This window comes from Cinclus cinclus, chromosome 6, assembly GCF_963662255.1.
Source record: "Cinclus cinclus chromosome 6, bCinCin1.1, whole genome shotgun sequence".
In the NCBI taxonomy this organism is placed as follows: Eukaryota; Metazoa; Chordata; class Aves; order Passeriformes; family Cinclidae; genus Cinclus; species Cinclus cinclus.
Genome location: NC_085051.1, coordinates 47452285 through 47588391, shown reverse-complemented (window position 1 = coordinate 47588391; position 136107 = coordinate 47452285). Strand labels below are relative to the sequence as shown.

General features: G+C 39.1%; 1 protein-coding gene across 3 annotated transcripts; it reads right to left on the bottom strand.

Moving 5' to 3' along the window:
• Positions 1-30464: 30464 nt before the first annotated feature.
• UNC79 (unc-79 homolog, NALCN channel complex subunit) lies at positions 30465-135662 on the bottom strand. 3 transcript variants are annotated; one of them, XM_062494525.1, is made up of 52 exons: positions 135641-135662; positions 130381-130501; positions 124517-124821; positions 120972-121142; positions 118021-118113; positions 116683-116738; positions 115941-116070; positions 114298-114362; positions 112391-112479; positions 111165-111205; positions 109957-109985; positions 108665-108894; positions 108171-108342; positions 105575-105805; positions 103632-103822; positions 102680-102803; positions 101272-101412; positions 99697-99918; positions 98877-99104; positions 97359-97500; positions 96880-96959; positions 96647-96795; positions 95458-95615; positions 94947-95128; positions 93502-93703; positions 91743-91922; positions 90616-90681; positions 86531-86817; positions 82892-83074; positions 81993-82155; positions 79000-79149; positions 76533-77756; positions 74710-74817; positions 70264-70380; positions 68166-68249; positions 66420-66522; positions 64517-64657; positions 60476-60514; positions 59420-59532; positions 59250-59335; positions 58249-58422; positions 56642-56710; positions 55933-56043; positions 50424-50528; positions 46595-46672; positions 44042-44131; positions 40459-40634; positions 38656-38842; positions 37143-37340; positions 34885-34962; positions 31331-31372; positions 30465-30665 (listed from the first exon to the last, which is right to left on the bottom strand). In XM_062494525.1, exons 1-52 carry the CDS (start codon positions 135660-135662, stop codon positions 30465-30467), a joined length of 8127 nt encoding a protein of 2708 aa, XP_062350509.1. The 3 variants fall into 3 exon arrangements, with proteins under 3 accessions (XP_062350509.1, XP_062350510.1, XP_062350511.1); XM_062494526.1 differs by lacking the exon at positions 90616-90681; XM_062494527.1 differs by lacking the exons at positions 79000-79149; positions 90616-90681; positions 124517-124821; positions 130381-130501; positions 135641-135662 and having other exon boundaries at positions 120972-121059.
• Between the last annotated feature and the right edge of the window lie 445 nt (positions 135663-136107).

The window sequence follows — 136107 nt, the reverse complement described above, 5'->3', positions numbered from 1 at the left end:
GTTTAAACATTACTACTTCATGATCAGCCTCCTTTTTTTGCACCACACTTTTATTTTATCTTTAAAAATGTTCCCTTTTGAAATTCCATGTTTTTCTGTGTTTGCTTCACACTGATTCCACAGGGAAGCTCCTACAGGAAAGATACTGTTTACATGTTGGTGTGAGTATTTGGGCAGGATTGTGTTGAAAGTACTAGCAGCCCTTTGAAATTCCCTTCATTCACTGGTTAGTGTTGTCCCCTGAAAGTGTTGAGTCTCCTGAACTGAGGACATTGCAAGTCTGACTTGCAGGACCACTTTTGAGGGTCTGGTAGCTGGTTGTGCCAACATCACCTCGGTCTCTACCTCTCCTGAGCTGAGACTGACAGTGGTGCCAAGTTCAGCATACAGTTCAGCATACTTTCTATGACATGGATTGCAGACTATTTAAAGCAAAGCTGAATCTACCCAAATTCATTTCATGTAGGATCTCAGGTCAGACTCAGTAAGTAGCCCTTAGGATAGAGGTGATGAGGCTAGTTGACATGCTAGTCTTTCCCTACCTCCTGAAAACTTTCCTTTGTGTCACACCTCCACATGTATGTCTCCATTTACCTCTGTGCTGAAAGCAGTGATGCAGTCAAAGACAAAGTTACACCCTGGCTTCTTGTCTGGACATAAAGCTTTGGTACCACTGGGGCTCCATGTCTGTGGGTAACTCCCAGGCACCTATAGCAGTCTCACTCTGGGATCTGGCTGCCCCCCATCTGTGTTGTCCCTCAGTACTGCAACACACCAATATTTTCAGTTTTATATAAGGATGTGCCTGAACTGCAGAAATCAGACCTTGATTTTGAGTGCATTCCAGCCTGTGGGTAATCTATTCCTGGGATGCAGAGTTTGACATGGTGGTAGAAGAAGACAATGTTCTGCAGATCTTCCCAAAAAAAGCTCTGGAATGTTCAAATTGGCAGCCTCAGCTCAGGCCCATCTGTAGTTTTCTATTACCTTTCAAACAATAGGGTGCATGTAAATATAAGTACTTTTTCAATTACAAAATGAAATGCTGCTATATATTGCTCTTGAGAAATTTATGTAATTATTCATTTAGCTTTTTAGTCTGTCACCACTATGTAGAAGCTTAACTGCATAAAATTATTTTTTAAAGCTAGACTTTCCTGGGAAGTGAATGCAATTACAAAAGTGAAAGGCGGCAAGTAACCCTTTGCCCCAAGAGCGTGATCATTCCCAGCCACATTCATGTTGTGTGCTTGCTCAAGACACAGTGATATGTTTTTAAATCCCAAGTGGGATTAAAATGACAGAATTTATGATTTGAGTCTAGTATCCCAAATGTTGATTGCCTAAAGCACTTAGCCCCTAAATACTATAATAAAAATATTGCAAGTATATTTCTAGAATATTTTTAAGCTATAACATTTATTTTGGTGTAGTTACCTATGTTTGCCTTTCTTTTTTACTCCAGTTATTTCAGCCTAAATGTGGAAATGTGGCATAGTTTGAGATGGTTGCATGTTTATCTGAGAGTATAAAGTATGAATGCAGACAAGTTTAGCATAACATGGGCTCAGGATTAGCACTTTCTCCTAAAGGTTGTAATTTTATTTGTTTCCTTATATAGCTTTAAAGGCACGTTCTGTAAGATCAAAATCATAAACTGGATGTGTAGGTCATTATGCTCATCAAAATATGTCTGTTTTTTTGCAAAAAAGAGTAAAAAGAGATGGTCACCAAACATTGATATCCAGTGATAGCAGTGATAAAAATGTCTTCACTAGAGAAGACCCTGGTGCATGACACAACCCACAAGCAAACCCTGCCCAGGCCCCATGAGGACTCTTCAGAAGAATATAAACTTTAAAAACTTCATGGAGAGCAGAGAGGCAGGCATTGCAAGACACAGCACATGCCACCTAGGATTTATTTCCAACTCTGCCACTGACCTGCTGTTTACTAGCAAGTAAATTTGCCTCTCTGTGCCTCAGTTTACCCATCTGTATAATGAAGATAAAAGTAGGTACCAGCTCTGTGGCAGTATTTTGAGAGAAATACATGTAGCTTATTTGCTAGGTGGATATACACTATCATTATATGCAACATGCTGATAAATGTATCGGGCACATAATTGCCATAATAGCTCTTGAGCAAACATTCCTCATAAGCTTTTATAATGTGTTGGCCACAGAAAAGCAGCAGCAGGCAAGCTGAGAGCTGCTCTTTTACTTGCCCAGACCCTTTGCCCTCAGCCCTCACATCACAGCATGGCAGGGAGAGGTAGGAAATCTTGCATGGGGAAGTTTTGCCTTTAGATTCCTGCCCAAGTACAGTTGACTATGTTGTACCAAAGTGATCTTGGGAAGGTGCTTGGAAAAGTACACTGGAATCAGACACAACTCTTCAGAAAAGAGAGGCTAGACAGGGGATGTCACTGAGGAGTGATTTCTGGGGCTTTCTGTTGGGGTTTAAGGTTGTGTTTAATACTCTACAAACTACTTGCAAAGCTTATATAAGAGAGGCTTCTGTGCTTCCTTATTGTACTATAATACAAAGGGAAAGGAATTTGCCAGATACATAAGCACTTCACTAAGCAGTGATCCTCAATCAGGGGAACTGGCAACCCAAAATGCAGCTTTACAAGCATTTTTAATTCCTTTTTAGTCACTAAAATATCAGAGGTAGAAAGAACCTGCCTAACTTAATTCACAAAATAGTCAGATCCCCAGATTAGCAGAAGTGAAGGCGGCCAGTTTCTACACAGAAGGTACTTGCTGTGCTCTGACCACCCCCAGACAAACTCGGCAAACTTCTGCCCTCAGTCTCCAAATCTCTTCTCAAGGATCACCACTAGCAGGGAATGCACCTTAAGGGCCTGAGCTGCAAAGTGTTTGGTTTCCTGGATCCTCACAAGACAGGAAGGTGGAGCTGAAGCCCCAGCCCTGCTCCCCTTCCTGTCCTGTACCTGACACAGCTGTGTGCCCAGGGAAGCATTTCTGCCTTGGATAGATGCTGCAAAAACAGACATGGAAAGAAAGGGGAAAGTTCTACGAAGTAAAAAATATAGATTTATTGATATATATCTATACAGAGACCTAATTGTCCAGTCTTGCATGCCATATGGTCACAGCACGTAGAGAAAGTGTGGGCACCCTGCTCCAACCAGGTCATGACCATAGATGCTGCCAAGCAATGGAGAATCAGGCCTGTGGTAGATGTGTATTTACAATACTCCCTGCACCTGTACAAACAAAAATATATTATTTTAAACTGCAAAATAGTGTGTTTAAATCAATGCATGAATGTAAATATTCTAAGATCTGCCTTCTTGACTGTGTACCACATGTACAGATGAAAACGAATATTGTTTTAGGAAATCTGTATCGGTGGTTAAATGACTAAAGAGAAAAAAAATATCAGAATTAATGTTGTCATGTTTCTCGAACAAGCCATTAATGTATATTTAGTATTTAAGGATATTGCTCAATAAATATGTTCTGTACCAAAAACTGTGTTGCATATACAGATTGTGCAGTACCCTATTTTAAAAAGGCACCATAATTAATTTTTATTTTAAATAAAAATGTACTTGTAAAAACTTTGCTGTGTACTGTTGGTAATGTAGCTAAGAGCATTGAATGGGGAATGGCTTCAGTGTCTCTTCAGGCACTTGTCTTATGCAAATTTACCAGACTTGCTTGAACACTTTCTGTTGCGGTTTTGGAGAAGCTCGTGGCTGCTGCTTGTGCTTGTGTCAGGACAGGTCCTGGCTCTGTCCCACCTAACCCTGCAGCTCTTGCCCCAGATATGTGCACTGCTGGTGGTGCATAAACAAAGGGATTACACTCATGCATTCCTTCAGCCCTCCAAAGCTCATGAAACCCTTTCTCTGATGCTGAGGGGCTGAAAGTTTCATAGTCTAGTTTTAGAGTGATTTATCTTTCACATAATACTACATATCTTTATTTATTTTGGTGAAAGAGATAATGTTCACCATTTATATTCTAACTCCCTGGATGGGTTTCACCCTCCTTTTCCACTCCAGAACAAAAAGGAGTTATGACCAGTCCTTCGGCAGATCGACACTGCCACACTATAGCTAAACCTGGGTCCTTTGGCTGGGATTCTCCCCTCCCCAGTCCTGTGCCTTTTCCAGAGGTGAAGAGCACAGAGGTGAAGAGCACAGACTGTGAGGCTGAAGCCAAGGGGCTGCCACAGCCTGCACTCCTCCTCCACAGCAGGGCTCCTCCTTCCCAGCCGGAGGAGGCTGAAGTAATTCCCCAGTGATTGCCAGTTGACACCTGCCGTGGGAATTAAATTAATTTAAATAGGGAAGCATTTTGTCTTTCATTCCCAAGACATTATTCCCTAATAGTTTTTGCTGGTACCTTAGGCATTATTTTAAATCCCAGATTGGAAAAAAATCTTAAAAAGGACAGAGCAACAATAATCATCTAGCATGGTGGGAACATGAGGGATCTGAAGCACAAGTCTTACAAGGGAGCAGCCAAAGAAGCTGGGAATGTTTAGTTTGGAGAAAGGCTCAGGGAAAACTTTCTACAACTACCTGAAAGGAGGTTCTAGCAAAATGGAGGTCAGTTTCTACTGATAACAAGTGATAGGACAGAAGGAGATGGTCTCAAGTTGCACTAGGGGAGTTTTAGATTAGGTATTGGGAAAAACTTCTACTTTTAAAGGTAGAAGGTAAGGGTTGTCAAGCATTGGAGGAGGCTGCCCAGGGAAGTGGTAGAGTCAGTAACCCTGGACCTATTTAAAAGACACGTAGATGTGGCACTTTGGGACATTCTTTAGTGGTGAATGTGATGGTGCTGGGTAAGTGGTGGGACTTGATTATCCTAGAGGTCTTTTCCAACCTAAACAATTCTATGATTCTATGATGCAAAGTGGTTTGGGGTCAGTTTAATGAATTACAGCAATTACCATTAAGCCATAGACTAAACCATCAGGTTTAAATATTAGACAAGTTTTGCAGAAGAAAACTTCCATATTAAAATTTCTGTATGAACATAAAGAAAATGCCTCTGGAAGTCATTGGCCCCTGCTTTGGGCATCAAAATTGTTGGATCAATATCCTTACCTCCAGTCTGCAGAGGAAGAAAGATGTCACTTTGGAGAGCAGGGCACACTCAAAGGTCCCTCAAGTCCTACTAACACTATCAGCTCCAAATTCACTGCTGTTTGGCTGAGCTCTTGTCTTGCTTTAGTTATGATGAGGTGGTCACAACTAGCAATGGGAGGATGGGGTGCAAATCTGATTAGACCAGAGCAGAGTAAAAGAGCTCCAAACCTGACATCAGGGTTATGGATTTAGTATAGCTGAAAACCTTGCTAAATAATACGAGGTGAAGCAACTTTGCTGTGCTGAAGAGCCTGATGTTACCTGATGTGCTCTTCTTTCACCATCCCATCACTGGGAAACAGAATTATCATAGACAGAGATAAATTAGATTACTGGTTTCATATCATTTGGATAGGGAGCAAGAAATTGTAATGAGAGAGATGTGTATTCTGTGATTTTGGTAATATAAAATCATGAAGTGCTTTTCACTGGTTTCATGTGTTGCCAAGGTCTACATCTTTTTAAAAGATGCCCAGTGCAATTAGTTCCAAATCAGAGCTTTCTCCATTCTTGAAAAATGCTTTTACTGGGGCATGCTTGATTCATGCAGGTATAACCTTGGCACACAAAGTAATCAAAGGTTAAAAAAACAAACAAAACAAAAAGCCAACTGATTTTATAGTATGTATTAGTCTTCAATTACTGAAGTGTTAACAGTTTTAATATTAATATATGTTTCTTTCTTATCAAAAATATCCCTTCAGAGCTGATCTTCCATTAATAAAGATTTTATCTAAACCATTTCCTTAAGGTTCTTTCTTAATTGCAATGTCTTCAACCATATTTATAGCACAGAAACAGTTGTCTAATTATGAGTTTACAGAGAAGTTGGCCTTAAAAGTGGCCTGAAACTAAGTTTTTTAGTATTCAGGAAAAAAATACTGATAATATTAATATCAAGACAGCTGGCATGTTCAGAACTTGTTTTGCTTTTGGCTTTAGTTAAAACAAAAGCACTCACTGCAACATTTAAACTCTTGTCCTGCTGCTTCTGTCTTGCACCATGACACAGTTTGATACAGGCATGAGGATTGTCAATTCTCCTGATAAGACTGAGTGTCCTGCCAGCCCAGCCCCTGTGGTGTGAGCATCCAGGCAGGGCTGTGAGCCCTGGCACGGGCTCCTTACCTGATCAGCAAACAAAGAGCTTGTGGGATGTCCTGAGAGCCACAGGGGGAGGCACCAATGCCTTGGCAAAGTATGCAGTCCCTCAAGGGGTATTTTCTGGGGAGAGGAGGGGAGGAACAGTGCAAGTGCTGGACACAGTGTTCAGCACCAGCACCAACTCCGAGCCCTTGTTTCAGGCAGTCACTGGACAAGTTAAGGTTCAATAGCAAAATTATAGAGGCTGGATGTAGGTAGTTAAACTCCCTGTATCACATATTATTAAATTCTATAAAAAATACTACATCCATGAAAGAGGCATTATTGCACTGAGTAGAGTCCTGCTCAGCCTCCAGGGATGCTGGGGAGGCTTCAGGACAGGGCAGACGTGATGCACGGAAACCAACTCTGCCTCCCCTAACTTAGAAAAGAAAATCCTATGGGTTTAAATTTCTCCCTTGTTGTATTATGGCAAGGCTTTAGGAAGCTGATTTTATCATACATGCTGGCTAAATATATGAAATATTTTTCATGACAGTTGGTTTCCTTAATCTGTGAGTTCTCATAAAAAAACAGTTAAATGCTATTTATATATATCTGCCTGAAAGTATTTTATATGGTATATCACTGTGGCTGAAAGAGAAAGGAAGTTTCTTTGTAAATAGCAGCTGGCTGTTTTCCTTTCCTATGCATTGATATAAATTTCATGAATTCATTTTTGTGCAGCACAAAAAGAACTCAGAGCCGGAATGTGAATAAATTTCCCTTTGCGTTCGGCATCACTTCCCCCTGCACACACAAATAGAAATGCTTTCAGTATTAAGTTTCATTTAACACAGGCCTAGTCGGAAGCAGAAAAGAAAATATAAAGAAAAGCAGCAGCATGGCAGACACATCCCACTGAATGAGCCTGTGAGCCAGAGACAGCCTCCCCTATTTTGATTTGTAATTTGAGGATAATTCAATTAGACGTTTCAGGCAATTTAAACATTCATGCATTGTCCAGCACCAAAGCATGAACCGTTCAGCAGCAAACGAGACCTGACAGCCTTAGCAGGCCAAGTGAAAATCCCAGTGTTTAAAAGGAAAAGCTCTCATCTAATTGATATGCCTACTGGAAAATTAAGAAAATAAAGGAAGGGGAGAGGAGGCGGCTGTGCAGGAGGTATCACGAGGGTGAGAGAAGTACAAAGGGCAGAGTGAGGGGCATAGCCTGGCTGTGGGCTTCACACCTTATTTGCAGCCATTTGCTTAAAACAGAATATTTCAAAGCCTGTGTGTTCCTTTTAACAAGGGATTAAAACATAAATGCACCTGATCACCCATCTGCTCACCTCTTCAGAGGTAGCTGAAAGGTAGGCAGGCATTCAGGGGCAAAATGGGAGCATTTTCATAAGCAGCTGCTTATGAAAGCCAGGTGCCTCTGCCCACTCTCAGCCTCACTGAGCTGGCTGAAATCATCACCCTGTGCCAAGGTCTTGGCACGGAACACACAGAGCAGAAGAAAGTCCTGTATGGAGCCATGGCCCGTTCAGAAGTGGCAAGGAGAAGCTGGAGAGCAGGAAGCCCCTCACTGGGCCTATTTCATGCACAACAAGGCATTGCACAGCCCCTTGCCCAGCATCAGAACCCTGCTCACCCTGCCTGCCCTGGCCACCAGCAGCCAAATCCCCACAGGATAACCATGAGGTTATCATGGCTCTGTGCATGGCTCTGTGCCCACAAATGGAGATATTGTCTGCTTGGGTGATAGCTTAGTGATGTTAAACACTGGCTACAATAATAATAATAACACAAGAATTTCAGGTGGAATTTCAAACAAGGATGTCTCAGAGCCTTGCTTACTTTAAATGCATTGTCTCTTGTGACCTCTGGATGCAGGGAGAGAAATGCTATTTGTCCTGTCCCCAGGATGTTGCCCTGGCAGCAGCAGGTCACCCTCACCTATCAACCATCTGGCTGGCAGAAAAGACAGCTTTGACAGACACAGATCTGTACTGCTCAAAGTCTTTCCTCTGGTAACTTTTAGAGGCAGGTGATGAAAGAATCAGGAATCATCAAGTTAAAGTCTTCTGTGCCTCTAGTGTTCTTGCAATGGCTCCTCAGAAAGTCTTTGGAGCAGAAAACTCACCTGCAAAACTTCCCAGGAATGTATCACAACTAGCCCATCTTCATTTTAAGTATTATGCGAAACCAAGTTTGGATGGTAAAAGCCCAAAAAGTACATACAGTACATATGGATGCTAGATACACTGATAATTTTCCTTCAGTCATTCTATTTGAAGACTCTGCGTTTAGTGTGCTTGTAACCTATGAAGGTGTGAACAGTTTGTGCTGAAATTTTCCATGCTAACACTCTGCTTTAAGCTGACCTCTGCATTTGTCCAGGAGTTGCAGAACAGTCCTGTTGCTTCCAAGAGTGATACTGGGGGAAGAAGATATTAAAACAAAACCTAGCAGTAACTTCTGACTGTTTTATTGAGAATGCCTAATTCCTCAGGTATTTGGAGTTGGGATTAAATTTGACAAGATCAGTTCTTTCAACACCAGTTACAAGCTTCTGGAAACTCACGGTTTGCCTTCTTCAGTGGCCATTTATCCTGGATAAATAAGTCCACTGAAAAGCCTCTCTGAGGTGAGGTTGCTCCATCTCTACCATTCAAACTAAAATTAAGATACTGAATTTCAATCAATTTTTGTTCAAGAACCATTCCATATTATGTGAATAAAGTCAGGGTAGAGCTAAATAAAAGCAATTCCGCTCTTTTTTTCTTTTTTTTTTTTTTTTAAACTATGCTTTTGGAAGATCAAAACCATTGTAAATTTAGTTCAAAAATTAGTTTAAAAAAATGAGTTTTGTTCAGCAAGGAAGTTTGCTGCTCTCATCTTTGGATATCTTGGTAGAAATAGACCTTAGCAGAATAGAAAAATCACCTAGTAGAAATAAAACAGAGTTGCTTTCCACTCAAGGTATTATTTCACCTTGAAAGAGGTGATGTTGGTCATACATGCAGGTAGAGACCCTCAGCATGAGAAATCGCTCAGATGAATGACCACGTGAATCTGCTCTGCTCTCCTCTTTCCTGATGCCTTGGGTGTTGCACAGACAAAAGTACAGTTCTGCAGCTCCCTGCCTCCTCCATGGAAGCACACACACACACTGCCCATCTAGAAATGAGCAGCAACTATCAAGCAATTTTCCCATTCAGCATAAACTGTTCAGGACATCTTCTGAAGAAAGCTTTTCTCCCTGCCCCACTCACTGAGGCAAAATTGTGATAATTTGATTCTTCTTCAGAAAATTATGGAGTGAGGGTAGGAAGGGAGTGGGAAATATCTCTGGGTTTATAATTTTTCCCAATTTTTTTTATGTACTGAAGGATCGTACCTGAAGTTACTGTGGGTGTATGGGAATGTAGGAATGGATCCAAACTGAGAAATTACTGATTTGACAGCTATGTTTTTTGGCTAGGTTTTTTCTTTTGTTTCTCATGCCTCCTCACCTGAAATATTAATTGAGGTGTCCTAACTCAGTTTGCAGCAGCATTTAAGAGACTCATTTCAGGTTGTGGTCTTTCAGAGCCAAAGCTATATTCAAGGAGATTTTACAGGAAGAAAAAAAAATGGAAACTTCAGCAAGCAGTTCCTTAGCTCAAGCATCAGACTGTGTGGTGTCCACAAGATAACATGCTACCTTTAACAGCCCTACTAAAGCACCAGAAGTTTATTTTTGTAATTGTAATGTTGTGTTGGAATTGTGTTGATGAGATACCAGATGGAGCCAAGCAATTTTAGAATTAAAATTTATCATTTCTGAGGGGGAAAAAAAAGTCTTTTCTAAAATGCTATTTAGTGTACAAATAGGAAACTAATCTATCATAAATTTGACAAGTGCTCTAAATTCAACACTCCCTTAGAGAGTCTAAAGAGTTTTGACTTACCAAGATGAGTCTTGTAAAGAATTCCCATTTGGTATTTCCACTGTGCTGGCTGATGTCTAAACATGGTGACAGATTCTCTGTTCTTGAATCACCACGTGATTGAAATTGGTTCCACTTCTGCTGTCAGTACCTTGAGGAATATCAATAATAGTGCACTGTCATTTGTTGCAGGGGAGAAGAGGTTTATTTTCAACACCTGTGACTTATGAAACCTAAGCACCTGAGGCAGGATTCTTCTCATCTAATTTTAACCAAACTAAAAAATGTAGTGTTTAATATATCTAAGCTCTACAGAACCTTGTTTTCAATGGAGAAAGATAGCAGCTCCAGATGGCAACCCATCTTACCCTGAAATAGCTACCTGTGCCTGGGGGGGCTGAACAACCCCATTCTCTTTGGTCACACAAGGACAAGGCTCACAGAGTCTGAATTTACTGATGCTGAGAGGGCAGATGCTGCTGCACTCAGGCAGTTTGGCAGGGCGGGTGGTATCCTGTCCAATGATGTCAGATATCCATCTTAGTGGAAAATAATGTAAAATTAGGTGATTTTAATCAATATTCAAAGGGCCCATCCAAAATTGGGCATATTCATACAAACTTGTAAAGAAAATGCAACTTTATTCTGGAAAACACAATTGACTAATTAATACAAAACAAATTGTGTTTATACAAATTTAGGAAGTATACAATTTAGGAAATTTGATGAAAACACCCTGTGTGTGTGTGTGTGTGTGTGTGTGTGTGTATGTACACAGAAGCAATTTAGTTCAGCCTGCTTAGATGAATGTTGTTCTGGAAATAATAATTCTTGGGCAGACAATTCCTTGGAGGTCACTTGCACAATCAGGTGAGGCACTCACTGCAGGGGACAGCCAAAGAGCCCACGGTGCTTCCTCCTCACTGCCAGCAAGACACACAGCACAAGCTTTCCCAGCAGCTGTGGGCTCATGAGGCTCAGCCACTCTCTGGAGACAGAAACCCAAACCAGGGCCTCAGGGGGTCTGGAGAGCACATGGGAGAGGAGCCCAAGGTCCCAGCCCAGCTTACTGGCAAGGCCAGGACTTCATTATTGAAGTGAACACAGAAATGCAGGTTGAAAATATATTACAGAATGAAGCCTCTCTCTCTACAATCCTTTTCCTTTTTTAGGTTAGTGCAGCAGCTGTAGGACACCCCCTTCAAATCTGTTTTTCCTCCTGTTTTGAGCAGCTCCTCCTACGAGGGGAAAGAACTCGGAGCGAGGAAGCGAGCGCCATTTGAGCTGGCCCCAGGGCGTGGGGCTGAACGTCTGCCCAACTTGGCTGGTCACACGCTGTCAACAGGAATGACCAGAGCTGCCCAAAAAGCCAACTCAACCCTTGTGATGGCTGCAGTCTGTCAGCGTCACCTGAATTCAGCACTGCACAGACGTGCCCTTTCTCCAAGGGAACTGAGCAGCTGAAAACAACATGACACTCCGTCAGCGTAGGAAAGCTTGAAAACAATCAGCACTCAGTTTGGTTTTGTGTTTTCAGGGATTTTCTGCCTTGATTTGCATTTAATCAGCTGAAATAAAAAAAAAAGTAGAAATAAAACAAAAAAATAAAAATAAAAGAAAATCTAAAATATGCTAGCTACCGATCCAGCTTTTCCCAAACATTTCAAACTCTCATTCACATTTACACCAGGAAAATGTGCCTTTATTCCAGGAATGTTCTTGTTGATGCTATTTGTAGTATGAACAGAATTATTTTTTTTTTAAAATAGCTGTTTCACAGTTGTTTTTCCAACCTGTTAACTGGTCTCCTGCTTACACAAATAACTTGTCTACACAGGGTGAGATCTGGTTCAGGATGCTTTGTCAGATTATGTATCAGTCTTCAGAGTGTGTCTGGAAAACAATCATTATGTAAACTTTTCAACTGCAATTGAATTAAGACAGTGGACTGTAAATAATGTGTGTGAATGAAATAGATCACCAGCTGAGGCTGCAAATCCGTGATATCAGAGAGGGGAATTTAACTATCTAAGGTGTTGCAGAAAGTGCAGTGCCCAGCAGAGGATCATGGCTGCTAATGATTGAGGATCTGCTGAAACTGCCAGACCTGAACAACTGAGGAGGGGAATCAGAGCTGTGTGGTTCATGGGTTTTGCAGGGTGGTGCACTAAAAGTGCTTTTTTGAGTGCCTGGTTTCCCATGGTGTAATACCTAGGCTGCTGGTGGGTTCATATTCAGGCTTTCCAGACTAAAGAGAGCGAGTGCTGTTTCACAGAGAGTTGTGGGGCTTGGAGTAGGGAACATAATGTTTGTTGAAACCAAAGTATAAAATACTTGTCTAAAATATCCTTTTGCATAAAGGAACATATTTTACAACTACACTGGGTGCACAAGTGGTGAGATTATTATTTGCAGGATAGAGGGTAAAGCTCTTCAATAACAGAGACAGAATTGACCCCCTTATCATATGATAGTGATAACTAAACTAATATACATTAGACATGACATTTGGATGCTGAAGAATAACCTATATTCCACATTTGTTGTGATGATTTACAGCAATGAACTTGACCCAAAAAAAATGCTACATAAGTCCTCAGTGTTATTAATAATAATTCAGAGAATTCTCAGATGGATTACTTTAACTTCCTTTCTGCAACAGCTCCGGTCTCCTTTATATTCTGCAATTTCATTTTATTACCTTCTAATTAAATGTGATTTTCTCAGTGGATACCTTTTTTTTAATTTTATTTGAATATTTGACTCAACTGAGCTGAGCAATGAGCATCCCATCTCACTCCACCTTACCACTCTGCCTCAGCCTCACAACCCCTTGTGCTCCATAGAGCCATCTTTAGAGAAAGTCACAGCTCTGGAAAAGCACTGTAGGGAGGAGTTGTCCTGTTTTGATGAAGCCCATGATGCACTTGATGTCTTCCTCTCTGGATTGATGCTGAGTGTTAAGCACAAGGCAGCCTATGCATTCTTGGTACGACTTTCAGGGAATCAGTTTTACTGACAGAATAAAGGAAACAGGCTACTGGGTCTTTGAAATCTGAAACTAACCTGGTAAAGGAAAGTGTTCATTTTTTTTCCTGGTTCTTCATCTCTGTCATTCAAAATAACTTAACAAAAACATTTTTTAGCTAGGAGGCACAGTTTCAGACTAAATTTATAATCTGTCTCTGCTGCAATAAGTGTAAGAGCACTCCAATGGACAGCACCTGCCTCCACAAACCAGCAGTGCCTCAGGAGACATTGCCAGCTGCATGGAAACTGAGTGTATGGAACTAGGGATAATGATAGGAGCTTTTCCCCCTTGACAGCTGGCAGGCTGTGGGTACCTGGGTGAGGCTGTAGAGATGAGGCTCTTCTGTCCTTGCCTGGTGGCACAAGAGCCTGTGGACGATGTCAGGCTCCGATGGACTGCAGGTACCCAGATACATCTCTGCAGACACAGCATGCAGCTCATGCAATCATTTTGTTTCTTCTCTGCTCATTACCTACATGGATCTCATATCATAGAGGACTTCATTTTGTTTGTTTGTTTGTTTGTTTGTTTGTTTTAAGCACAAATGTTTTCTGGATTTATCTTCCACTTTTAAGACTTTGGACAAAGGGAGAGACCCAGCACTAGATATCCTGTGAAAGCTGTGGAACACCAAAGCCTTAGTTTCTCCCTAGACCATGTGGGTGACAAACCATCCCTTGCTGACTTTGCATTAGCCCTCAGGGGTCACAGAGTATGAATGTTCTCTCTTTCAGCCAGCATTGCTGAATTGAGTCTCGAAGCTGGGGTTAATTGAGACAACTATTTTGGAGACATCAATGCAGGGCCCACAAAGAGCATTTGCTGGAGTCAGAAGAACTTTTTTTCCAGTTCCCCAAGGCACTAATTATTTCCATATGCAGCAACTGCCTCCCTGAAGGCCAATGTGACTGCTCAGACAGAGTCCCTTAGCTCCCCATGGAACATGTACCTTATGTTTAAAGGCAGTGACTGTTGTAGGAAAGAATAAACTTCTCAAAAAGTAATTTGTGTGATTCCATTTCCAGTCACTAAGTTCAAATGATTGAGGCAACAGAACTGAAACCACACTTCAAAAATTTGTTCTCTTTTCATTTCTCTTTTCTCTTTTGTTCAATATTTTGATTTTTTTATTGGTTGATTCTGTTATCATGAGTGGCTTTTTTTTTTCCACTTTACATGTTTTATAGATAGATATATACTCTATATATATGTACTACCATGGTTTATACAAATTCTTTTCTTCACAAAAAAGTCCCAAGATAATGAAAGAAAGTCTTATGGGTAACTTACCAATTTCAGATTGTCAACGAAGAACAGAAATAGTGCACAGTCTTACCCCACTAACACTTCATGCTTCTATCTCTCCCTCCCATAGAATTTTGCTACTTCATTCAAAATAGAGCAACTGCCATAAATCTAATCCATTCATAGAAATGAGCTGAGATCTTCACCCTGTAAAAGGTCACCTCCCACTGGAGCAAAGGATCTTCAGCTTTATTGAAGGCAAAGATACTTTTTTCTCCTTTCACCAAACTGTCAGGAAAGAAAACAGAAAAAGTGGTCCTGTTCAGAGCCAGGATCTGCCCCATTCCCTCTCCCTGCCTATGTGGCTGTAGTTGCTCCTGCACAGCCCTGTGCCCTCTTCCTGCAGCCCAAGGATGGTTCCAGCATCCCTGGGCTTTTCATTACCTTATCTCCACTATTTAGGCAAACACAGAACACTTCTCCAGACAGGTTCCAGGGCGCCAGTTTATCTGCATTATTACAGTAATGCTCCTTTATCCACAGTACCCAGCCTTTCCAGCCTAAAAAATCAATCACTGCCTGATTAATGTTCTGTAAATAGGGGATGTCCACACTGCAGTACTAGATGTACTGCCCTCCTGATCCTTCTGATCTGCTCTGCTGTGTTTCACTTCTTGATTCTTGTTTTGCTCTTCTGACATCACCTGACTTCTTTCTTTATTCAGTCACTGTCTGTGGTGGAAATTACTGCTTCTTCTTGTTGCCTTTTTCCTATTGGAAGAAATACATTTATATTTCAATGGATGTCATGGTTCAAAGGCTGCGTATCTTTTCCTAACTTTCCTAAAGGTAAAGAGAACATATATGCTGGCATTTTCTTGTAACCACTCTAAACATCTGCATTCCTTCTTGATTTGCTTGTTCAAACCAGTAAGGACAGGAAAGTTTCTATTTTTCTTTCTAGCCAGGGGAGAAAGTTATAAAACAAAAAAGAATGTGCCTTAGAGAAGCATTTCAATCAGAAAATTATCTACCCCAAAGATGTGAAAACCAATTTTTCTATATTTATCAGTTTCATAGCAAAGAAAAGTCAAAATGTGAATATGTCCAGCAAAATTGGAAAAGCCTCTTAAGCTTCCACTTCCAAATGGCCATAAAACTAAAACTGTGTCTTATGGTCTAATGTCAGCAGGGCTTGGTTTTTTTGTTGTATATGAAAATATTCTACAGAAGTTCTGAGGTATTGAGACAACACAGAATCATAAAAATTAGATTAAAATTAACACTGCTTTTTAATGTGGAATTAAAAAGAACCAAACAACAGCAAGACAAACAAGCAAAAAACCACAAGGAAAAATGAGGCAGAACCACTTCTTCTCTAGAGAGAGCCAAATCCATTAAGCTAATTAGTTGAGCAGCTGATGTTCTGACTTGACATTGTTTCTTCATTTAGTTTCTTTAATTCTCCATGCAAGAAGATTTCTCATTCTTTTTTATCCAAACAAACCCAAATATCTGGATATCCTTCTGCAAACAGTTTGCTGATAAATTTTTCTTCTAAACAGTCACAATCTGAAATTTGAACAGTGCGACCCATGTGACCTATTACATAAATTTTATTTTCTCTTCTCTTGTGAACCAATGACCCACACTTTGTAAACAACTTACTTTATTCCTCCCTTAACAATTATTTTCAATCCAAAAGAACTTTCCTTTTGAAATTTTTATTTTTTTTAAAGCAGGGAGATATTTACTGTTGTGTAAATCCCCGTCCTGTAATGTTCTTCTCATAAGACATGGACACAACAAACAAAGCCAGACCCCCAGCAGACATCCAACAGACAACCCAAAGGAGGTGGTAGCCAGTCAGTCGTGTTTGCAGAAAGCCTCCTCTAGAAACAGCAAACATAAAGAATGCTGCAGGTATATTCAAGCTTGCTCATTTTCATCAGCTTTCACAACTTCCCAGAAAGTACTCCATGGGCTCCCAAGGGCCCTGAGTGTTGAAAAGCATTAAGTCAGAGAATGAAGACATGTCTGTGCTCTGAGTGCACCAGTGTACAGAGGTACCTCAGCAGGCATTAAGTGAATCATCACTGAAAGCAACACGCCCATTTTCACGCCAGAGTGCAAACAGGTACACATTTGTAGGAGGACCTTATATGCCCCGTCTCCATTCCCTTCCAATAACTCATTCATGCATTTACATTTTGTATAAATATTCATATATTTGAAGAGCACGTCCATCACCCCTCTTCTCCATCCCATGCAGCCACGAACAAAGCCAATAGACACCGACTTTACGTGACACTAAGGAAACAAGTAGCTGTCCTTCAGGATGGCTGTTCCACACCACACTCACAGTGCAGCAAGCAGGCAAGAGAGGCCAGCTCACGGTGAGCACCAGAGTCACACACTCTCATCCCAGAAATATGGGGGGGAAGCTGAGGAGCAGGCAGACCAGCAGGCTGCAGTGGGTACCATTGTGTCCAGCCCTGAGACCATCACCACGCCAGACCTCAAAAGGCTTTGCTGTCTATTCAGTACATTTCAGCTCCTTTCCTCCCCCACACAAGTTTCAGAGATTAAAAGCTTGGAAGTTCTTCTAGTCATGGCAGGAAAAGTGGGTGCATTACCTAGGGTCCCTTTAGGGTCTCTGTCAGGATCAGGAGAGCAAGGTGCTTGCATCAGCCCAGAGCTTCCCCTAGGTGAAGTGTACAGGATCTCCACCGCTGTTTCTGGGATGGTTAATTAAAGTGCTCCAACACAGGCTCACACACCTGCAAGAGCAGGTTTCTCAGCAGGAGATCTGGTGCAGAGCAGGGAGCAGGCCTTCAGAGGTCAGAGAGCTTGTTTTCTATTGTTCTTCCTATTCCATCATGCTCTATAGAAGATGAATGACCAAGTTTGACTTTAAGCAATTTAATTTTCTGAGTGTGTTTTTTCATTGATCAAGAAGTCACCTGTTCTGGACTTTAACTGATTGCCTCTGAATTGTTACTCTAAAGACATGCCTGCAAGCAAGGTACCCTGTGACATCATTGCTAACCTAATTGCTTCCTGCCACTGAAGCTTAATAGGTGTTACCACTCTACCATGCAAGGTCTGAAGTTGTTCTGCTGAGGAAAATTGAGTAGGAATTGGATCTCAGGAGAAAATATTTTCTGCAGGCTTATATAAAATTCTGAAGAATTTTATATAAACCTTAACCTTTAACTAAAACACATCATCAAAAGTAAGGAAATTAAAATGTCTACTTTTCCAAGCAGCAATATTTTTTCTTCTAAAAACCCAATTTTCTTACATATCTGGAGAAAAAAATGCAGACTAGATTGCCTTTATGGGCTGGATTCTGCCATTCCTCCTGCTTTGAACCCATTCCGTTGCCCAACCCAAAGCTGTTATCTCTGCTGATGACTGCTGAACAATAGCACTGGATTTTCACAGAATCACAGAATTACTAGGTTGGAAGAGACCTTTGAGATAATCAAGTCCTACCCATTCCCTAACACCTCAACTAAACCATGTCACCGAGTGTCATGTCCAATCTTTTTAAAACACATCCATGGATGGTGACTCCCCCACCTCCCGAGGCAGATCATTCCAGTGCTTTTCAGTCTGGTATTTGCAAAGTTCCATCTCTTTGATCTTTTGGGGTGGTTGGTAAATGCATTTCAAACCTTTGAAGGAGTGAAGTCGTTTGGATTTTTAGCAGAATTTTCCCAATCTGCAGATCCTGCCCCACAAGAGGGACTGCGCACTCTGCCCCTCAGGAGGAAGATGGGCTGCAGCTCCCTTGTGCAGAAGCAGCAGCTTAATGTTCCCCTCCTTCATCACAGGCAGGTGCCCTACATAGACCAAGGAGCTATTTCAGGTGTACAAATTACCCCAAAGGGATCAGTCATGTACCATGCCATGAATGACCACTGGTAGCTCACAATCCAGAACTTCAGTAATACAAAACACTGAAGGCATTAGATGTTCAGAAAACTAAAAACCATCTCTCTAGAGAAAATGCAAACTATTCCCACAGCCAGCCATGCTTCTCCTTCTCCCTTTTTATTACTAAGACCTTTCCTTCCCAATTTTCTTCTTTGCTTAAATTTAAGAACATCTCTTTTCTTCATAACAGGAAGAAATATTTCATCCCAGAAATGTTTATGGGTCACTGACAGTGATGCACAATTTGTATTTTGCTCATTAAGGACTTCCCGGCCAAACTTCAGCTCTTTCCTGACTGTTGCTTCAATTAATCTTCTGTTTGACATTTGGCTGCCTATTAAGGCTAACAACATTTTGTTATGAAAAAATATCAAATTGCCCTTCTTATGTATAATCAGTCTTTTTGGCATGAAGTTCAGTCAGATTCAATCTGGACTATAAGTTCAATTCTAAATTTCAAAATGTGATGCAATCTGTAAAGGGTCAATAAATTAAATTCCTTCTGTCCCATGTGATATGTGAGCTAATCTACCTTTTTATTTAATTTGATATGCCCTCAAAGTCAGGTATCACATCCAGAAAAAGTTTATCTGTTTGTTGAGTGGGTAATGTCCTCTCTGGAAGTACTAGAATCTACTAAAAACTGCCAGACAAATGTTTAGTTTATCTTTGTTTTGCTTACTGGTCCTTATGGAATTCCCTCAACTGACCCATTGAGACCCCATAGCTACCTCAGATCTCCACCTCTTGGGCCTTTCGAATTCTTTTGAACCATCTTTTGTGCACACAACTTTACACAGAGACAAGGGGGTGGGCAAGTTCCTTTGACAGTTCTCAGAGGGCTTTACAAATAAAAACCTCATTTTCATAAAATTGCTCTGAGGGAGGTCAGTCTTACCTCCCTGGCAGTATGACAAAGGAATTGAGACACAGATGGTTTGTCTAAGACTGGCACCAGTCTGGGACCAAGAAGATGGAAATCAGACCTCTCTTCTCCATGTCCTATCCCAGGGCATTCCCATGAAGGTCATTTTGCTGCTGACAGTTACTAGAGTCAATGTAATCATTGTATCTCAATGAATACCACAGATGAAACAATTTTTTTTCCTTATTTGTATATTACAGAGTAGATCTATACAAGTCCTTTATTTAGTTTGCCTCACAAAAGCATTAAATGATTGTTTCAGTACTTCAGTGACAACTTAAAGATGAATATGCTGGAATTTAATGTAATATCAAAGTGTGCAAATTTTAAAATATGACTCTCTGTGACGGCAAAGGAGATCAAATAATTTGAGGACAAACAAATCTAATTAGGTAAATATTATTTATTTTATTATAAATGTTTTGTTCCTGAGCATTAATTTAGAAGGGATTTTAGCGTGGCTAATCCAATAAAGAGCAGTGACTTGGAATAAAAACAGCAACTATTATTCCAAGTCCTCTGCTTTCTCTTGTAGCAAGAAGCATGTCCCATCATTAACTTCTAAGCTCTCAAACACATCCTTTGCATCTCACCCACTGCTGACATTTCCCAAATGAACCACCTCCATGGACAGCAATGTTTCAGCAGTCACTCCCCTGTCACAGCAGATCCCACAGCTGTCTTATCCAGGGTACCTAATCAACCTGCTGGGGTGAGCTGAATTATGTAAGAGTGATTGAAATGAATTATTCTCTCCATTTAATTGCAGTGTGAAAAATAGAGACTTTGCATAGATAAATACCAAGATATCACAAGCAAGTATGGGGCAAAAACCCCCTGAAATACCTGGGTTGCTTTGTCACTACTGTATGATTTACTGGAATATTCTGTAAACCAGCTGAATGGTGATTCCAAGTTTGTTTCAGATTGTCACCCTGGCTATAGCTTTGTATATGAATGAGTCATAACTATCACAACTTATTCGATTTCTTAGGAAAGACTCAAGGCTCTAGCCCCAGCCACCTGCATTTCGTAGGAAGAAGTCTTACAGGAGCCTTTGAGGATTTAGCCAAGAGTTTGTGTATCTTTGTGATGGCAGCTGATGCTGAAAAAAGAGCCTCCAGCAACAATCATCACAGATTCCCAACCCTGGACATGGCACCCTGGATCTAGAATAGAGTAGAATAAAATAGAATAAAATCCAATACAATAAAACACATTTCTGTTGGAAGGGACCTACAATGGTCATCTAGTCCAAGTGCCTGAGCATTTCTGGGCTGATCACAAGTTAGAGCCTCAGGTCAGTCATGTCAAAAGGAAAAGTACTGTAGAAGTCAAAGAAAAGTTCTGGCACCACCACATCAGTCAGGGAAGGAAACTGTCCAGTCTGTTTGAACAAACAGATCTCTCAGAAAGAGAAACTCCATCAAAAGTACACATAGTCTAAAATAATTTTTGCCCTTTCACCCTGGGCTCATTCTTGGAGAATACTCCTCTTATGATTTCTAGCCCACCACAGACCAAATGGTGAAACTCTGTTCCTGAGAGGGTGCCCTGAACTATGAAACAGTGGAGGACCATACTCCAATCACCCTATTTGCTCCAAGCACTGCCTTACATTGCAAGAAACCATAATGAAGTCATTAGGTCTAATGGAGGAGAAAATAGCTATTTAAAGTAGATCTAACACCAGAACTGGACTGAAGTGGAATTTTCCATTTTATACATATGAAAGATTAGCTGCTACTGCACCTCACTGCTGCAGAATTAGCCATGGATCCAATTATGACTCTTCTCTGTCCAGCTCTGCAAAGCTCCTTTCTAAATTCTCAGTCAGCAATAAAGCAGTCAATGTTTACCAAAAACGCTTATAGTGCTTTCCTCTCCCTTGTGCTCCTTGTCAGTTTGCCTTTAGATTGCAAGAAAATATATTGTTTTTCCACCCTTGAAACATTTCCCAGATGCCTAGGGAAGCCCTTCACACACCAGGTGCTGCCTTTAATGAGTAAGGCTTTTAACTTTTATAACTATGGTGTCACTACCAGAAGTGCTATTTGCTGCATGCTGTGATTTAAGGAGGGAAAAAAAACCCCAACAAAACTCCCCAAAAAAACCTCAATAAAAACCAAGAAACAAAAGCCTCTAACACAACTGTCCACTCAGCTCACAGCCTCTCCCTATCCTGGGCTATCACAGAGCAGGAGCCCTCTGAAGGTTACTTCTCTGCCAATTTCAAATATTGACCTTGATGTCCTGTCCCTTGCAATATTCCTTAAAATCCATCATCTGCAAACGAAGTTTAAGTCAGGAAACCTAATTAGTAACAGAGACAATAAATAACAAGCTTAAGGGGAGGGAGGAGAGAACCTCTTGCAGGTGGCCAGCTCTTAGCTGAATAATTCTCTGTGCAATGGTCATGCTTCAAAAATTTAATTCTCCGTAATTTCATTTAGGATGGGGAAAACAAAACAAAATGAGCAAAGTGATATAGGATTTCATTTATATTCTGACAAGTACATTCATCTAAAGTTTAACCATAACAGCTGCAGTTATACTATCTTTCTTCCAAAGCATTTATTGGTGTGAAGCAAGTGGCAATACCAATTAAAAAATAAAGAAATAAAAAGAACCTACTTGGCATTATTATTTGCTATTTTTATACCACAAAAAGAAGTCTCCCTACTGTCAGGCTGATTATATTAATATGAGATTCCTATGGTCCTTCAGACTTGATTGCTTTTGATTCTTGCATAGTAGAAGTGGTGATGAAGGAGCTGAAATCATAATTCCTATTTAGAAGGCAAAGAGGAGGCCACTTCAGTTCTGTGGTGAGTAGCACATTTTGTTGCTTTAATTAAAAAGTTGTTCTGAGAAGCTTCTGCAGTATTCAGAGCAGAAAAACATGGTGTTTTCAAAGACACTTTGAGGATCACTCCTGCAGTTTTTCTGAGCTAGGTTGGTACTGCTTAAACATACTAAGGAAGAGAAGCAATCATTGAATTTGAAATATGTTTTCTATCTCAAAAATCATAAATCAATCCTGTCAGTGATGAAAATATATTTTCCTTTATGCAGTTCTTAAATTGCTATCAATCTCTATTAAGGCTCTTAGAGAGAGATCTTCAGCAGCAGAACACCCTCTAAAACAAACAAAGTGAAGATTTAAGTATCAAGAACTGAAGGTGTTTAGCCCAGAACTGCAATGACTTTCAAGTGCCTGTTCCCTTTCAGATGAATGCCCAGAAAACTCTACAGGGTAAGGCTTGTACTCCCTGAGAACGTGCCAAAAGTGAGCAACATTCTATAGCCATGAGCCACCCTTCTCTTCTGGAGACAGCAATGGCTGTCAGGTTCATCAGTGCATTACACAACCCTCCAAGCTAGCCAGACTCCCTTGAGACTTGATTTTCCCTTTCAAAAATCAATACACTTCACTGGTACTTTTAGCTTTTCATATGACAGCAGCACTGAAAATTAACATTTTACTGAGATTACTAAGGGTGGACTTAGGAGGGCATATAAGATTTGGATGCACTTCAGAAGCATATGACAGCTCAAGTAAGATGTTGTTGTCTTAGAGAAACTAAGATAAATTATATTTAGGTATTTTATTCGATGATGCCAGGATCCTTCACATTGTCTGCGACTCAGATCAGCTGTTTCTTTCACGCTGGAATAATGACAAAAGTCTCTTAGATTTAGCTCTAACCTCAACTCTAACTACACAGACGTATTTGAGGTGCCTGCTGTGTTTCCCTCTGTTCAAGGTACCAGCCAAAATATCTCTCCCACGGCAAAGAGTAAAACTATTTGCAGGGGATGTAAAGGTCCCAACATCAAAAGTTCATTTCCTAATCTCTGGAACTACCCTTTACTAGAGCTGCATTTTAAATATCCCAAGATGCTATCACTTACCTGAAAACTAACTTCTAGTAAAAATTTAAGCTCCATGTTTCTCTGCTAGAAAAGTTGGTCAGGGAAGCCTCAGACTGGCACAGGTCCACCTACACATCCCAAAGCATCTTAGTGTGTGACCTTTCCTACTCACACCTGGAACAGGGCAGGGACAGCTCCTCTTTAAGTCTTCGGGTCCCTACAGGCCATGCTCTGTGCAATCACAAAGAGGTAAGGGAGACCAAAATCTCACTAAACCCCTTCTTGTTTTGAATTGTGACATAATGATACTCATTATGTCATATTGAGACTGCTCCATCAACCAAGGCCATAAGGGGACCTGGTTATTTGTCCTGCTCTCCTTTCCACATTGAGTAGCACTGTACCACTCACCTTGAAGCCCAGGACAGATGTCACAGCACCCAGGAAATCACTCTCAATCTGGGACCAAACAGAGCCTTGAAATCCTGCTGTGGTTTCCAAGCCATGTGATTCTGCATTGCTTTGTGACACTTGAGGCAGCATTAAATTCCCTGCATCTAATCCTCTCATTGGAGTGAAGCATCTTCAGCAGCCCTAATGTTTGATCTCAGCCCCACAGCTGGGGAAAACTAGCAGCTGGTTTGTGATTCAAAAGGAACACAACAATAACCCATTGAGGCTACTCTTCCTGTCTGTGGATGGGTGAATCAGATGAATAATTGGACAAAACAGATCAGTTAATCCAAATTCAGTTAATAGAAGTAATTGGCAAATTAGGTCACATTAGGTGAATCAGCTACAATTCATTTTGACAGAAATGTTAAGAAATACTAAAGTAGTTATAATGAAACAGATAAATATTACTGCAGAAAAGGTTCCAAAGAAGGCAGTCTCTACATGGAAATTTTTATCTCTAGATGCTAGGGATGCACAGGTTGAATTCATCTATTCATATAATAAGTAGGAAGCACACCCTCTTCCCGGCTTGTAGAGTCTTCATTACCCTGACAACCCTTAATGGATCTTAAATAATCATTACAGATGTGCTGAGAAAGTTCTGACTGGCATCCAGGTAGAGATGTTGGGACTGGTAGAGGGTCTGGTGCAAGGAAAAGGAAAGAAACTATTTTAAATTTAAAGGCTGGCCTAGAAAAATTAGTTGGTAAAATAATTTGGTTCCCTAACATTCTTCCTAGGAAAGCTTGGAAACATGTCTGGGCTACTGCTATTCAGTGACACGCACTTAGAGCAGATAAATCAGTGTCTTCAGGGTGGTGATCACAGGGAAGAAAATGCCCGATTTTATTATTGAAAGGCTTGGAAAATGTTTTGGTGAGGTGCAGTTAATAGGATCTTCTGAGCAAAAGTCGAGCTGCAGCTTCCAGAGCACTAGGATGATTTAGGAAAATGCTGATCTCTGACCTGTGTGTGGTCAGAGTAAACCAAGAGGTAAGAACAGGGGAGCAAATGTGCCCCGCACATGCATGACTCAGAGGAAAACCTCCATAGCTGGTTTAACTGCACCATGACAGCAATGCCTGGTGTTGAATAAATGTACCTGGAGGAAGAAGATCAAATCATGGCTTCATCAGTTTAGCAGTTGAATGTGACACCTCCCTGGAATCCACAAGCACCCGAAACACATAGTGCTGTGACCTCTTCATTCACCATATCCTTGCTCCTTCTGAGCTATACCTGGGGGGTTGATCGCTAACAGGAACAAATTGTGCACCTCTGTAGACTTTGGTACAACTACACTTTGTACTTGCCTTGGATATCACAAATCAACACTGTGTACACAGGATTTCATTAGCAGTGCAAATTAGGTAATAATTTTAATACATTATTTATTTTAGTGATGGTCCTTTATATTCTGCTTTACTTACACTTTCCTGCATGGCAAGGATTCATAGATGTAGCAAACCTTTTGTAATGTACTTCATTGCAATCAATTTGACTTCATCCAAAAGTAGTGGAGCTGCCAGAAAAGCTAACCTGTCCAAAAAAATCTATTACCTATAAAACTTTTATTCTGTATGTCAAACTTCACAGGGTATTGTGCTATTGTGCCTTTCTGAAAGGATTTAAAGTTGCACAACAGCCATAACAGTTATGTTGCCAAGCTGCTGAATTATACCTTGAGAAAACTGACCTAGCATTACATGGTGTCTATCAAACTTAGAGCCTCCCAGCTCGCAGTCACGGCTTGTCAGGTTTGATGGGGAGCTGGTTAAACACAGTGTCAGAGCAGGTTACCTGGGGCAGTGCACTGAAGGCTGCTCTCCAGTTGGGTGGAAGCCCTCTGGCATCTGTCAAATCCAGCAAAATACTGCAAGATAATTCATAATGTAAACTTCCAGTGACTGAGTCATGGGTTCCACTTGTTAATGCTCTGTAAGTATGGATGAGAAACGAGCTGCTCTTCCCAAGCTCTGTCAGCTCTGCACAATCTCCTGCTCCTTGTACACATTACAATTCACAAACCACACACAGTGACAGCTGGAACCCCCCAGCTCACAGCTGCAGGACTAAGGCACAGCGGGTCACCAGGCAGGCCAGGACTCTGTCATGTGGCCTTCTGTCCTTTGATCTGAGGCATTTCCAGTGGTGGCCACTGACTCCCCATCAGCAAACCCTGGGAAGGCCAGTGTCAAGGGTGGATTCAGGTTCTCTTCCTGATCACTTTGCAGCTGGGGAGCATCAGGATATCTTCCCCTTCGACTGCTCTTCTCATTGCTGTCCCTTAATGCTCAGACCCCAGCTGAAATGGTGCTCAGCAGGGAGAGGCAGAAGTGCATAGAATAATTCAGAGTTAGAAACCAAGTGACAAATGGAGAGCCGTTCTTTTAAAATTTGCATCAAGCCCAACAAACTGTAGTGCCATTGCCTCTGCCTGACTTCAGGCAGACTGCTCAGCTGAAGACCCACATCATTGACTAAGCAGCTCTTGGGCAATCAAGATTCAGATGCTGTCGGAAAAAAATAGACTTCAGTTTTGTCCAAGAGTCACATTAAGAGACAACAAGAAAAACTGTGGTTAGAACTCTCCCAGAGCCGCGTGCAGCTGGGTGAACACCACAGGATTCTTGGCTGCAGAACTCTTTTCCAGGACACGCCAGCGAAGACAAACAGCCCAGGGCTCTGGTAACCTTCATCCAGCTTGAAAGGAGGCTTTGCAGGCCAGAGTTCAGAGACATCTTCCGTCTCAGAACGTTCATCAGTCCTAGAGCACATCGTCTGCTGTCACAGCATGGAAAACAAAGCCAGAAAACCAATTGTGTTTTAGGGCCTTTGAACTGCCACGGCCCTGATGACACGCTGCAGAAACATTACGTATAAGATAAGGCATGTATGTAGGTAGCAACTGATGTGCTGTAAAAGCCTTTGTTTGTGTGACCCTGCATATAGCTCAGGTCCTGGTTCCTCCAGAGGCAGAGGAAAGCCCCTCGAGATGCCCAGGCAGATGTTAACCTCACGCTCAGGACATGGGTTACATAACCCAGCAGTAGTGGGGCTTTAACCATCGCTTCATCCTAAGTGCCCCTTGTTGTTGGGAATTTCACAGTTCAGCACACACCAAATTAATTCTTTTACTAGGTCAGGCTTGGTAACAAGCGTTGATTTAAGCAGCTTATTGCAACAGAAGACTAAACACTGTTCCTAAATGGCAGCTCCCTATGATCCTACAGAGGATGGATTCTGCTCCTGCTGACACACGCCCAGAGACACAGCCATGCTGGGAGCATGGCAGAGCAGAAAGATTTGCTGCTGTTTGGTAGCATTTTCAGGGAACACCAAATGTTATTTACTTCCTAATCTTCCTACAGAATATAAAGAATTGCTGCTCTGGGCTATTTCAGAGAGATAATGTGAGTGACTCATTTGAGTTGTATATTGACCTCAGGCACTGTAAAGATATATTTTACAGTGCTTTAAAAAACTACTAATGCAGATTTCTGTATTTCTGAAGATCCCTAGAGTGCACTTCAAAGATTTTCCTGAAGTCTTAAACCACATATATCTGGTCAAGCCCCATGTTATTTGTTGTTATTAGTCAAACACCCCTAATCATTGGTCATACCATCTTCCAGGCTATATCCCCTATGCTAAAGCAGCTTTTTAATAACTTGCAGTCCTAATTTGCCTAGGCATAACAGCTCCATAAGAACCATATTAATTATAATCAGTGACAGATACATACTAAATCCTATGTTGAAACATGGGAGCAGTTTCTGTGACCAACTCTTATCTCTAAACCCAGAGCTGAAAACAAATCTCAATTCCCACAGTGTTAAACTGTTTCAAAACCTGGATTCAGCAGGTCTGTCTTTGGTTTGTGTTTAATTTTAATAACTTCCCACCACTGTATTTGCATTCTTTTTGAGTTTTGCCAGTCTGAACATAGATGCTTTGAAGCAGATTTCGCTAGGCAGGGAAGGAGTTTCACCACGTTGCTTCCATGCATTATCCACTGAAATAACTGATCATAGATTCTCCTTTCCAGAAGTGAGTTTTAACAACAAGCTTTGTCAGACTCTGCTCTCCTCCCACAAATCATTGTTCTTTCAAATCAAATCAAATCAAACTCTTCATCCTTTAGGTTTCCACAATTCCCACTGCACCCATCTCAGCTCACCCACGTCACACCCAATGGCCTCAAATTCCCTCCCTCTCTTTGTCTTTCAGATTCACCAGCTCACAGCATATCAAAATACAAAAATCTCTCCCCTACACATCCCACTTTCAGGGAGCCAACAGCACTTCTTTTCAGTAGGGTGACCCCAGCCCCTACACCTGGGTCCCCTATTAACGTGGTTACTTAGCAAAGGTATCACCTGTGTTGCAGGCACAAGACTGAAGAAGACAGTTGAGGGATGGAAGGAGTGAGTCCCACTAGAAACACCTTTGTGCCCGAAGGCAGAGTTCCAACTGCTACCACTTAGTGTGGTACTGCACCCCCATGAGGCAGTGACAGAGCTTGGGGTGAAAGGAAGGGATCACAAAAATCAACAAAACATGGCTCAACCACCAGCATTCTGCAGATGAGCAAGGAAGTGTCTACACGGAATCATTATGGAGAAAACCCCAAAACTCCTTTAGGAAATCTTGCTGGGCACCCCTCTGAAGTACCTGTACATAAATGCACACAGTATGGCGAATAAACATGAGACAAGAGAGCTAAGAGTGCCAAGAGGTAAGATCCTGGATGAAAGAAGGATGCAAGAAAGACTTAATATTTGATAAAAACCTACTCCAAGTTCAAGAGCACGCCATGGTAGTGCATCCCCCTCCCAGCTCCTCCTCAGGCTACACTATGATCTCAGAAAGGCTCATTGGCCATCACCCTCTGAGCAGATGCTGCTGGTGGAGCCTGGGCTGCTTCCCCCACTCCTTTCGCCATCACCAAGCTCACTTTCACCATCACCTGTTGAGAAGATGCAAAGGCACCCAATGTGAGCACTTCACTGAGCTCAAGGGGAATTTTTCACAGGTACCTCGTACATATTCCTTAGGTCTGTGTGCATGGAAGTGTGAATGTACTGTAGTAAGTGTACTGTGAATGTTCTCTATTGGATTACTGAGTATGTTAGGTGTGTAAGACAGGTTTGTAAGTGAGTTGGTGCACTTATAGAATACTTCATAAATTGTTGAAATTAGGCTATCCATTAAGTGCTGTTAAAACCCTTCGGCCCAAAAGCTATTGGTCACATCTGGAGCTCACTTTGGCAAGGGGGTCCACTCTGAATATTGACTCAGTGGGAGGGTCTCCCTCGTCCCCCTTTTATTCCTACTGGTTTTTCATCCCCCTGTTCATGTCGATCATTTTAGGTTGGTTTCAGTTTTAGATTAGCCAAATCAATTTCTCTTCACTGAAAACACACAGAGGGGCAATATTTTAACTTGCTAGCTTAAAACATGCCTGTTTTTGCTTTGTTTCACTGTTTGGTTTTATTTTTGCTGTTTTTGTAAAGCATGATGGTATTTTAATGGCATATCTGCAAACATTTCCATTTTTATTTTAGTAAATGCAGTGAGGGAAGACTGACCATTCACAAAACCTAAAACTCGGGTAGATTGTGAGAGTGGCAATAAAGACTAGGAATTTAATACCATTCCAATATACAAGTTAATGTTGGCTATTTTTCTAATCAGTGCATTACAGAATAAACACAAAAAATAGAACTGGGATTGCACAGACTTAAGTATTTATTACAAGAGGTGATGGATCATTATGCTTTCAAGATTTTATGTAAAGTCCACTGAGTTAATTGATTCTCCCTAGATTCCAATAGGCTTTGGCTGAGTCTCCTAATGATATTAAAATCCATCTGTTATTAAACGTCATGTTTAATACAACAGTATGCAAATGCTGGGATTTGTAAATAACATTATGCAAAAGTTCAAGTCCAATCATGCTCCTCTTGAAGTTTGCAACATAAATTCTGTAGACATCAATAAGAATAGATTTGGGATATCTTTTTAATTGCACTGTATACAAGTATCAACAGAAGAATACAATACAGTAGTCACAAAAATAAAGAGGCCTCTATGAAACCTACAAAGAAGAGCAGCAGAGAATCAATGAAGTAAAAGCAGTATTTCAAAAAATAATAAATCAGACCTGGCAGTTTTGGAAAATGTACTGATAAAACCCACAAATTAATTGGCACAGTTTAACAACCTAATTTCTAAGTGCACTTCATAACGACTCTCCTTACAAGCTGCTGTTTTCCCAGAAGGTGATGACAAAAAGCCTCATTAGAACATCACTGTTTATAGTGACAGATTTTATTGCATTGCCAGCTGTGAATCTAGGAAAAAGAAAAAAAACCAAAAAGACATCCCCACTAAAAACTTATATAAAGGTTCCTAAAAACCCTATTTTCTTTTGGAATTGTCAAAAAATAGCAACATAGCACTTCCATGTTTGTGAATACCCACAGTTCTATTTTTAAAAAAAATAGAAGTTAAAGAAAAGTGATTTTTGTTATTTTTGTTTTAGCTTCAAAAATAATGTAAAGGAACATTTAAGAATAAGTTATTTCAATGATCAGAGAGATATGTACAATATGATAGAACCTGTTTATCCTGAGTAACTGTAATTATAAACTGGCAGGAGCAGGCTCTTAGCTTCACCCATTATAAGCTTTTTCACAATCTGTCCTAGGCTAAAAAGTGTAGATACAGTATATACTCTGTATATGGATTTATACAAAAGGTCTTTTACAGCTCTAATCCTGTTATTGCTAGGCTAAAAAATGAATATTTTGGAACAAATTACATGAATCATAAAGGATAAAACTGAGATGCAGCTTCTGATGACTGAATTTCTACTTGAGCCATTTTAAACTGGGTACATTGCAGCCACTTGCGGAGCACAGATGAGCTATTGTTCATTTGTCCTGACCCCTGTAACATCCTCAGGCTGTGATGGTTGACATTGCTCTGAATGGCTTGGAGGCGGAGCTGAAGTCCAGCAGATAAATGCTGTTGAAATTATGCAAAACATTTAGTTTCTTACCTTTCATACATACATTAATATAGCGATGTGAAGGTTATTGGTTGTTGGCCACAAGTTCCTAACACTGCCCCATGTCAAATTTCTTTCTTCCACATCCTGCCTGTGGTGTTGCCATGGAAGGCAAATGTGTTTACAGACACAACTCCATACTGAGACCAAAACTTCTCTTCACCAGAAATCTCTTGACTCGCACATCACACATCCACCTTGCTCTCCCTTACAAAGAGGGCCAGATGGCACAGTTTTACCCAAGCAAATAGGCCCACAATATCTTCTTCAGAACCCAAATCTATCTCCTGAGTCAAGAGTTCCAATCCTGATTTGTCAGGGAACTCTCAAGCCTAAGGCATTAAGAAAGCCACAGGGAAGAACCAATCTCAGTAAACAGAGAGGAAGGGCTCCAACGCAGAACCTGGCTAGAGGAAAGTGCTCCAGAAGGGAAAAGGAGAGTAGTACTGACTAGAGGGCAAGTATCTCAGCTCTATCTATGCTCACTCTTCAGCGATTCATCTCAACTGCATATGCTACAATTATCTATTTTCAGAGAATCTGGAGATCACATCTTATTTCTTGAATTTACAGAAATGTATAATACTAAGAATAACAGAATAAGGTACTAGAAACAACTTACCTTTAGGTTTGACTGTATCATTGGCAGCCACATTGGTATGAGCTGCAAGAAGAGGTGCATTTTGTTATTATACAAGTGACTGTAAACATGCTACAGTTACTGTAAGACAGAGAAAGATACATCTAATGCATTTAGCCATTTGAGCTGGCGTGGTCTGAACCGAAAATCTGAAAATGTGGTCATTTTAAGTCCTCAGAGAAGGTAACTCTCAGATATAAAGAAGCCAGTTTCCCTGGTCTATAGCTTGATAAACCAGTAGCAATTACTGATTTCCTGTTTAAGGCAATGATGAAGATACAGAATTAAACTTGTTCCAGGATGTCACTTCTTACTTTCCATGTAAGGGTGTTTCTGTATGTGCAGGTGAAAAATACTGGAGTAAACAGAGTAAACATTTTGTATGGTGAAGTATACATCAAGAAACAAACAAAAAAAAAATCCCATGAGAAGTAGTTCTTAATAACAGATCATATATTTAAATGGCAACCAACATTTTTTAAGCCACTAGTCACATCAGTGCTTCACTGCAGAATGTAAGATATTCTGTAGGCCAGGGAGAACAGGTAAAAACTATCCAGAATGACAAGGTGAGAAGGTCTGCAAATTTGTCAGCTGTGATTGGACTGGAGTGATACATATTTCAGATTCCTGCTCTTCAGGGAACTTTTACTTCTGAAGAAGTGTAACATGACAACCTTATGAAAGCCAGAGAGGCATTTCTAGCAAAAGTATTCATGTTTTTCAATATTAATTTAACCACCAAGGTTACTGTTCTAAAATGTTCCATTAAAATTTGCAATTTGCCAATTATGCTACTGGGAGCTGCAAGTTAAACCTAATCACTATTGACAACATTAGATAAAGTACTGTTTCCCTTGTGCAAGGAATGATAATTGTTTCAATTTCAGTACTCTTATGCTGGAGAATCATATGCAGCTCTGTCAGGACTCATTACTTAGTCTACCACATGAAGAACCATATTCAAACCTCAGCATTGACAGACAAATGAATGCCAAAACAGCTGGAATGCAGCCAGATGCAGCAGACACGAGCTCTGTACATCTTTCCATGGGCTCTCACACTAATGAAGTGCTTAATAAGATGCACTGACCACAATCCCAATGTGTGTTTTTGGTGAGAACAGGTCTGAGAGGCCATGCTCCACACCCCACTGCCATCAACAAAACATCACTGACAATTCTGTGTGGCACTGATGGAATTCCTATGGAGTTAGCCAGTGGTGGCAGGACTAGTGTCAGAAGTACACCAAGCAAGAAGGGAAGCCAGGTAGGAAACTTAGGGTACCCCTCTGCATCTGAACCAATTCACTGGACAACTTTTACAGTCAGCTGAGAGAATCAAGCACTTCACATGCAGCTCATCTTGTCCCAAAGCAAGTATCTAAAATAGATCAAGATGAATCACATCCAAAAATACTGACGGTAAAGGGCAGTCATGGAAATTAGCTTTTATCAATATGTCTTCTGGACAAGTCTAAGGTCAGATACAGATCTTTGTCCTCCAGCACCAGTTCTGTCTTGCAGGGTCTGGACATATTTAGCGAAATGAAACATGCTGCTGCAGGCCCAAGCAAGCGAGCCCTCTAGTGCTACAGCTGCCAGAGAAGTCACACAAGAAGACATTTTTATGGAAGCACTTGAGTTTTAACTAATCCTCACCCAGCCTTTTTTTCACGAAAGAAGAATACAAAACTCTAGTTAGAAAGAACAGCTGGAAGAACAGAGCGCTGTCAGACAATAGGAAATTTTTTGAGTTTATATTTTAACAGAATTATCTTGATTCCAGTTTAATTTTTAAAGAGAAACCAGGCTATAGAACAGGCTGGTCACGGTGCTGTTCTGGCTCCCCAAATATGCTGCCTGTCCAGCTCTCTAAAAAGCTACACAGCACCTGCTGGAGCTGCCCAAAACCCTTGGGTCTCTGCCAAAGGCCTTGAGCGTTCCTGTCTTTACTGTAGGCTCCCTAGTTCCTCAGAGATGCATTTGATGGTCAAAAATGTGCCCAGCAAGGTGCTGGTCTCCAACACCAATGCCTACCCTGGTATGGTCACTATCCTGGTTCCTTTGACATAGAAAAGCAGGAGAAAAGTTGAGTACTTTCATTTCATTGCACAGTCACTGAAGAAAAGCCCGTCTCAAATTTGATTTTTAAATTAGAGATGCCACTCACTAGTTCCTGTGTGAATAAGCTTTGCACCGTGTGTCTTTGAAGGACTTCAAACAAACAGTAAGTCCCTAAATCATGGCACTTTTTTCAGTTTTACAAGAAATATTTTTACAATCAGTTAGTTCAGGAAAAAAATAGTAATCTGGAACTATGAATCCTAAAGTACTGTTATGCATGTATATTTTTCATGCAGGATTTCACTTTAGGGCTGAGTAAAGGGGATTTGGTCACCCAAATTTTTCTCTTCCATCTCCCATCCACTAAACATGAAAACTTAGCACCTTAACTCAGAGTTTCAGTTTTATGAGCTCGATTTTATAACAGCAACAATGTCCTTTTAACCTGACTTAGAATTGTATTGATTTATACTCTCAAACATAACCCTCTGAAAGCATTCATTTGATTTGTGATAGGGATTTGGCCCTAAAGGCCTCTCTTTTCACAGCTTTAAAGCCACTCTTCATCTTTGTCAAATTCTGAACATCCTGGACTGGCTAAAAGAGAAGCCCATATGTCTTTAAGACACAGCTATAATCACTTTAACATCCCTTAGTGACAGAATTTCTGTAGTGAATCAAGCCATTACAAATCTGTATTTTCACGATGAGTGTGAATGCTTTAATGTCAGTTGACATAAAGACCTTCAATTTTAGCTACTTTATTTTCAATTCTTGCTTGATCATAAAAGACTGGAGTAAAGCAAGTCAGAAATTTCCTTTATGGCAACAGAAGAACTATATTAACCTTAACTACTTCTGTGGAAACTCTGTTGAACTGGGAAAACAAAAAAGGACAGTAAAATTGATTTATGCTTGTGAACTACCTTAACCCTTGTACAAACACTGTGATAAGCCATGGAAGACTGACTATGGATTTCCAAAGAAACAATTCATACACATAAAATAACAAGAAAACCACTGTGGCAAAAAAGTTTGTGTTACCCATCTAGAAGAATGTGAGGCTCAGAACACAGAGGACATTGCAAAGGACCTATGATGATTAAAAGATTCAGAATAGCTGAAAATTCAAACAAAAGGTAGAGGTTCTTGAAGTCAGTGACATTAGTTGTGTCTGTTAGAGAAATAAGATCATTACTGACATAAGTGGCAATGGAAAGAGGAAGCACATTAGATGTTCATTTAAAAAAAAAAAAAGAGAATTGAATTTGAGACTGTGGCCTGATCTTCTTACCACGGATTTTATTTTTCAGTGTGGTCTGCTAGGGTATATTGTGGCATTAACATTCAACTTCAGTTTCTTCCACTTTCTTTTTTTGAGTGGGAGGGGAAGCCGAGGGACAATACATTTAAAAATCACAATAATCAGGCAATATAATTTAATAAATATTCATGGTATGGTATGCCTACCTTTACAAAGATAGTAGAGTTGCATTCTTGTAAAGCCTCCATTAAACTGATCACATGCAGGCACACCATTTCCACCATCTTGGAAAAGAAAAATCAAACAGAAAACCAAATTAATATCCAGCATAACAATGCATCAAGATAAGCCACCAGTCTCTACGAAAGATCATCCTGTATTTGTAAAGCAGTTACACTGAACCAGAAGGTGTGCATTCATTAACCACTGACATACAAGATTAAACATTACATGAGCACATATGGGATGTTTTTCTTTAGTTTAGCCCCAGTGTGGTAACATATATCTGTTAAGTATTTCAAGGCTTGATGTATTTTAATTCTTACCACACATCAAAACAAGTTGTCTTTGGCTTTGTTCTTTTCCGACATCATAATTTTTTTTTATGTCCTCGCTATGTAATTCTCATCAATCTGTGTCAGAAATTGGTATTTATATTTATTGAATCTTTGAAAATTAACATGCTCACAAAACCTGTCTTTTTATCCCCCATCAAAAGACAATTCATTGTTTTGAACTGACAGCTAGTCCATAATTTTTCCATTTTGTATCATAATTTATGACAGATGCAAATATCAGTTATTTGGTAGTAGACAGCTTTTTATGTTTTATATTGTGTAAATTCACAGGTACAAGACAAACACCCTGAGCCAGCAATGACTAATCACAGTGCCTGTCTAAACTACATGTAAATTCTCCTTGATAATAATAAACTTAGCTTTTATGTTGTGCTTTTCATCTTCAAAGTGCTTCACAAACACTAACCAACCCCAACAACAACACATCTGTGAGACAGGCAAGTATTATTATATACATTTCACAGAGCAAGAGCTGAGGCGGAGAGCTTAAAAACTGTATCTCTAAAGCTACATAATGATACACTTTCAGAAAAAGTATATATTGGAACTTCCCAGTCATATTCTTGTCCTAGGTCTTGACAAGAGGCTTTTGTGTCTGACTAAACAATTGGCTGGTTGGAAAGGCTATGCACACATCCTGTTCCTCCAAATGGAGCTTCCTGAACCCCTCTTCCAGCAATGGCTTGTGAACCACAGCAACCCCACTAATGGCAGAGGCTAAAATATCATCTAGGGAGAGCTTTAGGTGTCCCTTGCCTGATATGGACAAGACACAGGAGATAGTAACTGGCTGAGACATTCAACTGCAGCCCATGCAATTACAATTAAAAAGGCAAGGTCCATACCTGCCTGGGATGGAGGATGTTTCACATGGGGAAAGGGGAATTATATAAAACAATTTCCATATACACAGCAGGTCTACATTTAAAAAAAAAACAAGAAAAAAGAAAACCTTGGTAGCAGCAAACCTTAAAAACCCAAACCTTAAGACCTAACTTAAGAGGAATGGGCCATGTATAAAAATGTTTCCCACTCAAAGCTAACATCAGGCTCTCCAGAGCCACAACTACTAGTGAACATCCCAGTTAAAAAGCTTTCACCTGTCATGACTATCTGGGATGTGGGAAACACAGCAGGCCTTGCCCATCAGAAACAAGTTCTTAACCCTAAAGCCTGCAGAAACAGAGAATCATCAGTCAAGGGTAAGCAAAGAAGCAGCTATGAGGGGGCTGCTGGAAGCCCTCTGGGTTCTTATTGTAAAACACTGCTCCAACAGAAGACAGTATTTGGGATAAACAAACATTTAAAGGTTATTTCCAAGCAAATAGTAGGGATGATTTCTGGACACAGTGGACATTTCCCTTTTAAATCTTATCTCTAGAGATGCCTCCCACCAGTCATTCATTAGTCAAAAATGCTTCAAGAGATACTTATGTAGCTTATTTTTGATGAGTAACCCATGAATTATGGGTGGCCAATTGTCAGCATTTGTGTATTTCTTCACCACCACATGGTAAAAAGTAGTAAAATGGATATTCACAGAATTATCCTAGAACAGTTAATTTCTTCTGTAAGGCAGAATCAGATAAAACAACAGCCCACAGTTAAGAGCAGGAATATATACGAAATGAGACGTGCTGCACAGAGCTCTTAATCCAACAAGCAGCGACTCGAGCTCCTGATGCTGTTTCAGGCAGATTCTGGCCAGATCCTGTTTCAGGCCCACTGTGAGGTTAAATCACTACTAATTAGCTATCCCTTTAATTTCTCAAAAGGATCAAAGTCACTTTATGATGTTATTCATAGCCTGTTGTATTCCACTAAAACAGAGCCAAGCCTCCCCTGAGTTTAATCTGTACTAAATCTGTCTGTAGCACCTGACTTACCACTTTGTTATGTGCCATTAGCTGCAGGATGCTCGGTGTCACTCGGCTCCAGAACTCCAGTGCTGTGAGGATGGCTGTAAAGCTAAATTCGTTCTGATTCTGGACTGTCGGAGCTACTGCTGTTTGCTCACAATACACTGTCCAGAGCTGAGCAAATATAAATGCATGGAACAGGGAACACATGTGCAGAACAGATGTCTGTACAGAAACAGAAAATAAAAGAAAATGTTTGTTTAAACAAGTGTATTTGGATACAGTGCAGAGGTTTTCATCCCCTGTCATGTGTCCTTCTCACTGCGCAGTTTTGCCCCTTACTTTACCATGTTTCCCTCCCAGTAGGAACTAGTAAGCCAAGAACACTTGATAACATCTTTTCCATGTTTCAAAAATGGGTTTATACTTTCAGACAAAAAACTGCATTTGCAAACATGCTCCCATGCCATCTAAGTGCCAGGTACTAAGGTCAATCACTTTAAAAGAAAGTTCGTTCTGCAAAACAGGTATTCAGGGCTATTTCTGAAACTTTCTGAATGGAAATCTCCACCGCAGGAGGCTCTGGCACATATGATTCCACCTCAGAACCTGAAAGGACAGTATTTTATCAGATTTTACATTTGTTCTGTTAATCTGTCATCCATTTCTGCTTTGCTGGGACTGTTCATAGTCACAAGGAAACAGTCAAGGAAAGAGAATTCATTTTGCGTACTCAGGCACGGCTCCTTGCTAATCCTTGTTATACATCACAGCGTCTGAGCCTCCAGGACTGCTGGACTTTAACTACTTCGTTACAAGAAAGATGCTTCTTGTCAGAGATGCTTTCTCAGTTTGCAAGTGCAAGAGGGATTCATGCTCTGTGGCAGTATGACTGCACCAAACATTGCAATGGTTGCTTGGTAACTGGAAAGAGGTATTTGAAAGACCAAAGAAATGAATGGAAGGCACCAGTGTCTTGGCTGGGTGGAGGGAAAGAAAGGGGGATTTTACATGTAAGATAAATATGTGATCACTCTGCTCTTGTCACTAATAATAACCTGGTTGGTGTCAAAGACTGCTGCTATATTTGTATCAAACTACTGTCACGAATGTCTTTATAATTTGTAATAACTCTTGTTGTCCTGAACACCTGAAGAAAAAAGTTGTGCTTGAATCATCACTGTTTGTGATTATTTTGATCGTAAAATTATTTACATGCCATCCAATGCAAACATGCAACAAGAATAAATAACTACCAGAGAGATTTGCTACAGAGGCAGTCATTGCTGAAACTTCAACTTGGAATTCAGTTTTTCTTTCCTCACTCCTGTGTTCAAACATTTTGAAACAGCCAAATCTCAAACTTCAGCGTACTAATTTAATCAGTTTTCTAGAATGTAAGAAAAACTGTGAAGAGATTTCTTTCCCTGGGTCCTGGGTTTTATTAAGGTTTTACCCCTCCTTTTATCTTACTAAAAATAAATGTTTGCAATAAGGCAAATACTTAACATATCTCTACTTAAAACACATAATGCCTTACCTTTGATTGCTCTGGAAACCCAATCAGAATAACAATAAGGTGGTCAGCAATTTGTGAACCTGCATCCAGTGGAATAGGCATGCAAGATGATGGAGAATTTGGACAGACAACATTGTGTGTCAGAGACCCCAGAAGTAGCCAGGACAGCAAACGAATGTGTGAGACACATTCTATGAACTCTTTGGGCCTGTCAAGAAAGAGCAGATTTTACAATGATACTAAGTTTTTGGGCTTTCCCCAAAATGTGGAATCTCCTTATGCACATTTGGCAAATGCAGTCTCAGTGCACTGGAGACACAGATCATTGGTACAGCTTGTGGGAAGATTCCAACCACACAGGGCTTGGTGGCCTTGACATACCATAAAGAAGTCCAATAGAACATATTTGGTGGGTCTAAGAAACAATTTCTATAAAAGGTCAAAGCATTCACAGATTCATTGCTTCTATATACAATGATTTATTTTTTTTTATACAGATATCATCAGATGGGAAGGATTGCCCAGTGGAAATGCTCCTCTCAGCTCCCCTGGACTCCACACAGTTGCCATACCTCCACTGTGTTCCAGTTCTCCACTGGTAAAGTGGAGGTAATTTGTGTTCTTGAGCCTCTCCTCGCACATTTGGATTGTGTTTTTGAGGGCAGGGACTGTGCTTTTTTGTGACACTTAGGTATTTCTCCACCATCTAGTGCAGTGTCTAATTGCAAAGCAGTGTTTTTATATAATCTAAAAAGGAAGAGCCCTTTACTGGTGACATCCTGTCCATCCCTTTGCCACTTACAAGCCCTGACTAAATACTCATTTGAATTCATAGGCACAGGAAAAAATAATTGCTTTTCCATCAATAAATCACTATTTACTAGGCCACTCTCCCTGCTGGTTTTAGTTTCTAATTTGATGTCATTGTCAAAGACTCACATTACCCAAGAGGCATTCCATTAATTTTTGTTTTTCAATAAAATCTGATACAATGCTCTTCCTCAAATCCCTCTAGGATTTTAAATTAATTCATTACTTTCAATCCAGAACATGTGTTCCTTTTTTTTACATGTAATACACTAAAGTGCAGGGAGATAAGCACTCCATTATTTCCAAAAGCAGATATGCTCCACATAAATGCACATGCAGATGCACCTAAAGGACTGGAGCCTAAACAGCTTAGTCCCCAGAATCCTGGACAGGTAGCCTGGGACAAAGCTGGCACAGGAATAAAAGGTTTGTTGAGACATAATTCAATTGCCTGCACTCAAAACAACTTGCCACTGTACACAAGGGACAGTACTCCTCTTTGTTTAGACAATAAAACACTGTACATCAGGATTTCTAAGTGAAAAGGGACAGAAAATATGTCTTGAGCAGGATTTCTCTCATTTAACTTTAGCCAGGTGAAGTAAGTAGTTTATCATAGATTAGTAGGCCTACACTTAAGAGTTCTCACTCATTTGTACTCCATAATTTCAAAGGCCATTTCCTGTTGTATTGTCTATAATTCAGAGAATATTTTCTGTAATTCTAGGACTGATCAAGTGCCTGTGTGCTTTTCACTGTCTGCACCTAGACCAAGAATCAAGTTAATTTTCAGTGTTACTCCAGTCAAGCCCCTGGAGTTACCTCCACTATCCCTTTAGCATGTACTTTAAATATTACATTGACAAACTCCTCAGTTAAGGATCAGGGAGCTGCTGAGCAGCTGTTTCAATGTCCCACTGCGGGTCTTGTCTATGAACTCTGACAATAAAAACACAATTTTGTGAAGATTCCTAACTTATTTTAGTATTCCTTTTTGTGGAAAAGCCTTCTCACCCTTGTTGCATTGCCGAAGGAGGATGGTAAAGCCAAGGCAAATACCGAATCACAGCTTTGTTGTCCCTGTGGTTTCCCCGGGTGATTTCCATAGCAGCAATCTGAGCCAAACCAACTTTCAGATGTCCACCAAATGTGTCTTCATGCAGTGGCTGAGAACAAGTCTTCATGTGACTCTGCAAGGCAAAGATCTGATTTCCCACCCAAAAAGAGTATTTTGCTTGAACTAAGTTCTTCCAAAAAACAGCATATTCTATTCCACTTCCCTTCAATTCCTTCTCAGGATCTCTAACTGTGTCTACAAAACAAAGCTCAGGAATAGATTTTTAAAAATTCTCCAATCCCCCTATTAGTAACACCTGTATGATGCAGATCTTTCCACAGAGGGCCACAGTTCCAAGAGGCCGAACAAAATATAGATTGGGCAAAATGTATAGGCAGATTTTGTATCAGCAAACTCAACAGCTGATAAATACAAATTAATGCTTGCACGTCCAGAGAGCTTAGGTAAAAATGAAAGAATCTAACCTTTAACAAGGCTGCATCTGGGCAGGAAATGTCTTCCATGTGCAATATTCCATTTACATGTTCAGAAAGAAGCTCTCACTTATTCACCAGCAATATGACTACACTGCACTAGTCAGCTATGTTGCACTATTCAGTTACAAATGCCTTTAAGCTCTGGCAATATAAAGGGCCAAAACTCTTACCAAGAAACACTCAAATATTTATGCCTGTAAAGATAATTTATCCTGCTTTGCCAGCTTTAAGGGATGTTTCATTGCTGCTTCTTGAGATAACTCTGTATTTCTATTAAGCTAAGTTTGCATTACCTTCTGGCACTAGACTATACCAGAACACAGGCTGACTGCAGTTCCTTGCTTAAAAGGAGAGCCATATGCTTCACACCAGAAAATCAGGTCATCAGTTATTCAATTATGAATCAGGGTAAAAATCAGTGGACCAGTAATATTTTTGTCACAGACAAGTATCTGACCCCAGAAACTTACACTCTCAAATTGCACTTACTTAAAGTCTCTTTCAAGAGAAAAAATCCCTATGTACCGGCATGAATGTTTAATGACTTTTGTTATACAGACAGAAAAAAAAGGATAGACAGTTATGCAGTCAAATACATTATAAATCTTTTAAAAAGGTGGAATTTCCTAAATAAAATCCTGCGAAGCTTTTCCAGCTGAAGATGTTATCTCAAAGGGGAAAAGAAACCATAATAAACTGAACAGAAACAGTATACTGAAATGCAATTATCTTGAGAATTAACATTTATACCTTCTTTATAGTGCAGTAATTCCTGATATATAAGATGGAAAATAATTAGCCTTTTTCAAAGAAATTATTCTTGGATAGACAAAAGATGACACTGAATATAAATAAAAAATTTTAACTATGTCTATTCTCTGAATTCCTACAGAGAGTAGAAGTTTTCAAATTTGGAAAACTAGCATTTGAAAACCACCTTTTGCTGTTGGGAGTGTTACTGGTCATATAAACCATATGGCATTCTTGGCTGGCTATAACCCCAAATGCTGCTGATAATACACAGTTGTGGTAAGAAATTGTACAACCAGATGATCCTGGGATTCATTTTCTAGGGAGTAACACCTCTGTTAATAAAACCCAAGCAATGTAAATAAATATATTAAATGAGCTTGCAAGAATTTGAATCTCGATGTTGTGAGTTTGTTTGAAGTTCTGTCTACTTGTAAACTTAGAAATGCTTACAAATATTTTCTCAAACATGTTGCAGCCACAAAGTAAGTTTTATCTGTTTAAATAAAAAATACCTTTTAAGGCAGACAGAAAAGCTTATTCTTTAATACATAAAATTCTGGCCATATTTGACTTTCCTATTATGCAAATTTTGTACTTAGATTCTCAGATTACATGGGTAAATCAAAACAACATGACATTTCTGACTTTGCGTTAAATGGCCAGATGACTGATTTGACAAGCTTCTTGTCCAATTTCAAAACATGGAAGTGAAAAAATGGGTAAAAGTTTTAGTTCATGTTCTACCTATATACACATATAAAATTTTAAAAAATAAATAGTCCCATTGTGGATTGGAAATAATCATCAGTCTTCAGCACAGTAAGAACAATTCTAAAAATCAGACTACGACTCAAGGGAGATGGGCAGAAGGAGAAAGTCCAAATGACAGAAAGTTTTCTACTGAAACATTTTACACAGGAGAGAGGATACCTGCAAGTATTTATAAACAAATTTTCCCCATTCCTGGTTTCAGGTAAGCTCACTTTTTTTCCTGTGGAACTAGCCAACCAGATGTATCTCTTGCCTCATTTATGATTCATTTGCCTAGATATTCTGAAAGCAGTTCTGAACTTTAACAGAAATGGGTGAATAACTTAAGAGGACAGAGTAGGAAGCAATCCAATTCAACTTCAAATAACTAATTACTTTGTGCTTTGAAGTAAATTTCTACTCCAGCATAACAGGCTGCTTCCATTAGACTATTTTTTTAATTCAAAGGAACTCATGGTCAACAGGGTAAGAGTTTAAGAAAAGGAATATTTTGCCCAGTAAAATACAGTTACAGTGAGTTTCAAGACACAAGTTTCAGTTTAGCTGGGATTCTTTTTCCTTTGTGGTAAGTATTATTAACATGCAATAAGGTGTCCCTCTGGGGCACAAGGTGGGGTGGAGGGGCCAGGGTGACAGTGAACAAGTGAGTGTGTAAGAAACTAGTAGGGTAAACGTTCTCATCTCATTGCTTCATGAACAAACATCAGAGCAGCAATGTTACTTAGAATACTTATTTTTCAAAACATCTTAGATAATTTCCATTCTGTAGGAAATTTAATAGGAACACGAAATTCTTCCATGAAACAGGAATTCTAGGTTTTGATTAGCTAATGATTAATAGGATCTTTCTATGAAACATAATCCTAAATAAAATATGTTATGTTAACAGAAGTATTTTCCTATCACTCCTCTTAACAATTTGTCATCCAACTAATACAAAGAAACCAAAATGTGGTTTGGTCTACAGAGGTATGAGCTATTTGGTTTTTCTCCACCTCAACAGAATATAACCTGACAATGAAAACAACAGCATCCATTAGAAAAAGGACACCCCCTTTTTCAGGTCAGTTACTGTATTTTAATTACCTCTGAACTTCCAATAAATTTAAGTGTCTGTTTGGGTCTACAGAGACACAGGATTTCTCCAACTGTGTACTTAGTTGTACTGGCAAGGAGTTTTATGCTTCCCTGGGTTATATTAAACACAACTTCTCACAGACTGATTTGACATTTGCTTAACATCAACAATTCAGAAAAATCATGCCTGCGTTTTTATTGTGTACTCATGATATTTGAATCAGGCTCCATTTCAATACCACATAAGTTACATTTTACTGATGCCACAGAAGTCTCTAATCTATAACAGGAGTAGCATTTTTTAAAAAGAGAAAGAAAAAAAAAACCCTGTCAGTCATCCTCAAATACTTCCTACTGTGTCTCCCAGGCAAGTTCCTTACAGAAAACATATTTTTTGTCAAAAAAACTCATACACTTTTGATCAATGTATGCCAGAACCAACCTTCAATTTGGTTAAGGTATGCATATCTGCAATGAAATCCAGCACTTCCCCAACATACTGCCTCATGCATTCCATTGCTGCTGTTCCACACTAAAACATAAAAGAAGTAAGTTTAAGTACCAGTTTTGCTTCACCAGAATACAATTGGTCTGTATTAAATTCTTTATTTCACTTCTTAGTTAGAATAATTAGGAATAGGTATTCTTTGATGTTCTTCTTCTCAGTGTACTGTCCTCTTATCTGATTATAGTATAAGAGGATAGCCCAGCTGCTGTAAGTTCTTCATGCATCATAAAATACTCTTATCTATGACAGCAATAAAAGATTAACTGATGAAACTTTCAAGAATGTGCTTGTCATGTCATCCTGAAATTTACAGTGGTCCAGAATCAAAGTCTTAAAAACTTGATGAGTATTGTTCGAACAAATCAGTTTTTCAGGCAGCTGAGCATTTCTGCAATTGGAACCAATCAGTAACAATCAAAGAACACAAAATTCAGTCACAGGCCCAAATGCCCTCATTTCACATTAATCACAATGGAAAACCAGTCTAAATAACTTCAGGTATTTTATATGTAAACATCACTAAAATGAACATCACTGAAATGTATTATGTTTTCTCCTTTTTGCAAAAACTAATGAATATTTAATGTATATTTCTGAAGAGAAAGCATTCAAAATACAGTATCTTAATGGCCCTTAAGCTCCAGTTAGGTCATAAAGGTATAAGCTTATTGAGAAACCACCTGTGCCAGAGCAAAAACAACCTCAAAGGGAAAACAAAATGACTCAATGTGGTGCTTGCTGTATTCATGCACTACAAATTTTCATAATCCTTTTCCTAGAACAGTGACAAATGTGAGTCTGGCCCTCAGCTAGCACAAGATGTGCCCGAGGTACATAAAGCAGTCAACGGAACAAAGCTGTCAGATTAAATAAGGGCTTTGAATAGATCAGAGAACCCTGCAGGGAAGCTTTCCAAAAGTGATACTACCAACCCACTAGGTATCACATAAACCTCTGTTTATATGTTAATAGTCTGAGGTGAAGATAATTCTAGCTGAATTCAACAGGAACTATGGATGCCTCATTCTTAGCAGCCAAGTAAAAGAAATGCTTAACTTTTAAGGTTAAATGATGACATTATTAAATCAGGTATCTTTCTGAGGTCACCAAAACGTACTTTATCCCAAGTCATAGGCTCAAGGAAGAACATTGAAGTAAAGTTTACAGAAGAAAACTACTTTTCTTTGACCTCTTTCTGATTGCCTGCACTTTGAAGTATAGAAGCTGATTATCCTACATGAGTATATAAATGAACCAGATTTAGTTTTAGTCACAAAATTATTAAGCCACAGTTGAGCTTTAGTGGCTGAAATTTAAAAAACTGCTAGCATTCTGTATTTAAACAATTGACCTGGGCACTCCTCATTGTTCTATGTTACCATACTATGCCACCTTCTGGCATTTCAAATGTTGATGCTGCCAGTTTCCATGACAGAATAAAAACCAGCAAAATATGGTCATTGGGAACCCTGTCAGTACATCCTCCATCCAGCTTATGCACACTATGGATTCCACCTGGGTTCTAGAATATTGAATAATAGAATTATGGAAGAGACTACACTCCAATCTCTGAAAAATAAACGCTCAGTTGCACAAGATTTCTCTCCAACAACCTATTCTGTTTCATGCAAGCAGTAGGCAGCCTAATTTTCTATCATTCTTTCTGAAATGATCATGTTCCTATCACATCTTTTAACACCAGTGTTAGTCTATCTATTCAGAGCAAGTATAAATTAAAATATCCTGTTGGAAGCAAAGGTATTATTAAAGATTGGCATTTAAAAAATCACGCACTTCAGAATATACATGGGAAAGATCCTTAAGTCATCCTTAAAGCTGACACACACATAGGGAAACAAGTTTTCCTCACTCATCTTGTGGAGTAAACCTTGGCTAACCCTTTCCCACCTGCTTGGGTACTCAGTCACATGTGTCATGGAACATGTCAAGACCTCCCATTGTGCTACTTCCTCCCATATTCACCAGGTGCATATTCAGTGCCCAGGCAATGAGGAGTACTTGTAATTTAACTACATTCATCAGCAGGATATAGATGAATGACTTACACATTACTAGAAAAATACCACTAACTCCCTTCTTTAATCAGATAATCTTTTGTGAGAATGCAGGCAATGGTTTGTAGCTTTCCATCCTGCTACCATCTTTTTGATGCATTCAGCTGGTCTGCTCCCCACTGAGAACTGCAGATCTCAGATTTGTCTTTTTGAGCACAGGCTTTCACTGTAAGAAGTCAATTACGTGACTAAAGGTTATCAGTGAAAGCAAGGGAAGCAACATCAAATTCAGAACTCTTCCACCATTAATAAAAAGGATGAAGCATCTCAGCCTGTCCCTGTAATACATCCTGCCAGAGGAGAAATGAAAAGGAAAGAGCATTAAAATGAAGCAAAGCAAGCTGAATAAGATGTATTTTTTAAAAAAATCAGAACAACAGAACTAAGAAATGGACTTTGGCTCAATACTTACTCCAGGCATTGAGGCAATCATCTGTTTATGCAGGATTGTTGACTCAGCTAGTTTTGTTCCAGCATCTGCACAAACAAACTAAGAAGAAATTAAAGACAAGTTATTTTAAATTTTTTTTGAGGAATCTGAAGACACTAATAATTTATTCATTACTTCATTAAAATCAGTTCAGATCTCTTGCTTTTATTCATGGTAATTTGCCTTTAGAAATATCTTTCTTTATAAACAACCTACTTAACTCACCATTATAAATGAAATAATTTTATTGAAAAAAATCTGACTTTAAGGTGATTAATTACCAAATATGCTGTGCAAGAGCAATTTGAAGAATATTGTGTAACAAATCACACTTTTTTTATGGAAAAAAAAATATATATTTGCTATTTCTTTCATTTAGCAAATGCTCCTCTTTCATTATAGAGTGAACCATGATAGAGAATGAAAAGGCAGGATGCCATATTCTTCACTGTCATGTTATAAGATGCTCATTCAAGTTCTACAATGATGAATTATATGAAGAGCTTTGAAGTTGGCAACATACTAATATGGTCTGGTATAATTTCTGCACAATACTACATAAACAAGCTGTTTCTAAGAGATGATCATTGTCAAGCTATTAAAGTAGAATATCTCTCATTGCTTTTCTTATGCTTTTAATTTAACTTTTTTTCTTGTTTCTTTTTGTTTCCAAATCTCTTGACCTGACATATCCAATGTCCACATCATTCATACATTAAACTTGCTAATGCTGTTTTTTAATCACTATAAACTTCAATAATGCATTGGACACCCTGCAAATTATTTGCTTGTTCCTACAACTTCTTGTCCTAACATTATATCTGCACTTGAGCAATTTTTGTCCATAGTGATGTGATGTAATGTAACTTTCTAAGAAAGAGCAGACAAAAGTAACTGTCAACTAAGGCCTCAGCCTTAATCTTCCTTCTTGTTAAAAATTAATTGATATCATGGTCCTTTCACAAACTGAGACAGATATTGACTACCATATTTGATGGTTGTCAAATGCACATATATTAGCAGCACTCTGAGACTGACTGCTCTTCATGAAAGTATTTCAAAATATCCTTTACATCCCTAGAATTTACTTTTATACTTCCATAAGCTTTACAACAAAACAGATCAGGTACTGATCTGAATCTTAGAGAATGACTGAACAAGCAAATTCTAAAGAGACACCAATATAATTTAAAGTCAATGGAAATCCTGAGATGTGTGCTGATGAAATGTGAGCAGGAGGAAAGTACTGGGAAACAAAATGCTGTGTGACGAAGCAGTTCCTATGGAAACCCATGAAACAGCAGCATGTACATGATGGCTTTCATTTGCTAGGACAAATCAAGGAGACAGTCTTTCTGTACCCTTTATCATCCAGGACACCTATGCAAAGATTGGAGTGATCTGGTTAAAAATTCTCATTCTTTGTAAAGTGGGAAAAAGTTAAGTCTCATCTTAGCCTTAATGTCACCAGTGACACTGATGGCACTATGTAATCTAGATAAATGTGGGTGTCAAATGTACCTTTCTAGGAACTCCTTTGTTAGTCAGCCCACGACTGATCTATCATTAAATTAAAGTGCTCCTAGCTCTTTTGTTACCTGGAACATTTTGACAGAATCTCTGTATTCTGTCTACATGGAATCTTGCATACAGGCTAACATGTCCATGGAGACATGACTGTTGGAAATTAAAACCATTTCCATTTGGTGCTGTGTTAACTCTGCTATGGCTTTATTCATTCCAAAGCATACAATTTGAATTAATGTCATAGTGGCTTTGTGAGGTAAAGAGGTGAACTAATCCCTTCATTCTATTAATGGCACCAGAGAAAATTTTAAAAATAAGAGATACATGCATTTTTACTGATAGATTTCTTAAATTACAGTGGTGCTTAATATGGGCTTAGTGGTTACTATGGTATTGCAATTCCAGAGGCTGTTGAGTGATTCAGACCACATACTACTGAGAGCTGCCAATCTGCTCAGTCAATGGGAGAAGCAGTCATCATGCCTCCAGTAGGCATCTATGGCAGATGGTCTGAATACAACCCCTATTCTTCACCACTGACTCCATAAAAACAGAAGCTGGCTGCTTTGGATAGCAGGAAATATGAATCACTTCATCAGCCTCTGAAAGAGAGACATCATAAAAGACATTTATATCCACATTACATGCTGTTGTGTAAGGTATGAATACACCCTAAAATGAATACAGCATATGGGAACAGTGCTAGGAGGAAAACCCAGGCAATTACCATTTTATCTTTATGAGATAAAAGTAATGTAAGAGAGAGTTTAGCTTACTGGGTCTCTCAGGCAATTGACTCAATATGAAGTGCAAAGGTAAATCAGCTAAACCCCACTGCCAAAACTGACATGGCCTATTTGCATTCTCAAATGATAGATTCAGGAAGGACTAGACTATGGGATTTTCATGCTTTGAGATAGCCACAGGACAGAACTAAGGAGTAATGCAGAATACTTGCTTTCTTCTGTAATACAGGAAAAGTCAGCTCAAGTCAACAAAAAAAAATGTACATGGTATCAAGGTGCATCACTGCAGCCGTAAGACAGAAAGAGGTTGGTGGCTGTTATTTGATGGTATTGTTTGGACTGAAAAAAATAAGTTTGGGTTTAATAATAATAATTTTAAAAAATACAAACCTGTGCTTTCTAATTTAAATGGATTTTTAAAAACAACCCTTAACCATCAAAAGAAAAAAAATGCCCATGTGTTATTCTTCCGTTCCCAACTTCTTCCCCTATCACTGATGGCATAATAATTATTTTCAGAGTTATCCTAACTGCTATATACTTTCATTTGTCAGTATTATTTCACTGTCATCTGGAAATCACTTACCTATCATGAGTTATGTACCAGTACTCAAAATAAAATGAGTCCATAGCAAACTACATGAAGCTTTGACTCATAATGGGAAGGGAAAGAGTGACTGGAGCAGTGATGCTGAGAGCATTATGAGGGATCTATGTAATAAACACCTCACCTGGACCTTATGAAGTGCTGTTATGCTGGTCCCTTATAATTTTAAGTTTCTAAATTTAAATTCCTAACATATCATTACCTCATTGTAAACAATGAGAGCCCATTACCTGTGATTACATTTGATGGGCTTCAGCTAACTGTTTTCATGGGACAGGCTTGTGATGCCAAACTGTACCACACCTGCCTTCTTGGCAGCAGAAATTTTTTCACAAGTCTGTCTCTTATTTGCTCATATTTTCCAATGGTAGCTTGACTCCACAGAATGAAAGCAGCAGAAATATTGTCAAGGTATTCTTTGCTGGAAAACTACAGGTCAAAACAAAATGGCCTTCAGGAACTGGGGACAAGCTTACTGCCAGAAACTGAATTGTGACCCATGATCACCTAGGAGCCCTTCCCAGACAAGCTGGGGACAGGGTTTGAGGCTAGGATATGAAGTCAAGGCAGCAGCAGAGGCAGCTGCCCCAACAGGACATGATAAAAAACTCAATGGACTCAATCTTATAGGTCCCTTCCAACTCAAAATATATTCTGTGATCTTCAGTACATCAGCAGCGATGCACAGGTCATTATCATTACATGAAATTTGGATTCCAATTTTATTTTCTTATATTTTAATGTAGGAGCCTAAACATATGCACCAATGCATCCAAATGCAACTGTATTTGGATTTAAGAAGTTCTTGCTTCCCCAGACATTGTTGGTACTTTCTGTAACCATGTTGGACTTGGTTCTTCAGCCTCTGCCCCACTCCCTAACCTGGGCCAAAACAGGATCAGTACAAGAATTACATCAGAATTTCTTGTACCTGCACCAATAGCAGCAGATTCAGGTCTGGTAAAGGTGACTTTAATTTGAGTGCCTGCAGTAACTCCAATATAACACAGCGTGTCAAGTAGAATTTGTCCCTTTCCTGCAACAAAAAAACCCACAGAATTATGAATGTCCTGAAATTCACAGACAGTCACTAGTAAACCATAAAGATACTTTTAACCTAAGTTTGAGAATAACAAAGTTACAAAAATGCACTGGCTTCTGGTGTCTTAAAAAAAAGCCAACATCACTCATAATTTACATAATTGTGCAGACTTAACTGAATAAACATCAATGAAGGTGGATTCTTTTTCAATGTTTTATCAGACACTATATCCAAGATTTAATATTTCACACATAAAATACAGATAGATTTTATAAAGCCCAGGTATGGAAACAAAGCTTTCATTAAGTAGTCCCATAAAAAGAGAAAAGAGGGAAGCAGTAAGAAATGACAAAGAACAAAACTGTAATAGTATTTAGCATTATTCTTTCACTGAACCTGCTAAAAACAGTCTACATTTCACCACACTTTTTTCCTGTGGTTATTCCCCTTTAAAAAAAAGAGTGCCTCCACTACAGCTGCTTGGACCATCTATTTCCACTCCTTAGACTGGCAGTACTTTTCCACTTCCACAATAAAAACAGTCTTGGCTACAGCTGCTACAACAGAAACACTTTCAAACATAGGGGGAAATCTGCCAGTGGAGATTAGAACACAGAAGTCTAAGAATAGAGTTGTAGGGCTGAGTCAGCAAGGAGATACAAGAGATAAGATGGGCTTGTTATACATCTTCCTTTGACATTCTCTGACTTTAGATGGTAAGATAAAAAAGTGAAACAAATCTATAACCTGCTACTGACCACAGCAACTCAAGAATTTTGATAAGCAGGAACACTGTGCTCTTTCAGATAACCATTACAGATGAGATAAATTGTCAAATAACGAGAGCTTATCCAAAGTGTGCTTAAAATCTAAAACCTAGTATCCTCCATCTTGTAAATCCCATGTACTTGCCTGCTCAATTAAGTTAAATGTGTAAAAATTTCTACTCAGTCAGGGCCTCAGCTTCTCCACAAAATCTGTAAAATGGATTCATTTGTCTCTTCCTCAGAGAAGTTTTATTGAGACAATTTGAAGGCCATCTCCAGCTGCACACAGAAGCTGAGAGTGAGAGTGAGCTTTTGTTGTAGCAGTCACCTCTACAGAGAACTCATGTCCCCACACTACCTGTGTGGCATACTGCCAAACAAAGCTTGCAGCAACCATGCATGTCTCCCACAGCACCCACACATCTTTGAATGAAAACAGATTTTAAATATCAGGCCTTGATTTGAGAGAAGGTGCCAAAACACCAGAATGGTATGTATTTCATGAAGTTATGATGCCAGTCTGTGAATCAAGATACTCTACTTCAAGCTCCTAGTTTCCTCTTCAATTACATGGAGTGTGCAGACAGATAACACATTTAGATGACAGAATGGGTCCCAAGGTGCAGTCCTTGTCCTTGTCTGACTGTATTGCTGCAGTCCAGGCAGCTAAACTTGCAGGAAGCTAACACTCCAGAATCAGCTGCATTATGAAACCATTCCTTGAGGGGACAAATATTCAATAGTCACACGTTCCACATGCATGAGTGGTGCTCTGATAAAAAGTACACAGGAGAGGTCAGACAGGAACAAATGTCTTCAGTAAGTTATCTCCAACAAGGCCACAAGCAGAAGCAAAAGGAAGAATAAGAACAAGGCAAGCATGTATAATTTCACTATTTTCAGCTCGGGGAACTTCTGAGCTCAGTGTGGTTTCTGTATAATTCAAAACTGTCAATATATTTCTCTTCCATATCACTGTCCATTGACCTCTGGGACTCATGCCAACCTTTAGCACAAATGGTACTTAGCAAAGAGTCACACACTGTTGAAGAATCACTTCCCTTTACTTGCTTTGACTAGCTTATAGGAACTAGTAAGTTCTTTGCACTAGAAAGGAATGAAATTACCCATCCCTGTTTGGATCACTTGTGACCTTACAGACCTCTCTCACGTTGCCATCAGCTGCTGCTCTTTCAGACTGAAAAGCTCTGACTTAGTTGCTCCTTGTGGAACTCCAACGGTTTGATCATTCTTGCTATCACTACCTGAACTTGCTCTGACACTACAACATTCTGAGTGGGAATGGAGAAGCAGAATGGTGCCCAATACCCACGGTGTAAATAAATCCTGATTACTTGTCAGAATTCCCCAGGAAGAGTGTCCCTTCCCACCACCATATGCCTTCACAGACCAGAGTGTGCAGCGCCACACTCAAGTCAGCTGATGATCCCCCCAAAGAGGGGACAGAAGTTCCTAACAGTAACCCAGTCCAGCAGCCTACAAATACTGAAAAAGAAGGAAGACATAATTCTTTCAAAAGCAGCTATTTTACATACCAACATCTATGCTATACAGGATTTAATTGGGCCATAATAAATTGCTTTGTTAGAACACTAGAAAAGAAGCATAGGCTTCATAAATCCCAGTTTTTCTTAGCTTTAGGAATAATACAACAACTAACTGCCTCTTTCTCAAAGAAGTCTCCTATCTCATAGTCTAAACTCTTCAAGCTTTTTAAACACATGCAATGAAGAGATATTGAACAAAATCAGGAAAAATGGCTTCTTTATATCTGACCTCTTGCTTTCTGCACTGTAAATCAGGAGTGATGGCATAGAAGTCAATGGCCCAGAGTATCCTTCCTATCCAAGTCTACTTATTCCTATCATTCTGCTGGTAATAAATATGTATAAACTTTATATGCTGCCACAAAGCCATTTTTTCTTGAGAATAACACCCAGGGGAGCCACATGTATCAATCTGGTATGGATCTGGAAGTGTCACAAATACACTATTTCAGCCACTGATCAGCCAAATTAACTCTGTCAAATGTCTATGCATCCCTGTAGAAAATGGCTTTGCAACATTCCTGTTGTCACTAACCACATGTCAATATGTAGAAAATGAAACTACTGAAGTACTAGTAGTACCTCAGGATCCAAACTTAGTAGCAACAGTAAATTTGGATCTTTAATGGAGATTGCTATCCTCCAAGGAAGCAGTAGAAAGCAAAAATCTTTATTTTATCACTGCTGCTATTACAGTAATTAAGAATACTGAAGATGTACCTCTTAATACTATTTTAAAAATTCAATAGAAAAATCATGTGGCATTCTGCATTTACTTAGTAAGGGACACCAGAACACTAGCAAAAGGCTAAGTTTAGGTTCAAGCTTCTGCAGCTGTAAGAGATAAGAAAGCCAGAAAACATCCACTTAGGACCTTAAGACCTTGAAAGGAAAACTAAAGATAAGAAGATTACAATCCACAGAAGAGATGGCACTCTCAAATGAGAGTTCCAAAGGCACTGAAAAAAACAAATAGGTAACCTGGAACAGAAACTCAGACAAGGAAATATCAGATTGACATGAGTCTTCAGGCTCCAAGACAAGAGAAACTCAGATATTCCTGCCATGGGGTGTTAGGAAAACGTTGGAGTTAAAAAAAAAAGATCTGGAGTGGTTGTACAGTACTGACCTCTACAAAGTGCATATTGGAGCAGCTTGCTGTTTGAAAAGACAAGAATCCTCCACAGCTTAGCTGAAAGTTGGTGTTTTGCTCCAGTCAGCACACTCAAAGTTGCAAAACAAGCAACTACATTTGAATAGTTTCAATGCTCACAATTATATTCCTTCTGGAATTCATTTCTATGTGGTCCTCTACCACAACACTCTTATCTACAGTGATTTCCACTGTAGAGAAACTTGGGCATCATAACTGATTTGGTGTTTTTTCCAGCAGCAGTCATTAATTTGACACTTCTAAGGCAAAACTATTGTAAGCTTTCAGAAATAACAAAGATAATGCAGTGTGGAGTTCCACTAAATTAACTATTTTGTGGCTATACAATGCAGAACATTCACTAATGCTTCCATTTCTGGGTCATCAGGTTGCATTAAACTAAATCAAAAAGATTTTACCAAGCACTGTAATCCAAGCTTCCTGTGGGCAATTAAGTACTCACTATATTAATAGAACAATCAACCAGGAAGCATGCAAGAGACACAAGTGGGTTTTCTAATACCATGGTTTTAATTACATTTTTCTGAAACTGCAGAGCCTAAGGAAAGTGAAAAATTTCTTGTAGTTCACAATTTGCTTTAGCAGATATACGAAACGCTCTGATAAGACCACTAATGCAAGAGGGGTATCTTTGCTTCTGTTTTAAATGAGGCTTTTCTGTTCCAATCAAAAAAAACCCCACTATTAGACTTCAAGTTAACATTTTACTTACTTTGCCTTGTCCCTATAACCCTTACGTATAGATATAATTCAAAATAATTCCAAAAGCTAAGCAATCTCTTCTGTATTCAGGATTACTCTATTGCATAAAATCATCTCTTTCAAATAAGACAAAAAGCTAGAACTTACTTGCTGTCATTAAACATACTGTTAATTTCTATTTAATGCTTCAAACTATTACATTTTGTAAAAATGTTTCCTATTTTCTTGTGGCACAGTTTTTCTGTGAGAGTGTTACTGCTCTTATAATTTCTCCTTCACTGTTTGTACAGTGATATTTTAAGTTTTAACAAGGCTCAAACAATGCATGTTCCAGTAGTACATTATCAAAACAGAAAATCATGTAGCTACTTATGACAGAATGTTTCCTGAGGATTAATTGCTGTTCTGACAAATGTATCAAGGATGGAAAACTGTGCACTTTACTGGTGAAGCCAACATTTTTGCTCAGTATCTTAACAATCTACGTAATGGAGTATATATGACCTTAGGATAAAATTGCTTTTTTGTTGTTAAACTTCTCAGTGGTAGCCACAAAAATGAACCCAAGTAATAACTGTTATTTGTACACCATAGCTTCCATCCTGGAATCTTTAAAACTTTCTAAAAGTATACATATACTGTTCTTTGTTTTACACAGCAACAGCCATGCATGCCAAAGGAAAATACTCAATACAGGATGAACAGGATTTAAGATGGAAAGTGCCTAACTTGGAGTCTTCCATTTTAGTTAGTTGTCTACTGCCTCCTCACAACTGTGCTCTCAAAAGGCACTACCAGGAATATTCAAGTTTTTACTCACAAGTTATGTGGCTAAACTTGTGCACTAGGAAAGATATGGCTGCACAGACATTTTAAGTGATGCATGAATACCAGGTATCCTCTCAACATGAGAAAAAAACGTCCAAGTCCCAAAATCACATCAAAATACTTTTCTGAGCAACACTTGCAGTAGTTTCCCATCATCTGTGTCTTTACTGCAAATGTAAAACTCGGCATTATTAAAAAGCACTGAACCACAATCACTACCTGATTAACCAAACTACGTTAAAACTGTTGACATGCCTGAAACTTGACACTGATTCCATCTTTACTTCCAAACTACTTGTGGGAAGCACGACTTTGTCCTGTTTTCACTTGTCTCTAAAGGAAGATAGTGTCACTGTTACCTTTGTGAAGGCTCGGTAGCACAAACCACATAGCTCCACCAGGTAAGCCAGAGTGAAGACAGCATTCTGAATTACAAAACTTAGTAATTTTGAAAAAGGTTCCAGAAGACTCTGCAATGACATGTGTTACAGAAATCAATAACTCATTGCCCAAAAAAGCAAAGAAGCATTCCAACTCTGAAATGCCTGAATGGAACAGCAGTATTTTTAGCTCAGAGGCTATCTGCCTGGGATTCACGCTGCTTTGGTCAAACAGCTGTATCATATACCTTCATGCTTCTGTCAGAAATTAGAAACAAAAAGTTAGAAAATAGTTTCACTTGTGACACAGTGTTTATAAGAGATTCTGTACAGTTTATGCAGGAAAACCTCAGCGACTTCAGTGGAATTGTACTGAAAAACGTCGAAGGAAGCTCATTACTCGTGTTTTTTTTTTAAAGAAAATAATAGAGGAGGGAAAAAAAAAGAGAACATCAAATTTTTAAGAAGACATACATTCACACCCACACAAGAACATAATTCTACCCCCACTTTACTGTAACCTAAATTCCAAAGCTCTTATCATTCTCCAAACAGTATCGGACTGCACAATTTTCAATTTTATGCATACGTATAATACCTTCCTAGGCAGGGGATATGAACACATTCATGCAAGTGCACAGGCTGACTTAAATCTGAGGAAATAGAATTTTGTCTTCTTGGAACTTACCCTGGTGGCACTAGTGGTAGGTATCTTCAACAAGCAAATCATGATTCTTAAACTAGAATCTAAAGAACACTGAACATATTTGAAGGCAGAAAAGAAAAAGAAAATAAGTTAGTACTTTTCTGTGTACATATCTTGTTTATAGTGGTAGGGGCTATGAATAACTTACAAGTGAAGTCTGAAAAAATGATCCCTGATGATTGATTTTTGATTACTTTCTCTAAAATGGCTTATTCTTGAGCACAATCATATCCAATCATACCTCTTCACACACAGCATAGGTGATAGATCTCAAGACATCTCACAACCTGTAACACTGGGATATGCCCTGGCAGCAGCTGTTTCAGATTCCTTAAATTGTTCCTCATGATGTAATTTTTATTTCAAGTAAATCACATAGGTTACAGCACTGAATGGACTTTTCAGGATCAATCCATTGTCTTGCCTCACCCCTGCTGTAAACATCTAGAATATTGAAGTGTCCCCTACAACCCTAAAGAAAAGAACAGGGGATTTAAAGTTCAGGAGCAAGCAACTGCTTTACTTGTATCACTAATAATACCTCCCATGAATAGAAGGGAGATCAGAGTGAACACTCCACCTAAAGGTTCCACGAATGGTGGATATGCAGTTGGAACCACTAAGAACCAATTTATTTATTTATTTATTTCAGTTACGTAAGCTCCAGCAGACTGGGGTGGCTAGTACACAGAGGGAATGGTTACTGCCTGTTTGTCTCTCTGTAAGTGCTGAAGGATAATGCCACAATTTACCAAAACCTAAAGATGCTTCAAGATCTGACTACTGCATAAGAGTGCCAAGGGATTTAATATCATTCATGTAGCCAGGTAGTAACAACCAATTTAAAAGACAATGTTATCAGTCACAGATTTAGATTTTGGATCCCTCAGCCCATACAGAACTACACAGCTTTGTATAGAAGAAATTACCACTGGATTCCCTAGGAAATAGAGTAAGTGCATCAGAATTCCATTTAATTTACTGGAGTGACTCAGAATTTTTTACTGTGTTTGCTGAAATATACATACATAAGGAGATAAGATCCTGCTGTATTTCCTCTGAGTTCCCAGAAAGCAGAGCCCAGAGCTTCCAGATTCAGTTTCTGTAACAATATTCTACTACAATCAAAACTACAGCTTGGTCAGCCAAACAGGCTAGGATTAAGTCCCAATAATCTGAGTTCTCTCTGCCTGACTACTGTGTACTTTTAGCAGATTAATTAGGTGGTGCTTCTCTTCTTAAGAGTTTTATTTAGTTTTAACAGTTCAAACCACATGGATTTTCATTGTCTAAATACTGACTCTCTCAAATGCAGTATTCTAATCTGACAGAGACAGGGCATAGAAAATGCATAGGAAAAATGCCAAGAAAGAAGTGAAAAACACCCCAGTCAGAGTTGTTGTTGCTACCCATGGAAAATTAAAGGGATGGATCAGAGACCCAGTAAATCCAGTCCTCTGGAAACATTAGCTGAATCTTTAGGAAACATTCACAACAACCCACTCTGATTTGTTAGCCACAGATTTTGCAGTTTCAGTACATCCTGACCAATGGCCATATAGCTTGTTTCAGATGTCCACACATCGTACCTTAAGAGGCAAAACACATGGGAGTTTAGTAAGGAAGGTCTGAAACTGATTACTAATTGTGGTCCAGAGGTTGCTGGGGGAATCCATCGGCAAGGCTTCCATAAAGGTGGCAATGTTTTCCAAACAGCGTAGCATCGCACCCCCTGCTGGCAAATTCTTTTTGTTGTTTAAACCCTGGGAAACGAAATGAGAACTGTGAACAATCATACACACGCAGAAATGGTCCCTGACACGGTATTTGGAAGTGCTGAGGTTAATTTGTTGAGACCAAATACTGAAAACCTTTTCTATTATGCTAATGATAGTATTGTGCTGGGAATTTGAGCTGTGTATGTGAAAGTTAGTCTAGCAGTTCCTAAAGTACTGACCAAAAGATTTTGAGACAAAATGTCCTAAGTAGGGTGCTAATGTATAATCTGCTTAGACTGCCATGGCAATAGAAAAAGCCAAAAAAGTATTCAGCAGTAGATTTTTCATGTTTCCCTTTAGACAGTTTTAAAGAAGATATGTTCATTAATGTTTCACAGACCACGTATGCTTTTGTGGCTTGTGTCCCAGGGTGGGGTCTGAATAGACATGGAGAAGTTTTAAAGTGATGCCAACATCTTGTATGAGGCAATTGGCAGGTTCTTGGAAGAGCAGGATACATGTAAGTGACTAATTCTAGGAGGAGGAAAATGGCACAGTCGAAATAAGCCAGCTGCATAGAAGGCAGTCAGTCAAAGGCAGGCAACAGATTTTTTGAATACATAAGAGAAACTGTCATCAGATGAAATGAAGAGGGAGAACTGAGAGGTATGAGTAGAAATATTCCTGAAAAAAATATATAGTGCTTGGGAAAATAATGGGACACACTATCAGTGGTGAGGGCAGCTAATTACTTCCAGGAAGGACAAAACAAAAATTTACAGTGTTTTTGATAAAGCAAGTTTGAACTCCAATGATGAGAAATGACCCTGATAATGCTCATTAAATTAGCATCACTACCACTGTCAACATACCTCTAACAGCTGGCTCAGAGCAGCAATGGAACTCAGCTCACTGAAGTCCATCAGAGACGTGGCTAAGGTCCGCAAAAAGCTTCCATCTGAAATTTGGATGACATTTTTGCATTGGCTGTTCATACAGAGGAAACTGAGGGTCAGAAATGCACTCAGGTATTGCACATTACCTTTAATAATGCTCTGGAAGAGCTGAGGGAAGATGCCATTGGGAGCTAGCTGATGGAACACGCAACGGAGGAACTGCTTGGCCACACCTGCAGCATTTCCAGGGATCATCATGCTGAAAATGAAGGGAAAAAAAGAAAAAAATTGCACTGGAGATTAAACACACATCATAGCTGACTACATAGAGAAGATAAAGATGATGGTACTCTTTTTAATTATGGAAGTAGTCAGTTATGAGTGAGAAACTCAAAACCCGAAGTGCTCTGATTCTGAAAAAACATACAGCATGTTGATTTTATGACTTGAGCTCAACTATGAATAGATTTAAAAATTATATACACATACTTAAAGTATTTGTCACAATAAATGTATTTTTCCTGATTCTCCATGTAATTTTATTTGTGAGTCATCTGAATTTAAAATATAATACTGCTATCACCTTGTATATTTCAGTGACACAGAATAAGGTTTCTGGCTTTTCATAAAACACATGAACAACAGGAAAACAAAACCAGTATAATATTCGCCTCTTGCAGTTTCCTTCAAAAGATGAAGTACTCCCTAATCATTCATAAATGAATGGTTTAATTTTAAAAGCCTAAGTATTATCTATCTACTCATCAATTGCACATCTTAACGTGCTTTACAGCTTCACAAAATGAATTTATCCTATTCAGCATCTGATTTACATAATTAGGCATCACTACCCGGGATTCTCCATGGCCAAAGATGATTCACTTGAATAAATGTATGAAGATAGTTTATCAAGATAAATACTGAACACAGAACCAGTTAGAAAAAGCTACACTGAAATTGTGAAGGCCAAACAGCATCTGAATCTGATTTTTTCCAGCTTTAACACATATGAATATGGGCTCCTGTTCATCTCCAGAAAATACAGGATATTTCATACAGGTGGAAAAGGCAGTTATTTCCTTTTACTCACAAATTTTAAATAGTATTTTTTAAAAGTTAAATTTAGTTTATTTCAGGGTCAGGGAAGATGACGGTTTAGATTGATTGTTTCACTTTTATCAAGGTATCCTTTGCTACCGTACCTTTCTGCTTGATTAGAAAAAGTGGTACTTGATGCCAACCTGGAATAAAAATAAAAAAGAAATTGAAGCTCATATGCTTTTTTTTTTGCGTGTGTGTGTGTTTCATTTTAAAGTAAGCCAATAAAGTACCATTTTATGTAAATAATACATATAAATTATAGAGAACATTTAAAATGTTACCAGAAAGATGTTCTGAAGAGCAGCTAAATTCAGAAAAATCATGTTTGTGTGACATAAACTCTGTTCAGTCTTGCAGTTTCACTAATGCTTAACTGCTCTAAAGACAAATCTTGCCTCCCTCTAATAGCACAAAGATAATGAAGTAATGTTTCTGCCCTACAGTACACCATGAATAACTAATTTTTTTTAGAGAGGAAAAAAAGTTTGCCAGAAGCTGCCTACTGACTGAATTATTTCTGATTAATGCAGCAACACAGACCAAGCAAAAACTTTTTCCTTGGCTGTCTATATTGAGGCTTCTAGTTCCAGATATTGGCACCTAAACAACTAGCCTCATTTCAAAAACACTAATTACCTAGAAACTCTTCCAAAGTCAGAGGAGAACTACTGTATTCTCAAAAATCAGGTCATTTATTTTAGTACATAAATATAGACTTTAAAGCCAAATATGGGCATTCAGTGGTGAAAATATTGAACACAATCTTAAAGTAAAATCATGCACTTCAATATGGAGGATACATAAATGAATAGAATCAGGGTTTACAATATCATAGCAAAACGCCTTTAATACCAAAGCCACTAAAAAGCTGTACACTGTAAAGCCAATAGAAAAATGGACACTGGAAGCATCTCTCATATACAAAATACCATAACATTTTTACTTCAATCTGCTGCAAATCAGTATTTCAGATGGTATAAATTGATAAGTCTAAGGGGAAAGTTCATAGAGCTATACTATTTTATATCTAATCTTCAATGGGATTTTTTTGATTCATGATCCTTTTATCCTGGACTTAGTTGTTGCTCATCCTTGGTCACCCCGTTCTGAAGACAGTCTCCTCTCTAGTCAACACAGTAAAATCCAAAAAGGATCCTAAGGCAGCTCAGTCAAATGCAACAGTGTGAACCAAAATTATGGTGACTTTCATTAACTATGTATGACAAGCTGGGGACACAGCATACTTGCAACAATGCAAATCTCATATTTGATGGTGTGCATGGGAACCAAGATTATATTACCTCCAGCTATTATATTACCTCCAGTTCTAGCGTAAATCAGAAAAACACATTAGAGTTCCTGACTCCAGTATTGTAGAAAGGAATCCAGACTAAAATACAACATATTATTTCTGGTGTGCAAAGCCAATTCTGGGTGAGAAAGGTCTGAAGCTACCATTAAGCAATACAGGCTTTTATTTTGGAGCAATTGTAGCATCATCTTACATTAAGGCACATGAGGATTCCTGCAGAATGCAATGAGACCAATCACATGCCCAATGGACATGATACCTATTTTCAAAAATCTACTGAAGTACAGAAACACAACAATGAAAAGATTTTTTTCTAAAAGAAATCGAAGTCTAATGCTTACTTTCCTTTTGAACGTGATAATGCAAGCATGGGTTTTGTGACAAACAAAACACTGGGTTTCTAACTTTGGAAAAATTTTACCTGACATGAACTACAGTAAACACTTGGGAACATCTGAAACTTCCTGAAATGTACATCTGTATATATTTATCATTGCTACTCTAAATATTTTATTGCACAAATGCTATGAAGTCTCATCATTACCTCCACTTTGCAGACCACAAAGCAGAACAGGGAATGGATGTGTTCAAATCTGTACATGTTAGGAACAGAAGTTAAGCTTTTCACAGCTCCTCACTAACTCAAGTCAAAATGCAACTTTCAAAGACAGATTTAATGCTTGGAAAGATAACTGGAAACCAGTTAAATAAGAATCACCAAGTCAAAAATCATGATTCAGGAAGCAGATCATAAACTTAAATGCATGACAGGGTCTTAGAAACACTTCAACCTTTAATTGACCCAGAAATTTTTTTCCCTTCTGAAAATCCCAACAGATGCCTATCTGTGCCTGTGGGTACCCAAATAACTTATGAAAGAAAATCTTTCTGGGTGTTATTTAGGTGCTCTGAAAGAGGTTGGACTTCATAACACCTTATCTCTTCTATGCGTGAAAGTAGTAGCTCTTTTCATAAGAAAAAATGTAAGAGGACTAATTCATTTTCACTTCTGCTGTTAAATGGGTATTTGGAGGTGTGTATAAATATATATATATATATATATATATATATATATATACATGGCACCACTTGATGAAAGACAGAGCAAGATGTGTATACATATGAGGCACCTGAATGCCTCTCTGCTTAGATATACTAATTATTTTGCATATTTTTGGAGAAATTCCTTTGTAGGAAGCCTCTTACTGGACCTAGAATTTGTCAGAAATTGAAACCAGCAGGAACAAGACATTTACCAGGAATAACCCATGTTGCACTGTCATTTGCTGCTCTAAAACTATCAGCTATCTCACTCTAAAGATGCAGCATTTGCCCCTAAAAACACAGAAAAAGGTAGCCCACTTATTCCTCATCCCTTGATAATTTATTTTCCAAATTATTTACTCTCTGTGGCTGTAGTACTGCTGTATTTACAAGAGTGACACAGAATGGGCAGCATCCATCTAGATCAGAAACTTCACCTCCATCAGAGTTAATTAGCAGTGACAGCAGGGAACTGCAGCCTTGCAATTAATGGAAAAGGAGGATTTGAAGAGTTGCTGTGTTTAAATGGAACTGGGAGGTAGTGGAGAAGCTGGGCTGTGCAGAAGCCACAGTCAAGCAATTTGAATTTCAGCCACCAAAAAGAACGTGGAGGAGGAGAGCTGTGCCATGTTTCTGCATGTCTAGTACTGCTCAGAAATTTATTCTGGAACATCCCACCACATCCATGCCACATCCATTGCCACCAGGCAAGAAGTTGTGCAAGTGGCTGAGGCAGCAACCACACATAATTCAATGCTAATAGTACACCTTAATTATCCCATGGGTAAAAGTAACAAGTATATAATGGCAGCAAATGTTCAAGACTTTCTCAGAGACAAATTCATAGAGCAGTTGGTTTGGAAGCCCTTATAAGGCAATGCAAATTTTCACCTAGCATACAAAATACGGTTGAAAAGACTGAAAAGCATCAGGTATGCTAATGAATGATCATACCTAGGAGTCCATACTCCTCCAGGAGCAAAGTTCAGAAAAGCTGACCACATTTCTGCTTAACTGCTCAAGCAGGAACCACATAAAAGTGAAAAATTCTGCCAAGGCTGCAACAGGGGGGAGCCAAGAGAACTGAATTTTTGTAAGAAGCACAGAAGCTGTTTATGAGCATTACACTGGAATTGCAGGGCCAAGATACTCTAGTTGTTAAGAAAGACTTCAAGAGAGCAGAAGAAAATAAGGTAAGGGAGGTTATTAGAAAAGAGAAGGCTTCTTTCAAAAATATGAAGTCCTGTCTCAAATGAAAGCAGAAGAGAGCATAAATTGTGACAAATGGGGTATAAGAACCATTAGAAGGCAGGAGGACAAAAACCCCAACAGTTTAAGGAGCAACTAGCAGGAGGAATAAAAACTAACAATAGAATTTTCTTTTCTTTCAAGGACCAAGATTAAGAAGCACACCAATTGCTGCACCAGTTGCTGTTCAGGCAACAAACAGGGTAGTAAATAAGTAAGGGTACTGTAGAAAATCTGTATTTATTCTTTACATCACTGCTTACACTGGGACAAGCTGAGGAGATTCCTGAGCTGGAATTTCCCTTTGGAGGGTAAAAGGGGAGAACATCAAAGGAGCTGCCCAAAATTGAACTGACAGTGGAAGAAGTTACATAACAAATTTATAAAATGACGAGTAACAAAGACAGAAAATGGAACCAGATGTTATTCACTTAAGAGTTTTAAAATATACACCTTTGTATACTGAAGTTTATGCAAACCCAATTCCAGGCACAAAATTCTTTCAATCTCATTGGAGAGAGGAAAGTCCTGAATTTACCTTCCTACAGACTGCATGATATCCAACAGCAGAGGAGCAGCCAAGTCTGGACTGAGGTGAATGAAGGTTGAGAGCACAACTATGGCCAAGCCGAGTGTTTCTTCATCATATTCTTCAAGAACAGCCCCACAGTCATGGCACCTGCAAGGAATTTTTTAATCCTGATGTTAACAAATTTCAAACAAAGCATTACTACATACAGATCTGTGTATAATTGTGTCTTTTTTAAAGTAATATTATTATTACTTACATTATTTCAAATTTATTTAGAAAGATAATGTGATTGTGATCTTTCTATAATTAGTAACAGTCCATAGTTTTCAAACATTAATAAAACTTCTCACTAGCTACACTGCCTGTTTCTTTAGTGACAAATGAAAGAGGGCAGGCCTTGTTTTGAGTCCTTCATTGGTAATTGCACTCCAGCTCCCCCACTGTATAGGACTGAATCAGTTTGCCCTATCCAAGAGAAGTCTGCAGCAGTGAAGAGTGGCCCTCAGCAGTGTGAGCACAGCCAATTTGTGCAGCTTGGGCTAAGTCCCAGACACCACAGACACAAACAATGACATTCACAGATGATCTTAAAGAGATGGAACAATTTCACAATTGCCCTTCCTGTCAGTCATGAACTATGAATAACAAATCATACAATTAGAAAACAATGATTTGATTGGTTCCCACAGCAGTTACAGCTATTAAGAAATAAATTAAAAGACCTCTCAGGGGCACAGAACCTCAGATTTCAGAAAAGTCTCCTTTCCCAGGGCAGATTTGCTGCTGAGTCACTTATCCTTCCCAAAATGCTCAAAAGACAACTGATGAAGGTCAGAAAGGGCTCCAAATTGTCTAATTATAAAGGGGATGTGGGAGATTTGGGAGAGATGAGACAGGCTTTCACAACCTATGAAAAAGGCAAACCAGTGTGGGAAATTGCCTTATCTCAGCCCAGTAAGAAGACTGGCTTAATTTGATCAATCAGTTGCTAATGACTCCAACATATTGTGAGATTTTAACTCAATGGAATTGAACAGGCAATCTTCTTGCCTTTTTTACTGAACATAAAGAAAACACGCCAACAAAGTAATGGAAGTCAAGCTCAGCTGGTCTGTAGGTTAATAGGTAGTTCTTGAGCTTTGGTGAAATGGCCAAGGGAAGTGCCACAGACCAGACTAACTTTGGGATGCTTCTTTGTCACACAATAAGGTCCACTAGCTGTCACAGCCTGCACAATGGCCCTGTCTTTCTCCAGTGATCATCTTTGCATGTCTGTCTACCTACGAGACTAAGCACATACAGAACCTTGTGGTTTCTCTTCCCAAGTTTTGAACAAATCAATTCATGGCTCCCTGCTGCCTGCTTTACTTCTCTAATAAATGACTACATGTCTGTTTAACATTCCCTTTACAGGCATTTTAACTAAACAATACAGGTCTGCAAAAGCTTTGAGGATCAGCGAGTACCAGCATCAAAAATGTTATGTAGATTACATATGAAGACACATCAACAGGTACTGATTTCAACAGAAACCCCAATGAATTTCTAAATGGAACTTCTCTTTTTTTTTTTTCCCTAAGATAAAAGAGGTTTCTGATGGATCACAAGGAACCCTTGATTTAAAGTAAGATGGAAAATACTTCCCCTGCCCTCTGTGCACATACACAATAGCCTGACTCATCATTTCAACTGTGCACAATCATCAATTGAATTGATTAATTGAAAATGAACTGAAAACACATATTGCTAGCAGAGTTTAGAAAATGTTTACCTCTGGATAAAAAAAAAAAACTTAGCATAGAGATAAATGATAGAATGGACTCTGCATTTGCATCAAATATATCTATACTTTACTTGACATATTTAAAGTTCAGCTAGATCTTTGAAAGGAGAAAAAAAAAACACTTACTTGTCAGTCATCAGAATGGGCTGGTCATCAGCAAATTCTTCTGGTGCAGGTACAAACATACTGACTATACTGGGTGCTGACAGCAAACTAGATTTTGTAGCACCTTAAAGCAATTAGGAAAAGAATTTTAAAAAGGTAAGAATCATCGAACAGAAATCAAAAATGCCTGATGAGCAGATTCTAAAGAATAGCCATAATGGCTTTACTGGGCTTAGAAATAAGAAATAAATTGTATCTATAAAAAGACACATAAGCACATTCCTTGCTTCTGCCACATTATGCCAATTACCTACAACTATCAATTAAAAAGAGATAAATACTTGGAGAAAAAAGACAACATAAACCAAAAAATTCCAGGAAATTGGATGCAATTGTATCTACTAGGTAGAGAAGATGATTCTACAGTTGCTACGAGACTGGACATCAGAAGATTTGCAGTATTCCCCCATACATTTTGGGAATTAACTTCCCATAGTTCCCAGTTACATGAAGGAGGAATTAAGTTTATATGTCTCAAAAACAGGTCTTCAATCTATTCATACTATCCCTAACAGAGTCACAGGAGATAAACCAGGTAAGGACAGAGAGAAGAAATAATCCATAAGGAATTGAGAACTTTGGAGGGCTGACCATTAGAAATGCTTTCCATTGAAAACCTTCAAAAGTATCTTTATGTTTCAAAGCTGAGTTGTTCAGCTGAGAGCACAGCCACTATGCCAACATATGGGGTTCCCTTTGCCCTTGGCATTTTTTGTGCACCTAATTTCTGAGAGATACTTATTTTACTAGGAAAAGTTATGTATTATGGAAGATCCAAACTCTTGACTTCTCCAAGTTCTGCCTTCCCAAATTACAGCTTAAGTAATCCATTGAAAATTTTCCTTCTAGTTGCTTCAATCTGTAAATTCAGATTTAATGTTAACATTAGCCTGCTCTGGTAATATTTAACTACAGAAACAGGAGGAAGCTTATTTGTGTAAGGTTTAGATGGAATTTATTATGACATATCCTGGTTACTGCAGGAAAAGCAAATTTAACATTAGCTCTCAGGCAAAATAAGTTAGAAGCTCCCACAGTTTCTGAACTCAAAATCAGTGGAGTGAAATATGAATAAGGCAAATTTTAAACAACCATTTTACGAAGCATGGAAGGAAACATTTATTTTACATCCATAGTTCAGAACTTTGTAATTACTCCCTAAGGTTCTATCAGATATGAGCAGGCACTTCAGAAGACTAGAATACTCCAGTAATGTAGAATAACATCCACAATGCAGGGCATAGGTATAGATTTTGAAGTCAGGTTTTATTTCCTCTCTCAGATGCATAAAGATCTGTCTGCTATGACTTTGGAAGTTTCACGGTCATATTCTCTATATGTAAGTCCCATTGCAGCAAAAAAATGCTAAAAGCAGTTATAATGCAAGTTACAATGTTGGAATAAGAATTAATGACTCAAAAATATTCTCTCTTGTGCAGTGAACTGCACGAAAAAAACATCATTTAGGCAAAGAAGGTAGGTCACTGCCCCATTGCAGGGCTGTAAGAGAGTCTGGTTGTATTTCAGCTATGAGGGAGGAGAGTTTACACAGAAATGAGATTCAGCCACTCTCTGCATACTTTCTGCAGCACAGTTGAGGGCTTTAACAGCTGCATAGAACACAAAATTCAGCACCATTTCATATTAACCATAAAATCTTCCTGTCAGTCTTGGCAGAGGACCAGGTCAAACAGACACTGAACTAACCTCTGATTCTCATTGGTGGTCCCTCCAAATCTGGGTTTAGGCAAACAGGAACATTGCACAGCCTCTTTCCATGCTGTATCTGCTCTGTGAATAAAGAAAGAACTTCAGTCTTGAGAACCATAAATCCAACACCTGTCACCCACCAGTCAACAGCATCACAAGTCTTAAACAGTTAAAACAAGAGAAAGACAAATACAACTGCTATAGAGAAAAAAAAAAAACAACAAAGAAAAAAGTTATTTTTTTAAGCATAGAAAGGAAGGAGGAAGAAACATAAAAGAAGTCCATACAGGAAAAAGGACACAGATAACCTAATAATAAAGAAGGCCTTTTAGACAAGAATCATAAACAGGAAAAGAAGAGCTAACCATTAAGATTATACAAGATATGGAATATATGAGCTACAAAAAGAGAAAGAAACTAGTGTTTAGAAATACCAAGACATTAGAAGATATAGTTCGTACTGACAGAAGTCAGGCACAAAACTATTTTTTTTTTGCAGACAGCAATCTCAGGAAAAGAGTGGTGCAAAATAAGAATGCAAGAGACACATGACACCTACCCAGGTACTAAAAAAATAAATTAATAAAGCATGCATGGACCAAACACATCAAATATTTATGTGGGATGAGACTACTCCCTAGTTTGCATACATGAGTATAGTGAGTCTTAAAATTCTGGTGTGACATTGAAATGACAAACAGGCACATTGAGCATTAGTCCTGAAAAAAAACAAAAAAACAAAACAAACCACTGTCCAAATAAAAATTTTACTTTGAAGCTAGTGGTTGAACAAGAGACTGAGAGATGCAAAGCTTTCCAGAAAAGAACATTTCATTTTGCCTCTCCATGCTTGAAGGCCTTTAGCTGAATTGAATATTGGAGGGAAAAATCATAGATGTTGTGAAGAAAGCAACTAGATTTGGAACAGGATTAACTAGACAGAGATTCTGAACAGTTTTGTGTATTGACCTGTTCATTTTGAATAGAGGCTAAGTACTCTTTGCAGAACAAAGGCAGTAACTTCTAAATCTCTAAAACCCTGCCTGAGAGACTAGGTGATCCAGCTAAGTCTCTTCAATAAATGAACTTACCTGCTGATAGGACAGAATCCCCATTGTTACCAATGTCAAAGTCTGACCTTTATGATTTAAGGGTCTCATGCTGAGCATGCTATTCAGCAGACTGGAATAGAAAGGATAATCCTGAACTATGCACCATCGTGGCACTTTAGCCACTCTTTGGCTACACAACTTAGTTTGATGGAACTTGATGCTGAAGACTAAATTAACCAAAAATTTCAACTCAGCTGTCCAGAGCTGATGGTAAGACATTAACTCAGGATGCTAAGTTTCATATAATATTTTAAACATTCCTTTCCCTAGATGCATCTGGATCTGCTGATAAATTCCTCAGAAGCACAATTTTGTAATGTCACTAATATCAAAATGGGCACTAAAATATCTAGCATTTTTGATAAACCAGAATGAATTCATTGTTTAGTAACATCTGCTATGAATTTGGTACAACTGAAAGTGTTTTACATTAAAAAAAAACACAAACAAAATGAGTAGTGAGTAAATTACATGCTTAATTCAGTTTTCATTGTTTTGCATTCATCTTAAAAGGAAAAATAGCAGTGAGAAAACAGAAACTTCAGGTGATCAGCATGAGTTGGTAAAAACTTCTTTAAAGAGAAACAAAACTGGCTGGTATAAGGCACAGCTCTGTGGTGTACCAAGACCATTGTAAACACACATACAAATAAATGATTCCATGCACCAGGGATGAAACCCTATACCTACTGAATTCTACAGTGAGGCTTCCATTTCTTTCAATGAGACCAGGAAATAATCTGAGTAATAAGCACAATTAAAAGGACAACACTGTACCAGAGGGTCTACCTCCCAAATATGTAACTATTCCAACTCTTACTAGGAGACAATTTTGTATTCTCTATAAAGATTCCCTTTAGACTTAATACTGATCACTCATCTGCAATGGTAGAATAGAAATACTCTTTTTCTTTTTTTTAAGTGGATTGTCACACAGTAATTGGTTTAGGAAATAGAAATAAAGAACAATAAATGCAGCTCACCAGTATCCCAAGTGCTGATATTGTGGGGAGCACTAGACTGGTGTTCCAGCTGCCTCTTCATTAGCTGGTTCATTGTCAGAGCTCCCAAAGAGCCTCTTTTCATTTGTCTGAACTGAGCTGCAAGTCAGAAATGCAAAAGGATTTCAGGAGCTCAGACAACACTTAGAACTACTCTCATTTCCTGATCTTACAAGCCAGCATGATATAAATACTGAAATGACAATGATGGCTTGCTCTAAGGATGTTGCTCAATTCAATATGCACCCTTCATACAACTACACAGGGTACAATTCTGGACCCAATGCCATCACTCAGAAGAGACTTGGATTCACTGTGTCAACTGTCAGTGCCTTTTTGCCTCCAAATATTATGAAAGCTCAGCAGAAAGATTTGGTATCTGGGTAGTGTTAAGATACTACCCCAAAACTCCCATGCTGAGAGGCAATAAATGTATACTCCAATCTCTCTCACATACAACGCACCAAGGAAGGAAACTCGGTCTCCTCCCAGCAAAGGACAGAGGACTGCTGTGTCAATGCTGACCCCAGGAAAACAAATCCACTGACACTATATACCACCAGCATCCCTCATGGCTGGCATGACCTGAACTTGTCTCCTACACACCCACCCCTTGTGGTGCAGAGCACCTGCACATTCTGCTGAAGGGTGAAGCCAGCAGCCTTTGGAGATGAGACCCTCCTGGTACCTTCACTGCCATTTCTCTTATAGAGAGCCATCAAGGAATAAACACTCAATTTTCTTTCATCCAACAATTTGCTTCATTAGAAAGATCAGTTTATGAGATATGTGCCACTGGATAATGCTCAAGGTAAAACCATAAAGGAGACATAAGACTTTTGGTTCATATCAGTGTGGTGCTTAGGAACATGAGGTAGTGATGGACTAGCAGTGTTAGGATGTACTCAAAGATCTTAAACCTCATTTCCAATTTAAATGATTCTACATATTTTCTCTAATTAAACTGAGGAAGAATGAGATCATACACAGCTCCTGACTTTCTCACTTTTTTCTCCATTCATAAAAAAATTCAAATTGAACAAGTATAACACATTTGCTTGGACAATTGAGTCTGAGAAGTATACTTCCACCACTGAAACTAAAAATCATTGTTCACTGTATGAAGACAGAGTTTTAAAGTCCTGCTTGAACAAGTCCTGCGAAGCTGCTGACCCAAGTGTCCAGGAAAGCTTTTAAAATGCTGCCTTAAGTATAGATTTAAGTTTTTTTCCTTAACAGGCCCTCAGAGCAAGGGCAACAAAGTAAAATCTTCTGTGAATGATCATTTTCATCTGCAATTATATTCAACATCATTTAAATTACCACTAACTATCAGTTAGTTTTATTCTAAAATTCCAAACAGTAACCATCTAAGCTGTGAAATTAAACACAGCATTTCACATTAACTGTGATAAAGAAGTACAGAGAAGGGATAAACTGCGACTTTCAGAAAGCTCTGAAGGGTTGAGTGCCTTCTCCTAAACTTGCTCTACTGATTTTCCAGCAGAGAGTTTAAAATTCAGAGTAAGCAGAGTACTCCCTCAAAAACATAACAGAACAAATACAAGCCTTGAGTAATAACAAGCAAAACGAATACTTCAGTGAAAAATCTGCACTGAAACTATTTTATTAGATGAAGTATTTAAGCTTCTCCTCATTATATGCTTTCCAGTTTTATCTTATTGAAGTGCATTTAAACTCCATTTTTTGGCCCACATACAGCATTTCTGCAAAGCAGTCCTGGTACAACTGAACTTGAAGAACTGAACGAGACCAAGAGACCATTCTATGTTTCACTCTGAAAAGTTATATTGTAGTTGCCTTTCACAGCAAATTAAGAGAAAAATAGGATTTCCATCATTTCCAGGGCAATGATTTTAAATAGATGCCTTATCATTTTATCAAGCAGAGAATTTCCTGATAAAAGAACAGCAATTAATGTTAGAACTGGCAAGACTGCTTGGAGTGCAGATGGCTGTCAAAACAGAGAAAATGATCTCTTTGAATTTTCTTAGAAGCTTTCTGTGATTGTAATTTTCAAAATTTCATTAATATATCATGTAATCCAGCTATTGTTGAGAAGGTTTGCATTTCCAGGATTATTTACCTGATTTCTCAATGACAGAAATTATTTCAAATAATAAGTTTAAGGGAAAAAACAAAAACAAAAGCAACAAAATCCAAACCACCAGAATGCTACAAAGAAAAAAATCTAAACCCCAAAAAATATCAGAGTTGCCAGCCTTTGAACAGTGTTGGATCAAGGATGATTGCTATGGACCAGCATATGACTTTTCATGCCTGTGACTCACTAGTGGCAAAGGGAGATGTGCTGGTTTCAGCTGGAGTACAGTTAATTTTCAACATCATGGCTGGTATGGAGCTGTGTTTTGGATTTGTGCTGAAGACAGGGTTGATAATACAGAGATGTTTTTGTTATTACTGACCAGGGCTTGCACAGAGCCAAGGCCTTTCTGCTTTCCATCCTGCCACACTGGCACTGAGGAGACTGGGAGTGCATAGAAGGTTGAGAGGAGCCACAACCAGAACAAGTGACACAAACTGACCAAAGGGATATTCCAGATCATATGGCATTATGCTCAGTATATAAAGTGGGTGAAAGAAGGAGGAAGGGGGAACACATTTGGAATGACAGATTTCATCTTCCCAAGTCACCATTACATGTGACAGGGCTCTGCTCTCCTGGAGATGGCTGAACACCTGCCTGTCCATGGGAGGCAGTGAATTAATTCCTTGTTTTGGTCTGTTTGCATGGACAGGTTTTGCTTTCCCTATTACACTCTATCTCAACCCATGGGTTTCCCAGGTTTTACCCTTCCCACTCTCTCCCCTAGCCTGCTGGTGGGAGCATGAGCAAGCAGCTGCCCAGGGCTTGGATGCTCGCTGGGGTTAGAACCATGGTCTAACAAGAGGGGAAGCTTTCTTCTATCAGGTTTTCTACAAGAAACCTAACAAACACATTAAAAGATCAGTAACCCTCATATAGTGGTTAGCAACACTTTTCATTCGTTATCTCCTGATCTGGTCAATCCTTCCATTCCTGTAGAATTCTCTACTCAAAAACAGAAGTCCAAAGGCCAAATCTTCCTGTTGCAGTCAAAGATGTATGCTTTGTGTAGCCAGGCACTGGCTGTACAAGTAATATTAGCTATTTCTGTTACCTTGTGTAGCAGAAGTGCCTTGTGCTCACAATCCTGATCAGGGCCTACTATGCAAAGCACTGTAAAGATACATAGTAGAAGATTAAAACCATTTCAGTCTAAATGTACAAGAGACACAATGGAAGAATTCATATCCTTTTTTGCAGTTGGAAACTGAGGCAGGTTTCCAGAAAGAGGAAAGAAATATTTACACAGGAATGGAGGATCAACATCATATAGATACTATTCCCAGTTTCATATGCTGGAATTTACAGGAACCATTAGCACTAGGCTAAAAGCAAGAGAGAAAGGTCTTAACTGGCACCTTTTCAGCTGCTTTAGTAAGTCACATCTGTATCATTAGGTGGTCAACAAATGTACTCTGTGAGATGCACATGACCTGAGGTGCTTGTGGGAAAACTGAGGAGGTACTCAAACAGCATATCTAAAATAACATTCTTCCTTTAATAAGTTGATCATATCAGCAGATAATGAATTTCAGAAACTAAAATTTAGCACTGCTATAGCAATCTGAAATTGAAGTTCAGGAAGACATTTGAGCTGACCTAGCAGTTCATTGATATCAAAGATAGTAATTTCCCCTCCCTTTTTTACAGCCACAGTTCTGCCCCACTGGCCTGCGGATGTGTTCTGTAGATGGACACACACCATTCTGAATTTTGTTAAGTGTTCTAAGGTACCTCCACCTTAACATGTCATCTTCATGTGCTCTGCTAAGCCATGTGCCATGTGTACTTTAAACAACATTCACTTTGAATTGCAATGGTTATGGGAGTCCCAGATAAAGAGTTACCACATTTCAGTGAGCAGGTGAGGAAGTGGTATTCAAGGCATTTTACAAAAACAGTAAGAGATTTTTTTTCCTAAGGTACAGCAAAAAAGGTACCAAAGGCCAAAGCAACAGCCCTGTGGACTCTTCTGCTTCTGTGCACTGACAGTTGACAATGCTCTCTCACAGGGGAAAATAAACATTCAGCTTTAGCGAATTACTGCTTTTAGCTGCTACCTACTTTAATTCAAGAAAACCACATTTGTCAAACTTGCCATGACCCAGAATAAAATTTAGCTACTAACTGTTAAAATGCTGCTGACCATCAGAGATTTAACAATTCTAAAGATATCCAAAACAGCTGTACTTACAAAAAGTCAAGGGAACTCAGAGGAAGGAATTTACCATATATGATGTGCATCTGATGCATAAATATGGTAACTTTGCTTTTAATCCTCAAACCAGAGGTAAACTTACTTGATATGGAAGAGTGACTACTTGTCTCTGGAACACCTGCTTCAAGGGTTGGTGCAGATGACGACTCTCTTGGCATTTCCAGTGTTGAAAGTCCTTTGACAGCAGGATCTGCATGTGAAAATCATGCTTAATCTCTCAGCATTTAAAAATCAACAAAGTTTTTTATCTTCCCTCTCCCTAGATGCCCTTTTCGCATCATTTCTGTCATCCATTCACCATCTGGCACTGCCAGTAGTTTTAAAAGGATTCAGTGTGTTTGTCGTAAGAATTTTTATAGATCTATTTCTTAAAATCACTTTTTAAAGGAGAATTCTTCCTATGGTCTTTAGAGCTCACATCTAACAGAGTTCGATACTGATCCCACTCAAGTGATTTTTGGAACCACCAACATGGAAACAAGACAGAGATCACTGATGTAAAGCTAGTTTAAGTGACAGCTTAGCACCTTTTAAAAGCCTTAACTCCAACACATCACAGGTTTTCACTCAAGAAGCTGCTGATCTAGCATTTGATCCTGAAGATTCACAGTTTAAAATTCTGCATTAGAAAGGTTCCACGTGGTGTTTCAGAACTGGGACAGCCTTTCCAGTTTCAAGGGTAACAGTGTTCATTACTGCATGAAAACTGGCCCTTGTTAATATTCAAAAAAAGCACTGAGTCTAATTGAACAATTCTTTCAAAACCATGCTGCTCTATATGAAAGGTTCAAAAGCACTCAGCTCTCTTTAATTTTTATAAATCTCCAGTAGTTCTTCAGCTTATTAGAACCATAAATGGGACGACAGGCCTGAAACATAAAGGGAACAGTGTAACTATGATTACACAGAACAATTTCACCTTGTAAAAGTGGAATATCCTAAGAATTTATACTGTGGTTCCCTCTGAAGTGATTAAGAAAAAAAGTAAAGTCACGAATGCACAAATATTCCCTTTCACTTTAAAGGTAACAAAGAAGTGAGGCCTGACAGATTCTGTCCTTTTTCATTAATATGTTAAAAAACCCGGTAAAATTCTAATAACTGGAAAATCCTAGGGAAAAAAAACCAGCCAAGAAATTAAAAAAGGCAGCAGCATACAGTTTTTCAAATGGTTTGATATATCCAATTGGAATCTGAGGAAAAGCTTAAACTCACTTTCTCTCCATCTGAAAATACTTAGTAACAAAACTGTGCACTGAAATCAACTGAAAAAAACTTAGGATACACAGAGTATCTTTGAATTTTAAATCTTTTACAAACACAAGCCATGAAAACTTTGTGGATACCCAGTACAAACAAGGCTACAAACAGGCTTTAGTGTACAGAAACAAAAAAATATGTCTATGTCTAAATGCAAACTGTGGTTAATTCCAAGTGCTCTTACTTCTGAAGTCTGCAGCCTGCTCAGCCTTACAACTTCGTGTTCCATTCTCCTTTCCACTGCCTTATGCTGGCCAAAGAAATAAGGGCCAGAAATCACTACAGCAAAAGAGAATCACTGTAGCATGGACTAGATTAGCAGGACAAAAGGCACAGAAGCATGACCATTTCTCTGACTCCCAGCATAAAGAGGACAAAGGGTTTCATTCCCTAACTTGGATATCAGAATGAGTATTTTTGTCACAGAACTCCACTTCCTTTACAAACAGGCCCTTTACACATTCATCATATACCTGAATGGTTAGCACACTCCTTGTGAGAAACAAACACCTGAAAGCAGTCAGCTAGCACATCAGATGCTATAAATACCCACATCTCACTATAAATATACACATCTCTTTACACAGGTCTGTTACAAAAACCTTCAGGCAAAAATAAGATTTTTGATCAGGTGAGTGAGCTCACCTGCCTCCTTCTGCTCTCCCAGCTTGTCAAGGATGTTAAAAGAAATGTCCAGGTATTCTCTCTGAATAGCACTCACAGCAATCTTCCTCTGCTTCCTCTGGCGAGGAACAATCTGAATCTTAAATTCTGACTCCTCAGTCTCCCCTTCTTGTTTCTGCTCTGTATTTTGTTCAGTGTCAGACTCTGTATTGATATCAAGTTTTTCACTTTCTGTTTGCTTTTCAGAATCTTCAGGGACTTTAATAAGGACTGTCTTTACATTTGGGCTTGGAATTGTTCCACTAGGTTTAATTTCCTCTACACTGAGCTCGGAGTTATCATCAAGGGACATTTCCGGAAGGGCAGATGATTTCTGCAGCAGGTCCCTTTTTTGTTTCAATGTTAGTGAGTTTCCAGAGGACATGTCCTGAAATTCTTCTGGCTTAACTAACTCTGAAGAGTTCTTCTGATCTTTGGGAGAAGTGGAAATGATCTCCTCTATTCCTGCTGAAGCGCTGTTGCTGCTATCCTTGTAACTAAAGTCTTTGGAGCAATCTTCAATGCTGAACTGTACCAGTGGAGTTGTGCTGAGGCTGAGTGCAGACACACTGATGGGAATTGAAGGAGATGAAACAGCAGTTTTGCCAGAGACCTCATCATTCAGCGGGTTTGTTGTTTCTTCTTCTTCATCACTCTCCACTATTCTAAGAGGAGGAAGTGGTTCAAAGACTAAAGAGTCACTGTCTGAAGTGGAGTGTGCTGAGTGTTTTTCAGGACCCGATGTTGAATCAGAGGACAAATCTATCAGATCTAAATCTTCCTTAGGACCAGAAGTTTTAACTGGGGAGTCCACTTTCACTTCATAGGTTTCCATGCAGTTAAGCCTAACCTCTGGTATGACAGGTCTTTTTGTTTCCTGGAAACTCTCTGCGTGAGGAAGACTTTCCTGCATGTCTGTATTTTCAGCTTTAGTAGAAGAATTCTGCCGAGAGCGTCCGTACTCGCTGTGCCTGTGTGTGGTGTAAGCAGCAGGGACAGGAGGCTTTTCTAAGTCACACCGGTCTATGCAGGACTTCCTGCGGTGTTCGTCTAATGAGAACAGCAGGGAGTCTGCATTCCCTATATCAAGAGATTTTTGTTTTAGAGAGCGCAGTTTTTTTTTCTGAATGCTTTCTTCTCTCACACAGCGTAGAATACTGTCTTGTAAGGCCCCCGTCTCTCTATATTCAGCCAGCTCTATTTCACCTGATCAAAACAGAAAAAGCTAATACTACCTCCGTTGGAGACTTTTGGCAGATACCTTCATCTTTACATCACAATTCAATATGATTGACATTTTAAAAACAAATATAAACTCAGTATTAGTCAAAATTGCCTATATTTTGTTTTAACCTCAGAATCAAATTATATGGATTTTTACAACAAATAATAACAAAAACCTGCTATTTAGATAGTAGTTTACTTAAATTCTGTCCAAAGTCTATTCATCCTGGACAGCTGTACCTTGAAGATAGCCTGTTTGACCTTGTGCACTGAAAGGAGGTGGCATAGGCATGTAATTTCCACAGATACTTGGGGTGACTGCATGCAGTACACCTATTATTTACTGCAGCAGAACAGGCTTAAAATGAATGCTTCTGATTCAAGAAGCAAGGGTAGTATTGGCAGTGAGGATACTGCAGCACAAACATGAGATCAGAGAATTTTTCCCTGGTGATCCTAGAAGCCAGCAGGGTCCAGCAGCAGTAACAGCACTCAGTCCTCCCTCCTCATCCTCAGGAGGAGAGCAGTGAGCACAGCTGCACCTGCTGGCACTGCTACTGCACTGGTACTCTGCTGTGTGAGCACACTCATTGAGAACATCTTCAAGTATTATCACCATTGTTGTTATTATTATTATTATGAACTACATAGTTTCATATAAAACAAGATATTCCTGATCATTATTAGCCCCATATTCCAAAATACTCCATATATGAATCACTGTGCAGAAAAAACAATGATAGAAGTTTTAGTGTTCACTGCAGTCAGAATCACTTTCCCTCCCTCTGCAAACATCTAAAAGGAAAAAAAAAAAAGGCAGTGCCAATGGAAAACCATACTATTTGCAGCAGCAACAACAAATTTGCTTACTGTAGAGTCCCACCTTATCAACAATATCAATTTCTGGGAAAAACTAATTTAAGTAATAAGTCTTCAGCCCAATGGTTGAAGAAATTTCAAAAAAATCCACTTAAATGTTTTTCAATTCTGAAGAGGTTAATGTTTCAGAAAACAACTTCTAATTTTAGATATTTTTATTCTGGAGTGCCTAGTTTGAGATCCCTGAAAGATAACTCATTCAGGGAAGTGAGGGTTCTTAAGAGTCAGAGTAGTTATATTAAAATCAGGCAGAGCAACAATCTCTACAAAGAAATTTGGTAGTTTGAAACAAAGAGTAGGAAATTGTATTTCTTCAGGAGTTTATACCAACAAAAAAAATTCATACTTCTCTGAGCATTCATCTCAACTGGTTGATATTTCACCATTTTGCTGCCACCAATTCTTTTCAGTCTTGCAAAGAAAGTTTGAGACTCTTTATTACAAGGTCCAGTTGGCGTATCATGAATATCAGATTCATCAAAAACACTGTCTTCCTCTGCTGGAGAAAGAAAAAACATTATTACTCTTAAGAGACTGCAATCTCCTGAATGAAAAGCTCTCTATGTAACAAAACCTCACCTAGTGTCAATTAAACCTGAATTGAAAAATTAAGTTTGCAAGAAAATTTGTATCCCAGGTTTAACTTTATCATTCTTCTTCTGAGTTAAGGCCAGAGACAAATTAAAAATGGGTTACAGTGCAACATAAGTATAACAAAGCTTTTACCATTCTAAGTTGTTCTTCTCTACTCATAATAATACAGATTCTTTAGATGGAAAAAAATACACTGGATTGGGACACTGACTTGAGTACACTATTTCTATTGTGCTCAATGATAAATGGTAAATTGAAGAAGACGGAAATTAGTGAAGGATCTTCAAGATAAGTAATAAACAAGCAAAATAAGAAAGTGAAAAAGGAAGAAATGGATAATCTTGGCAAGCTGATGATAGTAATAATAATAACAGAATAAGACCTAAGAGTATGGATTATGAAATCATTGATTTAAGTAGTAATAGTAAAACATTATGCCCTGATTTGAGATCAGCCAGTTGAAAATGGCAAAGAGAAAGAAAGATCCAAATCTATTTATCCATCAAAAAAATGCTGTATTATATGAAATGGCTATTAAAAAACAAAACAGAAGTTTAAAAAAAAATTTTAAAAATCCGTATCTATCATGTAGAATCATTCTGTAATTCTATGTCCAGTGATTCATCTCCAAGGAAATAAGAAACACTACTGGGACAATAAAAACAGAGCACTCAAATGAAAAACAAAGTTAGCCTTGTTTATTGTAGCAAGCAAACACGGAGAGGAAATGCATTTGGTGCCTGGGAGTGAAGGGGCAAGTAAGTCACAGAGCTAGAATGGACAAAACTGAAGACTTAAATGAGACATAAATATCTTTAGCTGTGAATCTGAAGCTGCTAGTACATGTGAAGCTATAAAACTGCCACCTAAAGGCATTAGGGACAAGATACCTAATTGAAATGATGAATCCAGAAAATCAAAGTTTATAGTAGGAAATTCTTTAGGAACTGGCTTTAATAAGTTAGATCACTTTTAATGTCATGTCTTACATGTAACTACCACTTCCCCTTAGCAACAAATGCTTCTTGTCACAATATTTAGCATCAGTTCCACAGCAACCTGTACACTTGATCCCCACAACACTCATGATCCCCACAACAATGTTTGATAGAAAAATTAGGAAAAAAAATCAGTAGTGGGGAAATCCATCTTTAGCATAGGAATTCTTGCTGCCTGACAACAAAATCCTCATCTGCTCACTGTCTAAACACCACTTCTGATGATGACAGCAACACACAACTACCTGACCAGTGGTTAAACAAGTCTCTTTAGAAAAGGTGGGAAAGGCTTCAACTTTCCAGGTCTCTATGGAAATACATTGGTTGCTTTTTGCAGGTGAAAAATTTTTCTACATCCTCCTTTTTCTGCAGCCCTTCCACAAATGAGAACAAGAAGCACTGTGGTTAAATCAGTATTTACAGAGGAAAATCTGCCTATTTATGGTCCTTTACCTCTGTGCAGCCCAAAGCCCTTCACAACAGCTTTGAAAAGCAAGTAAATATTATTCTCCTTACTGTAAACATAAGGAAACAATGCTGAAGTGAGAAACAAAGTCACTGAGAGAACCAGTATTGGACAAGCTGGGTACTTGGGCACCTCAACTTGTCTTTAAAATGTCTCAGAATCAATCCAGAAAGTTAATACACTTTATAAATGCATTAATAAGTCATTATGCATTGTCATTAACTTGTCTCAAAAAACAAAGACAAATTCATAATAAAGCCACAATTGTCTCTTAGCCCTCCACTAGCAATACAAAATGTCCAGCTGAGTGAGGTTATGCAATATGCAATTTAAATCCACATTAAGATTGCTTTAATTTGCTAGAGCAGAGTAATAGTGTGTTCAGGTAAACAAAATGTGCTCTTGTTTTGCTGGACATCTTTTCACAAGCAACAAGCAGCAAAAGAGGAAATGGTACTGACATGAAAACAAGAGAGTTTATTGGATTTTTCTTCAGGAGAGTTTGCTGCATACTATGAAGACTGTTTGAGAAGGAAGATGTAAACAGCAAATAAGCAGAGAAAAGGCAAAACAGCTGAAAGAAGGCTACAGAATATCAGAAGAGTATGTTGATCACAAACATTTATTATGTAACTAACTTTACAAACCTGAGTAATTACACTCAGTGACACCATGGCACTTGAAGCCCCAAGCTTACACCAGTTCACCTCACCACAGTACCTCTGCTACTGCTAGCAAGAACATACAGAGCTCACAATCAGACTCAAAGTATTGAACCATTCTTTTGCCTCTACATATCCACCTACACATTTGCATTAACCTTGTCAACTTCAGCTCCTTTAAAGAGAAAAGCAAATTGCAGACTGAATTCGTAGTCTTCTCTTCTCAGGATCAGTATCTGCTATTATTTCATGTTATTACGAAGTAAAATCAGAACATGGTGTCAGGCTGGTTGCACACTTTGTGTGTTTGCAGGATCAGCTAGCACTGCCATAGAAAAGGCCAAGGACTATCCAGCCATGGTGCCTGAACCATTAAGTCTAAGATACACTCCCCTGAGAGATGTGAGAGCACTGTGCTATGCTCAGCCTATGGAGCAGCTGAGAATGTCTCTTACTAGAACTGGCTATCTGTACCGGTCAGTCAGGTAAGTCACACTTCAGACTCGATTCCAAGTATTATGTTCTAAAGGCCAGACCATATTTACCCATTTCTAGAACATTTCCAAGACTTAATGAATTAAATCAACAACTCTCAAACAAATTAGAGTGTTAAAAGTACCTTTCTCCTTTTCACTGTATCGGCTTATGTTACTGTTGTCACTATACAAAGGACCAGCAGTTGCATGAGGCTTGCAGCTGTGATACTGAGCGTTGAGGGTATTGACTGTGATGTGGATTAGGTGAAGTACAATCTTGCTGATTTCACAGTCTCTGTAGGGGTACTGTTCAGCAAAAGAGAAGAACTTCAGCTTAAAAAATAACTTTTCTCCTTGGACAAACATTTTGGCAGTAAAACAGAAAAATTACAATAATATTGTCAGCTGGATGCCTTTTGCCTTCTCTGGATTATACATTTCCAAATATATCATGAGAAGCAAGACTGTTGTCAGCTTTGTACAAGGAATTATTTCAATAAAATATAAGAAGTCCATATTAGTAACATTTACTGTCTGCATTTCCATGTACGCCCTACAGACCTGCTAGAAATCTGTTAAGCATATCAAAAGTATTCACAGATCCACTTCAGTGCATAAATGCATTACATTTTAACAGCATTTCCTAAAAAGCATCACTCAACTGAAGAATACAAACTGCTAAACTGACACACTCCTCCGTTTAAAATCACTACAGTTTTTTCTTAAACTAATTTTAAGTTACTCAAAATACTCCTCACTGGAATTTTATACGTACATAATTTTCCTATTTCAATATCCGTATTTTCCTTTCTCAGGTAAACACCTGAAAGACAATAAAGACTGCAGAAGCACGGAGGAAGTCAGCAGCACAGACTAAATCCTAACTATTTTCAGACACTGAAATTAAGTGCAGTGAGTAAGTATATTCAAGAAAATTGTCCTTTACAGTTCCATTCACTTACCATACGTTTATGTGTTCCCTGTAACAAATGTCAAATGGAAGTGTAAATTTTTCTGTGGACAGTGTTTTAAGACCACTCACCTTATAGAGAATTACAAGCAAAGCCTTTAACCACATCTGCCGAATGTGAGGCTTGAGGGACCAGAGGGAGCAGCGAGGAGGCTGCTGAAAGTAATGCCTTAGCTGAGGACAAGTGCAATATTTCAACACTTGCACCACCAAGGGAAGAAGGTGTTTTCCCAGGTTGATGTTATAGTCCATCACCTGAAAAGAACACAGGAATTACCTCCCCAATACAGTTGAGGTATTCGGTAAGTGAAAAGAAATTGATGGTTTTAAGGAAATCTCTCTACCATTTAAAAGCTTTCTGACAGCTTGCTACCTTCTAATTTTAGCCAGATAGGCAGAATGAAACAAAGAAAATGTGTTCTGAAAGCATTTCATACAGCACAGTTTACATTTTAAGATACACCGGCAAGTTCATAAAATATATTGTGCTGAAATATATGGCACAAGTTGATCATGCTTCAGTACACAAAACCATATCATGTATATTCCATGTTTAACAGACAAAACAGATTTGTGAGTTTTGAGGGTTGAGTAGTTTGGTTATTTGTGGGCTTTGTATTAGCATTCTAACATTGTACTGGCAGTTTTCAATTTTTTTCTCAATAGGCTTGCAACATTAGGCATTAGGGTTTTTTAAGCCCCAACTTCTGGAATCAGGTAACGACTCTAGGTTCCCACCCTCCACCAAAAGTAAGAGTGTCTACTATGTTATGCAGGAAGTTTAAGCACAAAAATCCTAAAGGATGCAAGAATAAAGCAAATGAAAAATTTCTTGCTCTAAATAAAATGCTCATCAGTCTTAAGTAGAGGTGTTGCTGCAGACAGGTTGCTGTGATTACTGTTAGTCACATGCCTTGCCTTTGAAGAGCATCATGCTATTTGGGGCCAGTGCTTTGAATCCTAGGAGTGATTCAAAGGTGCAGTGAAGCCATATATTCCCACTACCCCGGCACAATTGTGTTTTCACTTGAAAGTGCAATGCTGTTTTTCATAATCTTCCTATCACTCTTCCAACATGTGCTGTTTTTAAAAGCACCCATGCTGAAATCACCAGTTACACTAGATCATAACAAGGCTCCACAAAGCCCTTGTCTCTGATGTTGCCCTACACTGGTTGAGACCTGGAAGGTGTAAGAGCAGACCAAGGCAGCTCCAGCACAACCCCCACGATCTAACATTCCCCTGCAGTTTCAGTGGACCTACTGAATTTTATCAGCAGCTCTCTACATCTAAACAGTCTATGCTTTTTTCCTTTTGTTTTTATTAGAACAACAAGATGAGACTAATTGACAAACACTAAACTCATGATCTCAAGTTCTCTCCTGAACAAGCTGACTAGTTTTCCCCCATAAAATTCTCCAGTTTGATGTGCAGCTGTCTCAAATACTTGCGTTGCATGTGTAGAGCTAAGTAGATGAATCCCACGTCTATCCAGGTAGGGTGAGCCAGTGGAATATATGATTTATAATCACCAAATGTGGTCCTACCCCATAATGCCATGTTCCCTCAGGGAGTGCTAGTTACACAGCACAGTTAGGAAAAGCTCATCCATACAAAGCAGGCAGAGTGCTGCCCAAAGGAGCACATCCTGTAACCCAAACATGCCTGATGCTGAGCAGAGCCATTTTTCAAGCTGCTGCAGGAAAATAAGGAATGGAGAAACAAAGAAACAAATGAACAAAGGAGCAGAGGAATAGGGGAAGGGAAGGGAAGGGAAGGGAAGGGAAGGGAAGGGAAGGGAAGGGAAGGGAAGGGAAGGGAAGGGAAGGGAAGGGAAGGGAAGGGAAGGGAAGGGAAGGGAAGGGAAGGGAAGGGAAGGGAAGGGAAGGGAAGGGAAGGGAAGGGAAGGGAAGGGAAGGGAAGGGAAGGGGAAGGGACAAGGCGCTGTCCAACAGCGCCACCGCGCGGGCAAACACCGCCTCTGCAGAGAAACCCCGGCTTTCGGGAGCCCAAAACACTCGGAGTTTGCGTTGAAAAATACTGAGAAATCGGATTTTTTTTCATTTTAATTGAACTGTCTACTCGAACCAAGCTTGGAATCAAAATCAACGAACCATCAAGCCAACTTAATCCCAGCCTTTGGTAAAGCAAGTATTTATGGCTTGGGAAAGAAGAGTAACTGGAATAGATCTCTTAAGAGCTCAGTACAAAGTTTTCACTCTGTAAATACATCTTCGGATTGCAAATAGCATTTCTCTTGCAGCAAATGTGATTCCAAACACAAAGCAGCCCTACAATTAAGAAAATAATTCTCCCAAAATACAAAGTTCATGTCTGCTGAACAGAGAAGAACCTGGCCTACTGAAGCTCTCAAACTCCTTTTGACATCAGAGGAACCAGGATTCAATTAAAAAGCTTTTAAACACAAATGGTTAATTTGGCTCACACAAAACATTTTAAAGGTGGAAGAGAAAGGCTGGGGCTGACACTGACAGTTGCAGTAAGAAATACTTCTGAAAATCAGGCCAATTATCAGCACTGAAATTTGGGCTTCCAAACTTGGAAAACACAAATGTGGAAGATGCTGCCCTGTGATCTGAACTGCCACTTCCAGACTCTCAATACAAGAGCAACAGGTCTGAATCTCATTTTACACTCTTTAATTTAAAACTGCATAAATGAAAGATGACTGACACAGAGCCATAGTGCTCTGGGACAATGGGACCCGATGCATTTGCAGCTACTCAGTTTGCATTAACACCATCTATTTTGCCACCTGAAATATGAATACCTGACATCTCCCCAGCTGTGAAAGTTTAGCCAACTATCAACATTACATTTAACTTTGAAAAAACACTGATTCTAATGCATGAACTAGAAAATCTTGGTAAGAACTGCAGATCCAGAAGAGACAATAGCTTTGAGCAATGTTTCAAGGTTACAGTGGACATTTGAAATCACATCCCTCTTCTTCCCCTAAGGTAATCCTTTATGAGAGACTGTGATAAGGAAAAAGCATTGAAGTGATGATGATGTCCACTGCAAATAGGAATACTCTGCAAGTGTGAAACATTTTTCAGCCCAGTATCACCTGCTACTCTAAACTGAGCCTTAGAAGAGCCTTGTGAGGTAGAAAATTATGGTCCTCCTTACAGGATGGAGAAAGAAGGCATAAGGCAAGGACATGCTTGGTCATTTATCACAGCAATATAGGCAAAAGTTCAAGAGGGCAATAGCACTCCCTAGGAAACAGAACAGAAGGTCCTGTAAGGAAGAAAAATTAGCCTCCTGCAAAGTGAAGAATGTTGAAGAGTTCACAGACCATTCACAGAGGGAAACAAAACAAGAACACATAGATCCCAGGTCTTCCTGAAGAAGAAAGGAGGAAATACTCATGAGGAAAGCAAGGCATTCAAAGGCTTGTGAAAGAAGGTAGAGATTAGAAGCAGTCTCTAATTTTTTATACAGTGAAATATTTATACAGCATTTGCATGCCTCCATACACACAAAACTATGATCTCTTTGCCAGTGATGCAGCAACCTTAGACTAGCAGTGGAAAGCAATTCTTTCACAAGCTGAAAAGGTGTTGAAATTTTAAGCAGAATTACCACATTCAGCCATTATTTTGCTACAAAGAAGGCTGTGCTACCATTATTTTAACAACAGGCAATAATAAATAGCAGCAAAAACTAGTAGGTGCCTTCACCTACTTGTGCTATTCCAGCAATAAAGGCATTAAAGCAGGTCGAAACACGCATTTTCTGAGGTGCAATCATGAAGCATCCTTCCTGCTGATCATAGCCCAGCAGGACATACAGATGACGCTTGACCGTGTTGAAAGCCTTGGCACTGCTGATATCTGACTCTGCACTGCTCTCATCCTTTGCCATGAACTTCATGAGCACTGTAATGAGCTGGTGGACAGTCTGGTGGTCAATCCCAGCATCCTCTGGCAGCAGGTCTTTTATTGTATTGTCATTCTCTGGGGAAGGTTGTCCTATGGGCACAAGAGACATTGGTATCAGACGCTGGAGAACATTGTGTCAACTCTGTAAATCCAAAAACAGGGTACAGAACACACCATAGATTCTTTCCAGAGTTCAGTGCTCCATTTCTGCCCAAATACACACACTGAAATTGCAGGAGACAGGCACGCATTTCTGAGGACGTTGTTCCTCTGTTTCCTCACGTCCAGCTGCACAGAAACACCTACTGTGCAAATTCAGCTCCATTTCTCAGCTTTCTCATATTTAGGAGAGTGCCTTATTTCCCATCCCAGTGCACTTCTGCCAAACTGAACATTATTATTCTTCCATCAAATCCCACTGCCACCAAATTCTCACCTGGTATGGTTATCAGTCTTTCCTCAGTAAACATGAACAGATATCAGTCTCTGCCAGTGGAAAACGTACAAAACGGCAAGGGTAGGAAATACGAAAAATTGTACCAAATAATGATTAAACAAAGAATGAAGAGCTCCCCTACTAGCACGATTCTCTATTTCTCTTAAATAACCTGTATTACTATAAATAACTTGCAAATAAACAGTTTTATTTTAATATTCTAATTCACCCATATTCTCAGTGTGATATGCTATTCTGACAAAGGACGCCTTTGCTGGTATAACTGTATCTGTCTTAGGTTCTTCCCAAGAAAAACTCCAATGTCTGTAATTTTGTAAAGTAATTTTAAAGTATGCAGCATTTGTATTGATGGGTAAACAAAGGTTTGTTTGGCTGTTTTGCAAAGCATGGGAGATGGTTGTCATTTCTGTGACAGGTGAAAATTAAAACTATGCAGGGGGCAGAAATTTTCAGATCCACTTCTGTTAAGAATAACTTTATTTGATTTATTTGGGTTAGATAAATAATGAATTTTATGTTATACAATATTTTTTGTTCTAGACAGTTTTTACTGGGATTTTTTACTTAAAAACCCTCCTTCAAAATGGAAATTCTCTACCCAAGCTTTTCCTGGACCAAGATTTGCAGATACAAAGGTAAAACAACGAATTCCAAAATAATTAGAATCAGAAATAAAGCAAAAACCATTTTCAGAAGTACTTCGAAAATGTATACAGAAAGCAATGCTAGCTTCATGGACATAAACGGAGAAATAATCTTATATTCTTATATAATATTACACCCAGGTTAAAATTTTCTGGAATTATAAAGACACAATTTTCATAAGGATGATATCTGACTGTATTATTCAGCCCTATTTATTTTCATCTCTATAACATGTTGTGACATTTTTAATAAAATAAAGAAGGAGATAAGATTAAATGAATGGAAACATCACTGAGCTCTAAATACTGGTTTGCCAAAATAGAATTCGAAGAATAATTAATCTGAAGAGATTAAACCATTTTATTTTCCCTCACTGAACAATATAATTCAGAAGCTCAGTGATAAAATGTTTAATTTTGAAAGTGTTTCATAACTCTAACACTAGCTAACAGATACTTCCCGGACTTTTTCTGACATTTTACTTTTCCAGAAATATTACTACATTTTCTGATGCATCAAAGATCTCATTTCTCATACTTTACCCCCAGGGAAAGCTGTACAGCAAGATAGAGTGAACAGAGATTCACCCCGATTTGTCATAGCCCTACTAAGGATCAGGTCTATGGAATGCCAGTCACCCCACTTTTTATTTGTGATGTAGGAACACCAAAGAAGAACTACTTGTTTAAAACTACAAAAAACGTACAAACCAGCTTAATCAATAGATCTTCAGAGTCTGGAAACCTTCTGCTGTCTGGATTGAATCTTAGGTTATATCAAGCTTGAACTAAACATTCATTTCTTCAACACAAGATACAGGGTATCCTGTTATCACATGAACATGCTTAAATCCAAGCTAGGAATACAAAACCAAGACAGCTCTGTCTTTACAATGGCTAAGGTATCTTTTGTCCCTTAAAATTAATGTGCATTTGTATGTGCCTATACAAGGTCTATAGATACACACACATATCCTCCCCAACCCTCATCAAAACCTTCTCACATCACCAAACACACAACCATGTAATATACAGCCTCCACACCTGAACTGAACCTAGCCTTACCTCCAAAGATTCATTTCTTTATTCATGTGCCCCTCATATCAGACCCCTTTACCTTCAAATTACTTTAAGGTGTATCACAATGCCACATAAAGCATCAGATCAGAATTACATCATTCATCATCCCAGCTGTGATCCCTACCAATGAAACTCTCACTGACTGTTCAAGATACTGAAGAGGACATAGGAACAAATACACGATCCTGGTGTTTAATCCATACAGAATACACACTGAATTCAGCTTGCATTTATACTGTGCAAGGATGCCTGTATTAAATCTAGAAAGAACAGATGAGCATGAAAACTGGTTCATTCAAGGGCTATGTATAAAATACATGTTTTTCTACAACAGATCTACATCCTCCGTTTAGGAGTCAGTCCGAATCAGATATGCTCAGTACTGCCAATGTAGTGTTAAAAGCTGAAACAAACCTCAAAAAAAAAAAAAAAGTATGAACATTTAAGCTTTCAGGAAGAAATAATAAATATTGGGCAGGAGAAAAGGAACAGTAATAAGTCTTCTAGTTCCCAAATCATCTGTCACATTCTGAATCGTATTATCAGAATTTTCTTGAGATCAGTAGTTACTAGCTACATGAAACACTTTATATACACATTTTTAGTGGAAACTTTGTTTTAACCTTAGGTGATGGACTACCTAAGCCTGGAAAGCAAAGAGCAGAAACACCAAAATACATCTAATAAAACCACAATGGCCAAAAACGCCTACTGTGAGACTGACACTTCTTATGCAACAAACTCCTTTAAGCCCAGTATTTAGCAGGTGGTTGGTGCCATTAAATGAAGAACCATTATCCACTGATATACCTGTTTACTGCATTATGTTGCTTGTTCCCTCAGCGAGCCTGTGACAACCCATATCTATGTTCTGTAAGGAACTGGTTCATTTCCAGCTCTCACTAGGCTAGCACAGCAGGGCTATATCCTGCCAAACCAGAAACTCCCCTATTTCATTTCACAGCTTAGTCAGATCCCACAGTGACAAGGTATCTTCCTTTCAGCTTATCATCCAGTAAGTTGATATACTTAGATCAGGAATTTGCATCTGTTGGAAGTATTCCAAGTCTTGAAGACAGGACATGAAAAGATCCGAATCTGACATCTTTTCACTTCCAAATCATCAGTCTACATAGCACTCAGAGCAGTAACTGTCAGTAACCACAATTACTGAGAGATCACTTGAATCCTGCTGGGCTACATATTCTACAGAAGCCTGACAGAAGGGTGATATCTTCAGAAAATGTCAGTAAGTACAAAATAAGGGACTTGAGATATCTATAAGCATGCAGAGGAGACAAGTGTAATATACAGTACTGAGAGGCAAAAGCATTCTGTCTGTTGTCTTTAAAACCTGAAGGACTCAAGAATCAGACTCAAAACAGGTGACCCATGGGGCCAGTCTAGCAAAGGTTTACTTGTGGGCAATCAAACACAGGAGGGTGAGACACTGCTGGCATAGCTGACTGACTCAGAATAACTTCCTCCCAACTCCAAAATCTTATTTACAACTGGAGGCAGCTTTCAGTACAGACTGAGAGCAAAGCTTCAATTTACTCTTTCTGGAACCATGCTGAGATGTGATTCACTCTGCCATTTAGAAAACTTCCATCTTGTGTAAGTTTATCTCATGATTCAGCAAGAAAGTCAGAGTTAAAGCCTTCCTTTTCCTGTTCCATCAAAACACACCTCCTTTGTCACACCCACCTGGTGTTTGCTCTGGTGTTCCTCCAAGTGCTGGTGCAGACTGCTCATGTCTGGTCAAGCTCACAGCTTTAAAAAAAAACAAGAGCAACTCTGTTTAACAAGGCAGCACTGACATCTTACACTTAGCATATATTCAGTGCCAGCACATTTATGTTCATTTACTCATTCACTGTATTCAGACAGTGACTGTAAATGCTTGGAACACGTCACTTGTGTGCCCTACAGATTTTGTGCACCACATTCTGTAACTCTGATTTTCTCCATCATTTAATTTTGCTGGTACAAGAATCAGCACACAGGAGTCCCTGTGCAGCACCAGTAATTGGTCATGAATGATTACCTAAGAATCTCAAAATATTTGGGGTGATTGTGTTGGAAAGAATATATATTGCAATGTTGAAAAGAAAATTACCTTTTAAGTTAATAGCTCACTAGCACCCAGGTTAAAAAGTTTTATCCATTCCTATTATATGGGTAAGAACAATGTGAGAGGTCCAATTTGATTAGAAAGACTAATCTGTGCTTGCAAAATTCTCTAAATGAGAATGGCCAAGCTTTATTTCTGCTTGGAAACGTATCTGCATGGCACTCCATACAATCCCATGGTTTTCCAGCATCTAGGTCCTCCTGTAGAAGGATGGATGGATGTGTTGCATGGACATTGCTTCCTTAACAACAGAATTCTGAATGTATTAAAAAACTCATTTGAGACATTAACAGCTGTTTTTAAGACATCTAGCATATGCCGTATGCACTGATTAATAATTATAATTAATAAATATACTAGCAACAGAGGGTTTTTTTTCTGTAAAATCTGTATCTATTTAAGACAAAACTACTGCATATTAGCCGCAAATTAAAATCAAGATCTAGAAAAGACAAACTAGTCTTGGAGCATTTTCTTCTGGGATTTTAAACAGACACAATGCCTGTGTTCTTTATCAAACTCGCTAACTTGTCATTATCTAAGCAATGCCCAAAGTAGTCAGAAACCTAAATCTGCCATCCTAATTGGATAAATATTGACAACTCCAATGTCAATCCATTGACATTGTCAACTGCACCAATGGGATATGATCCTAGGGGAGAAGATACAGCTGTGTCACGAAAACAAACAGATACTCAACGAATTTTGGTGGTTAAGGTTTCTGGAAGGGAGAGCGCTCTCTTGGACTCGGCAGGTCCCTTCACGCTGTCCCGCAGGGAGCGCACGCTCTTCTGGCGGTTACGTGCGAAACGAGCCCTCTTGATCTTCCACATTGCCGCATCACTGAGGTTGGCCACATTTGTCCGGACAGCAGTGATAGCTTTGCAAATGCAATGGACCAAGTTAGGATTCATTCCACAGCTTGGGGACGTCCTACTGCTGCCAAGTGCCAAATGCAACTGGGCCCTGGGTCCCATTCAAGCCAGGAAAGTTTCAAATGGGCCCATGGGGTCCACCTGCAAGGTACTCATTTGCATGCTCTCATTTTGAAAACCATAAAACCCCAAAATGCATAACTGTGTTATAAAATTTTGCTGTTACTTGGTCAAAAACAGACTCTTGAAACTGAATTTCAGGCTAAGAGAACATGAGGTGCCCCCTATTTAAAAGGGCATAAATCTCTCAAGTATGGATCTCATACCTAACCATGGCCTCTAGTTTTGCCTTACTAACCTTCTGTCTGCCTGCACCTACCATCCTGATTTTGAACTCAAAAACCTGTGAGTGTTGATTATGGAGTTACAGTGGTGTTATCAGTAGTACCACTGAATGTCTTAATGGGATCAATTTTGGGACCAATACTTTTCCATACTCATATCTACTGGAACCCTTTGAGTTTAATCATCTGAGTGACTGAAGTCAGTGAGCCCATCCTTTGCATCACCCATCTCTGAAATGGCAAAGAGAAAGGTTAAAAAGAAATGCGAAAATGATCTTCTGCTTATTTTAAATCACTCCAAAATATTCAGATTTGAAGATACTGCCCTACATTTGCACCCAGAGGTGTTAGAAACTAGTGCCAAGACTCCCTCCTCAGGCCACAGCAGCGCTCCCAGCATTGGGTCAAACTACTCACATATAGAGAAGAAAATATCTTTGCAATGCCACCCCTCTCTCCTGTGGAGTAGTTGCAGCACCTAGACATTTTTAGGCAGTGGGCTCCATGCAAAAGTAGAAGGAAGCACAAGGCTGCTGAGGAACATGCACTGTTCAAACAACTGTTCCCATCTCCTCCAGGAAAATCAAATGGAAATAGATCTGACACTTGGGTTAGGAAGTTTTCAATTATTCAGCATTCTAAAAAATTATGCATTAATTAATTTTTAGTACCTCTCTTGTGAAAGGAAGAAGATTTGGTTTCTCATCAAGAAACCAAGTATGAACAGGACAAACACTTAAAACCCTTTTCACTGCAAAAATAGTTAACTGAGCACTGGCTCTAGGAGTCCACCTATCTCTCATGCTGTGCCCCATACACTGGGGCTTTTTTGAGGGTCAAACAACTCCTAGGGCTGACTTTGTACAGACCATCACAGGACAGAGCTGGGCATGATCTGTGACCACTGGAGAATAGCAAATGTGAATAGCATTAGAACTTCTACAGTAGAACAAGTGGGTTAATGAGGGTTGCAGGTGAACACAGAACCAGACCACAGTTCAGCCAAGGCTGGCAATCACATCCTAGTGAGAGCAAAACCTGACACCCAAAGGTGCAACAGAATACAGCCTAATCTGTATTCAGTAAGTAAAACATGCTTACTTCAATTTATATTATTGAAAGATTACTTAATTTCAGAGAATTTACACATGTGAGACCTGCAACTCTCTCAGACTCCTGCAGGCAGCTAAAATTCCAGAAGCTGATAAAACGTGACCAGATTGATTTGAATTCTGCTTACTTGTTGGGAAAGGAAATTCTTTGTTGCAATCCAGATGAAGCTGTGCCTCCAAAGACAGGGTCTCAAAGCGATTCACAAAAAACTCCCAGCTCAAAGCTGGGATATCTGCTTTTAGAAAATGAAGTAGCAAAAGCTTACTAAGAATTGTGGGCCTATCCTTGACAACTGTATCAAACTGGAAATCAAGGCAAAGGCAGAGACCCTATAGAGGGAAACAAAGAAAACAACACATAACTGAGATATGAAATCTTCTAAGGATTTTTTAAAGCAAAGGGAAGTCAAAGCTCGTAACTTCTGTCAGTTAGTGCAGGATCAAAGTTTGGCTCCTTTTTTCTTCCAAGTCCTTTAAATCAGAACTAATGCTACTGATACCAGAGGACATCATATTTTGAATGTAGAATTTTTTAAGATTTTGAGTAATACAAAGGTACAGGCAAAGTTCTATCCTACTGCATATCTGATACACAGTATCAAAGTACTTTGCTCATTCTCCCCATCTGAGAAAAACATTACCTTTAGGTAAACTGAATCAAGCCCTTAATTACAAAAATAATTAATCACCAAGTCTAAACAGGGGAAGAAAGATTACATGGAGAAGTGTATCAGAGACACTTTTCCTCAAAATTCTTCTGTACATTATCTGAACTAGAATTTTGTCTATAGAGTCAAGATTTAAGCTTGAGAAGAAAGCCCACATATTGAATATGAAAGAGCAGTACACTGGTCTCATTGAACACAAGTTCAGTAACAGTGTAATTGAACTCAAGTTCTCTGTAAACTGTTCTGAAAAGGTACCAAATGGAATTAAACTAGCAAATATTAACAGATTTTTGTAGGCAGTAACCCTTTACTCTTCAAAATACATATTAATTCTATTCTCCAGAGAACTAGAACTGAGTTGGTCTATGAGATCATTTTTTTGGCACACTTCTCTTGTTTATTTATCTCTTTAGATTTAATCATGTGAATCCTGACAGGCGGGATCTCTCACAATCCTAAAATTACATGTCTAAGTAAATCTTGAAAAGATCAAGACCTCTTTTGGCTTTGCTCAACTGTATTTTCTCACTGTGAGTTCAGCAGGGTCTCATAAGACTTAGAAATGAATTTCTGAATTGAAAAATATCAAATTATTTTCAAATAATAATAAAAAAATCATCTTTCTACAACAGCAGTTCCAACACAATAGTAATCCAATGCAGTCATTAAAGTATTTATGCTTGGACTTGATCTTAAAAATTATTTTTTCCAGTGTAAATAGTTCTATGATTCTAAGCTGGGGGTAGGGCAGTATCATTTCCCTTGGCTATTCTGTGCATATGTCAAGCATCAAGACCAATAATGCTTGCCTAAAGAGGTATTAGCATTGACTGTGATGTAGTACATCTGAACTCCAAGTGAAAAGCCAGTTTCTCACTGGAATGTATTTTTTCATTTGCACCCACCTGCAAAGCTGGCCTCTTTATGGTGTCAAGTAAAAGCCCAGCTCTTGTAGCCACTGCTGGGTTGACATCTTCCACAGCAGTCAGGAAACAGCAGAATGCATGAGCCAAAGAGTACTTCAGTAGGTGGTTTTTTGTCACAGAGTGTATATCCAAAAATCTGCACAACACAGCCACTTTCTCAACTGTAGCAGTGAGAAAAGAGGCATACTCATTTAGGCAATAGTTCATGCACTGACTAATACACATTTCCTAGAAATATGCACAGCTGAGAAAGTAACAATGAAAAATAGCTAGAAAGAGCTGCAGTTTGATTTATATTATCCAAAATGTCTCATCTTGTCCTCTATTTTACTGCACACTGTTGTGCCATAGTTTAGTAACAAACTATCTCCAAAACTCTCCAAAGCAGCAAAAAGATCATCATCGTATGTCTCCTCAGGAACTGCAGAGAAAGCTCTGCTTCTTCAGAGAAGAAACAAAGAGAAAATAGAGTACATTTCCTCAGGCCTACCTGCTTCAAATCTCATCTTCCAGTCTTTACTGTTGAAATTGCTGTTTATGATTGTCCAGAAAATGTCAGCTCCATGAGGAAGAGAAAGTGCATGAAGAAGAAGTGGGACTGCCAGGGAAGAAAGCTGAGAGAACTCAGACTTCACAACTCCCCATAAGCTGGCAAGAAAAAAGAAAGCAAGCCTGCTTATAAAGACACTCCCTTGAGATTCTTTCTTCTAAATGTAAAGAATTTTGCATGAAAATCTTTATGAGTCATGCTAGGCATTTATGTGAATACTACAGAGTGGATTGTAGTAAGAAGAGAGCAGGAAAACAGCTACTTGCAGATGTTCAACTACAGCATTTTCTTCTTGAAAATCCAAGTTCAAATATTCCTCCCTTTGAAATACTTCATTTTGAAAGAGTTTTCCTAATTCAAGACAACTGCCACGGAACAAAATTTGTGCTATGAATTAGGAGTTTCAGCATGACCACATAAGCCACATGAACTGCCCTGGCACCACAAATTATGTGCATCCACAAACTAAGAAGTTGGATATTCACTATTTTCTGGTATTTAGATTCAGGACAGATTCTCTAGGCTGCTAAGACACTAAGTCTTGGGATATGCTCAGTGAAATTGATACAGAGCAGCTGTAAGGTGCTGACCAACATTATTATAGAAGATCATATGCTGATGTTTACTCAGGTAGTTTTCTGCAAAAGTCCCTCTCTCCAAAGAGAATCTTAAAATGCACATATTTCAATCCGATTCACTCTGACTTTAAGTGAACAAATGTCCTGTCCCTCATAAAAATAAGGTGAAACACTATTGCTCTCTCAGCTTTAATGCTAAGGCCCCATAAACAGCATGTCCCCGCAACATCTTTTATTTTATTTTGTAGACTCCAGGAAGATACATCAGCCTCAGGTAATGGTATTATCGAATATGAGAGACTCTGACTCATTGGAAAAGAGGTGGTTCACAATGGAGTAGCCATGACGGATAATGCAGGGTTACCTTGATTTCATTTACACCTTAATTAGCCTGTGCAATAACTTTTATACAGGTTTCTTAACATTTCCACACTTCTCTACCACTCTTGTTAATTTTTCATAGTAAACTTGCAAATTCTTTGACACTAACAACAAATGTATACCTGAAGAACCAATAAAGTAGGATGACAAAATGTGCCATAAAAACCCACCTTGCAATCAACATGTGATCTTGAATATAGGCAAGAAATTGTGGATGGTCTTTTCTTGCTATATACAGGCATTCCCCATGAAGACACAGGATCTTCAGACAATTCAGCATGTTAAAAAGAATGTCTGGTTCTTCAAACCTTGACATTTCCTGTGTAAACAGATGTTTCTCTCTCAACACAATGACTATACTTCACCACCAATACAAACTAAACTAACAAGTGATCAATGTTACCTGCAATATAGTGTATATGAGCTTCAGGGTTACTGGAAGTTGCTGATAACAAAACTTCCTTTCTGTGTCATTCTTTATCGCTGTTAAAAATGTAAGTTACAGACAATGTTAAAATTCTTTTATCTAGGAATTCAAAATGAAAGCAAAGAATGTTACGGTGATGACAGATAAATTAATTCTAGGCATATTAATCCTGCAGTCAGTAAAGTCAGCATCGCATGGAACGTAGCATCTAATGTTTTTGCTACTTTATATGTTCAAAATGCCAAGACTTCTTTTAACACTTTTGGGAGACAGTCACAGTTGCTAGCAATTTATTTACAGTCTATTCAATTAATATGTTGAAAGTATTAAATAGATGATAAAAATTGACTATGCACTGTTGGACTTGAAAAACTGCTTCAGAAACTTGTATTGTATATGAATACAAGCATTTCTTTTAAAGCCTTACTGCAATGACCTTTTCAGCCTCTACCTACCAGCATTTTCTGTTGTCTCTGTGTGATTTCCTGGGTTTTCTCCATGCTTTGGTGCGGATTTTTCTTCCTCTTCTCCTTCAGTTCCTATAATAAACTCAGGTCTAGTATACAGAAGACTATCCTCCAGGTTATCTGTGGGCTCCTTTAAGAATACAATGAGTTAAATTCATTTCTTGATGTTGCCAACATACATGAGGCCATATCCTGCTGTCTAAGCTACATTTGGTGTGAAAAACTGAGCTCAAATGAGGCAGACTTTGTTTAGTTCCATGTACCTTTGTGCACTCAAATCACCTGCATATCTAGCATTTTGCATCAGCAAATGCATACTGACAAAAAGAGTGTGTTTCAGGCATTGACTTAACAGAAATTGTATATCCATATTGGAGCCGAGACAGATTCAACCAAAGGGCCAATACTTCACCAAGTTTGTCATCCTTGCCTGAAAGGAGTAACAGACAGGAGCAGGGTGTTTCCTGCACCACTGTGGAGTTACAGACCTAGTACTACTTGTACATTGAAAAATGTAAACTCCAGGCTGGAGTTACTTCTGCCTGCGGCAAGGAGCTCAGGATTAAAGGTTCCCATTGTGACACTTAGGTTGTAAATTTCAGGGTGAATTCTGCAAGTGTCTCAGCACCCAAAAGACTGCACTACTTGCTAATTCTCAGTTGAGATGAGAATCTCTAATGGAGGGGCAGGAGATGACTTCTCTAGCACAAGTTATTGAATACCGTGTGCAAAATATTTCCTTCTAGCATATGCATGAAATGAAATTCTGAAAATTTGACACATAAAACGACATCACTATTCCCTCCACTGAAGAAAAAAAAAAGTTAAGAAAAATCTGCTACTAACACGTCACAGCAAATTAGCATAAAAATAAATGGAATGATGCCCTCAACTACCAGATGGAACAGTTACATGTAACACATGTACACATCCAGCTTAAAATAAATTCATCAGGTCACCACCACAGAAAATGCTCCAATTCTTCTGCAAAGCTACAAAGAACTTTAACAATGACTAGTGACCGGAGAGTATGTATCTGCATCTGATAAAGTTGGATACTCAACCTGAAGTAAATTCAGTTTTCCCACAGGGCTCAGCATTTCAAACAGTCAAGCTCCAACTAAGGCTTGCTCACTTGACAACTGATTCACTCAAAATCATTAATCATTCCGAAGTATCCACTCTTCACTTTTAACAAAAGCGAAGTACTAACACTTCAAGTTTTATTTGAGACACAGTAGGATTGGAATGATGCACTTCCAAAGTGAAATAGCACCTCAGTGTTCATGGGGCAAGAGTTCATGGTGGATAAATACTGCCATCTTCCCTGGGTTCTTTGAATCAATTAAAACTTAAGAATTTTTACAGTTCAAAGGCATTGTGCTTTAACCTCCCAAATCCTTCATGCCAGAAGTCAGTGCAGCTTTGGTCCCTTGAGCTCAGTGGAATGAGAATAGTGAAGGAGTTCCAGCATACCAGATACAGACCCCTTCCTGCTCTACTTACCACAAGCCTGATTTCCTCCTTAGGAGCAAGCTGTTCCAGCAGCTCAAAACCCAACTGGTAACACAGAATGCTGGACTGGCACAGACCACATTCAACTGCTTTTTCATCTTTCTGACAGGTGTGAGAACCACCCCAGGGTGCCTGAAACACATTGTTTATGATGGATATTATATCTTTCGAGATGCTGTTCTCTAGGCCCATAGTGACACCATCATCCTGGAGTTCCATCTGAAAGAAAGTGAAAAGAGTAAGTATTTATTATACATTTAAAAGGCAGAGTACAAACTGCCTGCCTCTTCCTACATTTCTGCTAGTTTTATATTACAGTACTGGGGAGAATCTGAGATAAACTGTAACTCAGAATTTTAAATTGCCACTGATCTTCAGGCCCAAGCTCAAACAGCTAGAGTAAATAGACAACTTCAAGCACAGAATCCATTAACTTTACCTGGAGACTGCCACCCAGAACATTTGCCCTTGGATTCACAATATACAGACTTTACTACCCAAAAATTATGTATCTAACCTAAGCATACCAATAAATCTCTGCCTCTAGTCGGTAAAAATAAACAAAGCTCCAAGGAAAAGTTCCTTTCACTAGTGTCAGGTCAGTATCTAACCCAAATATGGAGGTATCTAACTTCTTTGAACATGAACCTGTAACTTCTATAGAGATAAAGACAGATGACAGCTGTACTGGGATTTAAATGCCTTACACTTCATGCCAAGCCCTTAGCAGAAAGAGAATCAATACAGCAGAGCCAAGTGACTATAAAACATCAGTGTTCCTTCCATGTGGATGTTTTTCTTCTGGAAGTACCTGCTTCAGGATTAGATCAAACATCAGAATGAAGCAATTAAGATTCATTTCCTCATCTTCACACTCAAAATCAATTGTTTTTCCACTAGGATGTCCAAAATTCTTGAAAGGGCTGTGGAATGGACTACGTATTGGACTCCGAAATGGGCTCTGGAAGGGGCTTGGGAAAGGACTCAGCACGTTGTGCTGAACTCTGCGCCCAGGGTCAGAAGCAACGCTTACCTGAAAACATACAAAAATCAACATGTCCAAATGACTGTTAAGACATTTAAGCAATCTCATTTTATATGAAAATGCCAAAAATAGCAAGAGCTCTCACAGTCTTGCCACTCCCTCCTGTAGTTTTACAAAATATTCATATGTCCCTTAACGCCACTGAACAATAAGATAAAACGGAAATACAGGAATCATATTCTGCCCAGATGCCACATTCTCTTAAGCTAAGTGGTTGACATCCATTATGTTACTCCTACTAAGGAGAATTTCAATATCAAGAACTAAACAGAAAATTGGTGCAGACAGTAAAGCAACCATCAGGTCACAATCATCTGCCCCGTAATCCATGGACACTGACTTTAAAAGCAGGAGGCTAATAAAGGAGCCCACCTCAAGAGAACTTTGTTAGCTAAGGCTGTACCAAGGAAAGTACAGGTAGTTGGAAATGAACTAGACACAATGGCAGTAAGTTGTCTATGTCTGCACTGATTTATGCCCACACCACAGCAGGCCATCTAAAACACCCTGAGACCTTCTAGGCATTGCAGGGAGATTCACACTTAGCTGGCACACAATGTCAATTTTTATACCAGCTATGGTCTGACACACCAGACAGTAAGTTTGTCCATTTCTTCTGCTTAGTTTAGAAGTGATCATGGGCTAGGTGTGGCAGTGCTCTCTGCAGAGCTACATCAGAAGACTGGCAGACCACATGTAAGGAATCATCAACTGCCTAGATGCTGTAGTTCCTTAAATCTAAAGAATCAGGTCTTTCAAGCAACCTTGCTCCTGGTGTCTTTGAAGCACTTCATCCAAACTACTGGGAAGTTAAGTCACATCACACCAAGTATGTGTAGTGCCTACATACTTGTACATGTTTTCTTCCAGAACATAAGCCTTTCACAGACAAATTTAGATCAAATTCTGCATCTCTTGTGTTTGGGAAAAAAGAAAGCAGGGAATCAGAAATAAATTCTGTTCTCTCACCCTTTCACAACATACCTGAGCCCACCAAATTCATACCAGAATACAAAAGGTCACTGTGGATGACCAGTTGTCCATAACAATTTGTTCCTGGTGGTTATTAATAGAAGGTGCAAAGAATAAAAAAGTTTGGAAAAGATATCAAGTTCCTACCTGTATTATCTTTACACTTCTATATGATAGAGTGATATTAGCTTAAGTCATGCTGATTTTCTTTAATTTTCAAATGTATTTTTATTTAATTTTTATTTAATTTTCAAATGTTTTCAATCAAATACTGCCATACTGAAAGATTTTTTTTTTTTAATTCCTCATGTGGACTCTATTAGGAAGACTGTTATAAGCAAAAAAGTAAGCAGGATAAATAACAGTTACCCTCCGAGCTGCAAGACTTCCTGCCAGTTCACTGACTCTTGATTTTCTTTGATTTGCTAATTCTTTTACAGAATTAACTCCATCAGAAAACATACTGATTAGTAACTGAAGAGGAACAACAATATCTAGTTCAGACAACACCTGAAGAAAGACAATAAATAAGAAATCATGAGTTTCAAGTTAGATCACAAACACCAGCTACTTTATATGCATTTTTGTAACATGATCCTCAGTTCAGCAAGTTCTGTGCATTTAATTTTGGGATTCAATGAGGTGAGGTGCAAGCTTAGAGTTCTGTTAGAATCAGGGCAAAATAGAACAGACACTTTTGAAATATTTGTTGGCATCCACTTGGTGCACCTTGAGATAAGTTTCATGCACAAACACACAGGGATGTAAGGTTATTCCACAAAGATATTTCTGTAAAGCAGAAGTATTATCAATACTTGAATGAGTAACTATTTAGTTATTTATTATTCTTTAAAATTGAACTGAATTCCTTTTTTTATTCTAAGAATCTGGTCAGAATGGTACCCTACAGGTGTCAACATAGTGACAGAATTGCTAATTGCACGTCACTTGGAGAATATTCACAATTGATTATGCCACCAACACTCAGACAAATATAAGCTCATTTGTACTTGTCATTAAGTAGCATTGATTCAAGAAAAATCTAAAAAAAAATCACGCTTTACTCGAAAACTCTGTATACCTGAAAATTGAAATTACAGTCAGGTAAATTGGTCTTTGTAGAGGCTTAATTAAAATAACCTTCAGCAGGAAAGAAGCAATAATGAAAAGTACAAGTATTAGTCTGAGGTGCTGTGGAAAATTTTATACCCTTTTTGAATTCACTGCCCTCAGCTGACATGATTATCCCTGCAGCTTTTAATATGAACATTGGGTGAATGCCAGCTTTGTGGGCAAATATAGTACAAAAAGGGCCAGGGCAGCAGAAAGCTTGGTGGGTACAGAGCTAGTCTATTCAAGCTCTTCATATGCAGAAACAACCACAGCTGTTTCTGGAGTCTGGAATTAATTTTGGAATCTACAGACCAATTTCTGTGGAGACTAGAAAGTAATGCTGTAAAAAAGTCAGCCAACTGAATGGCCCTAAAGACTCAACTGACAAAGAATAAATAAATTCCCAGGCTCCCATTTTTAAATGACAAAATCATTTAGATTAGAGAAGATCCCCAAGATTACTGAGTGCAGCCATTGACTGATCCCCACCTTGTCAACTAGGTTATTACTCATGATGGGTTAGCAACACTCAGGGTCTGTCTACCAGCCATCCTTATACTGGAGCTAAGCAAAGGGCAGAAGGGGTGTAGCAACTTTGGAAAAGCAGATTCTTTTTCAAAATTATCAGCTGTTTCAGCAAGACTTGCCAAGCAAGAACACTTACATGGAGCCAGAGCAATGCCTGCTCTTGCACAGAAGATGGATACCCTGTGAACCGACAGCTAATAAAGCCAAACATCTCCTCCAAGGAAAAGGGGAGAGGACAAAGCTCTGTGTCAAACATTTTGCTGAAAAATAGAACAAAAATGTAGCATCACTGAGTTAGCATGGCATACACTGTGTGAGATAGAACACAAAACTGGTAGAAAGCTAATCTTACTTGCAGCCTCACCCTCCACAGGAGATGAGCTAGGCTGCTGATATCACCTGTCCTGACTATACAAGGTCCTCTCTGAATATGGTGATGCACGTTAAGAACTGACATGACATATGCCCAGTTTCCTTTGACAGCAGTGTCTTTTCCAACATCCAGTGCAAAAATTGGAGAATTTCTCATCTCACTAGTCCATTATTCCACATTTGGACCAAAAAAAAATTTACAGCAATACCTACAAATATGAACTTACAGTCAGTTTCAGAGCCCTGTCATCAGTTAAAAGGCAATGTCAACTTTTACTGTCAAAGTCATACACCAGACATAGAATTACAACTCTACCACCATTCTTATTCTAGTGTTTTCTTTGTTCAACAGGGGAAGATATTAGCTAAATAAATATATCAATGCCAACTCTACTAATCCCCACCATTTCTTATCAACTGGACAGGAGGAAAAAGATGGTCCTTCCAACATACTGCAGCAAGCACACTAAAAATGTACCTTGCTCACACCAAAGAAGCATCCATGTAGTTGGCTCTTGGTACAAAGATATCAGGAGCAATAAAAGAAAACTTTCCTAAAGCTTAAATCCTTTAGTCTAAACATAAGGCATAAAAACAAATCCAAAGCATTTACTCATTACTGTCTACTGCACACATAGGCCTTTTTATTAGTTGTCACCATCTTACAATGCTAAAACTCCCAACAAGCAGAATGATTCTAACATAAGCCTACATACCTGAGCACCTCCCGAAACTCCTTCAGCTGGTTATCGGGCACTTCCGTCCTTATAGCTTCCAACCACTCTGGCATGATACACTCCCACACTGACTGGTTTATCACATTGTATGGAATCAAGCAAAGGATTCGATTCAGCCCTTCTTTTAACTGGGTTACAGCACTACATGATTTGTCCCAGTATCCACCAACCTGTGGGTATTTCCAAGAATTATACTGATGAACAACATTTCTAGTCCCTGTACCTTGTGTCACGAATTTGCTCAGTGTTGCAGCCAAGAAATATTTGAAGGTGATCATTAATTAATCTCAAGGCAGAATTTAGTACTCAGCCATGGAGCTGCATTGTTTCTATCTCTTTCATTTGACTGACAGTACACAAAAGCATTGTCCGAGACTTGAATGAAGTTCACTCACTTCCAGGCCATGACTCAGTGTATTATTATTTACAATTCTCAAAAAGGCACATATTTATTTGGTCAAACTTGCACCATCAATTTTTTGATCTGGGCAACTTGCTACAGTGCTGGGACTTTATTTTGAAAATCTTGGTCTGTACAAGGTGCTCCTTCTTGGGTGTTTGTTTAGGTTTTTTTGAAGAAAAGTGATAGAAGCAAAAAATATGCTTCTAAGTACAAAAGCAACTGGCATGCAGAGATTAATTATTCCAGCTGACCTTGGCTCACATCTTCTGTTCCTGATAATGGCTCTAGAGATGCCTGCTTTTGGCAGCAATTACTGACAGTGTCAGCAAACTATTTTTCCTTCATTCATCACAGCTAATTTCATGGCTATTTGTCTTCATGTTTTAGTGAAGCCTTGAAAATCTGGCAAGTTTTTGGTCTAGTCTTAAATACTGCAGTAGGGGGTAACAAAACCCAAAAGAGGGGTTGGATCCATGAAAAAAATCTATAAGAGATTACAGCATGAGGTTCAGTCCTTCCTTTTCCCCTTAATCTCAAAGGTCTCTTTAGCTTAGTTTCTAACATTTGAAGCATCCATCCACCTCTCAAATTGCCTCAGCTGACCTCCAATCCTCCCACAGCCAGGTGTACCTTACAGCAGTGGTTCAGAGTAAAACACACATCTGTGCTGGTCTGCACACGTACAGAAAATCCCATACATTATGTCATGGAAAAACCCACAGATGTACAGTTCATGTCTGATGATGTAATACATCACATGAGGTCCTTATGGCCCTTCCAAGTCTAGCCACTTAATTTTAGGAAACAAGCCAACATGTCCTCCGGACATTTTACATGAGAGGCTCAGAAAAACAAAGTCTTACTCAAGCATGACCAAGTGGTGAGTTCTGGTTCATAACTAATGGACAGAAAGAATGACTCTTCCTAGAAGAGGTGGCACCAATGGTTGCACTTAGGCACCCTGGATAACCTTCCAGGTAAATCTCTCTCTCTCTCTCTCCAACAGCAACAAGGCAAAACCATGTCACACTGGGATCTCTACTGAGTCACTCAAATTAGGTCTCTGAAACCAGCATCGGTATTCCCAGAATTCCCTTCAGTTACAACTGTGTCATTTCATAAACATTAATTCACAGCTGCAGAGATGAAGTATGCAAAGAGCAAAGAAACGTCACTAAAGGACAGACTTAAATCTGGGAGCAGGCAAATTATATATTTTAGCAAAGACAACTTTGGGTACTTCAGCAGCATAATGAAAATGTGCAGCTATCAAGAATGTACAGTATCTTTCAATACCTATAATATTCTTCCAACCTGCCTTCACATTAGTGCAAATAATGCCTACTTTTTATCATGGTAAAGCTAAAAATGCTATGAAGAAGAAAAATTCTCAAATTCCACTGCTCCTTCTACCACTGAGATTTCTTTGTCTTGTCAGAGCTAGGAAAGAAGAAGTGATTTTACTTAAGACCTTAATCTCTGTAGCAAATAAGGGAGCCTGCAGATAAATTGTTCTTACCCTGGCAAACTCCATCGGCTTAGGAAGGAGGCACATAACCATGACATCAAACCGGACATCACAAACAGTCTTCAACCACTTAGTGACAAATTGGGGCTTCAGCTTTTCAACCAGGCTACCAACTTCATCATCCATCATGTAAGCTGTAGAGTGGAACCACTGGAACACCATGCTAACCAGCCTTGCTAAACTCTCTGTGGGTGTATTCTCACTGGGAGTGCAAAGGCTCACCTGGAAGAGAGAAACACAAACCAACTTTCATTTATACTATTAAAGGCGAGAAATTTTTTGTCTACTGTATTTTGAATATTCCCAGAGCTATGAAGATGCAGATTACGTAGGAAACAAATGAGATGACCAGTTTTAAGTAGAGGCTGGTACAGGACAATTGCCAAAACATTTTATAACCAGAAAATAACAATAAAAGGCAAAAAAACCCCGTGCACTGAATTCTTTTGTTTACTTTTCAACAAAAAATCAGTAAAGAGTGCTTTCACAAACTTTTTGGTTTGAATTTTAAAATTACTTTTAATTTCAGAAGGCACTGTAACACCTAGTAAAATATACAATATACATAGACACACATACATAAAATGCACCAGATAAAAAGACAAGTCAAATTAAGAACTTCAAAGATTCTGAAAGAAAATGCCTATTACTACCTAATGTAGTAATAAGTAATCTTTGCTTTGCAAAAAGGTTCCAATCTTGAATTTTTGTCCTCATTTGGGGCATGAATATGAGTTTTAAGTCTTTATAAATTGCCACAAAATTATTAACATTCTTCTCCCCTTCCCCAAACTCTAAAATGATACCTGGACTGTAAAGCTGTCACAAATCTTGAGACCAAGTTTCTACCCCAGCTCACAAGCCAGCACACTGCTAAGCCCTTCATTACCTGATATCTGAGCTCTTGGTATCTTCTGGGGACAGGAGACAAAGTTTCAAGTCAGGTTGCTGCACTGAATGCAAGGAATGGATGACAGGAGAATTTAGAAGCTCCTTTAACCACCTGTCAGCTATTCATTGTCATTTCCTAGTGAAAGCTGCACTCTCAGCACTTGGCAACCTGAAACTGGTGACCACTGCCTCGCAGCAAGTGAACAACAGAGAAATGTTTGTGTCACGTTTGGAGAAAGAAATGACAGTTCTTCTTCCCAGAGAAACCAGAACCCATTTAACAAATATTTTTCCTCCATGATTTTCCTTGAGATGAGGCAGCTATCAACCCTCCTGCCAATTCAAAGTAGAGTCTTCTACTTCATTGCAGATTGAAGTTAAGGTGTTTGTTTCTTTGTGCTTGGCTCAGGTGAGCATTAACTCACAGGCAGTATCAGCCAGCAGCCTTTTTAGTAGGAACTCTTGACCCCTATCCAGTTTCTGCAGAAAAAGAGTAATTTTATGAAGGAAAACAGCAACCCAAGATTTCTCACAACCTGTGCGGTCATCTCTGTCAATACCCACTACAGAGAGATCAAGAGATTTTTCAAGAACAGAACGGAGACAGTGAATTCTTCCTCCCTACTGCAGAAAGGTACACTCTGAATGTCAGGGGTGAGGCATGGACAGTGAAACATAACCTGTTCAGCTCTCACTTCAGTTCTACTTTTGGAAATACAGACCTTCAGTCTTCATAAAACATTACTTGATACAGAATAGATGCACAACAAAAAAAATATAAAATAATAGATGTCTTTAATTCTAAACCAGCGTTAACAAGAAAACCCACAAGATGTCAGCAGAATATAGAGTTTATTCATGTAGTCCCTTGAAACTGCAGAGCAGCTTTTATGGCACTATGGAATTCCACATCTACCACCCTGTCATCCAGAGATCCTATCTCTGTTTAGACAATGGATGAGGGGTCCTGCTATCTGCCCACCTGTCACTAGGTGACTGAAGAGAGAGCCTGAGAGGAAAGGTGGATTGGAAAGAGCCTAAGAAAGAGAGTCCTCCTTAAGGAGAGCTGCAGAACGCAGTTTCTGAGGATCTATCAGGCTGCAGCCTGGCCCACTCATGAACTAGCCAGCAGGAGGGCTGCTGTTTTGGAATAATCTCTGGTAGTACTGTGGGGGTAGAACCAGCAGGGCTTCACTCTGTTAACAAACACCAGGTGAATGGAGTACACTGGTTGACACAACTTGATCAAGCTGACTGCAAGAAGGAACAGCATCCCATGAAGAGTCCTCCAGCCTATTCAGAGGTAACAGAGAAAGCTCTGCTTCCAGAAAGTGATGCTGAAAACTGGAAGGAGGAAAATAGATTTTTAGGGGACTGCCTTTTAAAGTCAAAATAATGGCACTCACCAGAGGGCATTTGTGAACAGAAGCTGCTGGCAAACAGAAAATCAGTTTAAAAACTGAGAGTGAATTCTGTTACACACTTTGTAGCAGACTCAGAGGAAGTCAGCAGCTCCACCCAAACTAGTTATGAAATCTCCAGTTTGAAAGCTTCACACGACAAATTTTTGCTTACAAATCAGAATGTCTCCAACTAAAGCCAAGAAGTGAGAACGAAAAATAAAAAGAGGTAAAACAGACTTCAGAAAGTAAAGGAGAGGCAATCAAGAAGAGAGAAGAAACCAAGAATTTCTTACCAAGAACCATATTCCAAACTGGCTCAGGAGGCGCTGGTCATGCTTGTCATCATCTTTATTATCAAAGTCCGTGTTGTCCAGGGAGTGATGGGAAGAGGAGAGGCCCATCTGCCTCCTTCGGTTGAGTTCATGCTCCCTCTGCTCTGCATGAAATTCTGCTTCTTTCAGCAAGCTATAAAAGAAACTTGTGGTCAGTGAATGCAACTTTCCAGCAGCGGATACAGGTATCTAATCAAGACTATCTAGATGTTAAGCTATATGATGTCATCACGGTCCTGAAACAAAATTAACACCAAATCCTGGGATTCCAGGCTGACTTCCTTATCAGCACAACACTCACACCCGAGCCATTCTCTCCTAAAGCAGCAGCAGTTCAACGTCTGCTCTGGGATTATCCCGGTGAAACTAAAATCCACCTGCACGAGGCCTGCAGGCAGTATTTACGTGAGAGCCTGCTCCTGCATGCAGGGACGCCCCACGAGGCGCAGCGTTACCTGATGACAGCTTCCACCGTGCACACGAGCTCCTCGGCGCCGCACTCGCGCGTGTTGATGGGGGGAGGCGAGGTCTGGTACAGGTGAGTCTCTGCGGCCGCGCCCACCTCGCTGCTGTGGTGGTTGGAGTGGCACCTCTTGCAGTAGCGCACCGGTCTGTTGCCATGACGGCCGCAGCAGCCCGCCGAGAAGCAAGTGACAACAGCTCTTCTGACGTGGGAGCTGCAGTTCTGGAAAATAATCAAGGGTTTATCAGGCCGCAGGTATCAGGAAACGGAACCGACGTCCGGGACGAGAGTCAGCACTAGGGAGCTGGCTCAAGTGCTGGCAGTTTCCAAAATCACTCCATGTGAGCACAGCTGTGCGCAACCTCCTGATGCCAAACATCGCTGACCTTTGGGAAAGATAGGCTCAGGACTAAATGATGAGCCTGAACTTAAATGTTACAGTTGCTCCTCTTCTGAAACACCAAACTGTCATTTAAGCCGTCAACCTCAACCTGCTGATGGAGCAACCTCTAAATTTTACAGCAGTTCTCTTAACACCTTCTTAGGCTTCAGAAGGTCTTTTTAAGTTACATGTAGCAACAGGTAGATCCCTAGGAGTGCAAAAAATGGTGCCACCATGCCACAGTTTATGCTATGTAAGGATCTGCCTTATCATAGGAAACTGTACAAGCCTTTGAAATAAGCACCTGAAATTTCTGCCACCTAGTAATCCCACCCAACAGAAAAGCTTTCTTTATCACATGAGAACTAGAATATGTTATACACTGTATTCCTTGCTATTAAAGTCTTCTTAAAACACATTTGCTGGTATGTACTGCAAGCAGATTCTTTTTGTCAGCAATCTTTTTAGAGCCAAGCACTGAAGATTTTCAGTCCATGTATTTTTAAAAAATACATATTTTTAAGTATGATTTTTGCCCAATTTAGGATTAATCCAAGACTTCAAAGAGATAGGAAGATATATAAACACTTAACATTTGAAATTCTTCTCTTGTTCTATCCTCTTCATAAACAGAGTTATAGAATACAAACAGAACTCAACTGCATAATTGGATTGCTTTGCTAATTGCCACTTAAACCAAAACGTACAACTCAAATCAACATAATCAGTTTTAACAAAAAGAAACCTGCTGTTGCTGAATCATTTCCATCCACCAATAAATGCATTCATGGGAAAATTGTGAAGTTTTGGAATGGTACAAAGAAGAACACACTACACAGTAATGGAATGACATTACACACAACATCAAATCATGCCCCATCACACAAATGGCTGAATCTTACCTTCTTCTGACATATAGCAGAAATTTCAGCTGTAAGGGGAAGGCATACAAAACATGAACACAAAGTGACGATCTTTCTGGTTTACTATGGCAGCCATGGGAAAATGGACATCCTGCAAGGAAGTCTCTGGGCTAAAACTGTGTTTCCAGATACTGCTGAAACCCCTAAGCCTGCATAAATTAGGACACTTTGAAATGCAGTAACAGCCTTGGTGCATTAAGTGTGGTGTGCTCTGCACCCATCCACCATCTGCTTATGCTTCTGCCTCACAGCCAGACTTGCAAAACCACACCTTGTACACACAGTGGCATGTAGGAGACATGGTTCAGGTGGGCCTGCACTGCTTGTGAAAGCTCTTGGCATAAAAGAGTAGTGAATATGGGTGAACAATATCAAAGCAGCCACTGTGTCTGTGGCCCATCATTTCAGAGTGAAATGTTTGCAGATTCAACCTGTAAGCAGTAGTGATTTGATCTGTTGCCCTGGCAACACGATTCACTAAGTTTAAGTGACTGATTAAAAAGAAGTGCTTCCCTTAAGTAAATAAAACATTCTTAATCTGGATAACATTTCAACTAAAAGCAGAGAGCAAAAAAAATCTCAGCCGCTTAAGAATTTTCAGTTTGCAAAGCAAAGAGAGAGGCAGTGTCTTCATTCTATCTCTGGAAGGGTTATTTTAGACAATATGCTGATTAGTCTGTCAACACACTTCATCTGCATTCCAGCAGACAACAAAATACCAGGCTTTGTCACCGGCCAAAGGACAATGATTGGATCGATAACTGGATCGTTGAAAAATATTTCATGTCCTTTTCTGATATCTTTGCAGTCTCCTGTTACAGATTTTCAGCAGCTTTTAGAGCTTTCAAATCAGACCCAGGTTACTAGTTCCAGTTTTTGGACAGCACTGTGGGACAGAAATACTTTTTAAAAACTTGGCTCCAATTGTGAATGCTTCAAGATTTGAAAATCTGTTTAATTTTCTCTGTTTCCCCACACATAAAAAGCGGCATAGTATTTTAGACAGAGGATTAGTCAATTCTTCATAGTACTTTAAGGACATTAAGCAGCATTACGTACAAACTACTTTAAAATAAAAAACACTTTTGAACAGAATGCAGCAGTTTAAGTAATGCAGTATGAAGAAATATCAGCATAGCTTTGTACAACTATTATTAGTTTGTACCTACCCTTAAAATACTTCTTACCTTGTGGCAGAAGAACATCAATCAGCCATTCACTGTGATCCCTGTAAAAATGGATATATAATTAGCTTTCTTCATATACACACATACACACACACACACACATGGATTTATTTTTGCACAAAGGAAATTTAGATAAATCAAAGTGGTAGGAATGCCATTATTCTGAAGCTGCTTTTTTCAAATGTAGTTTTATAAACTGCAGACTGGTTTACATTACATCTCTTTGTTGTGCTGTCTTACCATAAATTACCACTTTGATGATGTTGGTAACCATGTTCAAGGCTTTCAAAAATTACTTTTCAGACCTTAATTTATCAAATTAAAAGACAGTGTGCTCTGAAAGTCTGACAGCTAAGAAATGATAGTGAAGAATAACAGATGGATATAAAAAAACCAAAAAAACAAAGCACCAGAACTGTTTTCTGTGAATGTCCTTAGAAGCTTTGCTTCTACCAAATTCAATTACTTTTTCCTGCAGCTTTAACTCAATGATGACTTAAAAACCTAAGGTGAGATGTAATTGCTTTTCCCACAGCCAGTGTGATTTAAAGTTGTCTGAAACTGAGGAGAAAAACACTCCTTTAGGTTCTGAACGACCTGTAATCTTGTCCATTTGAAGTATTGCCTGGCACTGGAAGTATTAGTAGATTTTATATACTAATGAAAACCAAAGTAGCAATTTAAAGGTAAAAAAAGACAACCAAAACTGAAAACAAAGTAAGGTTATTTTATCTCAGGGTATATTCCTTCCAAATACTGGCCAATCCTGGATCAATTTATTTGATCTTTGCTGCTTCCTGGTATATCTTAGAGATTAATCTGAAATACATGTTACAAAATATTAGCAAAAGTTCTGCAAAAGAACTGTCACTGTAATGTTCTGTTTCAAATGACAACTAATGGATGAGGACAAAAAGTGTTTCATAAGCACAAGCTAGTTCATTAATGAGGTTTTCCTATCATAGCCAATGCACATAGATCCCACAGTATCTATTCCTTCAGAGACCTCAAATTACAAGCTTGGTTTAAGATAGGTGCAAATGCTGATCATGTGGGGTAAACATCTGAAATCCTTATTCATATTGAGTGGCAGTGTGTTCTGCATATTTCAACAGGTTTACCTGTATTAATTATATGCTAATCATATTGCAAAAAAGCAAAACTCCAGACTTCTGAACTCTGGAGTCCCACAATATTTATCGTTTTCCAGCTCTTGGTTTACCTACCCTGCAATTCTTTGGCTGCATTCTTCACAAAGATACAGGGGGGGTGGCTTATCACCCAAAGCCACAGACAGGGATGGGTCAATGCACATCTGAAACAGGGAGAGGGAAAAGGATTAACATTTCTGTTCATCGAAGCTTGCTGAAAAAGTCCAACATGTTAATGCTAGGACATAAAATATAACACAGCTTTGATATGTGTTAAGGCCATTTAGTATTCTGACAGAAAATACACAACACATGACGTACTCAAACAGTAAAGATCTCAAACTGTTTCTAACAAAGAGAGGGATGTGAGAGCCTGTAAAAAATAGGACATAATTCAGTACCAATATTATTGCTTTCTGAAAGACAACTATGTTATAATACATACTCACATCACATATTCACAATACACTGCTACCTTTTTTTCCCCCAAAGAAATAGCACTTAGAGGATCTGTTGTTTAGGACAAAGTAATGGAAAGGTCTGGATTTTTCTCTCTCAAAAATGCCTCTTCCAGCAAAATCTATTTTCAGTCATCACAGTTTTTAAGTATAGAGCACAACTGCAGTGACAGAACAAAGACTCACAGTTCCCTTGGCAACGCAGGTCCAGACTTTGTCTTGCATTAGCTTTTATCCCTTCACATATGTCAATTACAGAAAACAGTTACAGTTAACAGCCAGTTCCATACACATTTGTTCAAGTGTTTTGCACTACTAAGGAAACACTGAACAGTAGTATGCATACACTGTATCTTAACCACTCTGATCACTCTCACTTCATTGGAGTGCAAGACTTTATAAATGAAGACAAATATATCTTTGAATGTTTCTCATCTTTGTTAACCAAATCATCTATGCAACAGGCTGCATTTTTCTGAGTGATGATCGATCAAAAGTGGTTCTGTCAAAATTAGGTTAACAGATCACTCAAAAATATTTAGGTATTTAATCAGCAAAGCTTGAAACTGTACTTTTGTAAATGTTTTGCTCTATTGTGTTATTAACCTGAATCTAGCAATCACTACAACATGAACACCTTTCAGCATTTTTCCTGTTAGAGATGAATTATTGAGAATAACTGGAGTGGGCAGGAAGGTGGTCCCTTGCAGGACTTTTGAGATGTGCCATCATTATGTCCTATCACAGCCTGTGGAAAAGGCTCACTGCAGAACTGTTTGACTAAAGAAATTATATTGGTATACAAACTGATGCCAGGAAAATTGGTTGTACCTACATATGCAACTAGGTATAAATGAATTGATCAATACCCCTAACCACAGTATGTTCTGGACTTGAGTTGCTGTTCTTGTCTGTCCTACCAAATTGTTCTGTGAGCCTGGTCAAACCTTTTTCATTTTATCATGCCTGTAAATAGTAAAGATACAATTTACCTTACTCAAAGATGGCTGCAGAAAAGGTAAGTAAAGCTTTGTTGCTCTTTGCTTTAGGATACATTCCAAGCAAAGGCTCATAACCAGAGCAGGTGCATGGTATGAGCTCAATCAAGATACCAAGGTGAACATGTACCTACACAACTGAAATAATGTTTCCTGTACACAGTAATATTTCTGCACATATATACATATACACATATATGCACATACACACATATATGTGTTCAAGAAAATATTTACATGGATTAGCCAGGAGCCAGCTCAGAATTTTATAAAGTGCTCTACAACCATCACAATGTTTAATTTCAAGATTTCCCACAGTAGCTGCAGGAAAAAAACCTCTATCTTGCTTTAGGCAGCTGAAGAACATATTCACAAAGGTGTGGCCCTCTCGGACTCAAGAGACTTTGCTGCTCCCTTAGCACCTGCTTCTGGTCACCTGCACACCACCACAGCACATGGCTGAGGTTGAAGCACAACGTCCCCTGCCCCAGAGAGCTGGGTATGGCCCCTAAAGTAACAGCAGTACCTTCACAGCTGGCTTGTTAATGGCATTATGGCATTCAATGTGCTGGCAGTGAATAGGATTCCAGGCTGCAAAACCAAAACATGGCTGATTAATCAACGAGAAGAGATACTGATATTCTTTGTGTATGGAGGTCTCAGTTGAGAACAAGATCCTCTTATACTAAGTATTATACAAATATGAGCATGATACCAATAGCCACTCCTCAGGAAGGAATAATTACAATAAACAACCATTGATTTCAATAATCCTGACTTAGTTAATATATAATTAAATGAACCATGGATTCAGCGAGAAAATGGAGAAAGTAAGACACAAACATTCCTGTTGCAGACTCTCCTTGATCTCACCAGCATCTTTAAATAATTAACTATCCTTCCACCCCAGAAGCAAGATGGTAGGAGCAGCTGAGTAAATGCAGTTATATTCCCAGGCAAAATGAAAACACAGCTATGACGAAGGAAAACTAGACCAGTGACAGAAGGAACCTTAGCTGTGTAATGACAAGAAGTAAACAACAAAGGGATGCCCAAATGACATCACTTGGATGCTCTATGGGATGCCCCCGGGTCAAAATACCATGCAACTGCAGATAATATTCATCCCAGCCTACGATGTATTAGCAAAAAATTAACATGTAAGGAAAAAACCCCAGTCTATCCAGGGCTATTATCAGTTCAAAAAGAATACTCCCATGATTAGTTTACAGACTTGCTTGCATGGAAGAGGTGATGAAGAGCAGTACATGAAGAATTTGGGTTTTTTTCTAAATAGTCAAGAAAACTTATCAACCCTTCAATGGAAGGCTTTAGAACAGATCAGACAAACTTCTACTTGGAACACTCAAACTGCACTTGAGTAGATCTATGGGTCTTCTAAGGTTTCTTCCAATCCTTCATTTTCATAATAAAATGTCACATTCTGGTCCAGAAATTTTAAAAGTGAACAAAACATTTGACATGTGACAGAGATTATTTGAAACAGGTTGAGACAGACAAGCAGGAAAAGCAAGTCATGAGTTGTAGCTGGACAGCTGCCCCTGTAGCAACACACTATCCCATCAGTACCTCTGGGGAACCTGGCAGACAGAGGACTTCGTACCATCCACCTACTCCAGCTGCATTCCTGACTTTGTCCCCCATTTTGATCCTATAATCAAATCTTGAGAATTTATCCATTACACTAACTGCACCTGACATCACCTGACTTTTTTTGACAGTAACAGCCAGGTAAGAAGTCTTAGCAACAGCAGCAATGTTAGCAGCTGGCACAACAAAAGCAACCAAAGCAGTAATTGAAAGGAACATAAACCAGAAATGTTGGGAGGCCCAGGCAGCAGTTTCACAGACTAATTGTTACCAACACAATGTTTGTTTCTTCTCATCTTCAGGTTTAGTTAATACTGTGAGTAAGACAACATATTTACTAGCCACGTTTGTTTACTAGCCTGAGTTTTTATTTTCATGACATCTTTTGAAAATGCAGATAAATGGATATTGCATATTGTATGAAAGTACGATTTATCAAACAAAAAAAGTCAAAATACATCATAGAACTGTAAAAATGTGACTTTAACACTTCTCATCATTTATTTATTTACAAAACAGCAAAACTGTATAAACTATAAAAAAACCAGCTGCACTGACCTGTGTACTGCAGTCCTCTGTACTCACTGATTGCCCCAGGGGGTTTTAAATTGGGCCAATAGTGAAATAACATTTGTACTGCTGGAGGTTTAACTTGAGATGGTCCATAGGCTATTACATACAGCAAATCCTAAGGTAAGACATGTACAAAATGTTTATTTTTGCAAGGTAACAAATTGCAATTCATTATACTGTACTTCTGATAGCTGTACACACAAAATTAATACATTTCATGCCCTAAGAATCTTCCTTTTTATGCTCTTAGACACAGATTAGATGACCAACTTCAATGCTCCTGAGTTTGATCAGAGTGTGCAACAGCAACCATTCACCCCACAGTGCACTAACAGAGCAAAATGAATTCTCTGTCTAGCCATGGAGCAAAGAGGTGAGATACAGATAAATGACCAGATTCAGAGCAGATTCAGACTACAATACTCACAAATAGTTCTCGTGAAAGTCCAGTCCTACGTGAACTGAGAAGTCTGCTCATTATTAAAATTTCATTGGAACCACAATCACATAGTACTTAGGAAAGAGAGCTCTGTTCTATAAAACATGGAATTGCCCCCATAAACTAAAAATTAGAGGGACCTTCCTCTCTGTAATCCAGAGGAAGGACTAGATATAAAGATCATTTACAATTCCTTGGCATACAATCAGTTCAATTTTCAAGCCATCTGGTTTTTATTACTACCCAAGCACAGTCATTTCCACAAAGTATATATGACCATAAACTTACTTTCCATACTTCTTGCTTATATTTCATGAGGCATTCCAATAATTGGCAGTGATACACTGAGAGAGAAAAAACAGTATAGACTTAATATGGGCATGGAATCTCCATTAAGAGAATTAGGTCACAGAAGTGATGCAATCTGCTAAATGGCTTTACTTTGTCCATCCAAAACTCTATGCCTCACTCAAATATTTTTTTTAAAGGTCTTACTAAAGAATCAATGCCCCGAGAGTCATCATAAAACGTAAGAAACTGAATATTAGTAACTTTTTTTCTGTCAAGAAATGCAGGAAGATGATTACCATGAGGGAGCTTTTTGCACAGCAATGGAGATCTTTTTAAAACACATCTAGTTGAAAAATACCTGCTGGTTCACTAAAACTTTGTCCCTCTGTCACAGTGTAAATGGGTATCTTGTCATTCATCTTGAGGCAGCAATGGAAGTCACATGTAACAATGTATTATTCCCACATATACCAAAGGCTACAGGACTCACTCTGTATCAAACAAACATGAGAGCCAAGTGAACTACTTTACATGTGTGACTTCCAAAAACCACAACAACAGGGCAACATTCTTCTCTGATGGTTTGAACACAGAAATAATAAAAAATAAAGACAGAACATTTAATGAAAAAACCTGACTTCTGCAAACAGTTTTTAAAAATGGTGTTCTGCTTTTATTTACCTATGTGAAGCAAGTCAGGATTATGTGACACTCCTCACACAATGCAGTGTGGGGTTCCTCCACACACACCATCTACCCATCCACATAAAACAGGAGATAACTTGACAGCTGATGATCATGCAATGTAACAGCTCACTGGGGTTAAATACTGTTTTAGTTTGGTTATGTGATCCCAATGGTTTAACAGGGACTGCGTCACTTTTGTTTAGATACTTGTCATTACATTTATCTTCTTTATAGTTCCATTTAGCCTGCAGCCAGCATTACCTGCCTTCTTAAGAAAGATAGTAGCAGTTGTGAAGTCAGTGATATTTGAATCATGGTGCAAGATGGTTACTATGAATTTCTGTTGTCAAGGCAAGTGGTATTTCTCTCCAACACTGACATTATATATATCAACACTATATTCTGATGTCAAGCATGAGTAGATCAGTCTCCAGTCCTGGGCCAAATCCTATTTCTTCATCACAGACAGATATCTACATCAAGATTATGTGCAGCATGATGTTCAGAAACCTCAGCTTTGACTAAAATAAATCATTTTCATCCTGTGCTGGGTAACACCACAGATTTTTTCCCCATAATGAACAATCTTCTGATTGCATTTGACAATACTTCCTGACTGATAGTTTCAGAATGAATGCTTACACACACCTGGGTTTGATGTGTACTGCATTGTAATCATCAGCATTGATGATGCAGACAGATTGACATGTGCTGGAACACCTTCTCGTTTTGAAGATCCCACTTAAAAGAAAGGAAAAAATAAATAATTTTTCTATTGTAATAGGAAAATCAGGTAAGAATAGCATGTAACCGATTCCAACTCATGCAGAAAAAACTCCTAAGGAGCCATGTCATGAAAAAAAAAAATCAATCAAACAAAAAAAACCCTAAAAAACTAGAAACACTCTATACTGGGGGGTGAATCACCTTTTCTGGTGAAAGAGAAAGATGGCTAGGTATTGATCCACAAAGCATGCACCTGGATTTCCAGATCAGTGCAACTTTATCCCTAAAACTGTATCAACCAGGTGCCTTCTCAGGCCCTTCAGAACCCACAGACTGGGTCAAAATAACATGACTTGTATGGCCAAGGGCACCTAGGCCTTGGACTGTAGGAAGGGTAAAGAGGAACTGGAGGGTAAGGAATCAAGAACAAATGGAAAGCCTGCTGTTGAGGTGTGCCAAGGAGGGGCTGGGGCTGGTGATAGCTGCTGGTGTAGGGCACAGATGACTTCTCAGGGAACATCTGCTAAGAGCTCAAGTTATAGCTACACATCAGAAACACCAGTCCCATTGTTACGTGAACTGCGCTGAGATAGTGATGAACAGCTCCAGTGAGTAGCTTTTACTTCAATACCTTTTACCTCACACAGAAAGTGGGTAGAGCTCCTGGTCTCCCATGAAGTGGGTTACTATTAAATGGTATAAATTTGGAAAAACCCTGCAGAAATTTTACAAGGCAACATGGCTTTGAAGGCAAGCTCCTACACAGAGATGTCACAAGTATCTTTCCACCCTCACAGCACTTTCCCCAGCCTGGCTGCCAGGACCCAAATACCAAGCACTTGGGATAGAAGCACAGAACTGTAGCTACCAGCTCAGTGAGCTGTTTTCATCCCTCCCATCTGGCTCTCCAACTGCTTAGACAATTTCTTGCATCCTCCCTTTTGATTTGAATCAGAACTAAACACTAAGAGAAGGAAAGATTCTGCACTTGCCTTGCAAAGGAGCATGTAATTTCCAGCAGGGAAAGAGAAGGAGACTAATTAAAAGAACACTGAAATAGAAAAGAATGAGGAAAAAGAAAATGGAGAATTTTCCCTGTCTGTTCTCCACATGACCCAACATTACTGTGGCTGTCTTCACTGAACTTCATTCATTTATTTTTAAATCTTATCCATACAAATAAGCGCCCCCAAATTATTACAGAAAGGTGTATTTTTATGGATTTAAATTGGAAAATACTTGGCAGCTCTAACTGGGCAATTAAACAGCCATCAGAAAAAAAGTAGGACACAGTATTAGATCAGTAAATTTAAAAAGCAGCAGACTGGTTTCATACAGAAATCTCACCAAAACTGATAGAGAGGAAAGCCAGCATGACAAATGCAAATGCAAGGATGCAATCTCTGTCAAGGGCAGATGGGGAACAGCATCTATTTAAGTAAACCAGGGATTTGACTCAACCAGTTATTCTGAGGTATAGTTCTACAGATCTGAGGACAGACAGGTTAAGTCACCACCCTCAGCTGTTCTTTAACAGGTTACAGTAACGGGAAAATAACTTGTTTAATGCAACATTCTGTTCTTAACCCAGAGGACCTATTGCACATATGTATGAACCACATCTTTGCAATTTTGATTTGCACACTGTCATCAGACATATCAAAGTTAATGGAGAAAACCTCATTACAATGTATTAATATTTTACATGGGAAAACTGAGGTCCAGGAGATACAGGGGATTCTTCCAAGATCAAATCAGAAAATACAGGTGATAAATTTGCTTTAACTATTAATCTCAAAACACTTGACTATACATCTTTCAGCATCTTCTGCATGCTTAAATGACATTACTCTTGATCTCTGTACAAAAGTTATTCATGTTCTTCCAGAAAGATCAGGAATACAGAGGTAAGGAGGAGACAGTCTCACAAAACCACAGAATGGCTGATCTTAAAAGGGACCTCTGGTGATCACCTTGGCCAATCCCTCTGCTCAAAGAAAGGCAACTAGAGCAGGAACCCAGGGCAAATTGTGTTTTGAGCATCTGCTAGGATGGAGAATCTGCAACTGCTCTGGCAAACTTCCAGTGTTTGGTCACACACAGCAGAAAGCTTGTTGGTCAAAACTGACCTAATATTGACCCTAATTATTCTCTCTGCAGAAAATGGTTACGTTTCTCATTACTGCTGAAGTCCTGTCAAACTTTTTGTCAGGTACATGGACAAGCATTCAGAACACACCTCAAGATCCACACTGTGCAGGGACTATGAAGTTAAGTAATCACGTGCCATCCTCACAGAGGGGAAGTAAAAAGAAAGAAGAGGAAGAAAAGCAGGGACCATCAGATTCAGTCCTAGCTCTTATGGATAGGAGACATTATAGGCACAGCTATTTAGTACAGAACTCAGAGAAAGTGCCAAAAAGACAGAGAGGGAGAAAATCAGAAATTCACCACAACATCATCACATTGAGAAAAATCATACTTGTACATCCAGATATAGTCCAGATGCAAAAATTATGCATGTTGTTATTGCATCTATTATTTCAGGAGCAGTTTGCCCATTGATGCTGTATTCAAAATTTCCACTGCCGGCACTGCAAGTTCTGAGTCTGAAAACAGTGACTTCTTAAATAAACACAACATTTTAAATGAAGGAAGAATTCACACCAAAACACAGTGTAATAAATAACTAAAAATTATAGCACTATTTCCCTTTGAAAAAATAGTCAGATTAAATTATTTTATGTCTGTAAGTAGTTAGTTGATGTTGATTGATGTTCCATTACAATTCTATGACAGATCAAACTTTGACTTGTACAGTCTGATATTATTATGTGCCAAGACAAAACAATACTAGAATGAGATCTACTTACATATAGCCATAGGCAGAAAAGATGTGCTGAGATACTCTATAATATCCTTGTGCAGAAATGGAGGAAAGGTAGCTAATGTTGAAATCATTGTATAGGGTAAAGTACTCAAAATATCATCACTGAGAAAAGGAAGTAAGCATGTAGTAGTGTAAAAAATTGATTGCCCAAGATCTGTTGAATAAAATGAAAGAAATACAGAATCATTACAATGAAAACATAATTATGACTATGTACTTTCTTGTTTACAAAACCAAAAAATAAATTCTATTTAAATTTCAGCTTTCCTCTCAAAGTAATCTGGGAAGACAATCACTGTAGACAAGTGAGTTTCACCCCCAATTTTTAAGTCCCTCCTAAACATAGGGAAACAGGTGTTGAATACTGCTCCAAAGACTCTGAAGGGATTATGAAAGCTACAGTCTATAAAATAATCGGCTAAAATCAATTTTGATTTTAATCATACGGTGATTAATGTACAATGGCTTGAATTTAAGCAGAGATGTTACTAGAATCAGAATTAGAAATACACATTGCATTGAAAGCCAGATTTTGCAAAAAGTATTGTAGTCTTTATCAGTCATATTAAAATAAAAACTTTATCTTAATTACCCTCAGGAGTTCTGCAAAATACTTCACATATATTGACTACAGGAAATGCCACTGTATTTTTCAAACCATGTGTGATTAAAATACAGATCTTGATTTCCAGGGAAACCATTGAGGCCAAAAGTGGCCAGAGCTTAAAAGGATAGGAATATTTATCAAGATTTTCTATACTTATTCTAATAAATCATATTTTAATGCTTTGGAAAGGATACTTAATAACCGTGCAACATTTTAAGATCCAAAGGGAAGGCATAGTTTATTGTCTATCTGGGCATTGTAGAATAATCTTTATATTCTCTCCCAAATGAGAAAGTGAGCTGGTGCCCATAACTCGCTTACAAAGGTTACAGCACTCAATGATCCCCGAGTATGAACCTGTACAACAATCCAAAGGCATCAGAAGGCTTTCCTCACACGTTTTTTAATTATTCCCAGGCCTTAAGTACAATACACCTGTACAACTGGTGTGATTTAAAACTGTCTCTAAAGCACAGAGAGGTCTGTAGCTGTAAACATCCTGGGTCATGGCAAAAATTAAAACTGGCACTCCATTGCAGTGGTTCTGGCTAGCATTCTATGCAAGAGCCTAACCAAACCCTCAATGCTGCAGAGTGCTTCTCTCTTGCAATACAAATTCAGCAGCTAAATACAGCCTTTTACAACCTGATCGGGCCAAAGCTCAGGATTGCCTTGCACAGCAGTTGTACTTACCCAAACAACACGGATTGTTCTGATTAAAAAATACATATTTCTTTTAATCGATCACTAAGCTGAGGAAGAAATAAATAACAAGCTCTGTGGCAAAATTTAATTCTCCAGGCACAAAACCATACAAAATAGCAAGTGATCTCCCCTTGCCCCAAGCATGAGTCAACCAAATTACTTCTGGCACATATTTATCTAAAACATTCTTAAAAACCTGCAGGACAGTTCACTCCTTCTCCTGTGAATTCATCCTAATGCTTAATCACCTTTACCATGTAAAGATCTTTTTAATAAAAAAATGTCCATTGCTGCTATTTAAGTGTGTAACTTTGTATCCTGATCAACTATAACCAAAAATAGATTGGTTTAGTTTATTTCTCCTCACAGCAACCTTTACATGTTTTCATAGGATAATCACATCTCCCTTCCATTTTTATCTAAGCTACATAAACCAATTTTTTTTTCTGGTTTTCTCTCACTGTTCACATTTTCTAGACCTCAAATCATTCTTGTTTTTTCCTGGACTCTTCACAAATAGTACACGTTTTTCTTGAACCTAGATGGACAAATCTGAAAATTTTACTCCAGCTGAGGCTTTGCTAGGGCTGTTAGAATAAACATAATGCTTTGGGTGTCTCATTCATTAAAAAAAAAAGTTTACACATTGCTAGAATAATATTTATATGTTAGTGACTTATGGTCTTCTCTGACCTACTGTTAACACCCAGAGCTTTCTGCAGTACAGGTTCTAATATAGTATTGCCTCTACTTTCTTTAATTTCTCTCTTAAACATAGTATTTGACATTTCTCCTTTGGAGATGCTTCAAAATAGAATGCAGCTTGCCACAATTACTTGAATCACATATCTTTCACAAAAAGCACATGCTAGCAATCATCTTGGTAACACTTATAAATCCAAATTCTGTCAGCTAAGTAAAAGAAATTAAATATTTAGTAACACTAGACCCAGCACAGACTCCTGTAAGATTTCCTATTGATACACCCTTCCAGCTGCCAAGCCACTGGCAATTACTCCCTAGAGTGCCCTCCTTACTCAAGTGGGGACCATGTCCCAGGATTGCCTATTAGGATGGAAAACGACATAGCAGCAAAAATGTGACTAGGGACAGGAAACCCACACAAGGAGAGCTACTGTGCTGCCGTAAAACAAATTATGTTTGCCCAGTGTTGTTTGTTCTTTACAGGTCTCCATTGATTGTTAATTATCACCATGTTATCCATTTAGGAAAAGATTTTTTGGATAATTAAATCCACCATTTCTAAGAAATGAAGTTAAGTCAACAAGTCTGTATCTTGCTATGAACCCTGCTTATGCAAGATCATACCATTTCCTAGTATAGCAGCCTTGGATTCAAGCATACTACTGCCAGCTCAAAGGGAATTCAGCACTTAACAGAAACAACTTTCCTTCTGAAGAATTTCAGCAGCATTATCAGACAGACAACCATCTTCCTCTATTGAGCTATATAAGTAATACATCACGATCCCACAGTGGAAATTCTTATTGGCTAATACGTAGGGAGAATACTGGGCTATTGAATCCCAGTATGGAAAGACTAAGATATTAACAAGCCAGACAGATGCAGAGCAACTTGAGGAAAACAATACAAACACAGCACAGCCACAAAAACTGCTTGTAGCTAATTTAAAACATAAGCCAACACTGTTTTTCTCTGAGTCAGATAGAGATGCTGCTATCTTTTTTACACAGGAGTATTTTAAAGCCATCTCAAAGCACAATTACTGTGTTATTCTCTTTAATTAGATATACATTATATTCTGTGTAGAGATGGACCTTCACTAGAACACTCAATCTGTGCATTGATTATAGGCCAGATACACATTAGCAAGCTTTTTGTGTGTTTTTAAGAGACCCACCCCAAAAAGACAGTCTGAAGTTATCCCACCAGATTCAAGTTAAAAATCTGGGTATTTTTACACCCATCTGTCTAATTTTTGTTACGTACCATTGTATTTTAGTTACATACCATCAGCACATCACTAAAAATCAGACAACCTCGGAATTCAAACCCAAATCCACATTTAGCAAAAAAAATCCTTTATTTAAGAAAGTCAAACAGAACACTTGGATATAAATGCATCCCAGGAGATTTGAAATCCAGATCCAGGTCAGTTTAGGCCCATCTCTTCTACTGGATATATGCATCACTCATGGATTCACAGCACTGGAATCATTCAGGGGCCTGCTTACCATGTTGCCCATGTTGTAGCAAGGGAACTAGATCCAGTAGTGTCACCAGTGTCACGTAAAGTCCTTGATAGTCCAAAGATGGGTAGTCTGATAACTGAGCATCACGACTTTGCTGGCCACGTTCAGATGGAGCATCTCGCAGGACGCTGTAAAGGAGGGAGCGAGTAACAGTAGGGTTGATGGAACTGACCTGTGGTCTTAGAGATGGAGTGAGTGGGAATGGCACAGGAAAAAGACACATGGTCATGGGCACTGTCAAATTGGAGGCATCTTGATTCTCCTTCTTCCCTGTGCGGGACAAAATGCTGTTGGGGGGACAAAGAAAAAAAAGAGACAACAAAGACACAAAGAACAGCACATTACATTGAAATGACACTATAAAACAAATAATAAAAGACCAGATACATCCCACATAAGATGCAATCACTACCAAAACCAGCATGTCTACAAATCTAGCAACCATTTACTTCCATGCTTCAAGATAAGTGAATTAAAAATTGACATCTAGGAAAATTTCATTGCATCTCATGTGTTATCTGGTTCATAAGGAGCAAAAATATAAAAATGCATGTTTCAGTGCCCTACCCATGTTTCACAGTTAAGAAAAATTCTAAGAATTAAAAGTGTTTAACTGTTTCAAAACAGGCTGGTATTTTGCTCTGAGATTCTGAGGATTTTGACAGATTTATTCTTTTTCCCCCTATAATCTTTTGAGCCAACTGACTGAAAACATGCAAAATATAGGTGTGGCACTTGCAGAAACATGTTTTAGCAAAGAATAAACATGTGTGTTTGTTAAGATAGTCTTAAAAATCACATGTTTATTGCATTAAAATAATGTCTGTATGTATTTTATGATACTGTTTCATGACCACTCACTCAGTATCATTTGAGATAATGAAGTTTAAACAGGCACATGGATTTAGAAATAATATAATATTTCTAAAATGTTAACTAAACTACATTTGGAAAAGTCATAAAATAATATATAGTAGATGATCTTTAGCATATGTTTGTGAGCTAATGATAATGGTTGTTTATGTGTGTTTTTAATTTTGCCCATGTTTAGGGAGGAAACAATTTGCTTTATGAATACAAACACTTCTTGGGTAAATAGTTACCTTCAAAAATCTAAGGGCTAAGCAAGCAAGACCAATTATGTAACTGCAGATCAGACAGTATGTTACCATACACTCCTGCTGTTACTTACGTTATTATTCAACAAAACTCACTATAAACTAAAGGAGAGATAATTTCAAAAAATAAAAAGAATTTAGTGGGAATCAAAATAGAGGCTATATGTCAACCAGCTTGTTATGTAGTTTTAAAAATGTTGCAAATATGGTTGTAAACATAGTAATCTAATTTATTTTAAAAAATAAACCCCACTATTTTAAATAGAAATGAACTGTCACTTAAGCAGTGTTATAGTTTAGTTATCAAGCAATTATAGGGTTAGTTCATAATCTCCATATGTGCCTATAAAATATAATACACTTTTTAAATATATTAACCCACACACCATGCTTTTTTTTTTTCCTTTTTAAAGCACCTTTTTGCACCTCTTAGTCATTGGGATTTCCAAAAGCAGTTGCTGTTGGTTTAACTCTGTTCCCACAGTCAGTTATAAAACTTATTAAAGACAAGTCAATAATAAGATTTCCACTGACTCGGGTAGAGCAGAATTATATCAAAAGAAGGCACTTCTGGAAATCTCCCTTCTCTTTAACAGTACAGAAATCCCTACCATATAATCACCTCAGCAAATCTTACTTCCAACTCAATTCAACAATTTACACAAGTAAGCCAAACTCTTACTAAGACACAAGATAAGGTGTCATTCATTTGCCATATATATAAAACAGTTTTATAAAAACAGTTCTTTGCCAAGTGGCTACTATCACATATCTACTTGGCTACTATTAGATCACCCTTGCAGTCAGAGATGACAGACAAGACTTACAAAATTACCTGTTTTTCTTTTCTTTTTTTAATTGTGCCTCACATATTTGGCAGATTATTTTTGTTTCTGTTACCCAACGTCCAGTAAAAGAAACATGGTCACTGTCATGGTGGTGTTTATGAAATTGCATCAGAACACCACCCAAGATCTAGTATGACTTTAAAAATGAATTATCAGAGTGCTGATTCCTTTTAATTTGCTTGATGTTCATTTGCCATATTTTGCAGCTTATGTTTAAAGGTTGACGGTACTACACTATATTCCCTCCTTGTCTACTAACAGATAATACCAATTACCCTTCCCTTTACTTGCCAAAACATCACTCCAAGTGCACTTATTTCCAGAAAGGATATTAATCCTTTCTTTTTACACTGAGCTACAGACCCATCTCTGGATTAAATGCCAAAGCACACTTACTGTATCTTGATCAGGGCATCCTTTTGTTTAACAGCAATAAGACTAGTACTAAATTCCAGCTGGAATCACACCAAATTTATTTTTAAAAAAATTTAAAAACCCCAAAAATTAATGTCCAGGCTTTTGCCTGACCTGTATTTTTAAAAGGCAATAAACAGAGGAGTCAAATCTGAAAATCTGAAAGTCCCTTAAGACCAAGATACAATTACTGCAATTTGCTTCTGGTTCAATTCAAAGAAAGTACTGAGAATTTGGAGTATCTGCAAATCTTAACTCCATACTGAACTTGCTCTGCAATAAGGGGCAAACCTACCAAGGCTCATTTCAAGATGTGTATATTTTTGCTGGAAATCTATCCCAAAATTACTGCCTTCCTGGAAAGGTTTCCTAAAATGCCTACAAGTGAAATTACATCTCACCAAGCAGCAAAACAAGCTTGACCATTAATTAGCCACCAAGGCATTTATAACTATGCCTCACATAAAGTATTTTACTTAGAAATACATATGGAGAATTTTCTTCAGGAAAAAGTGAAAGAATAAGCTTTTCTGCTAGATGTTTATTAAGCCTTATATCATTCCTCAAATGAGGGAGAAATCACTGAAAATGAGTAGGGCATGAAACAAATTCATGCTGTAATGTAAAGAAATGCTTTTCCCAAAGATAAAATTAAAGAAGAACTAAATGAATCAATGTGCTATGCATTGTGTATGGTGATTTTATGTGATGTTTGTTATAGAAATAAGGAATTTATTTTTTTTCAGTCATTCCACATCTGCTCCCCCCACCCCTGAGCTTGTAATTTATGGAGGCTGTGTACAGAGCAAAGGAGCAAATTATTCTCTTGTGCAATCCATCTTTAGCCAGCAAAATGACACTGCACATGAATGTGATTCAAAACAGTGGGCACATCCCACTGAAAAGAACACAGTCAGCGTGTCCATAAAACATGGAAAGGTAAAAGCATAATAAACAGTAAAATATACTTCTGTAAGACCCAATCATTATGTGGAATTTCTCTGACTATTCCTCCATTATTTCTATGATTACACATGTTCATCAAGAACTGTTTGTCCCTAACAGCCCAAATTCACTGCGTATGCTCTGCATTAAGCTAGAAAGATTATTCTCCACCATGTACTTCTATCATTGATGTTAAACCTTGTACAATGGAGTCTCAGTGTAGGAGGCAGAAAGGAGACTCAGCATGCAAAATATTCAAAGAAATTTTTGAACACACTCTTCAGAAAGGTCCTTAACCAGTCTGTTTAGTTTTAGGGTAAATCTTGCAGAGATCTGCAACAGTGGGTGGGAGTTTCCTTCTTTCCATCTGCCACACTAAATACAGGGTGTGTTGTTTTGCTTTTTTATCCATCTTCTTTCTTAGTATCAGCAAGTGTATCAACTTACACTGATTCAACCATAGCACTCAGCCTCCAACCCACAATTCCAACTCCCCAGTTACAGGGGTTTAGAATGTGTATCTGACCTTACTGAGTATCACAACTCAGTTCACTTAAATTTAGATCCAAGTCCTGGCAATAATTTCTCATACCCTTTTAGTTCTGAGGCTGATCAGATCCCAGATGATGAAGGACAAAGCCATTTGTGTAGATCTGTGTATCAGATATGAGTATCACTTCACCATGGGGTTCAGCATTATCAACAAGAGGATTTTGGTTCAGTCCCATTCTGAACATGAAATAAAACAAACGGAGCTGCTTGACTGTGTAGCTGCTGCCCTGATTTCTGATCTGCTCTCACAGTTGCTAAGTCCAAAGCTTTTTCAGTAAGCCCCCAAACATCACTGCTCCTGGAGCGTGAAGAATTTATCAACAGGACAGGTCAGCTGTACTGTTTATAAAGAAGGCCACCACAGAGTGGTATAAAGATGCTTTCTTTAAGCAGCCATTTCTAAATGTGCTTATTGGTTTCACATAAACCCAGTGAACTTCTGACCAAAAAGAAACATACATCATTATAGAACTTGGTAGTTACAGCTAAAAGAGAAAACATTCAGAATCAAGTCCAACTTTCTTGCTTTAACAGCTTAAAGGCTCACAGTATTTAAGCAAAAGCAGACTTGCCATAAATATTACTTAAATGCAATTTAAGTGTGTGTTGTACAAATAGTCCATCATAACAGCCTGATGTGGGAACAGAGACACAATTCAGAAGTATCTTCAGTGATCCTTTGAACACTTTTTCCCACTGCTCAATACAATGAGACAAAATTTATTTTATTAACCTTCAAACAAAAAGTCCTATTGGCTGCTACAAGTTTCTTCAACAGTCTAAATGAGGAGGGAAATAAACAGTTCTGGTCTTGAAATTTTCAGAAGCAAACAGGAGGTTTCAAGTTTGCTGCAAACAGGTGTTCCACTAAAAATTATTTCTGTCTCTCTCATTATTTATGTGTTTCTCCTTATAAACAGGGTCAAGAAAATTTTGATGAATCCCAAGCTGTTTGAATGTTAGAATGAACTCATTTTTCAAGTTTAAATTCTTGCTTCTCAACTTGTATACATCATAGGAGCATATGTACAAATACATGGGTACATTGTATTTTGTTAATGCTTCCTCCTCAAATGAGGCATATAGCTTATTTCCAAAGTATCCTCTGACAGCAGGGACAATCTTTCAAGGTATAAATCAGGAAGCTATGCATAGAGATGCAATTTGAACTGAATTTTTCTAGATGTGAAAACTAGTGCCAGCCAAAACCAACAGATAAAAATCCCCTCTTCATGGTCAAAAGCCATTTTAAAAACAATTTGGAAACATGAATCCACTAAGCAGCACTGTGGAATGTACATTATTCCTAAAAAAGCTTTACATTTTTTCCTACTTTTTTAGGAAGACAAGAGGTAGTATTTCCTATTCATAATGTATTCTGTATCCATGTTTTATTTAGCACTATATATCATTACTAAACATTAGACTAACTCAAAATCGTTGCATCAGAACAATCCTGATGTGTTGATGCCATCCAAATCCAGATCTGTACACAAACTTTGTGTCTACTCCTGCTCTTCTAAGGGACTGGACCAGAACCCAGAACAGCTGAACTATGGCACAGTGAGAACCCAGTTCTACTTGCTCATCTGGCTCGTCACTCTGGGATTCTGAGGCACCAGGACTGTCAAGGAGGTCATGATTATACACATCTAAAATTCTATAAGTCACAAACTCCTTCCTTCACAAGTTCAGCATGTTCGTGCGTTCAGCTAAGTCTTAGGACCAAGCAAATGCATAATCAACCAAGTTTATTCTAGAATCAGCCACTCAGTAAGGGGGCTTAACTGGGCAAATTGGGCAACAGCCACTGAAGAGATTCGTTCATACCATGATTTTCTTAAATTATGTTCTGACTCTTTTTGGCTGACCATTGACCCATTAAATCTGGCAACCAATTTAAAGCCAATCAATATCCCCTACAATTCTTTAGCTCTTTTTGTCTTCAAGAGCATTAGTCAAAACTTACCTCAATAACGTCTGAGAAAAGTATTTCAGAGTATTTGCAATGTCAGTTCCAGAGGGCACAGGGTATATGTTGTGGAGAACCCGGTTGTGGTATTCTTGAAGGTAACGGATTTTGGAAGCAACTACATAAAAGACAAAAAGACAAACACAAAAACTTTCATTTAGGCTTTTTCTTTTTTTTCTTTTGCAGGCTTTGACAGAGTCATGTCTGTTCCTTCCATTTCTGTCTTTTTTTTTTTTTTAAGTATTAAACTCAAACAGGAGAATCTCTGTTCCTTCTGCTCTGACTGAATAAATTGTAAAAGAGTGCCAGGGAGAACACATGGAAGTGAATTTCTGTATATGTATTAAGCAAACTTAGTGCTAGCAAAATTAAGAAATATATATTACTCCGCACTTCTTCTATGTCTCCAAGCATCTCAAGATTCATGTATAATGAATGAGTCACTGGATCACAGGAGGTTCATGGGAGACAGATAAGTATTTCTACAGCCAAAGCAGAGATATAAGCTAAGACAGAGACCTTATGTGATTTACTGCAGGCCATACATTTCCCTTATGCAGTGAACTAAAGATAGGAAAAGATACAAAAAGAGCAAAATATCTGCTGTTTATTTGTCTTATGAAGTGTGATCAAGCAGCTAAGGAGATTTGAAAGTGCAGGTGAAGGTGTACACCTTCACTGAAACCAATTTTTGTTGTATTACAAGAAACAGTGGGTTTATTTTCTAATAGGAATCCTTGTTCAGTATTGGTAAAAAAGTGATGACTCCCCATAGTTGCATTACCTTACGCTGCCTATACAGCACAAGACAGCCTCATGTAGAGACACCTAAACACACAACTCTTCTTGCTCCACTCAGATTAATCAACTCTGCTGAGAGAGAGTGCATTGGCTGGGGCAGAGGACTGCTCAGCTGCACTGTGCTGCACTGCAGACACGGCTTCATGAAACCATAGCTGCCTGGGAACCCTTCATCATGTTAAAAGTTCACCAAGACTGTTACACACAGTTAAAAAGGGAGATGCTTCTGAATTCTTTTGGCCCTTATGCACATGGATTTTAACAGTATTTCACTAGACCAAGATATACCTTGCTCCCCTACAGGGCTCCTTCAGTGGAAGATAAATCATGCTTCCTAAACAAGCAATTAGTCAACACTTTGTTTTATCCTCATGGTCAAATGGCATTTATTAAGGAACGAATACCATTAAGTCCTCCATTGAACAGAAAGGTACTAACTACCTGGGAGACATCACTATGCCTCTCACTGCTGAGATAGCTGAACAGTTCATTCATTTTCTAATAAAGGGGTGACATTGTATCCATATTGCAGAAAAAGACTGATGAACAGACATCAAAAGTGTCTGCAAATACTGTTAGAGGCTCAGCTTGAGATACTGAGAGCCATTTTGCCAGTATAGGTAACAGTACACACTGGACATTCACTTCCAGAAAACAAAAGATTCCCTGAGTGGTCAGCCATACAACAAATGAGGTTTGACAATTTCAAGTCAATTATCCATAAAATGAGGAACACTCAAATAATCATTACATGAAGAATACTGTTTTCTTGAATGCATGACAAGAAATCCAACCTTGCAGCACCCAACCAAGGCCATTCTTTAACTCATTTCCTGCTGTAAGGACAGCACTCCCCAGTTCCTGCAGCAAGTGAAGCTTCTAGAGACAAAAGTCTCCCTCATGATATTACCTGACTTCATCACAAGGAGAAAGCCCATCATGTGCCTGAAGGACTGGGGTCTATGTCAAACCAATAAGCAAAAATGCAACCACAGATACAATCATAATGCATAAGCATCTTTAGTTATATTTCCTCATCTTTAAGGCTTTTACTTCGCAAAGTTATTTTAAGGTGACATTAATGAGTAACTAAAAACCAATCGTGACTTCTTGTCTTCCCCCTCAAACAACTGAAAACAGAAGTTTTGTCACACAGATTCAGATCACCTCCGGATAGATGGGAGCAAGCCCAGAACCTTCCGGGCCACCACACAGGACTGTGGCACATGAACTTTGTTTTGCAGGAGATTATCCTGTGTGAGAGCAGCCATCACTGGTTTATGGTTTTTTTGCTAGCCATAACTGGCTAGTTTATTTCCTAGATTAAGAAAGCAATGACTTCATAAATGTATTTTGTGATATTACTTTCTCTTGTCAGGGAAAAAGAAAATATGAAACCAAGTATATTTGTAAAGGACACAGACTATGCAAGACAGTACACAGCTAAGAACAATTCACAGCAAGGTGCACAGATCACTATGGCTGCCGTGGTTTGCTGTCAGATATCTGTAAATTAAATGGACTAACAAAATGCCAAAAATTATTACAGAATTCAGATCTAGATGTATTTCAGAGAGCTGTGTGCCTCCCTACAGCTACTAACTTTCAATAAAGGGCATAGGATATGTAGAAGCACTTAAAATCTTTTTTTTTTTTTGTAATAAAGATGGAAATCCATTCATTTCTATTAATTGGCATTGTTGTGTAATTGTATCAGACCAAATATCAAAAGAGAAAACTTACTCATAAAGCCTAAACATCACCTTTAGGCTAAAGGTTTCAGTTTCACGTCTCAGTTCTGTTTCCCAAAACTTTGTCAATGTCAGCACAGCCTCCCAAAACACAAAGAAACTTCTGAAGGAAAGCCCCTGAACAAAAACTTTGCCAGTCTTTAAGTGACAGCAAGGGTGTAAATGACCCAATTTTCTGAGTTTCTCAGTACCCAGAGACACACTTCAAAAAGTGATGTCACCCTGTGGAAGTACTTAGCCGCTGTCATAGGGTCATCACAGAAAACAAAGAGGTATCTCTCCAGCATCTACACAGACCTCACTAAACTTCTCAGCCCCTGTGTAAGCATTGACTGAACCAAGAGTGAAACCATTAGGAGTCCTCAGAGATGGCCTTGGTTGCCCCACTGTCCTGGAGGGGAACAGAGCAGGTATCAGGTACTCCCAGGACATTACATACCACAACTAAACACTAATCACTGATTTTTAAGGTGAAAAACAATTCATTTTCTTTGAATACAACAAGCGAACACCTCAGGCATGCTGCAAAGAGCCAAATGATGGAAGTCCCCAAATATATGTGCTATGCAATCAATACAAGATGTGTGTGGTCACAAAAAAGAGAAGCTTCTCCAGTCAACTTCCCAGACTGACACCATTTTACCTGCTGTTGATAGAACCTGCCCAAGAGTTGTGGGATTCATGTTTAGCACATCTTCTCTTCCAATCAGTGTGATTCTTCAGTTGTAGTGTTTCACTGATGTTCTTGGTAAACCGAGATTCACTATGACTTGTAACTTGAGTCCTTTCCAAGACATTCTGGTTCTTGCCTGTCACTCAGAGAGGGCAGAAGCAACAACAGCGACAGCTGGAGTTTTAAAGTTTGACTGGTAGTGACATACGCACACCAACACATCCCTGCAGAGTCCATTAATCAAAAATCACTGGTGAGGGAATCTTGAACTTATGCAGAGACAAAGACATTCGGTAATGCCATAAGAACTAGTCAGGGAAGCAGCCTTGGTACAAAAAATACATTCAGCAGGTTAGAATGCACAGGATAAGTCCATTACCCAAACACTCTTCCTGAAGTATCATGTAAGGGAACATTAGAAGGCAGAAAGATCTGAAATCTCGACCTTAAGTAAATTTTTAAATAGAGAGCAATACAGACATGGCAGGCCTAGATGCAGTGTCTTTAAAAGTACAAAGGGATGAAAATAAAAAACAGCCAAGTATAAAATATGAAAGAGAAGCTCAAAGAGAGCAGACCAAAAGAATTAGGAATGGAGGAACAGAGAAGGCAGGATAGAAAAGGAATACTACGTCATAGCCAGTGCTGGGACAAAAAGTAGCACAAATTCTTCTACATGGCAGAGTGAAGAAGTGTAATTAATGTAAAAGTATAACATGAAAGAAGAAAAAATTACAGAACTCAGGTGGAAGGTGGGGAAGGTAGCAACAACAGTGGTACAGATCCAAACATTGCACAATTAAGGGCTCCTGCACAGTCAGAACATTGTGCCTCTATTTATGAGACTAGAACTGCACCTTTACAGCAATAACAACAGCTGCATAATATTTTTAAAGTAAGATCATCCATCACTGTAAATAAGCAGTAAACCCCAATGGAAACAAAATACAGGTACTCTTTTTGGCATACACATATATAACACAAGGACCCTTCAGTGACCTGGAGGAAGAAGAGAGCAAGTCTCAGCATAAGTGTCAAATCACACCACGTCATCATGACAAACATCAACCCAACCTCCTGGTCACAGACTGCCGGCTCATAACCATGACAGTGTTACCAAGCAAGAAAGTATCTTTGACACGGGTGAGGTGCTCGACTACCCCAGTATTTTCTTTTCAGCATCCCATCAGGGCTCTTGCAGACACACCAGGTGTCATGAGCAACAACAGTGGGGAGCACTAACACGGCCAGATGCAGGTACCCCAACCACCATGTAAGTCATCTAACCATGCTCTGATCAGATCCAGCCAACATGGTGGTCAGAAGACCCGCACCAAGCACAGGCACGCTGGCCGCGGGAAGGAGGATGCCAGCACCTGGGGAAGGAATCCTGCTGGGCCCGGGCGCTGTGGCAGGCAGCCTGTAGGCAAGACACAAGCACCCAGCCTACATTCCCCCAAAAGGTGAGCGGCCCGGGCAAGAACGCCAGCATGACTCTTCCCGCTCCATCTCACTGCAAGACCACCCGCGAGGCGGAACGCGTGCGTCACCTCTGCTCCCGCAGGTGGCTGCATCCCTTGGGACACGGCGCAGCGCTGGCAGACGGGGCAGGATGGACCGCTCCCGCCGCGGGCCGGGGGGAGAAGCCGGCGGTCTCGATATTAATTCTCACCCCCGATCCCGCATTTCCCCCGTCGGCTCCCCGGCGCTGCCTTTGCACAAACACACCGACGCCCCAGCGGGCCGCCCGGACAGCGAAGGGCTCCGGGGTCTGCGGCCACCAGCACCGGCGGCGGCTCCGACAGAAAGAGCCAGAACGGCGGCAGCCCCCTCCCCCTGCACCGCCTGCCGCGGCCGCCGCAGAGCGCGGCAGGAGCGCGGGCAGCGCTTGCCCCGCAGGGGCGGCGGGGAGGCGGGGTGGGGGGGGTGCAGTGCCACCGGCGGGGCAGTGCCACCGGCGGGGCAGTGCCACCGGCCCCGCTCCCCTCCCCTCGGACAGACCCCGGCCCGGCGCCCGCCCGGCCCCACTCACACTGCTCCGCCTTGGTGGACATGCTGCCGCCCCGCTGTGCCCCGCGGCGCCGCGGAGCGCCGGCCGCCGGCCGCGATGGAGCTGCCGGTGCCGCTGCCCGTGCGCTGCCGGTGCCGCAGGGCTGCGGGCCGGGGAGCGGCGGGCGGGCGGGACCGGCGGGAGCGCGCTTAAAGGGGCAGCGCGCCTGGCGGCCACGGCAATTCTCGGGAGGGACGGCTGGGACATGGGACGGAGAACGTGCGACTTGGGACGCGACGGGGAGCGGGGAGGCCGGCCGGCCCCGGGGCGGTCCTGGGGCACCCGCCCCAGCGGGGCTCCGGCCCCGCCGAGCTTGTCCTAACGTCGAGTTGGGAACTGCCGGGCCGGAAGATCTTGAGTAAACGTCGGCGGTGGCCCGGGGCCGCCAGGGTGGCCGGGGCTGCGGAGGGGCTGGCGGTGTCCTCGCCCGGCCCCGCGGGGGCGGCACG

What these genes read in the sequence shown, in the direction of transcription:
- UNC79 (XM_062494525.1), bottom strand. Translation starts at nt 135,662, where the DNA reads ATGTCCACCAAGGCGGAGCAGT. An exon ending in TTAACAAGCCAGCTGTGAAG is followed by an intron (nt 112,480 to 114,297) that starts GTACTGCTGTTA and finishes TCCCTGTTTCAG; the next exon opens with ATGTGCATTGACCCATCCCT. An exon ending in AGTTTGGAATATGGTTCTTG is followed by an intron (nt 105,806 to 108,170) that starts GTAAGAAATTCT and finishes TCTCTCTTCCAG; the next exon opens with GTGAGCCTTTGCACTCCCAG.